The sequence below is a fragment of the Planococcus citri genome, chromosome 4, assembly GCF_950023065.1.
Source record: "Planococcus citri chromosome 4, ihPlaCitr1.1, whole genome shotgun sequence".
Lineage (NCBI taxonomy): Eukaryota > Metazoa > Arthropoda > Insecta > Hemiptera > Pseudococcidae > Planococcus > Planococcus citri.
The window spans coordinates 62,783,759-62,927,937 of NC_088680.1; the positions used below are offsets into that span (position 1 = coordinate 62,783,759).

At 33.9% G+C, this 144,179-nt stretch overlaps 4 protein-coding genes across 9 annotated transcripts; 3 read left to right on the forward strand and 1 right to left on the reverse strand.

Moving 5' to 3' along the window:
• Nucleotides 1–12,894: 12,894 nt before the first annotated feature.
• Nucleotides 12,895–18,913, forward strand: CycE (cyclin E). Of its 3 annotated transcripts, none has more exons than XM_065360780.1 (12): nt 12,895–13,178; nt 13,678–13,764; nt 14,176–14,220; nt 14,317–14,349; nt 15,060–15,349; nt 15,421–15,627; nt 15,699–15,909; nt 15,994–16,105; nt 16,193–16,323; nt 17,325–17,580; nt 17,666–17,847; nt 18,025–18,913. In XM_065360780.1, the coding sequence occupies exons 3-12, from the start codon at nt 14,176–14,178 to the stop codon at nt 18,154–18,156; spliced, it is 1,599 nt and encodes a 532-aa protein (XP_065216852.1). In that variant the 5' UTR covers nt 12,895–13,178; nt 13,678–13,764; the 3' UTR covers nt 18,157–18,913. The 3 variants fall into 3 exon arrangements, with proteins under 3 accessions (XP_065216852.1, XP_065216851.1, XP_065216853.1); XM_065360779.1 differs by having other exon boundaries at nt 12,896–13,178; nt 14,317–14,361; XM_065360781.1 differs by lacking the exons at nt 12,895–13,178; nt 13,678–13,764; nt 14,176–14,220; nt 14,317–14,349 and adding an exon at nt 14,586–14,727.
• Nucleotides 18,914–22,804: 3,891 nt separating this feature from the next.
• On the reverse strand, nt 22,805–24,892 carry LOC135844974 (uncharacterized). Its single transcript, XM_065363389.1, has 2 exons — nt 24,585–24,892; nt 22,805–24,477 (listed from the first exon to the last, which is right to left on the reverse strand). The coding sequence occupies exon 2, from the start codon at nt 24,411–24,413 to the stop codon at nt 23,103–23,105; it is 1,311 nt and encodes a 436-aa protein (XP_065219461.1). The 5' UTR covers nt 24,414–24,477; nt 24,585–24,892; the 3' UTR covers nt 22,805–23,102.
• Nucleotides 24,893–25,056: 164 nt separating this feature from the next.
• On the forward strand, nt 25,057–90,275 carry LOC135844973 (uncharacterized). Of its 2 annotated transcripts, none has more exons than XM_065363386.1 (4): nt 25,057–25,610; nt 39,420–48,542; nt 60,001–60,300; nt 82,607–90,275. In XM_065363386.1, the coding sequence occupies exons 2-4, from the start codon at nt 39,453–39,455 to the stop codon at nt 82,649–82,651; spliced, it is 9,435 nt and encodes a 3,144-aa protein (XP_065219458.1). In that variant the 5' UTR covers nt 25,057–25,610; nt 39,420–39,452; the 3' UTR covers nt 82,652–90,275. The 2 variants fall into 2 exon arrangements, with proteins under 2 accessions (XP_065219458.1, XP_065219459.1); XM_065363387.1 differs by having other exon boundaries at nt 25,057–25,537.
• Nucleotides 90,276–94,471: 4,196 nt separating this feature from the next.
• Nucleotides 94,472–141,539, forward strand: LOC135846051 (sex peptide receptor-related protein 2-like). 3 transcript variants are annotated; one of them, XM_065365020.1, is made up of 4 exons: nt 94,472–94,712; nt 94,856–95,107; nt 137,753–138,457; nt 138,541–141,539. In XM_065365020.1, exons 2-4 carry the CDS (start codon nt 95,070–95,072, stop codon nt 138,995–138,997), a joined length of 1,200 nt encoding a protein of 399 aa, XP_065221092.1. In that variant the 5' UTR covers nt 94,472–94,712; nt 94,856–95,069; the 3' UTR covers nt 138,998–141,539. The 3 variants fall into 3 exon arrangements, with proteins under 3 accessions (XP_065221092.1, XP_065221094.1, XP_065221093.1); XM_065365022.1 differs by lacking the exons at nt 94,472–94,712; nt 94,856–95,107 and adding an exon at nt 126,492–126,567; XM_065365021.1 differs by lacking the exons at nt 94,472–94,712; nt 94,856–95,107 and adding an exon at nt 128,226–128,637.
• Nucleotides 141,540–144,179: the final 2,640 nt, after the last annotated feature.

The following is a 144,179-nucleotide window of genomic DNA, read 5'->3' on the forward strand; positions in this document are numbered from 1 at the left end:
CGCACATGACAACGGACGTAAGATACATACGTATAGGTATGTAAATTACTATAAGTAGGTATAGAATTCAAAATGCAATTTTTATCCTCATCCTTCATCATCGTCCTATGCTATGCTCACAATGAACCAGAATTTAACAGGATTCCAACTCGATGAGTAGAGAGAGAGAGAGACACGTAAATAGATTTTCAGGAAAAAAATCTAAGGTGTTCCTATTCTACTTTTTTGTATTGTTGTTGTTTTATTGTTTTCAGCGTTCACTCTTCAAACCCAATGTTTTGTATAGGTAAGTACTTAATGTGGTGCGACACCGACGAGGCATAGCTCGAGCTCGTTATACTGAGGTATTTGCGTCAAGACTCGAACAAGAGGTTTCATTTATCAATTTACATACAGAAGACACTTTGTTATTGGTTCGTTTTCGCCGCGTCAAATAGAAAAATCAATCTTTTAGAAATGAAAGATTTCGTGGAAACTGCATTTTGCTAACTGGATCTTTACTGGTTGAAAACTGCGAGTGGTCAACGACTGGTGCCATATCGAGCTGTTAGGTAGAATGCATTTACATTTCGATCTGTGGACGAACAATAGAGTGGAATTCAGTTACATTCGAATGGGCATTTTTTTCTATTTCCTGTTTCGAATGTGTTTGTAAAAAATGCGAATCTTATTAGAAATTCCAACAGGTAAAGAGCAAAATATATATGAGACCAACTCGCCTTTTAGGTAAATTAAAAAATTAAAATTAAAAGTTCGATTTGAAAAAAAAAAACAAAAAAGCCCAAGTGAATCGAGGGCAAAAGCTTTCAAAAAATCATATTTTCAGAGATAGGAAATGTTTATTTTTTTTCAAATGATGAGTCAACTTTTGAATTTGTACTTCCAGCTCTGTTCAGTAAAATTTTATGGAAATTTCGAGCATTGAAAAATCTGCTGGAGGCTTCAACAATTTCGAAAAAGTCTTTGGAGGCTTCAAACCAACTTGAAATTTACCTGCATTCGACTTCACGACAAATTGAAATTAGTCTACAGAATAAATATCGATTTGATGAAATATTGTGTAAATTTCAAGTTTAAAAAATCTACTGGAGGCTCTAGAACTGCTCAAAACGAGTTGAAACCGTTTCCAATCAGTTTGGCAGGTCAAAAATGGGGCATATCCTGAATTTTAGCTTTCTATGTAAATTTGGTAAAATTTTGATTTTTGACTCATTTTTGGCATAAATTTGATTTTCAAAAATTCACCAAACATCGAAAAATACATTTCACCACTTGAACTTTTGGCCGGTGATTAATTTTTGTATACTCTTTCGATCTAGCTTTGTCCAGTTCAAAAAATTTTTGGGATGTACCCTGTTTTAGACATCTAAATTGCTATAAGGAAACGGTTCAAACCATTTTGAGCAGTTCTGGAGCCTCCATGTAGATTTTTGAAACTTGAAATTTTGTAAAATTTCATCAAATTTAGTTGGAAAGTCTATATTCATTCTGTAAACTAATTTCAATACATCATGAAGTCGACTGCAGGTAGATTTCAAGTGGTTTTGGAGCTTCCAGCGACTATTTGGAAATTATTGGAGCCTCCAGCAGATTTTTCAATGCTCGAAATTTTCATAAAATTTTACCAATCAGAGCTGGAAATTCGAAATTTACTTCGCACTCCAATTTAACACGCTATCAAGTCGACTGCATGTAGCATCAAGTGATTTTGGAGCCTCCAGCGATTTTTTAAAAATTCCTGCAGCCTCCTGCAGATTTTTGAAACTGGAAATTTCCACAAAATTTCATCGAATGGAGTTTGAAATCCAAAATTCTTCAATACGCTATGAGGTCGACTGAACGTCATTTCAAATCGAACCGTTCTGAGCAGTTCTGGAGCCTCCAGTAGATTTTTGAAACTTGAAATTTTGTAAAATTTCATCAAATTGAGTTGGAAAGCCTATATTCATTGTGTAAACTAATTTCAATACATCATGAAGTCAACTGCAGGTAGATTTCAAGTGGTTTTGGAGCCTCCACCGACTTTTTGGAAATTATTGGAGCCTCCAGCAGATTTTTCAATGCTCGAAATTTTATAAAATTTTACCAATCAGAGCTGGAAATTCGAAATTTACTGCGCGCTCCAATTTAACACGCTATCAAGTCGACTGCATGTGGGTTCAAGTCATTCTGGAGCCTCCAGCGGTTTTTTGAAAATACCTAGAGCCTCCAGCAGATTTTTGAAATTGGAAATTTATACAAAATTTTATCGAATGGAGTTCGAAAGCCAACATTCTTCAATATGCTATGAAGTCGGCTACAGGTGATTTCAATCGAACCGTTCTGAGCATTTCTGGAGCCTCCAGTCGATTTTTAAAACTTGAAATTTCCACAAAATTGTATCAAATTAAGTTGGAAATCCGAAATTCACGCTGCACTCCAATTTAAACACGTTATCAAGTCAACTGCAGGCAGATTTATAGTCGTTTTGGAGCCTCCAGCGAGTTTTTGGAAGTTACTGGAGCCTCCAGCAAATTTTTAAAACTTGAAATTTCCACAAAATGTTATCAAATTGAGTTGGAAATCCGAAATTCACTCTGCACTCCAATTTAAACACCTTATTAAGTCAACTGCAGGTAGATTTAAAGTCGTTTTAGAGCCTCCAGCGAGTTTTTGGAAGTTACTGGAGCCTCCAGCAAATGTTTTAAACTTGAAATTTTCACAAAATTTTATAAAATTGAGTTGGAAATCCGAAATTTACGCTGCACTCCAATTTAAACACTTTATTAAGTCAACTGCAGGTAGATTTAAAGTCGTTTTGGAGCCTCCAGCGAGTTTTTGGAAGCTAATGGAGCCTCCAGAAAATTTTTGAAACTTGAGAAATAAAATTATTCTTACTCAAAGTTTCAAGCATTCGTTTTTTTTCAATTTTGAAGCAGCATTAACTTTTTAATTTTTAGTCTTACCATTTTATTTGGTCATTTTTAAAATTTTAATGTTTTTTTCTCTCGTCAAAATTTGTTCGTAGTCTTATCAAATTGCATGTGAGAGATGCATATGAAGAAATTTTGCTTATTTTTTTCAAACCAAAGCATGGAAGTCCATACGGTGGCTTCTGAAAGAAATTCAGTCCTTCAAATGAAAAATTGAGAGTCTTACACTTTTATGAGATTTTAAACTCTCCAAAATTGTTCAAAAATTGCATAAATTGAGAAAAAATATTGAACAAATAAATTATAGATACTTAGTTATTTTAGAAACCTAATTTTCTTAAAAGAAGCAAAAACAGTATTGTTGAGAACTCAATTAAAAAAAAAAAAAAAAAAGTTGAAAAATATGAAAAAATTTTTTTAATTAAAAAAATTGAGTCCAGAAGACACAGTTTTTCTTCCTCGCGTTGAAAATGGTCTTTAAAATAATATCGTAGCAGTTGTTTAAATTTCGAAACATAAATATAACTTCCAAAAAACGGTTTAAAGTGTTGCAATTTTCTTCAAACTTCTATAAAAAATTTAAAATTGACCTAAATACTTGAAATTTCTTCTTCGTCAAGTTATAAAATCGTGAACCCTTAATTTTTTTCCAGATCGCCGAATAAATTAGAAAAAAACACCCTGGAAAGACACCTCAATTATTTCTCATGTCAAATTATTAATTTATGGGTCATTCCATGTCAACTCAACCAACGTTTTTGGGTCATGTCCTTCGATTTCGCTCAAATTTTGTTTACAATATCTACACACCCAGTAAGTAAGAAAGCCGCAATCAGTTTAGTCCCAGCCCCCTCAGGGAGCTGGTGGTAGGGGGGAGCTTCCATTATTTTCACATTGTTTCGAGGTTCTCAACGTCAGCAGCCCATTCCTCCAAAACTATGATACTTCGATCAAAACTGATTTCACAGTTCGAAAGAGCATTGAATTTTGAACTTTTTAAGTATTTTGAAATTTTCAAAAGTTGAAAGTTGAACTTTCAATTTGAAAGTTCAAATTTCAAAATGACGCTGTAAGTGGGAGCTACCATTTAAAATTTTAAAAAAATTTCCATAGATGTACATTTTGATACTTTTTCGAAATATTTAGGTTTCGAGATGGGACTCTTGACGGAGGGGGAGCACCCCCACCCCCAATTTTGGGTGAAACTTTCGAAAGAAAATCTGGGGCATGTGATATATCGAATTGTATGTTTTCGGCAACGCTGAACACGAATATGACGTTAGATTTTTGATAGGACCCCATCCACGGCCCCCAGCACCTCCCCAAAGGGGATAAAAGTTCAAAAAAGTGTTTTGTTCGTGCGACACATGGAATAATATGTTTTTGGTGACGCTGAACAGGAATATGACGTCAGATTTTTGATTGGACCTCATCCATGGCCCCCAACAATTTTTTTGGGCTTTTACCTATTGGGGGAGGTTCTGGGGGCCATGGGTGAGGTCGATTTAAAAAAACAATGGCTATATTCGTGTTCAGCGATATCGAAAACATATTATTTCATGTGTCACACGAATGTTACAATTTTTTTGGGGGGTTATCCCCTTTGGGGAGGTGCAGGGGACCATGGACGGGTCAAATCAAAAATCTGACGTCATATTCGTGTTCAGCGTCGCCGAAAACATACAATTCGATATATCACATGCCCCAGATTTTCTTTCGAAAGTTTCACCCAAAATTGGGGGTGGGGGTGCTCCCCCTCCGTCAAGAGTCCCATCTCGAAACCTAAATATTTCGAAAAAGTATCAAAATGTACATCTATGGAAATTTTTTCAAAATTTCAAATGGTAGCTCCCACTTACAGCGCCATTTAGAAATTTGAACTTTCAAATTGAAAGTTCAACTTTCAACTTTTGAAAATTTCAAAATACTTACAAAGTTCAAAATTCAATGCCCTTTCGAACTGTGAAATCAGTTTTGATCAAAGTATCATAGTTTTGGAGGAATGGGCTGCTGAAGTTGAGTACCTCGAGACAATGTGAAAATAATGGAAGCCCCCCCACCCACCCCCTGAGGGGGCTGGGACCAAACTGATTGCGGCTTTCTTACTTACTGGGTGGGTAGATATTGTAAAAAAAATTTGAGCGAAATCGAAAGACATGACTTTCAAAATCGACTTTTTTTGGTTGAGTTGACATGGAATGACCCTTATTTGAATTCTAATGCTTGTTTTATAAATGAACTAAAATTTTCAGGTTTTAGAGTAGATTGTATCTTGTATCAAACACTCTCTTCTTTTATGTTCATCAATTAGGTGGTAATTTTAAACTGTTGCATATCTGGTTGCCACCAGATGATAAGGCAGCTTCTTTTACGTAGATTTGGCAGGTTGGAAATAGATAACCAGAAATTCCTGCGAATCTTTGCAACCTTTCATCCACTTTATTTCCTTTGGACGCTCGTATAAGTTGAATCTGACATTGTTAGAGTGGTTTTTACGAATTCTTGGAATATGTGTGGTGATAGTCTGTCTTGAGAGTTGAGATAATTAATCGATTTTATTATTTTTTTTTTTTAACACTCGAGTACTGCTTGTTATTTTCTAATAGCCCAAGCAAATTATGTTCATTATAATAACACTTATTTATCTCTATAAAATCTATATTGAAATACATATATTTCGCGTATAAACTTCTAGATAAACTCTCCATTCAATAAAAATACAGTTCCTATTACACTTTTCAAAAGACGTATCCATCTCGATACACATACAAAACTCGACCAGACTTTCTATGCAGTTATAGGAGGGCCCACCAAAATACAACCCTGTGTAAGAGCTACATTTCAAACAATTAAAAGGTACCATAACCAGTAACCATCGTCTCAGTCGGTTAAAAAGATCTGTCTGTTGTAAATTCACTCTTTAGTAATGCCCGTTACCTACCTGCTAATTCATTTTCAGAATAAGAATCATAGTCGAAATTCATCGACCTTCTCGAGCCTCCTTTTCAGTATAAATAGGTAGAAGTGTATTCTACTTGGCTTTTTCTTTCCTTTTTTTTTTTTTTTTTTGTTCCTATGTGTTACCATTCATCCAAGAGCAATCCTGTGCTACACTTTATGTCACCGACGACAACGAGAAATTCTTTGTTGTTAAGAAAAGAAAAGATCATCCTCGCCAAACCGCTCGAAACGAATTTTCTTTCAGAGAAAAAGCGATTGTTTTTTTTCATGGCGAAAAAAAAATGAACGTCTATATTCAAACAGAACAGCTGATTGATGTACGAATCCTATCGAGTGGCAAATTTGGCATTTGTTCACTTGTCTCGTCCAGTGGTGGGCAGCAGATTCAGAAGACAGAACTCTATCACATCTGATCTTCGATCTCAGCACTCGAAAGTGTACATATATGTAGGTAAAAAGACGCGATGATGAAGGTCGTAAGTAGGTATGGAAACAATGAAGAAAAATATCTCAGATTTGAAAAAAAAAATTCTTACGCACGCACGTCTAATACGTCTACACATATGTATAGCATTTTTGCAAACTCACACCACACACACACATATCACACATATGGCAACATCGCCTTTGACAACATTCCATTTTTTATTCCAAGTTCATTACCATTATATTGGTGAAGGATTGCGGGTTCAATAGAAGTTGTTCCGTATGACGTGGTACAGAATACACGAGGGAGACTATGTCTAATCGCCGGTGGTTTGTTTTAATAAGAACTAGTTTTCTGTGTTATACAATCCAAGGTCGTCGAATTATTTTCCAACAGTTCCTCATTACTGTGTAGAAAAATACTATGTACTTGTTGTAGATGACGAAAATTTCATCGCAGAAGATACCTCTGGCTAATTATGGAGGTGGAGGCTGCTGCATGAGGAGGTGTGAGAGTGAAAATTTTAAAGGAGTTGTTTATAGCGTGGGAAATCGATGTATATTTCAATTAGAGAGGTCTAAGTACCTATTTACCGAATAATTTTTCACATTATAAGTACATATGTAAGGCGAATAAAAAATAGGTATAAAGCCAGCGTTGAATTTAAAAATAAATATTTCACAATTCGGTGTTTCATTTCACTATATATACGTGTACTCGGAGATTTGACCGATGAAAAGGTTATCCGAGAATGTTTTCGTTTTCATACCTGCCTCGTTCTTTTGAATTTTTAACGCCTTGTACGCATTTCTATGTCAAATACCTCGCAACTAGCTAAAATTAAACCAGCAAATTACCACCCTCTGGACTGTGGAGACTGGAGGTACAGCTAACAACGAAATGCAGTGCCCGGAAGAGGGTTGAAACACAATATATTATCCGACAACAGACTGAGAAAATATCAAATGCTTTGGTGTAGGTATTGTCTTTGTGGTACACGTCATATTTTGGCGCATTATTGAAGTATTTTCAATGCAATATGACGTGTAGTGTAGGCCTATGTGGCTTTTTTTTCTCGAATAAATGCTTTATTGAGGGGCGTGATTGTTCTAGTGAATAGGAAAAATGATTTGGAGGGAATGGGTATGATGTGAGAGGGTGGGAAAGGAAAGGGGTGGAGGATTCATTTGCCTAATTGATGATGAGAAATTATGTAGGTACCTTCGTTGAAGTTTTGATATTCCAATGTTCAAGATGATGTAATCGAGTGAATAAGGAAGTGTAACATTTTGCAAGCATTTTGGACTGATAATATTACTCGTATGTGAATCCCTATTCCCTATACACAGTGAAACCTTTGTATTTAAAACTTCTTCCTCCTCCATCCAATCAGATCCTTGAAAAGAAGCTGAACATCTTGAATAAAGAGATAGTAGTGAAATTTTTGTGGGAATTCTTTCGTACCTAACCTACCACCTAGTGCATAATACAATCAGCTGATAGATGATCGAGAGACACGTTACTACACAGCGTTGTCAAATCTAGCCAGAGTATGCTGGAGAAGGGTGTGTGGGGATGATCTGGTTTTTTTCTATTCTCGAAACTGGCAAAATTTAATCTAGAAATGGATTATGTTGTAGTCATTTTTGAAATAATCGCTTATATCGTAGAAAAAATACAAGTAGATGGGAATAAAATTGCACGTGGAATTGAAGAAATGAAATTTTCAATTGAAACTGAAAGTGAACCTGTTGAACTGGAGTCTTCGGATTTGTACCCAAAATTTTAAGAGTTGAAATCATTTTCAGAATTTTGAAGAATGAAAATACCTAATTTTAAAAATGCAAAAAAAATAGGTAGTTTTTTTGCACAAAAATTTAATATTGAACAGAAACCTGTGAAATCTCGAGGTAATCGCTTAAAAAGGTCTACAGGGTGTTCAATAAACCACCAACCAAAGTTACAGGTACTCGAATTGATTTTTTTGGTCATTCCAGATCAATTTAAAATTCGTGGGAAAAAATGAAAACTCGCTGAGAGGCTCCAGAGTGGCTTGAAACTGATGGTTGTCAAAATGGAGAGGTTTTAAGGGAGAGGAAGGGCTGAAATGAAATAATCATTGCGACTGGCTCATTTCGTTGAAAAAAAAATACCCATTTTTTACAAAAATTTGGCCAATAATTCGGCTGAAAATCCAATTTTTTGACACTGGAAGGAAGTCAATGGATTTGGAAGGCTGAACCCTGCAAAAGGCACTTGAGGTACATCCTTCCAATGTACTGGGAAAATTTGGACCCTCTAGGTTAATTTGAAGGAGCTACAGGGTGTTCTAAAAGTTGAAAAAAAAACTTGAAAATAGCTGAAAAATCCACTTCTTTTTTACCCTGGAGAAGGGTCAAATGGGTTTGGAAGGCTGAAATCTGCAGAAGGAACTTCTGATACATCCTCCAAATGTACTGTGAAAATTTGGACCCTCTAGGTCAATTTGGAGGGGCTGTAGACTTTCCTAAAGGTCGAAAAACATGTAAAATAGCCAAAAAAAAATCCACTTTTCTGATTCTGGAGAGGGATCACATAGGGTGCAAAAGGCACTTCGGGTACATCCTCCCAATGTACTGTGAAAATTTGGACGTTCTAGGTCAATTTGGGGAGGCTGTAGGCTTTCCTAAAGGTCGAAAAGCGTGTAAAATAGCCAGAAAAATCCACCTTTTTGACCCTGGAGAAGGGTAAAATAGGGTTGGAAGGTTGAAACCTGCAAAATACACTCGAGTGGCACCATCCCATTGTATGCTGAACATTGGGGCTCCTTAGGTCAACTTTAAGAGTGGAGTGGGGTCAAAAATAGGGTCAAAATTACGTTTTTCCCACCTTAAATAGGGTGGGGATGACATAGGAAGCTGAAATTTGGATATGTTGGTCACAATGGCGACACACACCAATGGTATGGATTTGGACTCTTTTCATTAATTTGGGGCCAAATTATGCTTCTCCAAAAAAATAACCTTTCTGTAATTTCCAACTTTGACTCTTCCAACTGAAGGGGTCAATTTTAGCTTTCAAGAGAACCTCATTCCTCAAGTTTGACTTTATTTGATCAATTAGAACAGGCTTCGGGTCATAAAGTGTAAAAATCACCAATAGCCACATTTTTTACAAAAATTTGGCTAAAAAAAGATCCGGAAAAAATTTTAAAAATTGCCTCCAATTTAATTCGATCTGATCAGATCTGATTGGGTGGATCAGGGAAATGTCCGGAATTATTGATCAGGTCTGATCAAATCCCATCAAGTCTCCCCCCCTCCACCCACCCATAATGGAAACAATCCAATCTGAACAGATCTATCCCCATCAAAAATTTGATCTAGATCTGATCAGATTTTAGATGGATAAATGTGGATCTAATTAGGTCTGAACTGGTCAACTAGGTTTCATCAGATCTATTCAGAAATGGTCAAATTGAATCAGGCCTCCGATCGTGGATCTGATCCGGTCTAAACAGAGATCTAATCACATCAAAACTTTAATCAAGATTTGGTCGCGCCGAGGAGGACTCATGAGAAGTTCATATCTGATCACATGATTCTGATCTGATATGATTAAATCTAATCAGGCATCCTCGTCCTCCTTCCTCCATTTGATCTAGTTAGGTTTGATTTGAACAGATCTAATAAAATCAAAACTCTAATCTGATTCGATCTGGTCAGATCTGATCAAGTCTGATCATGGACTGATCAATCAGATCTGATCAGATCAATTTAGAAGACCTAATTTGATCCAATTAGGTTTGGATCCATAGAATGTATAAATCTGATTAGATCTAAGTAGGATGTATTTTCTGCTAAAAAAAAATCAAAAAATTCCCTTCTCATGGTAAAAAAAAAATTAAAATAACTGTCAAAAATTTGGTAGGTATTCAAATAATTTTTTTTGTGATGTTGAATAATTATTGAGAAAATTTTGAATACATACCTACCTACTTATCTACTCATCTTAAAAAGAGTAAAAAATAAGGACCCCCCCACCACAAATGAAATTTGCTCAAAACTTTACATGCCCACCTAAGATGATTTTTGAATAAATTTTTAAATTTAAAATTTAGAATTGGGCTGTTTTGTGGGGGGGGCGGAGAGACTACGTCCCCTCAAAGGAAAGCTCAAAAATATCGAAAAATTGTCATAAAAACTAAAAAAATGAAAGAAGTTGAAAAAATGAAAAGATAATTAATAAATTTTAGTAATATTCAAAAAATTTTGATTTTTTTTTTTAGGTCAAAATTATTCAAATACAAAATTTGTCAAGGTTGTCACATTAAAATTTTTGAATTATAAATTATTATTACTTAAAGAGAAAAAAAAAGTGATCAATTTTTTTATTTCAAAAAAGTAATCAAATTTCTTATTCAAAAAAGTTCAATTTTTTTAAAGGATAAAAAAATAATTAATTTAGGTGCCTTGATTTTTTCTAAAAACACAGTTGGGGGGGGGGGGGGGTGGGTATGAAAATTAGGGACTTGCAACTTCAATTTAGTGTCCTACCAAGGAAGGAAATACAAAACAAGGTCTGATGAATATTTATATAAGTAATTCATTACAATACAAAATGTTATACAAGCAACTTTTTTTCTTTTTTTTTTCAAGAAATTTCTGAAAATCTTATATTTATTTCTCTCAAATTTAAAATTTAAAATCCACCCCCACTTTGATGTTATTTAAATCACACAGAATTTTAATCATAGGTAAGCAGACAGCAACAAAAAAGAAAAAAAAATGAAATAGAAATAAAAAGTAGGTACTCAAAAATTTTAAAAAAATGATCAGATTTTCTTTTCAAAAGGTGTCATTGTAAATTTTGATCAATGGAATTATGTTGAGAGTAAGAGGAGTAGGGAGAGATCTTAGTCCCAAACTCACAATTCTAGACGTAGGTATCAGGTGTTTCATGTGTAAAGATTATAAAAAAAAGTTCTACAAAATGTATGTACTTAGGTTTTTATAATTTTTTCTTAAAATAAGTAGGTACCTAGACCTACCCAAGTGCCTAAAAAACAAAGCTAGGTATCTAGAAAAGGACAAAATACACTAAACACTTCAAAGATTCGAAATTTAATACTCTATTTGAAATTTATTCATCATTCCTCTCTTATTTTTTTGAAGGTCCTCCAGTTTTTATTTCTCCCTAATATTGTAAGTACCTATTTGAAACAAGAAGTCAAAAACCTTCCAGAAAAAAAAAACGAAGAACTCGTCTCAGGTTAGAATCTTTACGTTTCACAATTTTTTCTCAAAAAATCAAAACTCGATTTGATGTTAGGTAAGTAAGAAAAAATTTGTAGTTACATAGTTCTCTGATTAATCAGTCGTTTTTTATAAATTAAAAAAAAAACAATGAATAAAAGTTTGTTTTTTTTTCTTTAAACTTTCAAAGTTTCAATTTCCATTCCATCTGCCATCTCTGATCATTCTTAAAAAAAAAAAAAAAAAAATGAAGTTCTGAAAGTAGGTACCTATAATTTAGCTAGTGATGGCCAAACTTTTACATTTCAGTTTCAATTTTTAACCAGTTTCAGTTTTAGTTTCACTTGAGTATTTTTCCACCTAATTCGTAAATATAAGTACTTTACTCAAATTTCGGTTTTGCTTTTTAGCTTTTTACAAAGTTCAATTTCTTAATTTCAGTTTCAGTTTTTGACCAATTTCAGTTTTAGTCCCAGTTTCAGCTTTCCATCAATGACTTCACAACTCGAACTTGTCTGTCTCAGTGTCTCGAAAAAATTTGATTCAATTTCAAACTTGAAAAAAATTGAAAATTGGTGCACTTATTTCATATAACAGACCTAGCTTTAAAAAAATCTTAGTACGTGCACTTGATGATTTTTTACAAATTAAAACAAAGCAAAGTCATCAACAAAATTGTCAGAATGTCTGAAATGAGAAACGGAAGTATATTTTCAATTTTATTTTAATTTTCCAATTTTTTTCTTCAGTTCAATTCAACTAATGAGCCAAAAAAATGGAAAATCACATTTTTGAATTTTTATTCTACGCTTTTATATACTAGTTCTAAACAAATTTAAAACACATCAAGTTTCATCTTTCTTTCACGTTTCAACCAAAAAAAAATTGAAAAACCAGTCCCACTTTCCATAAAAAAATTTTCACCTACTCTTCCACAAGTAAAACTTTCCAAAGAAATTCTACCTAAGTGAAAAGCCAAAAGCCATAAAAAAAATCCAACGTAACAACTTTCAATTCATCACGTTCCCAAAGAGAAATACGTTCACCGAATGAAAATGAATGAATACCTAAATAGTAACATCGCACTTGGCAGAAATAACCTATGTCCCATTACCATATGAAAAATTTTTAAACTACAATTTCCTTCGCGCCAAATCACAGCTAACCAATCACAGTGGTAAATTCGCCTCGACACGCATGACCGATCTATGTTTATAGTTCTATCTGTTGTCAAGCGATCAGCTGAGTGCCAGCTGTTAAAGAAGCGGTCAACCAATCAGCTCGCGCCTTGCACGTACCTCGTCTCCCCCTTCAGTACAACTTAGCAGACCACATGCATGCAGGCGATGCGGTATATTCATTGTATCATTGTTCCTTCTCTCTTTTACCTCCTTTGCCATCATCTCACACTGCAGCTGTGTATCGTACTTCTGATGCTTCAATCATTTTTTAACCCTCTATAATTAAAAGAAACTTTTACAAATTTACCCTAAAACAAAACGTGTGTTTTATTAAAAAAGTGAATGTGAATTTTCCAAGTTGGGCGTAGTGAACGTTACTTTTAAATTTTGTAAATAAAGAACGGAAGTTGCTACTTAGATTATGAAGCGTCACTTTTCCCGCGTTTCAACTTTCTACTACTAGGTTTGTATGCATTCTTTTTGGTTATTTTTCGGCTCTAAAAAGGTGAATTATTTTATAGAGAGTATATTCTCGAGTTACTCGATAAGTTCGTGGTTTTCGGTGTGTTTTTATGTACAGTGTAATTAAAGTAATCGCGTCTCTGTGCAGAGGTTTTGTGTACGGTGTATTGTCCATTCCCGCCATTTACTCTGGCACCGGAATGGCATTAATCGAACTAAAATTCGTGTTAATTTCGATTAAATTTATTTATCGCCAAGTTCTCGAATCTTTAGACCTATTTGTGTTGGAAAATTTCGCGTAAATGTGTTTCTATTGTGTTAGTAGTGCTGTGAACTTGACCACGTATATGCTACGTCTCTCTCTGACATTGCCGGCATTCCGGTCTCGTAGCTTTGATGTTTCGGTTTTTTATTAAATTCGTCGATTTATCGATAAATAATCGTAGAATTGATTAATTTATGGAAATTTACAACTCTTGTATTGGTTTGTGTGTCACTAGGCCGTGTACCAGACGCCATTGAATTCTCGACTCCTTATCTCACCAGCGATTGCGAGTTGATGGTAATCGAATTACAACTTTGGTGTGGTGAGTTGATTTTTCATTCGGATATTATTCCAACAAGTTTAGAGAATACGTCGATGTGTATTTTAAACCAAAAATGTTCTCTGGATGGAAAATAATCGACGAGTTCGTTCACCTCCAACTCCACGTTTTCGTACTCTGGGCACGTTTGCAAAATTTCGCACTCTAATGTACAAATTAAACGATATGTTTTGTTAAAACGATGATGAAAGGAGTAAATTACTCTTTTGTCATCCCTGTGGTACGATTAAATCGATAGATTTGAACTTACAAGTGGTGTAATGTGATACGATAGGAGTTGGGTCGTGGCTATCTGTCTGCCACACACATCATTCTCTAATACGATGATATCCGGTCTTAATTATGATTTTAATTGGCTATTTATTAAAATTAATGGTGTAATTTATGTTATAGATGAACAGAAACCCAAAACGTAGAAGATCTTCGGACAGTGATGAGGTAATGTACTCGTACAATGATGTGTTGTTTACGTTCTCTAGTGTTAGCTTCGTCTTAGTGTTAGATTCTAACAGCTGTGTTTTTTTTCGATTACAGGAAGACAATAGTTTCGAACAAAATGAAAAGAAAGTAAAACACGAGGTAATTATTCATTATAGAATAATTCGTACCTACGAAAATCAACGTGTATCTGTGTTAATGTACCCTAAAGGCCGATTCAATCGAACCGTAGATGTAGTTTGTATATTGCTCCATAGTCCATATCCATCATATTCGTAATATATCGAATATTTTTATCTGAAACTATTTGGAAATTTGTTACAGATTTGATGTGTTATTTTTGTATTTTGCTTCGTGATTTGTGAGAGACTTTGTTGTTCATAATCTCACTGAGAAATTATTCGTTGTACGTTCGAAATTGTGATCAGAGAGCCATCAGCTGTGCTGAAATTGTTCGATTCGCGAAACGCTAAATTACTCGATCGATCTGCTATGTTCGAATTAATGGTATTTCCATATTGAAAAAGAAATACATGTAGTTTATTTTTTTATACGTATTTCGAGTGTTAGTGGACTAAATTCTGATTCTGGAACGTTGATGAATATTGTGACGATGAGTTTGTTTATGTTTTTGTGAAAGATGTCTGTAGGCCTTGTGTTTTTTGTTGTTGATGAATTGTCGTTTGTGAGGATTGAAATTTTATGAGTTATATCTGTCGATTGATGGGTTTTGATTCCATCTTTCGTGTTGCGAATCTGTGTAGTATTTTTAACGAGTATTAAATATTATGTAACCATTTTGGAAATGTATTCTATCTAGTTCTCGCTTCTGTTCGCAGGAAGTAGATACCGAATGGAACGACAAAGTTATCAGCGAATTAAGCAGCCCAGTACGCGAATACGAAGCAGACAGAGAAGACGAACCATCCTCAAAGGTGTTCCACTCCGATCAGAGCGAATGTATGTGCGACGATTGCGCCACGTTAGCCGAAGATGACCAGTGTAAAGACGCAGCTAGCGAAACAGAACCCGATCTTCATGCTTTCGAGTACGAAGACGAAGGCAAAGATTTCGATACAATTATTCTAAGCCCTAATAGTAATGCTGGGTATTCATCTTGCGATGAAAGGTACTCTCTTTTTAGTTTCGTAGCAGTTGAAAATCACCTGTGTTCGTATGATTAATTTATTGATCTTGTAGGGTACTCGGATCGGAACTCAGTCGAGCCGAAGCTGAAAGCTTGATAGCTTCAGATTACGAAGACGACGATTTATCAGACGCTAAAGATGAACCCGAAGACAAACCGCGTAAAAGCGGCGATGCTATTTCATTTATGGGGCAGCTGACACCCGGCTCTTCTGTTAGTAAAATTCGATCTCGTACTCCAGACTGCCCAACATGGACTAGGTAGGTATTTACATCAGTCTGACGAAATCTATTCAGAGCAGATTGAATATTTTAGAATTTTTTTTGTTTAGTTTTCGTAAAATGACCATTTGCAACGCACTCTGCCCCGATGAATCGACCTGCCCGGTACCACAGCTGTCTTGGGCGAACCGAGAGAAATTCTGGGAAGTTATGTGTCGCAAAGATGAACTATCGTTGAAGACTAGAAACGCCGATTTGTTCGATTACCAGCAATTTCTGCGGCCTAGGATGAGGGTTATACTTTTAGACTGGATTTCCGAAGTGAGATTCGAAACGTGTACATTTAAATCTTAGCCTTAGCCTACTAGAAGGTGTCGAAATTCACGTATGATTTCTATTTCGCAGGTTGCCGAAGTATTTAAATTGCACAGAGAAACGTATTACTTGACGGTAGACTACATCGATAGGTACTTGACCAATGTACCAAATATACCAAAACAACATCTTCAACTTATAGGTTAGTTGTGCTCGAAATCGTACCATATTCTAATCACATTTAATTCCAATTTTTATTACATCGAATGTTTGATTTTTTTCCCCACAGGAATCACGTGTTTGGTGTTAGCCTCAAAAATGGAGGAAATCTATCCTCCGAAAATAGATCAATTCGCCAACGTAACCGACGGTGCTTGTACCGAAGAGGAAATTTTCTCTATGGAAGTGACAATTTTAAAAGTAAGATTTTCCTCGACGACTGCCTCAAACGCAGATGCATTCTAGATGTAAACACGACCGTCTCCCCAAGGGTTAGATACTAAATAGGCAAGTGGTAAAACCACTAGGTGTAAAAATGAACCCTGAAAAGAAACTCGTTTTTTCGATACAGGTTTAGGCGACTCGTAACATTACCCTTTGTTATGAAAATCATCAGTGAAGGAACTCGTCGTCGTATTTATGATCGGCGCATGGATAAATACGTATCCTGACGATGGATTTGTTGAAATTGTGGTTTTCTAAGGGTCCGGTGATTTTTAAACTCTTCGAGAGTTATTACGTGTTATTCTGGTTCTCTTTTTTGTGACGTATCTGGACTCTGAAAATTTTACTTGGGTTTACGAGATCGTGTCGTAGTATTTGGCAATTCATTTTTAGAGTCACTTTTTTTGAAAATTTCGTATCGTAGCACTTCCTTATCGGTTCAATTTTGTTCGAATTGTATTAAATTTCATACCACGATTGGCTTGTTAAACGAGAATGATCACTCGATCGGACTCTGAACGAGTTTTTTTCCCACCAAGATCACGAATTACCTCATTTTTTGTGCCAAAACCTTCCATCATTTTGGGCCAGGACCTTGAAATTTCAAAATTAGAATCCGAACTGCAGAAATTTACAAAATTTCAACTTGAAAATTTTTTTCAAACGTCATAGAAACGAAATCGTCACCTCGATGTGTTCGTTGCAAATGTGCTAGGTCTTTATGAGCGACATAAAATAGGCGCGAAATCGTCAGCGTTCATAAATTAAACATTGTTTGCTTACTCTTCGCTAAAAAACACTTGTACATATGCCGAATAATTTTTCAACAGATGGTTAGGAAAACATTAAACGTTTTATGGTCGATTTGAAATTGAAAATTTTTCAATGTTAAAGTACACGAAAAAAAAAAAAAACATTGAAAAAAATGTACCTACCTACCTACGTGTTCTCTAATCGAAGAATATTTTTTGTTTCAGAATTTAGGTTGGTTACTGTCGCCGATCACTATAAACAACTGGTTAGAAATGATGCTGCAATTTATCTATCAGAAATTAGGAAATCGAAATAAGAATATTTTAGTGCCTCATTTTTCTAGTACATTGTTTAAAAGACTTTGCCAATTGTTAGATTTAGTTACGTTAGATATTACCAGTCTCCGTTTTTCGTATGGGGTCTTAGCAGCTTCTGCTATATACATTCTAGTCGATCCGAATTTAGCCGTTTCTTCGTCTGGTAAGATAAAGTTTCAGAATGTCGACGAAAGTGTCCTCCTTTGTGAATTTAATCGATGTGTTTTGTTTGTTTTTTTTTTCGATAGGTCTAAAGAAGGAAATTTTAGAACCTTGTGTGCAATGGATGTCTGTCTACTGGGCTATTCTTCAAGAGACGTATACTCCCGAGATGGTTAATGTTAGAGAATTAATACACGATTGCAAAGAGACTTATTTCGGTGACCAACATCCCGAATTACAAACGCATAATATTAGTATGAGTTTATACGTAAGTTGATTATATTTCTTTTCCCCTCTCTATGGTTTTAATGCGTCCATTTTTCGCCTATTTTTTTAATTAATTTATCGGTTTTATTGGCAAGCAGCTGATGATAATTATCAGGTAAAAGAAAAATGGCGAACGAGTAAAGTTATTTGAGTTCTAATGACGATGTGTGTTTTACAGGATTTAGCTCAAACCCAGTTCGATTTATTGGCTCAGAAAGAGAGTATGAAATCGGAAAACAATGCGCAGATTTTGACGCCTCCTCCATCGTCGTCGAAATCCATCGCTAATCCGAGCGATACTCCGTGTTAATTTTACTAATTTCGAGTTGTGTATCTGTTATTGTAATTTGTTTAGTAATGGATGTTGATTTTGATGGAACGAAGAATTTATAGAAATTTACCTCATCGTTATAAGCTGTCGAATGAAATTGATTTCAAAAATTGAACTGTGAAACATGTACCCAAACTTAATACTAATTACGCTTACGATTGTTTTTTGTTTTTTTTTTTTTTTGGTTCAAATTTCTGATCGATGAAACATGCCACTATTGGTCTCAAATGTAATGTACAAACGGTTAATTAATTACTCGTGTTCAATTTTTAGTTTTACTCTTTTAAAATTTTCTTACGAATTACCTCGATTGGTCTCAAATGTATATCAAATTATTGTTCATTTTATGGAAATTTTTAATAATTTATCGATCGTATATCGTCACGCTCTTCCGATCACAATGTTTTATATGTTACTTACGAAAACACTAGTTAAGCATTAGGAGTTGATTTTATTTCATAGGAATTGTTACGTTTACATTTGTTAATGATGTACATAGTATATAGACGATAGAATAAAACATGTTTCCTCTCGTATTCTGAATTTTCTACAGATTCAAACAGTGATAGTGATTTATCCTAAGTTTGTAATTCTCTCTAGTTTTGTTTTCCTTGTTTTGTAGTAATGTACTTCGTATATCTGTGTCCAGGTGTTCGCGAAAACTGTTATTAGATATTTGACAGTGTATTTTACGCTTACGTAGTAACTTATTCCAATATTATATTCGTACCTCGAACGGTTTGTTATTTATTTTTATGATCAAGGTTTTGGAAGTGTGTAATTGTAAGCAGACGCAGAGTCGTACTCAGCGTATTTTTGATTGAGTGAGTAGATTGCTGATTATGGTTGAAAAAAATTTTTTTAGATACAAATCTCGAAGTTCCGTGATTGAAATTGAATACGATTAGATCATAATTATCAGATCTGAACATTTTTTGGATGTAAATTGATTTGATTGAATTGATCGGATTAAATCTGATCAAGAATGAAGTAGGTTTGATCTTTGGATTAGACCCGATCCGGATCCAGATGTTCCATAGTTTGAATTAGATCGAATTAGATTTGATTTCATCTAAGTCCTGATTAGTTTTGATCGGTGAAAGTTATGAGATTGATTTGATCAAAGTTCTGATCGGTTTGATCAGTGAAAGTTCTGATCGGATGAGATTTGTCGAAGTTCTGATCGATTTGATCTGTGATGAAGTCTGATTTGATAGGATGAGGTCTGATATGATCGGATCAGGTTTGATCAAAGTTCTGAACGGATGAGATTTGATCTGATATGATCGGATCTGATTCGATCAAAGTTCTGATAAGTTTGATCTGTGAAAGGTATGGGATTGATTTGAACGGATGAGGTTTGATATGATCGGATCTGATTTGATCAAAGTTCTGATCGGATCTGATTTGATCAAAGTTCTGATCGGTTTGATTGGTGAAAGTTCTGATCGGATGAGATTTGATTTGATTTGATCAAAGCTCTGATCGATTAGACGTGTGAAAGTTATGATCGATGAGGTCTGATTTGATAGGTTGGGATGAGGTTTGATATGATCGGATCTGATTTGATCAAAGTTCTGATCGGTTTGATCGGTGAAAGTTCTGATGAGGTCTGATTTGATAGGTTAGGATGAGGTTTGATATGATCGGATCTGATTTGATCATAGTTCTGATCGATTTGATCTGTGCACGATTTAATCGGATGAGGTATGATATGATCGGATCTGATTTTATCAGAGTTCTGATCGGATAAGATCTGATCTGATCGGATCTGATTTTATCAGAGTTCTGATCGGATGAGATTTGATTTGATCTGATATGATCAGATCAGCGGATCCAATTTGATTTGATCAAAGTTGTGATTGGTTTGATCTGTGAAAGTTCTGATCGGTAGATCGGATGAGATTTGTCGAAGTTCTGATCGATTTGATCTGTGCAAGGTATAATCGGATGAAGTCTGATTTGATAGGATGAGGTCTGATATGATCGGATCTGGTTTGATCAAAGTTCTGATCGGATGAGATTGATTTGATCTGATATGATCGGATCTGATTCGATCAAAGTTCTGATAAGTTTGATCTGTGAAAGGTATGAGATTGATTTGAACGGATGAGGTTTGATATGATCGGATCTGATTTGATCAAAGTTCTGATCGGTTTGATCGGTGAAAGTTCTGATCGGATGAGATTTGATTTGATATGATCGGATCTGATTTGATCAAAGCTCTGATCGATTAGACGTGTGAAAGTTCTGATCGGATGAGATTTGTTTTGATATGATCGGATCTGATTTGATCAAAGCTCTGATCGATTGGACGTGTGAAAGTTATGATCGTATGAGGTCTGATTTGATAGGTTAGGATGAGGTTTGATATGATCGGATCTGATTTGATCAAAATTCTGATCGGTTTGATCGGTGAAAGTTCTGATGACTGATGAGGTCTGATTTGATAGGTTAGGATGAGGTTTGATATGATCGGATCTGATTTGATCATAGTTCTGATCGATTTGATCTGTGCACGTTATGATCAGATGAGGTCTGGTATATGATCGGATCTGATTTGATCAGAGTTCTGATCGGATGAGATTTGATTTGATATGATCAGATCAGCGGATCCAATTTGATCAGAGTTCTGATCGGATGAGATTTGATTTGATATGATCAGATCAGCGGATCCAATTTGATTTGATCAAAGTTGTGATTGGTTTGATCTGTGAAAGTTATGATCAGATGAGTGTGATTTGATCGGATGAAATCTGATTTGATCAATGTTCTGATCCGTTTGATCTGTCAATCTGTGAAAGTTATGAGATTGATTTGATTTGATCGGATCAGATCTGATATGGTCGGATCTGATTAGTTCAAAGTTCTGATCGGTTTGATCGGTGACAGTTCTGATCGGATGAGATTTGATTTGATATGATCGGATCTGATTTGATCAAAGCTCTGATCGATTAGACCTGTGCAAGTTATGATCGTATGAGGTCTGATTTGATAAGTTTAGGATGAGGTTTGATATGATCGGATCTGATTTGATCAAAGTTCTGGTCGATTTGATCTGTACACGTTGTGATCGGATGAGGTCTGATATGATCGGATCTGATTTGATCAGAGTTCTGATCGGATGAGTTTGATTTGATCTGATGTGATCAGATCAGCGGATCTAATTTGATCAAAGTTCTGATTGGTTTGATCTGTGAAAGTTATGATCGGATGAGTTTGATTTGATCGGATGAGATTTGAGATTTGATTTGATCTGATGAAATCTGATTTGATCAATGTTCTGATCAGTTTGATCTGTGAAAGTTATGAGACTGATTTGATCGGATGAGGTCTGATGTGACCGGATCTGATTTGATCAAAGTTCTGACTGTATGGGATTTGATGTGATCGGATCTGATTTGATCAAAGCTCTGATCGATTTGATCTGCGCAAGTTATGATCGGATGAGAGCTGATTTGATAGGATCTGATTCGATCAAAGTTCTATTCGTTTTGATCTGTGAAAGTTATGATTGGATGAGATTAGATTTGATCGGATCTGATTTGATCACGGTTCTAATCGGATGAGATTTGATTTGATTTGAAATGATCTGATCTGATGAGGATCTGATTTGATCAAAGTTCTGTTCGCGTTTTGATCTGTGAAAGTTATGACCGGATGAGATTTGATTTGATCTGATGAGATCTGAATCTTCTGATATGATCGGATTCGATCTGATCAATGTTCTGATCGGTTTTGATCTATTAAAGTTATGATCGGTTGAGATCTGATTTGATTAGATCAAAGTTCAGATTGGTTTTGAATTTTCATCTGTGAAAATTATGATGAGATCATTGAGATCAGATCTGATCTGATCAAATCTTACAGGGGAGACTTGACCCAGTCTAATCAAGCTGGTTTTTTTGGATCTCAGATAAGATCCGATCCGATCCAGTTTGATCTGATCAAATCGAAGTTTTGTTCAGATATCCAGTCAGATCTGTTCAGGACCTCTACTCGGTGCAATTAATCAAACTTTTGAGCGAATTAGGTCTGATCAAATCCAGGTAGATCCAGCTAGATCTGATCAAGCTGGTGTGATATTAGATCTTAAAAGGTATTTTCTATATGCATTCAGTTTGATCTAATCAGTTCCCAATTTTGGTGAGAAGGAACAGGTTAGACTTGATTTCATCCTGTCTGCGTTTTTTTGCCTTTGAATTTCTGTAAAAATTATGTCGAAAAATGAAGAAGAAAAAACGAAACTCTCAACTCACAGGATATAAATTTGTAAACTCTTCTCAAAACGATAACTGCTTTTCAAAAACCAACTCCTCAATGGCTACCTAATACCTATATCTTATAACCTACGAGTCCGATCGTATTCGAAACTGTGAAAAATCAATTCTGTGGGTTCATGGGTTGAATATCAGATAGGTAAGTGCCAAGTTTCTAAATCTCGCTTTCATTGGCAAAAATTGCGTTTTTTTTTTCAATTTTCACAAACGCATTTTGTTTCCTAAAATCACAATTATTATTCGCCCCAAAGACTTTCGAGAATTTCAATTTCAAATTTCAATCCGTCTAAAAGTCACAAAAACTGAGGAAACAAAACTACAGAAATTGAAGCCAAGAAAAAAATCAGTTTTCAAAATGAAATAAAAATTTAATAAAATGAAAGAAAAATACAAACAAATGAATAAAATTATGATAATGATCATAATAATCTATCAGGTATTTAAAAACAGTAATTGACAATATTATTAGTAGGTATACAAATGATGAGTTGCCTACTCCTACTTTAAATTATGATACGAAGGAAGTAAATTAGCGATAGGTACCTATTAATATGCTTTTCATTTGCTCATCAAAATAACAAAAGACAAGAGAACTGAACTCGCTTAATTCCTGGACGCAATATGGGGCGATGTTTTCGTACCTATTTAAGTAACAGACATGTTATATTGCCGTTTAAATAAGTTCATATCGTTTTCGTCTCGGAAACATAGCTTCATTACTCCCATCAGATCTTCTACACGAGCACCAGAAATCAAATTACGCCAATTTTTACACCAAAATGTATGCCTTTGTTCAAAACTGGCATCCAACAGAACTGTGATTAGGAATCTCATTTCTCTCAGAGGTTCAGGTTTCTCTGTGCCTATTCTCTTAAACACCTCTTCATTCGATAGTAAATCGTTCAATGCTGATCGCTTCAAATTCTCTGGAGAATTTCTCCACAGTTCGCAGCATATATAAACTTCGTCTTCGGAATTCAATCGTTCCTTAGCGGTGAAACTATTAGTCTCCATATTTAGCAGTTTCTCGATTATTCGAGTGAAATGGCTTTTGTTCATTTTGTTTCTAATGTACATCCACGCAGGAAGAACGTAGATTTTAAACTCATTGGCTAACAGCTTAGAGATGAACTCAACACCTATTTCAGTGAGAAATATTGCGAGTTGTAAATCGTCTAATCTTTGTAAAAAGAACCTAACGAATACATCGGAATCGCATATAGTAACATGGCCGTCTTGACAGGTAGCTTGCAATCGCCTTTCGTATGGTATACGATTCCAAAAATACTCAGCGCAAGAATAGCTGTCAAATTCGCAAAAACCAAGCACCATCTCTTCGATTTGTACATTATAAGGATTGGGCATATTGTGTAGTTCGTTTCTAAGGCAGTAAATCCAGTAGAAAAATTGTATGGATCCGTATTGTCTTGTTCGATGAAAAAAATCAATTTCATTCAATTTCAAATCAATAAAGTTGGAGCTGACAAATGGCCAAATTCGTCTAATATCATCTTCGAAGCAGTACAAACAAGCTATTTTGAATTTGACAACAGCAGTGAATCGATCACACAGCATTATTCGTTTGGCCGTTCGAACATTATCAATATTGCCATTCCAGTCCCATACGAAATCATGGAAAGTGCTCAACTTGTCACAGGGCAAACAGAGATGGGAAACAAGTATGAAGGAATGAAGTACGAGCCAGGTTTTAATTGATGTTTCGAACTTGGCGACGTATTCGACCAGTAAATCGCGAATCTCCGATGGAATATTGGCGATTATCTTTCTCAGCAGAATAATATTCTTTACTAATTTTAATTCATGCTCGGTTTTAATTTCGGTACGTGCGATTTCTTCACGCCATAATTCCGCAACGAGTACGATAGCTGAGATTTCTTTCAGTGGTATAGGACTTGGAAAAGCGAGATCGTGAACTCTAGAGGTGGTTTCGGTCATTTTCTGTCCTTGCTTATTCTGTACTCGGTATATGGAAAGATATAATTCAATTTGATTGGAAAATCTAGAAATGAAATGTTTACAGAATTAGAATCAGGAGTTAGTAAGTATAGTTACAATGTTTGCTTAGGAGTAATTAATCAACGTTAGGTAATTCATAATTCTACGTACCATCAAAATAATTCAGATGAAAGAGAGAACGGATTTCATTATTCATTCGTACAGAACCATCATCATCCAATAATGCTCAAATTGCTCACACAGCATTTACTTGGAACTTGGAAGCTGATGTATCATTTTTATATTACATCTAGCTAGATCGAGGAATGAAATATATTATTATGAGAACTGAGTAATCAAAGATCAAACAGCAACGACGTATAATCACTGTTTATTTTATTTACTAATATTTCAAAACGAACAAGATTCATGAATAAAATTTATTTCAAGAAGAAAATTTAGAAACAAAAAAGCTTTCCTATTCCCAAAGTTCACAATTCAAAAACACAGAGAGCGTTGCTAAAAAGCACAGAACGTGTTTACAAAACACGCTCATCTGATTGGTCGACTTTGAATCGTCGTTGATGAGCCGACCTTGATTGGCGGAAAAACACGAAGGAAAACGTCACAAGTTTCACAGATGAGTACGATGCAGTACCTACTACTGGTGAAATGTCAACAAAAAGTATGGAGAAGGTAATATTCAAACGTGGAATATCTTATCACCATGGTTATCAAAATTTCATTTAGTTGTTCGTATAGTTATGTGTTGCGTTTTTCATAACCATAGTTACAAATTTAAGCTTATTATATAAATATGTATTCGCGTTAACGCCGTGTAATTTTTATCATCGTCGAGCTTTTATTTTTTTCTTTCGCTAATAAGGTTTCGATATCTCGTTAAATTAATTCATACGGCGGTTAAATGTAGAAAAATTCGCGATTTATGGTGATTTTTGTATTCGTATGTGCAGTTACGTGTTTAAAAGGAGTTTTTTTTTCACTTCGGTCGGCCGAGTACGTGGATATAATTTCGTTCGAGTTGTTCGATTAAAGCAGTCTACGGTGTAAAATGTGTTAGTGCTGCGATGAAGATGACATATTACAATTTTTCAACATCGATGGTTCGTTCGATTCATTTATGGTTTTATTAATGTCGGATTTATACATAGCGACGCCAAATGATCTTCTCCTTAGGTAATGTAATATACCATCGTATCGATGTAAACGACCATAGAATACTGAATACGAATACCTATACCTGCCTCTATGTCTATGGAAAGTTGTTAGATTTCATTCACAGACACACACCAAGCTCGAGTAAATTCGATCCTTAATGAAATACGATACCGTTCAATTTGTTCGATAGTACCTACCGGTGTTGCGAAATTTATACCTACTTCAATGCGTCGCTTAAGTACTCGATTGTTTTTATTCTCGAATCGAAAATCAAACCACTTATTCGAGTGCAATCGACTTAAAAATACATCCACATTTGTTCGAATCAACCAGAACCTTCATCTACAGTTTACGAATCACTCGCAATTCCTCTAAAAAAAATTCATAAACACCTATTGCTCCTAAAATCGAGTAGTATAAATGAATTCAGTTCAGATACTAACACAAAACTGTCTTTATAATCATTCAAAAAAAAAAAAAAAAAAAAAAAAAAAACTAGATAATATTCTAGGTGATTGTTCATCGCCATATTATACAATAACTAGATAGGTATTAACGCATCCTATTTAACGTTGATTTTGTTCCTCTTCTCCAAAAAAAAATAAAAAAGTAAACGTTCAAAGGAAATAATTAATTATATCGTCCGTTTATTATTGTATAATTAAACCGATGCACACGATTGGACGATGTCGAAAAGCCCGCCAAAACGCCTCTGTTTAAGGAAATGGTTCAATTTACAAACATTTTACTACTCGAATTTTTATTTTCTTCGTACTAATATCTGTATCTACACACACCTCGAACTCGGAAGTTACCGATGAGCTTGATTCGTTTATCAATTTATTATATATTGTATCATGTATCGGTATGTTAGAAATTTTTCCTGACCTGAACGACGCTTATCGATGGTTTATATCTGTAAACCATGACCTTTTTTTCATGCTTATCCCTATCCGCTTACGGTTTATTAATTATTTGATTTTAATACGAGGTGATATACGAGATGTTTTGTACCGATTGCGTAGATTACGATCTGTATAGTTGAATTAAGATGTTATTGGGGCGAATTAGATTGACTCGAAGAGTAATCTGGGATGAAAACTTAATTAACTTTTACTTATTTGATACGTACGATGTTCGTTTCGGACGGGTGGAGATTTTTTATTAGATTTAATTTTATAGAAAGAAATATTGTCGACAGTTTATAGAGTGGCTGAAAAGTGGAAATAGACTGAATTCAAGTCGAGCTGTTTTCATTTTCATCGGTTCGATAATGAAGATTAAGGTTTTCATTGTAGGTTATTGACCTTTTGTGGTGGTTTTCAAAATTTTTCATTAAAAAAAAATACTTGATTGAAATAAAAATATATCTATTTACTTGATCAAAAAGTTACATATTTTTGTGAAACGTGACGTGCTCATAAATCATACCCGATGACGAAAATAAAAAAAATGTGTAAAATTTGACTGAATTAGGTAGACTATTCGAAGTCATAAAATTAATTTTAGTGTGGAATGTTTGTAATTTGGGCAATTTTCTGGAGTGAGTTTATTTTTTCCAAAAAAAAAAAAAAGTCACCAATCCCATTTTTCAATTTTTTTTTCGCCTCTGCCTTTCTTCAGTGTTGCTCCGGTTTTGGGAAACATTATTTCCGGCTTCTTCTCTAAATTGGTTTCAAATTTCTGAAATATAGGCAAATTGTAAAAAATAAAAACATGAAAAAAATTTTGAAATATTTTCCTGTTTTTTTTTTTTTTTTTTTTTTTTTTTTTTTAAGAAACATTTTTGCTGAGAAGTTTATAGTCTGGTATTATCTTTTGTTCCAGTGGAAGGGGATTAAAATTGCATTCTTCAGAATCTTTTTTCTTGTTGAGAAAAACTAATTTAATAATTGATAAGTACGTGTAAAATATTTCAACATTTTGAATTATTTTGCAGTTTTAAACATCATTTTTCGACTATCTTTATGAACTCGAGTTCCTCATTTCTCACTTGGGGTTTGCGATGTTCCAGATGTCGAAAAAAAGATCCACGAGGATAAGTAAATTAAATTGAAAAATAGCAATTTTGAAATAGAATCAAATGAATTTGTTTGATCTTGAATTTGGTCTCACAATCGTTACTTGACTAAACAAATGAAGTAAGATCTCAAATTAGGGTTAAAAAAATTAACAAAAATTGAAAACTTTTCTCCAAACACGTTTTTGCTGCATGAAATGAGTTTGAAAAATCCAAATTTTTGAAAACTTTTACCTCGTTTTGTTCAATCATAATTCATAACTGAATTTCTTGACCTCTTGACTATTTTAGAGTGTCTACTGGCAAGAAAATATAGCAAGAAAGCAAGAAAAAGGCGAGAAATTGACCTGGGTGGCAAAAAAGTAAGAAAATAGTATAGAAATTCCTTCAAAAAGCAAGAAAATTTCCAAAAAATTCACATTAAAAATCTCTAAAAAATTGAAACTATCCCACCAATTTTGAAAAATGTTGAGATTAGACTCGGGCTGTTCAAGATACTACTTTCAAAACTTTTTTGAATTCAAAAATTAAATAGAAAAATTCCAGAAATACTTGGAATACCCAAACCATTTGAAAAGTGCGAATTTTTCATATTTTAGGAACAGGACTACTAACTTTCCAAAATTTTTGATACTACATATTATGCTCCAACTAAAATGCGAAATAAAACATACAAAATTGTCGTTTTTTGGGCCAATTCTTTCAAAAAATTTTCGCTATTTTGCCTCCGTTTCGATTAAGTAATCATTCATTATGAACGATTTTCGATAGATTACCTAAAATGACGATTTTTCATGTTTGAAAATCTGATTTTGCTCTCCTCCCCCCCCCCCCTCCTAATCGCAAATGAAAATATAAAATCCTCTCTATGATTTCATCCTGTAAACGTCACAGATGTTCAGCATGTTGAAAAATTTGGGGGGGAGTACGAAATTTCATGTTTGAAAGCAAGAAAACAGCACGACAGGGCAAGAAATTTGCATTGTTTAGTTTAAGTAGACACTCTGTATTTTGATGTGTGAGTAATTTAGTTGTTTAAATTAAAATTATACAGTTTATTTTTTCATCATCGAATCGTTTTTCAAAATTTTGGTTTCCAGAATAACCTTTTTGAAAAACTGGCTCCGCTTTTCGATGAAAAAAAAAAGAAAAATGTTACCTATTATCAAATGAACATTTTTGGAAAATATTCACGTTTTAAAATTTTTTTTCATGACTGCACCCCTTATTGACGTCACGCTTAAAAGCTTTGCCTTCTGCTAAAATTGTCAAATTCTTAATTTTTCTGTCAAAAAAAAAATAATTAAAAGTAAAAAAAAAAAACAGAAAATTTTACTTTTTGTCAAAATTATCAAAAAGTCACGTTTCTTGCCAAAAAAATGCTAAAAAATCCTCAGTTTTTTGCAAAAAAATTTCATAAAGTTATTCACCAAAATGACCTTGAAGTTCAGCTTTTTCTGCAAGAAAGTTTTGGAATAGTCTCACCTTTTTGCCAAATAATTGCTAAAAATGTCTAGGTACTTTTTGCTAAAAATTGATAAAAACGCTGTTTTTTTTTTAAAATCAAAACTGTGAAAAAGTCTCACTTTTTTTCCTAAAATTGTCAAAAAAATATTGTCTTTTAAATTGCTTTTGCAGTTTGCTGCCAAAAAATCTGACGTCTTGTCAAAATTGCCAAAAAGACTCGTTTCTTGCAAAAAAATTCCAAAAATCACTTTTCTGTGAAAAATTCCAAAAAACAAAAGTTGATCTTTTTTGCCACAAATTTTTACAAAAAATTCTGCCTTTTTCTCAAATTGTCAAAGTCTTGCTTTTCGACAAAAAAATTCCAGAAAAAATCTCTCCTTTTGTTGAATTTAACTCAGAGACCCATTTCTTACCAAATATTTAAAAAATTGTTAAATTTTTATGAAAAAATCTAAAAAGTTTTTTTTCTAAAAATTGACCCAAAGATTAACTTTTTTACTAGCAATTTTCGTTTTTTGCTAAAAAAAAATTCGCCTTTGTCACAATTTACAAAAAGTCTGATTGATCGTTGAAAAAAAAATTATGAAAAATTCCAAAACGTTACTAGTTTTTTGAAGTTTTTTCCAAAAGTTATCCAAGTTTCACTTTTCTGCTAAAAATTGGTAAAAAGTCCTGCTTTTTGCTAAAAATTGATAAAAACGCCGTTTTTTAAAAATCAAAACTGTCTTGTCAAAATTTCCTAAAAGACCCGTTTCTTGCAAAAAATTCCAAAAATCACTTTTCTGTGAAAAATTACAAAAAACTTCACCTTTTCCCAACAATTAAGCAAAAGGTGATCTTTTTTGCCACAAATTTTTACAAAAAATTCTGCCTTTTTCTCAAATTGCCAAAGTCTTGCTTTTTGACAAAAAATTCCAAAAAAATCTCTCCTTTTGTTGAATTCAACACATAGACCCATTTCTTACCAAATATTCAAAAAATTGTTAAATTTTTATTAAAAAATCCAAAAAGTTCAAATTTTTTCCAAAAATTGACCCAAAGATTAACTTTCTGAAGAGCAATTTTCGTTTTTGCTGAACAAATCTCACCTTTGTCACAATTTACAAAAAGTCTGATTGATTGTGAAAAATTCCAAAACGTTACTTTTTTGAAGTTTTGTCCAAAAGTTGTCCAAGTTTCACTTTTTTGCCAAAAATTGGTAAAAAGTCCTGCTTTTTGCTAAAAATTCATAAAAACGCTGTTTTTTTAAAATCAAAACTGTGAAAAAGTCTCACTTTTTTCCTAAAATTGCCAAAAAAATTGTCTTTTGCTAAAATTATTAAAATTGATTTTTATGCCAAAAAAAAATCTCGCGTCTTGTCAAAATCGCCAAAAAGACTCGTTTCTTGCAAAAAATTGCAAAAATCACTTTTCTCCAAAAATTTAGCAAAAGTTGATCTTTTTTTGCCACTAATTTTTACAAAAAACTCTGTCTTTTTCTCAAATTGTCAAAGTCTTGCTTTTTGACAAAAAATGCAAAAAAATCTCTCCTTTTGTTGAATTCAACTCAAAGACCCATTTTTTACCAAATATTCAAAAAATTTTTATGAAAAAATCCAAAAAGTTCAACTTTTTCCCAAAAAATTACCCAATGATTGAGTTTTTTACAAGCAATTTTCGTTTTTACTAAAAAAATCTCGCCTTTGTCACAATTTACAAAAAGTGTGATTGCTTGTTAAAAAAAAAAAATTATGAAAAATTCGAAAAAACGTTACTTTTTTGAAGTTTTGTCCAAAAGTTGTCCAAGTTTCACTTTTTTGCCAGAAATTGGTGAAAAGTCCTGCTTTTTGCTATAAAATTATCATCAAAGTCTCGCATTCTGCCCAAAAATGCAAAAAATCTCGCATATTTTAAAATTTGAAGAAATTGACCCCCAACAATTTAAATTTAAGAAATTGCAAAAGATCCCAAAAAGTCCAACTTTCTTCCCAAAAATTGACCAAATTTCGCTTTTTTGCCAGAAATTGCCAAAAAGCCTTGCCTTTTACTAAAATTATAAAAGCCTCGTTTTTTGCCAAAAATCGTTTTTGTCAAAAAGTTTCAAAAATGTTTTCTTTTTTCACCAATAATTACCAAAAAAAATCTTGATTTTTGTTAAAAAATTAACAAAAATTTCGCCTTCTTACCAAAACTGCCAAAAATTTAATTTTTTTCCAAAATGGACAAAAACTTTCATTTTTTGCTAAAAATTATTTTTAAAAAACTACCTTTTGCTCAAAATTGTCAAAGTCTCGCTTTCTGCCAAAAATAGAAAAATTCTCATCTTTTATTGCTGAAATTGCCAAAAAGTGTCGTTTTCTTGCCAAAAATTACTATAAATTGTCGCTTTCTTGCAAAAAATTACAGAACAGGGAATCCAGCGGTTAATTATTTTTTTCTCGTAATTTTACCTCATTTTTTTCAATTCAATTTTTAATGTGTATACGTAATTTCATTTCAGAAAATTGTACCTAAAAGTCATATTTTTTTCAAATTCTGTCCAAGAGTCTCCCTTTTTTCCAGAAATATCGTCAAAAAGCTTTGCAGAATTTTTGCTAAAATTGTCAAAGTCTCGATCGAGATTCATTGTTAGATTTTACTTGGAATGTTTTTTTTTTCATATTTTTTTTTTGCGATGGATTTAATTGAAAAATGCTTTGTTTTTTTTGTGATTTTTTTTCTTTATTGAATCGGCTTGCTCGCGTTTTGTAACTTTATATTTTTCTTCTGATTTGATACTCGATTTTTGTGATTGATTGATTAAAATTCAAACTTTTGTTAATCTTCTCTGGGATTTATACTTCATTTTTGTTCGGTCAAATTGAGTTAGCATTTCTGGTGTGAAGGGGAAGGTCATATCTATCTAGTCGAATTTGGGCCACATTTGTCAGTTTTTTCCAAGATGCATATTTTTTATTGAGAAATATCATACCCTTCTGAAAAATCTACACTTTTTTCTTTCTTTTTTCTAGTCATCATAATTCATAAGTGGTCACATTTTTCTAAATTGGGAAATGTGTGCTTACTTTTAATATCTGCAAAGTACGAAAATTTTCAAAAAAATGAGAATTTGAAATTGTGCTGGAATTACAATGGATGGTCTATGTTGAGTTAATAAATTGTCCTTACCTTAACACAAAGTTTAGCTCATTAGGTCACTTGAAAAGGTGGCCAGGGGTTCCCAAAATGACACGATATAATTTTTTTGATTAAAATTATTCCAGGATCATGGGAAAAATTGACGAATTTCGCTCAAATTCGATTTTTGATGAAGTATCCTGCGAGTATTTTACAATATATTTCGAGAAAATGAAAATTTCGACGAAAATTCCCAATTTGGGCGGGAAAAATTCAGAAAAAATATTGACTCGACATTTCTTTCATGACTTTACCTCTGAAGGAAGGAGGAGGAGGGGAGGAGAAATTTGAAAACAAGGTAGCCTCATTAAAAATATTTTCAATAAGTATGGTATAAAATACCCCCCCCCCATTTTTATGAAAATAAAAGCAAAATTTCATTTCATTTCAGAAAAAGGTAGAACGTGAGGCCATTCCAAACAATTTTTTTAGGTAACTCAAGATCGCGGAAATTCATTTCGAACATCCGTAGGTAAACGATCGACTGCACTAGCTCGATTTTCCTCGCCGAAAAAATAATGACGACGTGTTGAATATTTTCACAACCATTCGACGATATAATCGCGTTGCGTGAAAAGTTTCGAAATCCGTTTGAATTTTTCATCGCGTATACGAATGAATTTTATTTTATTTATTTTTTTCCTAAACATAACAAGTCCACGGATGAGTTGAAAAATTAATAGACTGGCGATATGGTACTATAAAAACGTATATATACGACGATTTAGGACGACTTCCATTATTCGTATTCAATGATTCGTAACGATAAATTTCGGTTGCGGTTTGTACTCTTGTACGTATAAATATACGTATTCAATACTTATATCTACTGTGCATAAGCATAGGCATAATACTATACGATGACGATGATGATGATGATGATGAAGGCGAGCAAACTGATAATAACGTGGATTTCTTCTTTAATGTTATAGCGTCTCTCTCTCGTCTTCTTTTAACATAGTGTTCTCGTTTGGTTGGCATACAAACGTATTTAATTTAAAATAATAGAGATATTTTAACCGCTATGGCTATATTGTGTTCTTTTTACCTCTCGCTTGAAACGTTGGAAATTCGTTCAAAGACGTGATGAGCATTTTTGAAATCATTTGGCGTCGTTATAATTATTACATACGTATACTTATGTATGGAGTTTAGTAAATGAATGATCGATGCATAATGTACCCACATCCACCGAGACAAATTTGCCAAAGGGCGAGACCCGGTTCGAATTATTCTTAATGGTTTACTAATTGAAAATTCTTAATGATAAGTACATAATACATACAATATGAAATTGACATATTTTTTGAACATAGAGTGAATAATTGACGAGTTGGAATTTTTTTTCTGGAGTACCTCTACCTATCGTTCAAAAATTCCAAAACTCCTCTTTTAAGATGCCTAATTTTAGAATTTTCAAATCAACTATAAGCTTAAGCTTAACCTTTTTTTTTATCTGAAATTATGCCAAAAATTGTTTAAAGTACCTAAATTTATCAAGATGCATAAAAATTCAAAAAATTGTCTACAAACCTCATTTAAGAAATTGTTGAAAATATTTGACATTATTCGAAATGCTTCATAAACTGCTTGAAAAGTTATAAAATTATTCAAATTGTGTCTAGAATTGTTCAAAATACGATAAAAATTGTCAAAATCGTTTAGAAAATTGCGCAGAATTGAGAAAATCCGGTTAAAGAAGCTGAAATATTTTTGAGACCGTTTCAAAAAAATTTCTAAGTCGAAAAAATTCATCGAGTTTTTACAAAATATTGTCTTAATGGCCTAAACGTTGGTAAAATTGCTTCAAAATGGAAAAAATAACAAAATTTTGATAACATCTTCAATTTTTTATAACTTAGATATTTCAAATACTTGACAAAAATCTAAATTTCATAGAAATTGTTGAAAATTTTTCAAAAAATTGTGTATAAATTTTCAAAAAAGTCGTTCAAAAAATCTAAAATATTTTCGATGAAATTGCTTCAAAAAAAAAGTTTTTGAAATTGCACAAAAAATCGTTTAAGTGGTTATAAAAATTTCAATATTTATTAGTGTCACTTTCAATGTTAAAATGATAAAATATTTACAAAAATCCATCAATTCTGGTGAAATTTGTCAAAATTATTTCAAAGAAATGTGCAGTATGACAAAATATCGTTGTAATTTTCTAAAATTTTTGAGCCTGTTGCAAAAACTAATCTGAATGTCGATCAAAATTGTGGAAATTTCAGGTTCCAAAATATCAAGAAATTGTTGAAAAAAATCCAAAAATCTTGTTGTTGAAAATGCTTCTAAAATTCCTCAAAAAGTTAATAAAAACCGTTTGAAGTATCCTACCTCGATAATTTGAAAAAAATTCTATGAAACATTCAAAATATTTTGGAACAATGCTTCAAAAATGTCTCATAAATATTTTTGAAATTGATCTAAAATACCTGCATCAAAATGTTATAAAAGTTTTGAAATGTTCAACTTAGATATTTCAAAAACTTGCTAAAAATCTAAATTTCATTGAAATTGTTGATAATTTTTCAAAAAATTGTGTAGCAAAAAAAGTTATTCATTTCAAAAAATCCAAAATATTTTCGATGAAATTTCTTCAAAAAAAAAAGTCCTTGAAATCGCAACAAAAAAATTGTTCAAGTGGTTATAAAAATTTTTATCAGGTATCACTTCCGAAACGTTGCATGATTATTAAAATGGTAAAATATTTCCAAAAATCCATCAAATTTTCGCAAAATTTGTTTTAAAAAAATGTGCGAAATGACAAAATATCGTTGAAATTTTCCAATAACTATTTTTTAGCTTGTTGTTGCAAAAACTAATCTAAATGTCGATCAAAATTGTGGAAATTTCAGGGTGCAAAATATCAAGAAACCCCAAATTTTTTTGTTGAAAGTTCTTCTAAAATTCCTCAAAAATTGAATAAAAATCGTTTGAAGCACCTAAAAAATTAGAAAAAAGAATAATACTTAATAGTAAAATATTCAAAATATGCTTCAAAAATTTTTCAAAAATTTTTTGAAATTGATTCAAAATAAGTAATTATGTACATTGAATGTCATAAATACATATTATTTTGAAATTCGTTTTGAAATGTTCAACAAAATGCTACGAAATTGGTTAAAATTTTATTCGAAAGGCTATACGTGGATAAGTATGGCGAATTTGCCCCCGAGAACTTCAGGGTTGATATTTGCATTGAAGGTGGGTACCCTTGAGCACCTTCTGTCACGAAAGTTTCAGACCCCCAGACCCCTCCCCCGTTTTTGAGACCACCCCCTTTATGAAATTACAATAGAAATTTTTTTCTCAGCCCCATGTAAACCGATTTTTTCAATTTTTTGGTATGTTGTAAACATCCATAAGAAGTATCCCCACAAAAATTTTCACTCCCCTACCCCCATATTTAACCCCCAAAATGACCTTTTTTAACTTTGTTTGCCGGTTTTGGCAATGATCATGATTCTGCACAAAAATGGGAATAGCATTTTTAAATGTGTTTTCAACCCCCGAAAAACATATATTTTTTTCAAAAAAAATTTTTGGTGGGTCGTGGTCAAAAATTGAAAAAACTAACAGAGGGGGTAAAAATGAATTCTGGTGTAAATTATTGTTTTTGGTAAACGAGGTGTCGTTTCCATATGAATCGAACCCCCCGATTACGAATATGACGTCCAATTTAATGCTACCCTCAACCACACCCCTCCAGTGCCTCTGCCCTCACCTCAATTTTTACTATTATATTAAAAATTGAGCTATATAATAATATTGGTGTCGTTCTCATATGAATCAAACACCCCGAACACGAATATGAAGTCAAATTTTATGCTATCCTCATTTACACCCCTCAGGTGCCTCTGCCCCCAACTAAATTTTTACTATACTAAAAGTTGAGCTATTTTCATCTCAACCACACCCCTCCAGTGCCTCTGTCCCCACCTCAGTTTTTACTGTTATACTAAAAATTAAGCTGTATAATAATATTGGTGTCGTTCTCATATGAATCAAACACCCCGAACACGAATATGAAGTCAAATTTTAAGCTACCCTCATTCACATCCCTCCGGTACCTCTACAGTCTACCCCCCTCAATTTATACTGTATTAAAAATTGAGCTATTTTCATAATGTTGGTGTCATTTTCATATGACTCGAATACCCCGAACACGAATATTACGTTCCATTTAATGCTACCCTCAACCACACCCCTCCAGTGCCTCTGCCCCACCTCAATTTTTAGTATTATATTAAAAATTGAGCTATATAATATTTTTGTCGTTTTCATATAAATCAAACATCCCTAACATGAATATGAAGTCCAATTTAGATGTTTAAGTTTGACCCTTGCGACGTCGTTGAGTTTTCAACCTTCGCGAAACATACCTTTAATAGTAATTGATTTGATTTGAAGTAATTATTGGTTGAGGATTGATCGGAGTTGGCTAAAAAATTTATTGTTTAGGTGGGGGCAAAGGCACTGTAGGGGTGTGAATCAGGGTAGCGTAAAATTGGATGTCATATTCGTGTTCGGAGGGTTTGATTCATATGAAAACGACACCAACATTATGAAAATATCAAAACTTTCAAAATAGTATAAATTGAAGTGGGACAGAGGCACTGGAGGGGTGTGGTTGAGGGTAGCATTAAATTGGACGTCATATTCGTGTTCGGGGTGTTTGATTCATATGAAAACGACACTAATATTATAAAAATAGCTCAACTTTTAGTATAGTAAAAATTTAGTTGGGGGCAGAGGCACTGGAGGGGTGTGGTTGAGGGTAGCATTAAATTGGACGTCATATTCGTGTTCGGGGGGGTTCGATTCATATGGAAACGACACCTCGTTTACCAAAAACAATAATTTACACCAGAATTCATTTTTACCCCCTCTGTTAGTTTTTTCAATTTTTGACCACGACCCACCAAAAATTTTTTTTGAAAAAAATATATGTTTTTCGGGGGTTGAAAACACATTTAAAAATGCTATTCCCATTTTTGTGCAGAATCATGATCATTGTCAAAACCGGCAAACAAAGTTAAAAAAGGTCATTTTGGGGGTTAAATATGGGGGTAGGGGAGTGAAAATTTTTGTGGGGATACTTCTTATAGATGTTTACAACATACCAAAAAATTAAAAAAATCGGTTCACATGGGACTGAGAAAAAAATTTCTATTGTAATTTCTTAAATGGGGTGGTTTCTCAAAAACGAGGGGGTCTGGGGGTCTGAAACTTTCGTGACGGAAGGAGCTCAAGGGTACCCACCTTCCATGCAAATATCAACCCTGAAGCTCTCGGGGGCAAATTCGCCATATTTATCCACCTATAGCCTTTATAAAAATATTTCAGAATTGTAAAATTACCAAAAAATTGTCGAAAACTTTGATAATTTTCATACTAAAATTGTGCGAAATATAAAAAAAATTAATTAAGGGTTAAAATACCCAAACTACATTGTAAAAAGTGATTCAAAAATTCCTCAAAATGGCATAAAAATTGTTCAATTATTCATTTTTATTTTTGAAATTCAATATTTTTACAATTTAAATGATATATTTTTCTTTGCGTTGGTTTTCTCATTTTTCTGGTGAAGTTGAAGCTGGTGCGAAAATTGATCAAAATTGTAAAAAAAAAGATTTCTAATGAATGAGAAGGATTTAAAAAAATAGATTGAAATATGATATAATTATTTTGATTCATAGAAAACTAATCTTTTTTAAAATTTTAACTCAAAAATCAAAGTTGAAAATTTATGAAATCATGATCATGAATAAATCAGAAGAAAGAATTATCGAAAAGGAAAATTTGAAATTAATTTTGCTTCAAAACGTGGTTCATTGAGTTTGATTTTTTTCCCAATGGAAAGACTGATTTTCGTTTGAAGCACCTCAAAAATTTAAAAAAATGGTACAATATTCAAATATGCTTCAAAAGTTTTTCAAAATTATTGAAAATGATCTAAAATACTTCGAAATGTCATAAAGATTTTGAAATTCATTTTTAAATATGTTCAAAACAAAATATTAGAAAATTTTCTAAAATTGTTTTTAAAACTTCTCAAAATATTTCAGATTTAAAATTACCAAAACTTGTTGAAAACTTCGAGAATTTTCAAACAGAAACTAATCAAAATACTATGTAAAAAAAAAAAAAAAAAAAAGTTGAAATACCCCAAATAACTACTCTGAAAAAATGTTTCAAAAATTCTTCAAAATGTCTTAAAAATTGAAATTCAAAATTTTTACAAATCAAAAATATTCTTCGCTGCTTTGACTTTCCCATTTTTTTGGTAAATTTTCAGCTGCTGTGAAGTTAGAGTTGCTTCGAAAATTTATCAAAATTGTAAAAAAAAAAAGATTTTTAATGAATGAAAATGTTCTCAAAAAATTAGATTGAAATATGGTGTACCTATTTTGATACACATGAAAACTAATCTTTGTTTTTTAAATTTTGACCCAAAGTTGGAAATTAATAAAATTATGATCATAAGTAAATACTTAAAATCAGGAGAAAAGATTATCGAAAAGGGAAGTTTGACATTAATTTTTCTCGAAAACATGGTCCCTCGAGTGTGTGAAATTCTTTCCCAAATTGAAGGACTGATTTTTAAAATACCTAATGCAATATGCTGTTGTCACATGGTCTGCCTTCCATTTAATAATGTAATATGGCGAAGGTCATTTTCGCTCATTCATTTACTACACTAATGTGAATATTATGTATTTTAATGTGTGAATAGGTAAAGCAGGCAAATGATTTTTCATACGCCTTATAAATGTAAGTCTCAACTGGTGTTGTTAACTTTATAATTGGTAGAAAAAATGTTGTTTTTTTTTCTTTCAAATTTTCTGTAAGCTGAAAGTAGATGGCTACCTCTCGCTCAAAAAAAAAACAACATTTTTTGTGACTTTTGGAACGCTCTGTACGATGTGATACATATTGCTTGAATGATGAGTTCAATGACCCGATGTTTTTACTCCACATTGAAAAAATTGAGATTTTTTTTCAACTTTTTTGGCATATTTTTTTTTGTAATAAAATTTTGAGAACACTGGTTGGGTCTTGCATTGGGCATACTTACTGTTCGTAAATTCGTTCCTATTTATTCATATCTGTACTTAGGTTAGTTGATTTGTCAGCTCACGAAAAAAAAACTAATATTATTGGTTTCTCTGTTGCAGGTTACCAGGATTATTGATGGTCATTAGTTTGACATGTTAAACGAGTTTGGATCCTATGCGGACGCTCTGGATAATACAAAAACCGACCTAGGTAGGAAAAACTTGAACCTCGCATCCGACCGCGGTAACTTCTGCGCCAGCAATGTCAACGATATCGGGCCACGACCTGCAAATTTGCCCGTACCTGCTGCAACGTGGAACTGTAACCCGTATCTGGGCAATTTCTACAACTACTACGGCGGCGGTAACAACTCGTACGAGACGTCGGATGTGCACCAATACGACAATCGAAAATGCGCCGGCAGCGTGTACCAATCTTCGCCTCGCAATTACACCCAGCACGCTATCCCATCGGCGTCTGTGCTGCAATGCTGCGACCCTCGATGCCAGCTATTCTCCGATCATTCGAAATACCCTTTTAGTAACACTTTAGCCAACAAGTATAATAATCCGCAGCGTACCAAGGGGACTAAAAATTGTTACGATGCTGCGCTGGAGCAGACGACCACCGGGTCGCCGACGACGCCGACTACCCCTTTGAAACCAGACAAGACTATCGATCGGAGTAAATATCCGTCTTTCGCTTACGCTCCGATGCAACCTAATATGAATAAATATAACGGCCAGCAACCGCCACCTGCGAATTACAACGCTTTATACCAGAATCCGGTCAAACCTTCGAAACACGTGTTGCTGCCTTCGCCGGAATCGTCGTCTTACGGTGATTACTACACCGATATCGGCAAACCATCGTATTGGAATAAACAAAACAGCAATTTATGGAATCGAGGGATGTCGAATTCGTACTACGCACCTCCCCCTCCTCCCCCGCCGCCACCTCCTCCTCCGCCGTTACCGCCATCGTCGTCTGCGTCATTCGATCACGATAAAATGCAGCAGAAAATGGCCCCAGGGGTCCATCAGCATGAACAAAACGCAGCGGCAGCGGCTCAACGCGGCATATTGTTCAATCGACTGCTCGATCATCGAAGTCGAACCATGTACGATGCGGGTTACCTACCAAATTACCATTATGGGCGACCTCCGCCACCGCCTTTGACTGCCCAAAGTCATAAAAATCCGGCCGTGGTTGCAGCTGCGGCGTACTACCAGTCTTACCAAGATCGTGAAATTTACCAAGATTATAATGGGACTGCTCATACCGCTCGAGCTCCTCCCCCACCGGCGTCTTCGTCGATGCAAAACTCCAATAGTTACCAATCTCTTCCGTTGTATAATGTACATTACGTCGATCCCAGTGCCAGTGCGGCCGCTGCTGCTGCACATGCAGCCGCCGCAGCGGCAGCTCACAAAGATACCAAAGATTCGAAGGCTGAAGAAAATAAAAACCGATTGTTGGATAAGAATCCGAATCTGGATGTAAGAGAGTTCCTGTCTACGTGGGATGATGTCGAGGATGACAAAGCACCCGAACCTGAGACTCCGGTCATTGTGTTGGATTGCACGTCGTTGGAGGCTGAAGCTTTGGCCAAAGTTAAAGAAAAACTGGCTGAGAACATTGCCACTGATTGTAGTCCAGTTAACGAGACCCCCGCAGCTATTGAATTCAATTCGCACGCGGGTAATGCGACTGTTCTCAAAGTCATAGATGATCAGATCGTCTCACCTCATACCAGTGTGATTCAAGAAAGTGTCGAGAATTCATTCGCAGCATCTTCGAAAAAAGATAAAACAGATCATCATGCTGCTGATAAGGCTCATCATACTGAATCTAGTCATAACGATGGTTACAATATGTGGTATGGTGGGGCCAACACCACTGGCCCTCCTGCATCGTCTCAGCACAAGAAGAAAGATGATTTATCCTACGATCTGGTCGAGATGACTGAACGTTTTGTCAACACAGTTGATAAATTATTCGGCGATGAGAAAAGCAACACTAATGAAAGAGAACCACCCCACTACTACGATGCCCATAACCATCATCACCATCATCATCACAAAGAATCTGCTGATAAAACCGCCGAAGATGAATGGAACATCAACTTCAACTATAAACGTAATAAATCTGCAACTGCTCATAGTGGTATAGCTGTACCTGAACCTAGATACAGCAGACCTACCAAAGAAGACCTGATTCAAGGCTGCAAAAACTACCCAGATGAACCAGACAAGAATGTCTCGTGCAGCTTTAATCTGCAAAAGACCAGCAACGACTTGAAATTCTCCGTCAATTATTCCAAGCAGACTGAATGCTATTCAACCAGGGTACAAGACTACTCTGTCAAAACATGTAAAAACCCCTCCAGCAACATCAGCAGTAGCCATGAGAAAGCTGAAAGAGCTTATAAGCAACCTTGTCAGCAGCAGAGAATGGAAGACTACTCCTATAAAAACTATTACAACTCGTACTACTACAATAACCCCAGCTACGAGTATATGCAAATGCATAGTAACGTCAAAGAATGCACTTACGATGTTGAGAACATCGATCGTGAAATATGCAATGATAACGCCAGTGACATCACTTTAGTCAAAGCAGATCTTGAAAAATCCCTAAAAGAGATCACTCACCAGTTCAGTTACCAAAAGAAACTAGAAAATAGTGAAAAAGAGTTACCCAAAGAGAAAACTCCCCCACCTGCGTACGATTACCACCACCACAATACCCACAACTACCTCGATGACAACACCAGTCCTACCAAAAATGACTCGCTCGAGATGCACAAGTTGGATGATACCAACACCTCAACCACTCCTAGCTCTGATAATGCTGCTGAAAGCTCTGTTCTGGCTACCAGTGTGATCCAAAAAACTGGATCATGTAACGAGAAACCAATCTACGATGAAATCAGAGACGAGTCGTACAATGAGAATAGTATGCTGAGTATGCCTTCTTTGTCACCTCCTTCTACCTCAGCTGCTGAAAACAGATCAGTCGGTGGTGGTGTTGAATTAACATTGAATGATGTCTACGACGATGAGGTGATTTTTGACACATTGGATAAATCTTCCCATCATGAAGAGCAGCAACCTACCAGCGATGAAAACTGCTTGAATTTTTTGAATATTGTGAAAAATGATGATAAAAGGGAAAGCGTCGTGTATCCGCTAAATTTAGCCATAACCAAAGATAAAGATCATGTTCAAAGTGTAGTCAAGTTCACCAATACTGTTGTTGATAACCCAGATGACAAAATTGTCAATACAGCTAAAGAACCTGATACAGTATCCAAAGTAGATGATGGGTATTATTCGGTTGAAAATCATTATGATAAAGATAGCAGAAACGAATTTGATGGTCATGATTTAGAAAATGAAATGAAAACTCCAGTAACCCAGCAGCCAACTGAAGATAGCCAAAAAACCATCTACAAAACGTGCATTGTATCCAGAGAACAATACGAACAGCCTGCTATTCAACAAAGTCAAGAATTACCTCACATCACCAATGATCATTCTGTACCTAAATCAACACCTGATGAGAATACATCAAACTTGACTGATTGTGTTTCAAATCCAACTACAACTCCACCAATTGTTGAATCAAATCACATATCTGGTAATGATGCCAAGTCACCAGAGTGTGATAACGAGACATTATCAGATCCAGATAGTCGTGATAAAACAACAACCGATGATGTTAATAAATTCAATAATTCATCGACAGATGAAGAAAAAATGTTGAAAAGCTCGAAATTCAAGAAATACAAAAAACACAAGAAGATGAAAATCAAAGAATTGCAGATCCTGCAGGAAACTGGTTCGGTTATCAAAGAGAACGGAAATGTTACCAATTTCAAAAACATGTTCCCCAATATTCGAGCCTGTGAAGCAGACGAAGGAGGTTTCTCGATGAAAATGAAATTTATTCGTAATAAAAATTCTGCCGAAAATGAATATCAAGCAACCAAAAGTGAGATGAATGGGCATACTTTGGTGACTCGCTCGTTGCCTGTTCTTGTGACTGGTGACGAAATTGATGACCTCGAAACTGATTTTAACAACATCAAGAAGCGTAAATTCACCAGTTGTGTCAAAGATGCTGATTTACCAGTCAAAAAACGCAAACAAGGAATGGTCGGCATTGATCAGAGTTTTACAGACAGTGACAAAAATCCTCAGACTAAAGAAATAGAAAGTGCACCACCATCACCTCCACCTATTCTGGACTCTGTAGCTGCCCCAGTTGAAGATATTGCAATGAAGACTCTAATCGAGCCTACGTCTGATGGCTCTAATGACAAGTTTTCATTAAATGGGAAGCACCAGGTGGATTTGAAAAATGTTGAGTTTTGCGATGAGAAAATTACTGTTGAGAATGAACCCATGTTGGTGGAAAAGACAACAATGGAGATGGAAGTGTCACTAGTTTTGGACTCAAATAATGTTCATCGTCGTCAAAAGATGAAAAAGAAACATAAAAAGGATAAAGATAGAGTAAAAAGTAAAAGCAGCAAGAAACAGAAGAAAAAGTTGGAAAAGCTGTTCAGAGAGAGGCGGAAATTATCTTCTTACATTGATGATACTGATGCATTGATGTCACCAGAGCAGACAATGTTGAGTAATGCATTGGATGACCCTTATAAATTTGGTTCTTCTGGTTCTGACCACCAAGATCATAGTTGGAATCATGATGAAGCTAAAGAAACACATGAGCATGCGATACAAGAGAACCATCACGATGTAAATGTCAAATATTCTGAAGTTGCAGGCTCAAATACCATCAACTCTGGCAACTGTGATGAAGATCCAAGTGTTTCTCTTGTTGACAATGATCAGATCATCAGAAAAGAAACACTGGTCAACAATTGCAATTACACCTCTGCATCACCTGATGACTCAACAGCCATTCAAAAAAGTCCTTGCTCAACAACTGTGCCCCCTGCCAAAAGTATTCCCATATGTGTGAATTCTGATGAAAAATTGACTCATTCGATGACACAAATCAACGCTCAAGAGAATAAGCACGAAGCTACCCAGTCACACAAAAAATATAATCGGCAGGAGAAGCACACCTCATCTGATAGTGAAAATTACACCTCTCGTTCACGCAAAAAGCTCAAATCATTCCATAAACGAGCTTTCTCCGATGACGATGAGCGCCGTGTGCCATCTAGTATCACTTTCAATCCTGAATTCATCTGTAAGAAAAGAATAAATTCCGTTATCTCGTATTCAACTCATCCAACATCACCTGAGATTGATGCTGATCTTGATACTTTGCCATCAAATAACCACAGCTTACTGGATGATCACTCAGAGTTGAACTTCAATGACGATGAGAATCCAGCTTCAACTCTGACAAGATCTCCTCAAGTGGCTGATATCGAGAAAAGCCTTCAGAGTCCAGCGAAACTGTCGCCAAAGCTTGCCATTTCTTCACCTCTTCAGTCACCTAATGAGTCATGTGCACCTGTTTGGCCGCCTGATTTGCCCAACGAATCAGATTCTGTGCATGACCAATCAGTCTCATCACCTGCTGAGTCACTACATGAATCGAGATCTATCTCTTCGCCTCCTGAGTCACTTCATGAGTCAGAACCAGTTACATCGCATCCTGAACCACTTCAAGATTCGGGTGTTGTTTGCGACCAACCTGTGATTTCACCTCTGCCATCGCCTCACGAATCAGATACTTTTTATGACCAACCAGTTACCTCTGTGAGATCTGATTTATCAGAGCTGACAACTGTTACTGATCAAGAATCGATTAATATGGTTGAAAATCAGCCAGAGGTTTCAATCAAAGACACCGAATCCGAGCTGAACATTCATTCTGCTCATCAAAGCCCTCAAATTTCACCATCTAGTTCGCCTATTCGTGCTGAAAACGAAGAGGTACAGACTGAGCAATACAAGGACATTGACTCACATCCTAAAATCATCACAGATGAGCTTGATGAATTACCTCACGAGGAACCACCTTCCCAAATCGATGACCAAATCAGTGACACTAAAATATCCTCCCCTTGTTGGTCTAAAGAACCTTCACCACCACCTCCTCGATGTGAATCGCCACAAGAAGTAAATATCGATAAAACTACCGAAGAAAATCACTCTCCATCTTGTGACAATTCGCCTAGAAAAATGAGCGTGGACGAAACTGTCGAGGAAAATCACTGGTCTCGTGAAAATTCTCCTAGAAAAACAAATCTTGACGAAACTGTCGACGAAAATCACTCCTTATCTTGCGAAAATTCACTTCAAATCAACGTTCCCGAAACTGTTGAGGAAAATCACGCTTGGTCTTGCGAAAATTCACCTCGAAAAATAAACGACGACGAACCTGTTGAGGAAAATCATCGCTGGTCTCGTGAAAATTCACCTGTAAAAATAAATGACGACGAAACTGTCGAAGAAAATCATCTAAAATCTTGCAAAAATTCTCCCGCTAAAATGAACGAAGACGAAATCGAACCTGTTGAAGAAAATCATCCTATGTCTTGCGAAAATTCACCTCAGAATATAAACGTCGATGAACCTACCGCAGAAAATCACTCCTGGTCTTGTGAAAATTCACCCCACAAAGCAAACGTAGACGAATCGGTCGAAGAATATCATCCCTGGTCTTGTGAAAATTCGCCTCGAACCAGTTTCGTCGAAGAATACGTTCCTCAGCCCATATCCTGGTCTCCTGGTCCGATCGTTGGCGAATGTATAGTCGAAACGAGTCACAACGATGAGGAGGACGAGGAAGAAGAAGATGCTGATGAGGAGGAGGAGGAGGAGGCTATCGAAGATACCACCAACTGGTGTCAAAGCTCACCTTTCCATCTAGACAGTAATATCGATCACGAAGAAGCCATTTCAAATGCACCAGATTTAGACAAATGTGATTGGTCGAACGATATTACACCAGTCATATCTGAAGACGAAGAAGAAACTCAAATCCAATCACGTGTTTCTTCCCCTAGTTACGAACCTGAAACTACCTCGACGAATAGATCTCCTCCTAGTTCCCCTTATCGATCAGATATCGAGTCACCTAAAAGATCATCGTCATCTTCGTCCTCTTCTAGTGACTCTGAGCAGTCTGATGTCGAATACGAATCCAGACGTAAACGACGACGTAGCAGTAAAGCCAGCTCAACTAAATCATCATCCAAAGCATCTGATCCCGATTCATCCGACGAAGATGAAACTTACCAAAGACGTCGAACGTCGTGCAGAAAATGCAGCTCGGACGACGACGACGACGAAGCGAAAAGCCCTTCGAAAGATGACTCGGGAGACGAATCGTCATCAATTTGCGAAGACGACTGTGTTAATAAATTAGACGACGATTTGTTCAATATTCCCAGCGTAGCTCCGACTCCTCATTGTGATCTGAATAAGGAAGAAGACGAATTGGACGAATCGACCGATACGTTAAAAGATTGCGAGAAATTATCGGTTATAAATAGCAAAGCGCCTTCACCCAATTGCGAAATACACGAGGAAGAGCTCTCGTCCACGTTTTGTAATATTTTAAACGACAACGTAATCGTCAACAGTCACTTATCAGTAGAAAGACCCTACTACGAATCGGACCACAGCAATATATCGAGTGTGGCACCTTCGCCAAAATGCGACATAATCGATGGCGTATTGCTCGACGACACGAGCCAAATAAGCGACGGCTTCGGTTTCGAAAAAAGCTTCGCTCAAAGCACAATCCCGATAACAACGCAACCAATAGCAATTGAGGAGACCACTACAACGACTACCACCACCACAACGACCATCATTTACGAAGAAGTACCTTCGCTGCGCGAATTAGCCGCCAGTGCTTTGGCCAAGCTGAGCATCGGTTCGGTGCCCTCGTTTAACAGGAGTAACCTGTTAGAAGTATGGGTAACGCCGGAACGAACCGAAATCATTATCCATTCGGAAGATAACGAACCTGGCCAGACTGATTTGGTGATCAATGATAATCAAGTAATGATCACAGACGCGTACGGCGACGACGACGACGTCAACATAGCTACGAATTTCGATCAAATTAAAGAAATAGCTTTCGATTACTCCGCCATAGGTATCGAGTCGTCGATCGCCTGCGCTGCCGCAGCCAACGAACGCGATAAAATCGCCGCCGACGAAGAAGTACAATGCCAGTGTTTGATCATCAGCAGCGAAGAGTCGATAGTTTGTCTCAGGTGTTCGTTGAATTCGTCTATTATCGTTAACCAAGACTTAGACATCGAAAGTAATCACTACGATGTCGATAAACCCACCGATAACGATATAGTCTACGCTAACGAACAGATAAGCTACTATCAAGAAACCGTTCGCGAAGATTTCAGCGACTCTTCGACATTCACTTCGGTCAATTGTATCGAAGACTCGTTCGTCGATCACAGAATCACCGTAACTCCCGAACACCCTGCCACCATCGAAGAAGCTGTCGAAACCGAATTCGTACCAATCAGCGAAGCTGCCACACAAACGATAGAAGACCAGCAAGCCGACATCGAAGTAGAAAACATCACCGACTCGAGCCCATCCTCAGACTCAGCTTCTCGTAACCCTCGACACGTTCAACTAAAAGTCCAACTACCTTGGCATAAAATTTTCAACCTAAATCAGACCAACGACACGTCATCGCATCAATCTGATCAAAAAATCCTAGAACTTGGTCCGGCTAAAATACAAGTTCGTCTATCTCCCGACGATCCCAGTGTTTTGAATTTAATCGATTTACAACAAGAACGAGTCTCGCCTGTAGTTAAAGTCAAAAGACTCGTACTCCAAAGAGCCTGCGACGTAACGGAAAAATTCGCCTCAGAATCGACCCAAACAACTAATCATGTTTCTCGACGAGGTTCCCCCGACGACGACGACGTCGACTTCAATAAAAATAAACTCATTAGTAGGCTACCCAAAATGGTTATCAAAAAAACCAACTTCAAAGAGTACAAAAGTTTCCTCCAGTCGAATACGCTGCAACCTGTAGTCAAATTATATAAAAATAAAAGCCTCGATGAATTAGCCCGAAAGATGTGTAAACTGAAGAATTATTCGATAAATTTGCAACAACTCAAATCGTTCTCGTTTCCTGACGATGTTGTACGAACCGATCCAGTGACTGATCAGAGAAATGGTGATGAGGATTTGAGACCAGTCGACCTCCAAGCTAACTCAAAATGTCATCGAGATGAGGCTGTGAATCCGGCTATTCCGGTGAGTTGAATTTTTATATTACCGATTAGTGTTAAAGTTTATAAATTCTTGCGAAAATTTTCTCCATATTGCGATATTTAGCCAGCCACTCATCTAATTCGAATTTTTCGATATTTTTAAATTCACTAAATACTCCTACCATTTATATGCTAATTTTCTAAAAAAAAAATGAAAAAATTGAGAAAAATTCAATTTTTTTACAGCTAATATTTTAAAATACATACTTATTAAAAAAAAAAAATCCAATGGCTTCGGGGCTCATTTTTGAGTAACCATTGGAAATTTTGATCGGAGAATTGGAACTTTTCCAAAACAATTTCTTGCTGAATTCAATTTTTTTCATCCTTTCAGGGCCCACTTTTTACAAAAATACCCAAAAAATGAATTTTTGAAGCCCAATTCTTTGAAACATTTGTGAAAAGTTCAATTAAAAAGTCACAGTATTTTCAAGTGGTACCTATTTTAATTTTTTCACATTTTGTGGTTCTCATATGAGTGACTCGCTGAATATTTTTGAAGTACCTACATTACTTTAACATAATTAGAATTACTTATGTTGAAAAAAATTGCAAGAAGTGGCAAAATATTCAATTAAGTATGCTCAACACCAATTTTTTTTTTTCAACTCTGAAAATACTCTGTTGATTACTTGTATCAAAAGTGCCCCTAAAACGTTGAAATTTGTAATTTTATTTATTGTTTTTTTTTGTTTTTGTTTTTTGAAAAATTGGCTTACGAATTCCTAATTTGAGATTTTCGAGAATTTTTTGAACTCTAGTTTTCGTGATTTGAACGCCCCCTCCTCTCTTCCCTCTCATTTGCTTCATCGCAATTATTGATCATTTGGTCAGTAAAATGTTCTTCTCACTTATCATACCTTTCTGAATATTGCAGTCCTATAGACCTCCAAAAAATCTTATAATTTACAACAGATTTAGAATTTGACAATTTGTTACCAATTAAGGGCGATTGAGGCTCATGAGAAGCCAATTTTCAAAGGTTAAAGAATATTATTCCGTTATACATGAAAATAATGCAAAAAAGATAGTTAAGGATGTTTTCAAAAAATTCCAAAAATTATTTTCTAGAGTTGAAAAAATCTCGAAATGAAAAACTGGTGGCAAGGAAATCCCCATACAGGTAGAAAATTCTTGAAAATAAAAAATCTAAGGAAGAAAATCTTAAAAACTCGATATCAGAAAAATCTTAAAATCGTGAGGCTGAAAGAGAATTTTAAATTTTGAAATAACGATGTAGAAAAATCTTGAGAGAAAAATTTCGATACGGGTGAATTTTGAAATCAAGAGACAAATTTTGAGAAAATTTTCCAGATGGAAAAAAAATTGATAGCTCGAGATTTGTGAGAAAAATCTTGAAATATTGAAGCAGATTAATGGAGAAATTTCAATATGTAAAATATTGAGATCTGGAAGATGAAAGATCAAGCAGATTAATGGAGAAATTTCAGTTTGGAAAAATATTGAAATCTGGAGGATGAAAAATTTTGAAATCACGATGCAAAAAAATCTCACGAAAAATCTCGAGACAGAAACATCTATGTGTAAAAATCTCGAAATCAAAACACGAAAAAATATGCTCTAAAAAAATCTCAATAGCTCCTCAAAAGTTCGAGATTGAAAAAAATTAATAAAAAAAAAAAATCCAACTTTGTAAAAATCATTAAAAGCCTGTGATGTTTGAGAAACCCTGAAAAACTAAAGCTCTTTCAAAGTTTAAAATTGAAAAAAAAAAAAACTTGAAATATCAAGACAGAAAAATTTAGTTAATGGAGAAAGAGAAACCTCAAAATGTAAAAACATTGAAATCTGAAGAATGAAAAATCCTGAAATTTCGACACAAAAAAATCTCAAGAAAAATCTCGAAATCAAAAGACAAAAAAGGATGCTCTAACAAAATCTCAATAACTCCTCAAAAGTTCGAGATTGGAAAAAATTTTTAAAAAAAGAACCCAACTTTGTGAAAATCATTAAAAGCCTGTGATGTTTGAGAACCCCTGAAAACCAGTAAGTAAAAATGTAAAAAAAAAAAATCCTCTCGTAAAATGACCTTGTACCTTATAGAAAAATATGTAAACTCGTCTCATTTAAATTCAAATTTTCCGAAATAAACGGTAATTTGTGTTGTCGAGTGTCAAATTCTTCGCTAAATATGCATCAAATTGAATTATTTTCACGATAAAAGCCATCGTTGTGTTTTTATGGTACCCTAAGCTGGCCCTCTGGTTAAGATTTTGATGCTATACGAGAAACTCGCGGAAATTTGTCTTTGTTTTGGTGACGAGAGGAGCTTTTGAGGTGTCAATTTCGGATTCAAATAAATAGAGTTCATTTTTGGGAGTTTTTAGGGAATTTTTGAAAATTTTAAAAATTAAAAAAAAGCTCATAAATCAACAACTGTACTAGTTTTGGATCAGTTTGGAGCTTTCAGTGGTTTTTCAATTTTTTTCAAAAACTTCAAAGCACTTTGGATGGGGCCAAAAATGAATTTTGAGATTTTATAACTGTGGTCAATGCTTATTGAGCACCCTCTCGACCATTTTAGGTACATTATTGCAAAATTCTAAGAGCGTCAATTCAAAAGTGGATTTTTAGCCAATTTAAAAATTCCAGAAAAAAGGGAAAAAATTGGATTTTCAAAAAAAAAGGAGGGGAGGGGGGTCTCGAAAACAATTCCTGTCCAAAGTTACAGGTGTCAAAGTTCATTTTTAGCCCTTTCATTTGAATTTGAATTTTTTTATAGAAAACTTTGAAAATTCGCTGGAGGCTCCAAAAAAGTCAAATCAAGATTGTTTTCAAGTTAGCTGATCATGTAGACGTATCTGACGATATTTTGCTTGAAAAAAATCCATTCCCATTCGTTATTTTCCTTTTTCGAAAATTTAATTTTTTTTCACTTTTTCCAAAATTGACTAATTGGTCAATAATTCACTTTTAAACTGGCATTTCGCGAATCTCGCAGTATCCACCTAAAATGACCGAAAAGTGTTCAAAAAACCACTGACTAAACTTTATAAGTGCTAAACTTCACTTTTGGTCTTTCCAGAGTGATTTAAAATTCCTCCAGAGATTAGAAAACTCGCTGGAGGCTCCAATAAGGTCAAATTGAAATCATTTTCGAGCCGAACAATCGTATTGACACATCAGACGATGGCTTGCCAAAAAATGGCTCGTTTTTTTTCTTTTTTTTCTGGAAATAAATTTGAAAATGATGGTGAAAAATTCACTTTATGAAACAGGCACCCCTGGAATTTCACATTAACCGCATTGAACGGTCGAGACTGGCCCAATAAATACCCTCCAAAATTAAAAGAGTGATAAAACACACTTTGGCCCCTTCCAAGAGTGATTTGAAATTTCTGAGGATGTTTGAAAATTTGCTGGAGGCTCCAAAAAGATCAAATTGAGATTGGTTTCAAGTCGTATGATCCTGTAGGGACCCTCTACTATGTACTTCTGACTAAAAAATTACTCGTGATATACTTTTTTTGAAACTTCGATTTTTTTCTGAATTTTTCTGAAATTTACGAATTGGTCAAAAATTCTTTTTTGAACTGGCCCTCCTGGAATTTCACGATTACAACCTGAAACGGTCGAGAGGATGCCTAAAAGTTCGGTTTTGACTCCTCTGGAAGTGATTTAAGGTTTCTGTAGAAAATTGAAGGCTCATTGGAGACTCCAGATTGATCCACTTTGCTCGAAAAAAAAATTTAATTTCATTAAAAAGTTTAAAAATCGCCCTTAAAACAGCTTTTTTGAATTCTTTCAAGTTTTCAAAATTCGACAAAAACCCAAATCTGTATTTAAAGACCTGAAATTCTGATTTTGAGGATTTTAAGACATGCTCTTTCGATCAAGCTTGGTTTCTGGTTTCGTTCAAATTGGAGGGAGACATTTCAAACCTCCCCCCCCCCCACGAAAGTGGCAAAAAATCGAGATGAACTTGCATCGCAATCGCACATCAGTCGAGTGACCACGCGGCCACGAAATCGACGACCTCGAAAACAATTTCAAACAGCGACGTGAAAAAGCGTAAATTCGTCAGTTTCGCCAAAGACGTCGATTTCCCGGTGAATATACGAATGGCCGGCGTCGAGCAGAATTTCACGGACAGCGACAAAAACCATCAGACTAAAGAAATGGAAAGTGTGCCGCCTGCCCTGGTCGCCGCATCTGTCGCAGTTGACGACGATGCGGCGACGTAGACACGAACTTCGCTGAGCCCGCCTCTGAAGGCTCTAACTACAAGTGTTCATTAAATGGGAAGTACCAGGTGGAACTTTGAAAAACGTCGAGTTGGTCGACCAGAAAATTACCATCGAGAATGAACTGGTGGCGGCGACGATGAACATGAAGACAGTCGAGTCACAGGCGTCGTTGGCGATGGTATTTGACTCGAGGAATAACGTTCATTGCATCGTCGTCGTCGTCAACAAAAAAATATGAAAAAGAAACATATAGAAAGGACGAGGATAGGGTAAAAATTATTTTAAAGAGTAACAAACAAAAGAAGAAGTTGGAAAAATTATTATTATACTCGAGAGACAAAAATCATCGTCGTACAATAACCATACGTTGAAGTCACCAGAGCGGACAATAATGTTGGATGGCGTATTTAACGATCCGTATAAATTTCGTTCTTCCGGTTCTGATGACGAGTTCTGACCAACAAGCTCCAAGTTGGAATCACGATGAAGCAAACCAAGTAGGTAGAAGAGCACGCGATACGAGAGCAGTGAGCACGTTCGCGATGCAAAATATCAAATGTACATATTTCCAAGCTGCTGGCTTACAGGCTGAAATTCCATCTACTCTGGTGACGCTGCTGATGAAGATCCAAGTCTCTATGGCACATTGACGATGAGCCGATGGCCGGAAACGAATTGATGGTGGACGATTGCGATTACCTACACCTCTGCGCCACCTGACGACACGACGACCGCGGCCGTGGAAAAAAGTCCTCGCTCGACGACCGTGTCCGCGTCGCCGAAATTATTCCCATATGCGTGAATTTCGACGACGAATCGACGCATTTGACGACACAAATTAACTTTCGAGAGGATAAACACGAAGCTGCTCGGTCACGCGAAAAATATAATTGGCCGGAGAAGCACAGCACGCGTTTTCGGATGATGAAAATTACCTACACCTCATGCGTTCGCGTAAAAACAAGTCAGGAATCGTGAATCCATAAACGAGCCTTGTTCGATGATGAAGAGTGTCTCGTACCATCTGGTATTGTTTTTACAAGAGTCTGAATTTATCGATAAATGCGGCCATCTTTCATTCGATTCAGCTAAAGTCGTCGGAGGTTCAACTTGAACGATGCTTCATCTCTGGGAGTGTCTTCAAAAGTGGCAGAAGTCAAAAAAAAAGTCCAAATTCGGCGAAACAGTCACCAAAGCTTGCCATCTCATCACATGCTCAAGAAAGAATTTTTTCTATCCCTACTCTTTGATTTGAACGAAACCGAGCTAGATCCAAATATTTAGCATGTCCTAAAATCCTCGTACCCAAAATTTCGGTTGCCAAAGTTCATTTTCGGATTACTCGACAATTTTTTGAAAATTTAGGGAATTCAAAAAAGCTATTTTAAGGACAATTTTGAACGTTTTTCATAATTTTTCGAACAAAAGTGAACCAATGCAATTTATTCAATTCAAAACTTCCATACATCAACAACCAGCAAGTTTGGGCCATTCTGGAGCCTCCAGCTATTTTTTGATTTTCTCCAGAAATTTTAAATCTCTCTGGAAGGATCAAAAGTGGAATTTTTTGGAGCTTTTAGTGAGTTTTAAAATTTTGCCAGATCTTTCAAATCGCTCTGGAAGGGCCAAAAATGAATTTGAGCATAATTTGATTTTTTTTTGACTTTTCAAATCGATCCGTAATTCACTTTTTGAACTAAAATGCTCCAAATTTTTAAAAATCCATTAAAATTGTTTTTTTTCAAAACTTTGTTTTTTTTTTGATAATTTTGTACTTAATTATTTTTTAAATGCACGAAGTCCTAAACTTGAAAAAAAAATAGATGAAAATTTTATTTTTTCAAATTGAAGTGTCCCCCTCGTATCAAATTTCATCATTTTTACGTGAATTGGAATCGCCTAAAATTTTTCGGTTTTTTCCATTTCTCAAAATTCAATCGAAGACGCGAAAATTGATTCGTTATGCTGGAAATTTCGTATTCACTCACTTTCGAGGTGCTTGATCCAAAAATCCACCCATTCCAGTGGAACATCTTCGGTGTGATTTTTTGACCATTATTTCAATTTCTAAGTGAAAATAACAAAATAAAAAATCAAACAGGTTGGAAATGACTTTATTAACCAAAATGTTCAGATAGCATTTTCAGTACTAAGTTTGCCTGTTGTCAAAATTTGAAATTTTATCAGAAAATCCCTCTTAGAATATCCTACTGGAATTCACCGGAATGGTGGACTTTTATGCTTTGGTTATTTTGAAAATAGGAGAGAATGAACATTTTTGCTTCCAAAATCAATTTCCACGTTTTCAGAGGAGTTTCGATAATTTTTGCTGAAAATTAGAATTTCTGTGGAGACTTCGAATCCAGGTGGAAATGATGAAATTCACGAGGTCGATGCTACATACACATAGTTTGGAAATTAATTTTTATTTATTTTTCTATCAGTTCAAGAACATTATCTACCTATCTTCTCATTGAAAAACCTAGCAAGAGAACCTTCTGGTCGCTGATTTATCTGAGCATTAGGACCCAATGGTCAATACCCATAGAGCAGCTCTCCCCTCCAAAAAAAAAACAGTTTTATGAACGGTAAATTCCGGGTCTTTAAAGTTTTTTAAATTTTCCAGATTGGTCTAAATTGAAAAAAAAACTAAAAAGAAATACATAAATTGATGAAAAAAATTAAATGACCCATTATCATCCTAAAAGTGACATTTCTGGCCTCTGTTGGGGTGGGGAGGGTCCAATTTTTCCAAAAAAAAATCAACAGTATCGAAAATAATTCTAAAATTGATATTTTTTCTAGGTCATATTTCAACTTACGAGTATATTGATTTTAATGGCCACTTTGATCATGATGAGAAAAATAGTTACCTACTGATAATTTTTGGACCCAGATTTTTTTCAAAAAAATTTCCCAAAATACCAAAATGTGCGATTGGGCAGCTAAAAATCTTTGTATTTTTTTTCTAGTTTATATTTTTACTGGCATCGTGTTTTGAAAGCTACTTTTTCCATGAGTGAAAAATAATATAATATTTTTGGTGCAAATTTTCTCAAAAAAAATTCTCCCACAGTTTCGAAATGTTCGATAGGGAACAGTTGCAGCTCTAAAAATTTTCTTCTCAGGTCATATTCTAACTGCCAACGTGTTTTGAGTGTCCACTTTTAACACGAGCCAGAAAAAGTGAACTGTTCGATACTTTGCAAGGTTTCTTGAAAAATTGGGGCTTTCAAAATGTACCATTTTCCTCAATCAGGGCCTTCAATTCCTGTATAAGAGTTGATCATTCAATTTTTTTCATCCATTTATGCAATTTTTAAATATTTTGGAACATGCAAAACTCCAAAGGACCCTAAATTTTCGGTTTTGAACTGCTAAATTTCTTCTTTGAAGCAGCCTTTTGGTCTCTAATGTTCGAGTAAAAACATAAGCCAAATCGATGATTGAATTATTGAGAGAGGTTCTTCCGTATAAAGCACATTGAAATGTTGAGTGAAAATAAGTGATTTTTAAAATTTCAAAAATTCTTCAAAAATTGAAACAAAATTTCAGATTTTTGAGATTTTTTATTTGCATATGGGGAGGGGAGAGATTGGAACATGCTCTTTTTAAAAACTCCACGACACTAATAATTAGCAATGTATGTAAGAGGAGGGGAAGGAGGGGAAGGGGGAGTTCTTTGCCTCGTACTTCGATTATTTGAGCATCAAAAAAGTTTAGAATCTGAAATAAATGATGACCTATCGATTAGAACTAAAAATTTTCAAATTCGTTATTTCCAAAATTTTTACATGTAAGAATCAATTTTTCAGGAAGAGGGGGGGGGCTTGGGGTGGCTTTATTTATACCTAGTTACCTACCTATTTGTAAACATTTTTGTGCTCTCGCCCTTCAAAGTTGTTCGTTTCTTTGAGAAAAAAATAAACAGAAAATTTCAAGCCTTTGATTTAAAATTCAATGGTATTAAAAAGGCGAAAATTTAAAAAAAAATCAAAAGAATTCAATACCTCCAAGAAATTTTTATTTCTGCTTCAGAATTCTTTCAAGTTACCCCTTTTTCAAAAACATCTTTCCTCAGTTCCCCAAAAAATGTTGGTCTCTTATGAAGTAGGTACCCTCCAAAATTTGAAAAATCAAAAATTGAAGTCTGTAAAGATTTTTTGAAAGTATGTCATTTTTGGTCAAAATCCTCTCCAAACAAACCTGTTTAATCAAAAAATTTCAAAAAAAATGGTTGCATTCTTCAATTTATGCCTACTTTTTTACTTTTTTTCCAACTTTGAGATCCTCCATAAAAGTGCACTAATATTGTTGTGGGAGGAGGGGTCGTGGGAGGTTGTTTTTTAAAAAGGGTTATTTAGAAGAATTTTGACCATAAATAAACATTTTTTACAAACTGCGAATTTTTTTTTCATTTTTTTGTTTAAGAGGGCTAACTTTGTTTTGGAATCGAAGAAGCTTTTTTATTCCAAAGGAGGTTATTTAGAGGAATTTTGACTCTGAAATGGAAAATTTTCAAAGAAAACAATTTATACCTGCTTAAAAATTAGTTCAGTTGCTTATTTTTGCGCCTTTTCCAACTTAGGGGGAAGGGGAAAGGGTTGGACTTGGAGATGATAAATTTCAGGAAATTTATTTTTTGTAAACTTTCAGAAACTTTCGGAAACTTTCTGGAAATTTATTTTTCTTCGATGAATGAGGCACTGCATACCTGTTTTTAACAAATGCCAGTTTTAAAATGCTATTGGTCAACTACAAACTGATGAATTTCCAATAATTCTGTTTCTTTCATTCAATTCTCATATTTTCTGCAATAAAATGTCATTTGTGTGGTGTTTTATGAATTAAAAAATGTGACCAAGTTCAAGAATTCAACGATTACTTCACAAAAACTAAAAAACTGCACCAGAAAAATTCTAAATAATGAAGAAAAAAAATGCAGGGATGTGAACCAAAATTTTCGACTGTAAAATCAACCAGAAAATTTTCTGGGAAATAATTTTTTATTTTTTATCCAATTAGCCTTTACTGAAATCAAAACAAAAATTGAAATTGGAACCCAAATTTGAAATTCATTTCTCATAACCATAAACTTGTAACCTTTGAATAACTTTGGTTAATTATATATGGTCCATGAAATTTGCGACAATTTTGAGACAAATATTGCCATTTTCTCTCATTCATTGGTCATTGAATAATTTTTTTTATTTTAAAAAATTGATTCTTGAATCATTGACAATACATATGCGTAATTGCGTAAAAAAACAAAAGTATACTTTTACCTATAGGTATTAATGAACTTCACATTTTTTACATTCTGAACTTCGTCTGGATGGAAATGGATCTGAAGAGTCCTTGAACTTCTTGAAGGAGACAACTAATTATAGATATTTTCATTTTTGAAAAAATGTGCAGTATTTTTTTAAATTTTAAGAAATTGTCTCATAATGGTTCATCCGCAGGTTTGTTATTGTTACACCTGTTGAAAAAATGATACCAAGTCGTGTATATACGCGTATTTCGAAAATTTCATTCAAAAAATTTTTTAAAAAACCAAGGAAAACATATTTTTTGTTTTAAATGTCATAATCTAGTGGTGTTTGTTTACTGTTTACAAGTATTTCCTTATTATGAATGAAAATGCTGAACTCTGATGAGTGTTTTGGTGAAAATGTATAAAATTCATAAATTTCCATGAAAATGGAAATTTGAAAATTTGAAAGTTTCCGGAAAATTTCCTGAAAAATTTCAAGAAAGTTTCCGTTGAAAGTTTCCTCTCATCTCTAGTTGGACTCCAAACAAGAGGACAAAAATAGTTGAAAGATGAAGAGTTCTTTTTTTTTTTTTTGTAAAAAGGAAATTATTTAGAAAGACTTTGATGTAGAAATGAAAATTTTATGGATACCTAAATGTGATTTTGTTTGTTGTTTTTTCAACTTGGTGAGGGGAGGGGGAGGGAAGAGGCTCTCAAGTCTTAACACAATTTTTTTTTTGGTCTTTGTAAAATCCAAAGGTAGTTTTCTCAAAAAGGGAATTATTTAGAAGAACTTTGTTGTAGAAATGAAAATTCGTTGGATAAATGTGATTTTGTTTGTTGTTTTTTCAACTTGGTGAGGGGAGGGGGGAAGAGGCTCTCAAGTCTTAACACAATTTTTTGGTCTTTGTATTGAAATCCAAATGTAGTTTTCTTAAAAAGGAAATTATTTAGAAGAATTTTGTTAAAAAAATGGAAAATTTTGAATAAATGGGATTTTGTTTGTTGTTTTTTTAACTTTTGGAGGGAGGGGGGCTCTCAATTCTCAACACGACGTTTTGAACTTGGGTAAAATCCAAAAGTAGGAAATCATTTACTCATAAAATTCAATAACTTCAGTGGATGAGAGCGCAACAAAACAATACTTCGAAATGTGGGCCATCTGTGGGGGGGGGGGGGTAGATCGGGTTCGTCTCAGAATGAATCTTCTGAGGGCAGATTCTGAAATGATAATTGTACATAAAAGCCCTTTTTATATGAACCATACTACGAATAATTTTTCAATTAGCGTTCTATTATGTAAATCATCATTTTTATGATCGATCATTTTACCTTGAAAATTTCATGAAATTCTCGAATCGATTCAATTTTTTTTTCAAATTGCGGACATTTTTCAAAGTTGCCTAAAAATGCAAAAAAAAACTATTCGAATGACTTGTTATTAGCTTGTTTATTATTATGGCATAGAGAATTCCATTGAATGTAAATGAACAGTGGGAAAAGTTTCCTTAAAAAAGTTCTTCCTCTAGAACATATTCACGATAGCAACATTTTCAATCATTTTTGTCCATTCGTACCTATATTCTTGTTCGACGTATTTTTTTTTTATTTCGATGAACTGGAAAAATTACAATAGTTTTGAAAAACTTTCTCAATGCGAGTATCGATATTATGGTTAAAAAATGTTGTAAACCGAACAATGAATCGAATTGGTATTTTTCAATATTCAAAACTCGAATCAAAAAGTGCATCAGACAAGGTGGAAGAAGATTAAATTCTCATTGTTAGTGAAAATAATTACGCGATTACGTCGTTTTTCTTTTCATATATTTTTTTCTTACTCTATTGAAAATATTCGACGTTGTATCGTCGTATTCGTATATAGGTAGAGATGATACGTTAAAAAAAGCTAACAATGTTTTCGAAAAATTATGTACGACTAATGAAAGATTTTTTTCTATTTGGTTGCCCGGCAGGACGTGTCATCGAAACGTGATCTAGCACCGATACCGGAATCGCATCATTGTCTACTGTGCCATCGCAGTTTCCCATCCGAAGACTCGTATCGAATTCATATAAAAGGTAGATTTCATCGGCACCTGGAGCTAACGCAGAGGAAAACCATTCACGCCATGTATCGACATTTTACCGGCCACATTTGTCCGCGATTGCGACCGCTCAGCGCCAAAGAACGCAAAAAAATGAAGTGGAAGCCGAGGAGCTCGAACGTAAATCATTTTTATCACGAAAAAACTCCGCTGCAGATTGCCTTACATGTTAGTACACATATCGTATCATTTTTTTTTTTTTTAATACTCTAATTTGTCATTCGCATCATTTACTCGCGTATTATGTTTCCCCCCCCTCCACCCCCTCTGCCCATGTCCCTGTGCCGCTCTTTTATTTATTCGAAGCGATAAATTCTCGCGACTAGATATGGTAATTTTTCATCAAACCTGCACGTACGTGTGTTTATATAGATTTAAATTGTTTAGAATCGCGTCATATAATTATGGTGGAAATATCGAAAGCAAATTGCCGTAAGTTTTTAAAAGCTTTTTTCTAAACATTACCCAAATGTGTTCGATGCTATTGCTCAAGATTTTCTTGTTATATAAACATAGACCAGAGACCTACCGGTACGGAAAATTCTACAGGATTTGAAGGCGAAATTCGGTCTATTTTTCTCGCGTACCGTATTAAATATTCGACGATTCGTTGACGACGTGGCGCGAATTTTTGGCCGAAAATTACATTATTTTTTTTTCGCGGATTCCTCATCGTTTGGCAGTTTATTAACTCTGGGGCCAAATACCTCATGTATACTAGACCTATAGCTATACAGGTATATGTACAAATACCTACCTACCTACGTGCAATTTGGAGAGCTACTCGTTAGCACATTGGTCCGAATTTTTATTAGTTTTGCGGTAGATTACTTTTTTCAAGGTTCGCGAGTAAATTATTATTTTTTGAAAAAATATCGTATCGATCATCTCAACTGTTAACGTACTGTATTGGTGGTAAATACTACCTAAATGCTAAACGAAAACTCATTTCCCGTCGGTAGGTAAATTTTAGCGATTTGGTGTAATTTACGAGTAGGAAGTTACGATAGATTTGGACCTATGTGGCGGATGTAGTTTGGAAAATCAGGTGACAAATTATCTTGTTTTTTTTAATATGTCGAATGTCGATGGAATTTTTGGTAGAAGTGATGGATGGTTGATGGGGAGGGGGTGTAGACATAGTGCGATTCAAAATGTGTACCAATTAGTGAGAAAAATGGTACATACTCGTACAATGTGATGTATCGAGTGATTTGACTTTGTGAATACAGATCTGATAATGATTGGTGAGGTTTTGGACTAAAATAAAGAAGTATTTTTATTTTGAAAATAAAAATTTTTCGTTTTTAATTTTTATCAAGTTTTGCAATTTTTTTTAATTTATTTTTTATCAGTCATCCAGTTGCATAATTTAGGGGGCCCTTGAATTTTTTTTCAAAAATTTCCCGATTAAACTTACTTAATGAATACTTGAGCTTTTTTTTATCGAATATTTATGTATTTTTAAAATTAATTTTCAAAATAACTTGAGCAAAAGAGAATTTCATTGTTCATATTTTTCTTCGTTTTTTATTTTTTGAAAAAATTGCGAAAAATTACGAAAACTCGACGTAATTGAACAGATGTTTTTTTGAAAATCATTCTATCTAGGCACATTTTCATTTTACTATGGTTTTGAGGAGTATTTTATAGTAGAAGAGTCCTAAAATATTCGTTGGATTACGCGTATTAAAATATTGAACCTTGAAAGGGTTTTAAAAATTCATAAAACTAGAAAATACGATACGACTCACAAAATTATGAACCCTCGATTGAATTTTTTACCATTTTTCTCGATTTTTTGTAAAAATATTCTGGATTCAAAAAATATACGTTACGAGAAAAGTATCCCAACTGGAACAAAAAATTTTGAAGCGAACGAAAAGGAGTTGATAAAGAACTCGCCAAATACACAACCTGCCAAAATTTCAGATACCGAAATTACTTTGATGATTTTTGGCGAATTTTTGAAAATTCAAATTTGGGCCAAAAATGGGGGGGGGGGAATTAAAATTTTACCAGATTGACCTAGAACGCTGAAATTTGATTTGTATACCCTTTTTTCGATTTCTCGAGTTGAATGGTAAAGGTTTCGAACCGTTTCGGAGCCTCTGGTAGATTTTCAGATTCAATTTCAAAGAAAAAAAAAACGCTTTTCAAAATAATTATTTTCGTCCTTATTCAAATGCAGAATTTTCTCTAGTGATTAATTTTGAAAAAAAATAAAAAATCATCGTTCACGAACAGTCAGAACACGTGAATAGTAAACTCTGAAATTTTGTTTTTGTTCTATTTTCTGACCTCACTATGTAGTCAATTGGCGAGCAGATTTTGATTTTTCTCGTTTTTTTTTTTCAAAAATAAACAAAAAGATTTTGAAAATCCTCGACGAAAGAATTACAAAGATGGTAAATTCGAGTTTATACAATGTGTCAAATTTTATCATCATCCAACTTACAACGTTTTTTTTTTTTTATAAACTGGAGAATCCGAAAATTTACTGATATTAGCTCCAGAACGGTTTGAAACTATCACCAATCGACTGGGGAGGTCTGAAATAGAGTACCAACCGAATTTCAGCCTTTTAGGTCAGTTTGTTGAAATTATAATTTTTTTTTTCTATTTCTGGCCAAAATTTGAATTTTTTTAAAATTCGCCAAAAATCGAGAAATGAATTTCAGTACCTATCTGAAAATGTTGACTGATGGTGTATTTTGGATTCCTCTATCGAGTCCTTTTCGTTCGGTTTAGAAAATGAACAGAAGGAGTGGGTAGATTTCCTCTCTTCGATAAAAAAATTTGAATTCTGGTGGGAACTTTTTCAAAATTATCAAGTACAGTAAGTGAACTGTGAAGATTAGATTTAAAAATGAGAAATTGAATTCAAGTTTTGAGTTGGAAAATTGATGTTTTCAATTGAATTTTCGTTCTTGTGAAATTTTTTCGAAGTTGTTTTTTCTTTAATTCCTTCCTCTCCAGAAGTACCAAACTATTATTCATCAAAAATTGTCAATTTATGTATCAGATTTCTTCTAAATAGGTAATCCTCTTTTGAGGAAAAAACTGCAGATAATCCACAAAGCGAAGTTGGCCCCTTTTCTACAGAGACTTCCAAGATCGAAAAAATGAATAAAAAAGAAGTTGATGAAAATTTCTCTAAACTTTCAAATTTCTGCGCCAGAATTCTTCTAAATAACCCTCCTCCCTATTCAGCAAAAAAACATTCTCTGGTCACAACTGATTTTAGTTTCACTATACGAATCCTCACAGTTGGAAGAACTCGAAAAATTTGTTGAGTCCTCCTTCCCTCCCTCCACTGTAGATTTGTTTTTAATGAGTTAAACAAATTCACAAACAAATAGGGAAAGTAAGGAGTTTTTTTTTTTACTAAAAAACGAGTTATTTAGAAAAATTCTGATAAATTGAAAGGTTTTAAAAAATGTTTTCCTATTCTTATTACATTTTTTTGTTTATTCGATTTCAGAGGGTCTTCAAAGGAAGACCACTAAAATCGGCGTTGCTAGGGGAACCAAAGAATGTTTTTTGTAGGAAATGAAGTCATTTAGAATAATTCTGAGATTTTGAAAACTGAGCCACAAATTGAGAATTTTTTGAGAAATTTTCACAGACTTTTTTGCATTATTCTTGAAAAATCTTTTCGATGGGTGGAACAAAAATTCAGCCTTTTAAATACTCATATGTACTTGGAAAAATAAGAAAAGTTCAAAATATTTGGGAAAATTCGTAAAATCATCAAAATTTATGTACATATTTTGGGTGTTTGAAATAATAAATTAAATTTTTCTAGCATTGATTTTATCCATATTTTTATCTGGTATTTTAAAACCCTTCGGAGATTTTCTTTGTTGCATTATGTGTATTTCTGTAACTTGGCACCCCTGCAAATTGAACGAAAATTAGGTATGACTTTAACTTGCCAGAACTTTATTTTTCGATTTTTGGCGAATTTTTGAAATTTTAAAGTAAAAATTGGAAAATCATTTTGCTTAAATTATTCTAAAATCCGTAAGCTTCCCACGGTTTCAAAAATAATCAAACCATTTTGGAACCGATTCGAAAACCTCCAGTAAAAATTTGACGTTCTCCAGCTCACTAGAATTGCTCGGTTTCCGGGCTTTACTAACAACATTGACGTCTGAACTCATTACACAAGGGCCCTTAAATTTTTGTATCTCGTCGGTACATATTTCGAAAATCAGTATACGAGTTTAATTTCAGGTTGAGACGAAGAGTAAAGATGGGTCCCTTTTACAGGTTTTGAAATTCGACATACTTAATGATTCTAATAAGATTTTTCTCGTTGATTGCGAGAAAAATTATAGGAAAATTCACTCTCGTATAAAATCTCTTCGCAAAGTCAATTTTCTAATTGGAAATATGTTTCTTTATTGCTTCTTTTTTTTTAATAAAAATGGATTTTTTGGGCAAACTAAACATCCTGCGAAAAAAATGTACAAAAACAAATTTATTTGGGGGGGGAGGGGATTTTCTACCAATACAGTTTACGACTAATTTCTGTTTTAAAGAGCTCAGTTTTAAAGATGTTAGAGTCTGAAAATGAAAGTTCAACTATTGAACTTGAAATAAAATATCTCAAAGTGAGCTCTTTGGGAAAAAACAAAGCTTAAATTGAACACTATTGGTTGAAAATTCCACGCCCTACAATTTGGTTCCTATCTATTTTTTTGTTAGGATGCTTCGTTGACTCGAAAAATCCAGTTTTACTGCCAAAAATAATTTAAAAAAAAAGAAAACATTAGTTTTGCTAGAAATTCTTGAGTGATGAAAAAAAAATAATTTCATTTTTGAAATCAGTGATCAATTTTTGACCCAAAATAATCGTTAAAATGAAAAAAGAAAAACCAACAAAAATGAGAAGGGAATCCCGAAAAGAAGGGAAAAAATTAAAAAATCCTTCAACACTTATCTATCTGCTCGAAAAAAGTCTCAAGTGATTCTGGAAGGAGGGGGAGAGGACAGCGCAGTCGGGAGCCAATGCGGGCTTGAGGCAAATATAATGTGTATTTGACCTCATATCTAGGAACGAAACTGTATAAAGATTTTTGAGGGGGAAGGGGCGGTGGTTTGACTGAAAATTTGCCCATATAAATATAGGTGGAAAATACCAATTTTTCCAATTAATATCACATATTCATTTTACTTATAAAAATTCCCATTTTCTGTTTTGGATTTTTGAGGCCCTAAATGTGAATTTTTAAAATTTTACATCAAGAAACAAATTGACTCAGGTGAAGCAAGGGCGAAAAACTTTGAAAATTTGTATTTTGAGATAACTAAAAATGGTGTTTTTTGATGCAAGGAGTAGTTTAATTTTTCAAAAAATAGTACAAATGCTTTTAAAACCAAAATATTATTGTGTTGTAAGCACTTTAAAAATAAATGTCTATGTCTAATTTATTTTTTGGTTTTTAAAATTTTAGAATTTGAAAGATGTTTTTTCTCAGGATGTTAATTCTGAAAAAGAAAAGATAACAGGTTCACATGAGGACGAAAACGATACTTTTTATGCAAGAAGTTTATTTTTTCACTTCAAGAATTTAAAAGTTGACTGATGTTTTTTGTAGAAAATTTAATTCTGAAAAATAAAATGAAACAAGCCCAAGCAAAGCGAAGGCAACAGGGTATTCTTTCATCACAGGCCCTTCTTTTGCCGGTCCCTTCAGAAATCGTGAGCCAGGGGAAACCTGCCTCCTTGCTCCCCCCTCTCTGGATGGCCCTGTGGGAAGCAAGAACTTAATTTTTGCTCATAAATTGATTTTCATATCACTACCTATTTATGAAAAAAACAACATTTCAATAGACCATTTTGGTAATTTTTCAAAAATTTTCCAAAATTCAAAAATCAATCCTACAACAGCAAAAATTTCGATTTAAAATGTAAATGACTTCTTTCAAAACCCAGAATCAATTTTCTCAATCGACCCCTCCCTTTTCTACCTCAGCTCGAAAATTTCAAATCCACGTTTCAAAATGGCATCACTATAGAATGGATCTGGTCATTGCTTCTGATTTATCTTGCATCATACTTACGACTATGTTGAATAGAAACACGCACGTGGTGAAAATATGTACCATATACTCACGTCAGACTTACTCAGTATAGTTGGTGCTTGGTATGCCTAATTGCAACATACCAACGTATGGTATTTTCCATCACTGTAGCGTGCATTGCAGAGGCGATGATTTTTCACTGCGAAAGAAAACGTTGGACACGTTATTACGCCATTCTTAGAGGGAAAAAGAACACATAGGCTCTAAGTACTCGAACTACATATTATAAGCTTACTTCTATACCCGAATGTTCGATATCGAAATATAGGTTATCATCGTTGAATGGTTAACAGATGATGATGCTGGTATGATAAGAGATGAGATTTTCCAGTACTCTATAAATCTTCAGAGAATTCCATGTTTCGAGATAAGATTCGATTTCAACACGAACGAGTATGTCACATTTTTGACCCTGTAATTGACAAATTGTGTTATTTGGGCGGAAATTACCCTCAGATAGTATCACTTTGGCGTATTTCGAGATCCTTTAAAGTAAAAATATCACTCTAGCTGGAAGTCGTGGGTTGGTTTTTTTCCTGTATGGGAAGATATTTATGTAGAGAGGCCTATCGTGTGCATTGTGCAATTGGTGGGTATCGTCTTCCGTTGTTGTATACGAATCTCATGGTCATTTTTATATGCTCGTCCTTGCAAAACTTTACCACACTTAACTAAGTATTCGAAATGTCTAAGCCACAATTAAATATTGAAAAAACTCTTAATTAATTTCTCGTAATCTGCAGTGTTCGCGATGATAACGGTACCTTCTCGTATGTTATTCGAGTACCTGTACATATACCTATACTATACAACATCGCCTAGCCTATCTTTAGCTCTTGATATTTACACAAAAAATATGGTCGTCGGCGTCATCGCCGTCATCGCCAGGTCACGATACATGTATAATGTTTCAAGTACCTACACATATTATTATTTACCCAAAGCCACGTGCATATTTATACCTAGAGCTAGGTATAAACTTACTAATTGTTTGAAAAAAATCATTAAGTGGTAAATAAGACGTGCCAGAAGGGATAAATAATAAATGATTTCGACGAAACTTGGCGTTCTATAGTAGGTAGAGGTACCTTACTTTATAATAGTTTTCAGTTCTCGATAAAATATACTCGTATCCTGCCCTGGTTTTGTCATGTCGTTTGCCCTGTTATTGTTGTGCTATATTGTTTCAAGGATATATGAGGTCTATAGCTACCTGAAGAGATAATCGTAGGTCAATCTCCACTCGTATTCTTGGTATAGGTAAATATTCGATCGGAATTTTTTTACTCGTGTCGTTGCATTAGTACTATGTACATAATATAAATGTCTAGTCTACCCCGGAGACAAGCTATGCTCGTATGTACCTTTGTACAAGGTGTATAGGGTAGCTTTAATACGATTTCGTTCTCGGTTTTAAAAAAAAAATAAAAGTTTAGAAACGAATCGAATTTCAACCATTGGTTTCTCAAAATCGATTGTTGACGTGGTCGTTGCGCGCTATATCCTATTCCTATCCCATCCGATGGACAGTATACGATTGGTGTCGTTTGGTATCGTTAATTTTTTCATTTTCAAGGATATTGTGAATAAAAAATGATGCGAAAATTATATATCTACTTAATTTAGCAGCAGTGTAGTTGGGTATTTCACCCTGTTCGGCCGGTGACATGTCAATTTTTAAGGTATTTTTTGGCTTTTTCGACGATATGAAAGGAAATGGTGATAATTTGCGTAGATATGGGCAGAGTTTCGTGATGAGTTTGGATTTTGGAGAAGAGTAGTTGATGTTTTATGCATGTGGCCTAGATGAGGGTATTTGTCGTATTTTTAGACATTTTTTAGTGTGCGTAGCACACCCTTGGTTTCGCTTTGAGAAATTGAAATTTCAATTACAATGAATGTTCTCTTAAGCTATCCAACCGTTTTTCGTACCTATTGGACACCATTTGAGAATCATTAAGGCGGAGGGTATAGATTTATTTTAATTCAATTCGGATGGGTAATTGCTGAGTAATTGCAATTTTAGTTCATTATTTCAATGCATTAAATCCTAAAAAAGGGAAAATGGGACTGTAGAACACCTGTCGCTCATTGTACCCTGCTATACCCCCAGTATATTCCATCACCAGCTGTGTTTCATTGTACCCTGTTACACCCCCGTCTGTTAGCTGTAAATTCCATGTGGGAGTGGTTTAGTGGGGCGTTTACTGAACAAATATATTATTTTAATGCCCTAACCCTCGTAGTGAATTCTTGGCTGAGTGGTTAGGGCATGTAGGTAGGAATAGGAAATTTAGGGACCCAGGTTCGAATCCCCGTGAGGTAAGTAGGTAGGTGACAGATTTTTCGTAGGAAAATTGGGTAGGTAAATGATTTGGAGTTACCTATGTAGTACATGATAATTGGGGCAAAAATAATGCTGAAATTGAGTTATGAATTATGATATCATTTGCTAACTAAAAATTCATTTCATTAATTTTTTGTCTACCTATAACGATAAGTATAGTAAGAATTATACCTTGACATGAATAATTTTCAACTTTTTACTTATAATTTAAAAATTACTTCAAAATGAGTAATTAAACTAATTTTTGTACAATTGAAACATGTAATTTTTATTATCATGATTTAGTAAAAATTATTAAAACAAAATGATTTTTACTATTGGTACCTATAGCAAAATTTATTAAAATGATAATTTTTACTATACGATTACAGTAAAAATTATTGAATGGGATCTGGTACTTAATTGTGCTAAATACCAGTATTTAGTTAATTTTTTTTGTAAAAATTACCCATATTTTTTTCGTGTAATTTAGAGGCAATTCAAATTCTTAACATATTTTATAAGATTTAATTCTTAATTTAGAATAAAAAGCAAGTTCTGAAAGTTGGTTTGAAAATTTATAAATTTGAAGACAATGGAAATTCTAAAAAAAAATAATATGAAAATTTGTATTTAGAGACGCCGAGAATTCCAAAAATTGATTAAAAGTTCTGTAAGTTGCAGATAATGTGAACTTGAAAATTATATGAAATAAGTATTGTAATATTTATGAAGAAGATGAGAATTCTGAAAAATTGGAGCCAATGTAAATTCCAAAAATTGAGTAAACGTTTTACAATTTGTGGACAATATGAACTTGAAAATTGAATTTGAAATTTTTTAATTTAAAGACAATAAGAATTCTGAAAAATTATTCAAAATTTGACTATTCAGAGGCAATGTGAATTCTAAAAATTGATTGCAAATTTCCTAACTCAGCAGCAATGCAAAATTCTGAAAATTTATTGAAAACTTTATGAAATTGTAGCGATGGGGAATTCGGGAAATTGATTTGAAATTTTGTAAATTTTAAAACAATGCAAACTATGAAAAACAACTAGAAATTTCTTAATTTAGAAGCAATACAAGCTTATAAATTATTCTGAAATACCTATTGTAATTTGGAAAATATGAAAACACTGAAAAACAATTATTATTTTGAAGCAGTGAGAGTTTCAAAAATTCTCATTACTGTGACATGGTTGATTCACTTATGCACTACCTAGATGTAATAACGGTTATAGCTGTAGAAAAGGCAGCTAGCTACGCACACTTTGCAGCTAAGCTTTGCTTAGCTGTCTAGTTTAATAATGTGTTTGAGTGAATGTTCGAGAGCACGAGTAATTTTAGGAGCGTTGGTTCAGAACTGATTTTTGCGGGTTGAAATTTGATTTAGAAACGTTCGTTAAAGTATTCAAAATTTGAAACTGAAAGCTCAATTTTCAAAATTATCGAAATGAAGACTTTCAAGATGAGAAGCTTTCTCCCTGGAGTTTGGGTCAAAATTCAGAAAAAAAGTGGGGAGTATGACATTAAATGATATGTTTTTGGAAGCTTGAAGACGAATATGATCTTAGTTTTTTCATTGTATATCATCCGAGGCCCCTAGATTATACTATGTAAATTAAAATTGATAAGTTGAATTTGGGGAAAATATTTGGTAATTTGTTACACGATTATAGCTATTTTACAAATATAGTAAAAGCTCGTTATAACGCTGATTTCCTCTGGTCCCTAGACAACCCCATTTAAACCAATGTAAAATTAGTCGAGATATAACTCTCATGAGCAATCATAAATCGCGTTTTTAACGCTCTAAAATTTAGGAAAATCACATTTTTTAATTTCATATGATCAGAAAATGAGTAGTTTCCTAGCTAGTTTTGCGGTTGGAAAATACGTCTTTAACGTAGCCATCTAAACATGTGCGGAAAGCAGTTACTTTCCTCCCTAATGTACTATTTTAGTAAATTTGACAACAAAAAACCACTTAGCAAAATTTACTGAAAATTTTGGCCGCAATGACAGTTTTTTTTTCAGTTTTGATTTTTTTAAAAACTAAAAAACTTTTTTGGCAACATTTTGCCAAAGAATCTCTTTTTTACCTTTCAACAGTTTCAGTTCATACAAATAAGTAAAATTGTTTTCGATTTTGGCCAAAAAAAAAGTAAGATTTTTTGACATCAAACTTCAATAGTTCCCTTTATTCAGATTTTTTTACTTCTAAATAAGTACATACATAATACAGCTGGTTGTTCAAAATCCAAAATAAAATTTACATTTGAACTTCCTTTTATTACACTCTTTTTGTTTTAATACGAGAGTTCACGATATTACTCTCATCAGCGTTAAAATGAGACTTTTGCTTATAGCGGGTTTTGGCTTATAATGCTATTTTTTTTGGTCCCTTGAAGAGCGTTATAACCAGCTTTTACTGTAATATTAGTTGGTGTTGGAGTGGGTTTTGAGGGAGGCCCAATTACACACCTTGATTTTGATTGGAATCTCCCTAAATTCTCTCACTATAATTGATTGTACCTGGCCCCAGTCAAGCTGGTCCAGCCCACATCCAATCTGTGGGATAGCAAGTTTTCTAATTTTTCTACTAGTGCATTCCCTGGCAAGATTTTGGATGCCAAGGGAGAAGTTCTTATATGTTGGTTTGGTGTAGTAGTAGATTTTTGTGATGATGCAGAATAATATGTAGTGACCCTGCCTCACTATTCCTTCGATTTTATGCTTCAGAGTTGCCACTTCCTCCACATTGTGGGGTTGGGTCAGCAGCATCTCTCTTCCTCCAAAGAGATAGATGAAAATTCCACTCTATCCCAGCAGAAATTCTGAGTTCCTGGCTGACAGCCTGACACAGTGTGCCAGTGTAAACGAGGGATCTTGTAGAAATATGTCTTTGTTGGCTTCCTCCAGGGTGAGTAGGCCATTGGACTCAACCGCTGTTGAAGCCATATTCCCCAAGCTTATTCTCCTCATTACTCCTGCAGCAGAGAAGACGAGCATGGTCTCAACATCAAGAGGTGTTGATTTGTGCATGTCAAGATATTATTTGTAGGGCATAAGGTTCCCCACACTAGTAGCATTGGAAGGGCATAGAATCGCTCTTGGATACTATGAAGCACCAGGTACTGCATAGCAGGTGTGTAGATGTGGTCACTGAATAATATGGAGTACATATGTTCCAGGCCTCCTTGAGTGAGCAACTGTCTCTGGGCTGTTGAGATTATATTCCTGGGTTCAATCTCCTGAGGGAAGCCTTCAGAGAAGTCTAATCAAAATATGAAGGTCATATTTTTGTGTTCTGTACCTTTAAAAGCGTAGTCATTGTCGTACCAGTTTGCTGGAGTTATTTATTGAATTTTAATCCGATTGGAAAGGGGCTAGAGGCCTTAAATGAGGATCAATCAGAAAACTAAAGTCGTATTCGTAATTAACGCCTCAAAAAACATATGTCACCCTCCCCACTTGATTTTTTTTGAACATTGACCTAAATTTGGGAGGGACTAGCCCCTCTTCCCTTGCTGAGAGTCTTTATCCAGAGTATTTTAAAATATCATCAAAAATTACGTCTATAATATTAATTTTTTGCAATATTATTAAGTTATTTGTAGCTCGTACTTAGGGCATCATTTTGAAAATTTAGCTTTGGTTATGAAAGTTCAACTTTAAAATTTTGAAAATTTTGATGAATGTTCCAGAATAAGATTTTAATGAGTTTTCAAACGTTGAAATCAGTTTTGAGCTGAACGTCATAACAGCAAAGTTACACGCTCCTGAAGTTGAGCACCTCGAGATGTCTTGAAAAATAGTTGCCCCCCCCCCCCTTCAACCACACACAGACACACACATCACCAGGAGAAAGCTCAAAACAAACCAATAAAGTTTTTCTGTTTAAAAAAATTGATAAAAAACCAGCAAGAACTGCAAGAAATATTGCCATCCACTTATTACACACCCTGTAGGTATACTCAATAATTGACAAAATTATTAGGATAAGATTTTGTTAAAATTAAAAAAAATAAGAATAAAATTTTAATCAAAAAATATTCTAAAAAGCGCAGAAAAGTTGAAAAAAATTGAAAAAAATGTGAAAAAAGTGAAAGAAATAAAATTGATGGAAAAGTGAAAAAAAATAATAAAAAAGTGAAAAAAGGTGAAAAAAAAGAAAAAAGTAAATAAAGTGAAAAAACTGAAAAAAATTGTGAAAAAAGTGAAAAAATTGATGAAAAAATAAAAAAAAAGTGATAAAAAAGTGAAAAAAAATTGAAAAAAGTGAAAAAATGTGAAAAAAGTGAAAAAAACTAAAATTGATCTTATCACTTGATAAAATGCAGTTTTGATAGGTATTATATTTTTTGCAATGTCAAAAAAACTGGGATTGAATGAAAATGGTTCCTTAAATTGTTGAGGAGAGAGGGAGTCCCAGTCCATCTTATCAAATTCTGTATAAAATATTATTTAAATGCATATTCATCTTCCATTCCAGAGGCACATACTCAAAAGAAAGGGGGGGGGGGGTCATTTTTTTCGAATTCTAAAATGTTGGGTCTTAATGATGGCTAATTCGATTCAAACGAACGTGCCAAAAATTCCAATTCTCCTACGCTTTAAAAAATTGGGATCCGTAGCTTTGAAATTCAAAAAACTGAGTAGGTAGTCCATTTTCGGTAGCCTATTTCAATTTTTTCCAATTTTTCAAGTTACAAATTGTGAGTTTTTAAAAAAATCATTCTCGAAAAGAAAACCATTATAAAATGAGTAAAAACTGCTCTCCAGCTCTTAACAAAATTAATAAAAGGCAAAAAAACTCCAAAAACCGCATCCTGTGGTTCCGAAAGTGGGTGTATGATTCACCAAAATTCTGCAAATGCTCATTTTTAGCTAAGGTAATCCCGTCATTCGGAGTTTTTGTAACATTTTGACTTTTTTGATGCTTGAAGAAGGATTCATTTTAATTTTAAACTCAAGTATGCCTTGAATGTTAGTTTATTGCGTCAAATGGTTCATAAAGGTGAATTTTTCTGTTAATTCGATGCATTTTGGAACGTAGGTATGTATTTGGCCAACAGGAGTTCCCAAAAATGAGCTAGAGACTCGGGATGATTTGAAACCATCTTCAATTGATTTTCGAGGTTGAAAGTTGTGAAACATGTCGCATTTCAGCTGCCTGACTCGACTTGAGTAAAATATTTTGAGAATTGTAATTTTAAAAAATATACCTACTGTATGCTCCAAAACTGCTCTAAATGGCTCGAAACTGCTTCTAGTCGGATTAGATATAGGGCTGAAATCAAATGTATGACAAATCTTTGCTTTCTGTCTCAATTAGGTGAAATTTTGATTTTTTAGAAATTCACCAAAATTGTAGAATAAGGACGAGTTTTGTGGGGGGGAGGGGGGGGGGTAGACAGCGGTATTGTTGAACAAATTTCCAGCAATTTACTGAAAAACAAAGGATTGACTTTGGGTTTCAAAAAAATCACATTTTCAACTTTGAGAAATTACGTATACCTACCAATTTTAATAAAAAATAACAATTTCAAAAATTTCTCAAAAATCTATAAAGTTGCGGTTTTGGAAATTTTGAAACAAGCTAAGAAGGTACATATTTTGAAAAATCCAAATTTTGCATCGAAATCCAAGCCGAAGGTCTAGGGTGATTTTTTTTCAAGTCGTGTTGAAATGGATAAAAATTTTTACAAATTTTATTGCAAGAATTTAGTAGTTTTTTCTAGTTATTTAGTTTTTTGTTTGAGCTTCCCTTATTCTTCGTCCAAAAATTCAATTCCATTATTCATTTTTCGCCTATTTATGGTATCAAAGGCGTCGGACTTTTGAATATATATCCCCGATTTCATATTGTATAAACAGTAAATACAATAATTTAATCTATAGGGTATCGTAGGTTGTAAACAATAGATACCTACTTAGTTATTAAATGAGGTAAACTTATTCGAATACAATATCGTTGGTATTTGAAAACTCGAACGCGATATTCAATCAATACCAATTATTTCGTTTGATAAAATAATTAGACATAATTAGGTACGCCCATTTATCAATTTATTTTTCTAATTTTCCGTGTTTGAATAAACGTTCTTCGTAATGACCCGTTGATGGACTAGATTTGACTGAATAAATCCGAATGAATATTTTATTTTTTTAGATTATTTTTTGTTATTGAATTTCTCAAAAATTCGTTTTAAAGTTCACGAATTGAAATTTTTGGTATGCTTGTTTTAATTTGCTTTTTTTCGATTTCTCGATGGGCGTTTTGTTTCGTTTATTGTTTACCTACTCATGTTTAGAGGAAAGGAAATGAATGAATATTATTGTTATCGTGCTTTTCTTTTCTATTTTGATTCTCGATGAATCAGTTCAAAAGGAATAAATTAATCGAAATTTAAAATTTTACTTTCATTAGAGAGCGTCATTAGATTAACTGACATGGAAGGATAAAAACTTGAGTAGTAAACTGAAAGGTTTTTGAAGCTGATTTAGTCACTACACTTTCAAAAAAGAAAAATCAAACGATGTACGATAAAGTGAAACAATTAATAATAACCGAAACAATACAGAAAAAAAACAGAAACCAAATTGATTAATCAAAATTTTACCGAAAAAAGTGCATACTTTCACTCAAAAAACAGCAAAAAAAAATTGGAAAAGAAAATCAAAAACTGAAACAACATATTATTGGTCATTTTAAAAATCAGTTCATTAAAACAATCAGTGATCAAAAAACCTGCACCAATCGTTGATTCATATCAAGCTGACTGATTAAATGGCTCTGAAATATTCGCACGTGGGTGAGTGCCCTTGAGGTTTGAATGAGCATGGCCTTGAAATTCGCTTCATTAGATAAAAAATGAAAAATGAGTAATGCGAACATTTGCATAATTTAATGTCAATGGTATTGTAATAATAGGTCCTAGCAGCAGCTCCTCTTTTAAAAGTGCACTTATCGTGTTCATGATCTTATTTAAAATGTACCCTTTTCATTTTAATTTTTAAGGAAAAACACGTTGCTGCAGGTTATAATTTTTTCAGCTTTTTTCATATTTAGCTTACTGGGACGTGACATTGCTATTGGAGAAATAGGGCAATGTATGTTCCATTGAGGTGGGCTAATTTCAATTTGGTCACGGGTGTGGGAAGGGAAAGAGAGGTTGTAAGAAGTACTTACCTACCTGATGAAAATAGCATGTTTCGGGACTCTTATTGTTCCTGAATTTTTAAAAAGGGAATTTTTCACTTTTGTGTTCCATTTTTTAATAAAATTTCAAAAATATCATTTTTTTGATCATGCTGTAAGTACTTACTTATTTTTGTTTTTAGAAAAATCGGGAAAAAAGGATTATATGTAGGATGATGCAAAAACTGCCCGTTCTGTAAATTGAATTTTAAAAAACAAAAAAACAGTAAGTAAATGAAAAACAATTTAATTGTTTTACGTTCTTATTTTTTCAAAAATTGTTTGATTTTGGCCAAAACGTGGAGTAGGTTTCTTGTTGGTTTTTGGCAATATTTAGAAAAATTGAATTTGAAACTGTCTCTCACTTAATCAGAGGTATTTGATTTGCTCGGGTTTGAATGTACCCACAGATTACAACTGTTTTCAACTCAAGGTCAACCACACATATTTACTGGCGAATTCTGGCGACTTTATGGTAACAGATTCATCAAAAGTCACCAAGTGGGTTTTTTGTCTTATTTATGAGGAATTGTTGGTGAAGAAATCACCAAAATGTCCTCATTGGCCCTAGAATTTCTCTTTGAATATCTGGTGACTTCTATGGTGACATATTCCTCAGAAATCATCAAGTGGGTTTTTTGTCTTATTTATGGCGAATTGTTGATGAACAAATCACCAGAATGTTCTCATAGCCCTTGACATTTTTTTTGAATGTCTGGTGATGACTTCTTAGTGACATTCACCAGAAATCTCAAAGTGAGTTTTTGATTTTTTTGCAGGTGAATTTATGATGAAAAAATCACCAGAATGTCTTCATGGCCCTAGAATTTCTTGTTGGTTGTCTGGTGACCCTTTGTGAATTCTGGTGACTTGTAGGTGACATATTCACCAGAAATCACCTAGTGGGATTTGTAACTTTTTTGTAGGGGAATTTATGATGAAAAAAATCTCCAGAATGTCCTCATGACCATAGAAATTTTCTTTGAATGTCTGGTGACTTCTTGGTGGCAGATTCACCAGAAGTCATCAAGTGGAGTTTTTGTCATTTAATTGGCAAATTGTTGGTGTACAAATCATCAGAATGTCCTTATGGTGCTTGAAAATTTTTTCAAATGGCTGATGATTCCTTGGCGAATTCTGGTGACTTCTTGAAGAGATTCGCCAGAAGGCACCAAGTGAGTTTTTTGTCAATTTATTAGTGAATTTTTGACGAAGAAAATGTCAAAACATCCTCTTGTCCCAAGAAATTGTTTTCCAAGGTCTGGTGACTTCTTGATGAATTCGGGTGACTTCTTAGTGACAGATTCGCCAGAAGTCACCAAGGTGGGTTTTTTGTCTCATTTAAGGGAAATTGTTGGTGAAGAAATCGCCTTAATGTCCTCATAACTCTAAAAAAATTTATGAATGTCCGTTGATTCTCTGATGAATCCTTGTGACTTCTGGTGATAGCTTCACCAGAAGTCACTATGTGGGTTCTTTGTCTTATTTATAGCGAATTCTTGGTGAAGAAATCTCCAGAATGTTCTCACGGCCCTGGAAATTTTTTTTGAATGTCTAGTGACTCTTTGGTGAATTCTGGTGACTGATTCAACAGAATTCACCAAATGGGGTTTTTGTCATTAAATAGACGAATTTTTGGTGAAGAAATCACAAGAATGTTCTCATAGCCCCCAAAAGTTTTTTTGAATGTCTGGTGACTCTCTGGTGAATTCTGGTGACTTCTGGTGACAGATTTACCAGAAGTCACCTAGTGGGGTTTTTATCATTTTATTGGCAATTTTTGGTGAAGAAATCACCAGAATGTCCTGATGTCCCTTGAAAAATATTTTGTATGTCTGGTGACTCTTTCATGAATTCTGGTGACAGATTCGCCAGAATTCACCAAGTGGGTTTTTTGTCTTATTAATGGAGAATTATTGGAATGTCCTCATGGCCCTTTAAATCTTTTTTGAATGTCTGGTGACTCTCCGGTGAATTGCAGTTACTCTCTGGTGAATTCTGGTGACTCTTTGGTAAATTCTGGTGACTTCTAGGTGACAGATTCACCAGAAGTCACTACGTGGGTTCTTTGTCTTATTCATGACGAATTGTTGATGAAGAAATCTCCAGAATGTTCTCATGGCCTTGGAAATTATTTTTGAATGTCTGGTGACTCTCTGGTGAATTTCGGTGACTTCTGGTGACATATTTACCAGAAGTCACCTAGTGAGTTTTTTGTCATTTAATTGGCGAATTTTAGGTGAAGAAATCACTAGAATGTTCTCATGGCCCTAGAAAGTTTTTTTGAATGTCTGGTGACTCTCTGGTGATAGATTCACCTGAAGTCACCAAGTGGGTTTTTTTCTTTTTGTTATTCAATTGCCGAATTGTTAGTAAAGAAATCAACAGAATGTTCTAATGGCCCAAGAAAGTTTTTTTGAATGTCTGGTGACTATGGTGAATTCTGGTGACTTCTTGATGACAGATTTACGAGAAGTCACCATGTAGGTTTTTGTCCTTTAAATGGTGAATTTTTGGTGAAAAAATCACCAGAATGTTTTCATGGCGCTAGAAAGTTTTTTTTGAATGTCTGGTGAGTGGTGACTCTCTGGTTAATTCTGGTGACTTTTGGTGACAGATTCACCAGAAGTCACCAAGTGGCTTTTTTGGTATTTAATTGGCGAATGTTTGGTGAAGAAATCACCTGGATGTTTTCATATCCCTGGAAATTTTTTTGAATGTCTGGTGACTCTCTGGTGAATTGTGGTGACTTCTTGGTGACAGATTTACCAGAGGTCACCATGTGGGGTTTTTGTCATTTAATTGGTGAATTTTTGGTGAAAAAATCACTGGAATGTTCTCATGGCCCTACAAATTTTTTGAACGTTTGGTGACTCCTTGGTGAATTCTGGTGACTTCTTGGTGACAGATTCACAAGACCAGAAGTGACCAAGTAGTTTTTCTTCATTTACTTACTTGGCGAATTTTTGGTGAAGAAATCGCCAGAATGTTCTCAGGGTTCTATAATTATTTATTTTGAATGTCTTGTTACTCTCTGGGAAATTCTGGTGACTTCTGGTGAACCAAGATGGTTTTGAATCTTTTAATTGCCCAATTTTTGGTGAAGAAATCGCCAGAATGTTCTCATGGCTCTAGAAAGTTATTTTGAATGTCTGGTTACTCTCTGGTGAATTCTAGTGACTTCTTGGTGACAGATTTACCAGTAGTCACCATGTGGTTTTTTTGTCATTTAATTGGCGAATTTTTGGTGAAGAAATCACCAGAATGTTCTCATGACCCTAGAACTTTTTTTTTGAATGTCTGGTGAATTCTGGTGACTTCAGGTGACAGATTTAGCAGAAGTCATCAAGTAGTTTTTTTATCTTATGTATGGGGAATTGTTGGTGAAGAAATTACCAGAATGTTCTCAAATCCCTAGAAATGTTTTTGAATGTATGGTTGCTCTCTGATAAATTCTGGTGACTTCCAGGTGACGGATTCACCAGGATTCACCAAGTGGGTTTTTTTGTATTATTTGTAGCGAATTGTTGGTTGAAGATATCACTAGAATGTTCTCATGGCCCTTGAAACCATGTCTGGCTCGACCACACATATTTACTTCGGTCTGAAAGCATCAACTAGGTAATTAAAATCTGTGTCTGGCTCAACCATTGGTCCTTACTTGGGTCTGAAAACACCCACTGATAGAAAGCTGTGTCTGACAATTGAACCTTTTTCTTGTTCTCATACTGGTGGCCTTGAAAACTCAATTGGAACTAAATGGTTCCCGATTTGTTTGAAATACATATGTTACAATATTGATGTTCCCCATTTCATGGTTTTTGGAACCTCTTGAAGTGGGTGGTTCTTTTGGGACTTCTCTTTTTCAAATTTTCAATTGGTTCCCATGGTTCTGCTTCCCATTTCGACTGACCCAAAAAAAAAATTAGTTGTAGTTTCAAACGGTTTTCAACCCTGATTATTAAAAAAAAAAAAAAAAAAAAAAAAAAAAATGAAAAAAGGGACAAAAGGGAAAAATTGAAAATTACTGAAACTGAACCTGATAAATCTGAAAAAGAGCTCAAAGAAAGCTGAAAAATGAAGCTTATGACTTTCAAAAACCTCCAGAAATCGTTCACTTTCGGCTTTTAGCTTTCATCTTTCGACTTGCTTTCAATCCCTGATTCGTGATATGTAGGTACAATGTTTCCTAAATGGAAGTATGCATGTTGATTTACATATGAGGAAGTTCTGAATAAAAGTTGTCAATTTTTGCCTCATTTTTTGAATTTTGGTATTTTTCCCCCGGGCGTAGGACGTTTGCGAACCACCCTATTGTTATTATTCCTCTTTTGTTGCGTTGATTAATGATCTAAAACTGAGACATTTGCGAACCAACGAGATTCAAATTAAAAATGAACTCCGAGCGAACGAGTGATTCATATTGAAGCCGATGTAAGACATTTGCGAACCAATACCAACTAGTTAGGTATAAACATGTCAACACCTTTTTGGCTTAAAAATAAAACTTTACCTAATAACTCACGTAACTCAGTGGTTCAGGACACCCCGTTCCACAATAGCTAAAATTCAATATCTCTGAACTGTTTTTCAAAACTTTACATAACTTATACGAATATTCAAAGGGTCATTTCAAAATGAAGATTTCAACAGCAGAGTGACCTAAAATTGCAAATTTTTTTCCCACAAAAATGAGACGACCCTATCCTGTGGCAGGAAAATATGATATTTGAATCTATCTTGAGTGGAATGGGTCTCACCATGCACAATTACGTACTTGCATAAAGTGAAGTACATATTAAAAAAATAGTAAGTATACCTACATGCCTTGAACTGCTTGTATCTCAAAAATCACAATTTTGCAGTTAGGTCACTCTCACTTTACAGATGCTACCTATTGACAAAAAAAATCACTGTGGGGAGGGGAGTGAAAATTCAAAATTTGAGTCCTAGCATGTAATAAGAACTCGAAATTCGGGCCTGAAATGCCCTATGGGGACTTTTTATACCAGTCGTGGGTTTACAAATTCCCCGGGGGAATATTCGCATCCAAGCCAAGAGGGGTGTTTTTGTTCCCGAGTCTCGGGTATAAGAAAGTCCCCTTGGGACATTCGTAGATTCAAAAATTGCGATGAAAAAGTCCCTTATTGGGGCATTTGTAGACCTGAGTATAAAAAAAGTCCCCCTGAGGCATTCGTAGACCCGAAACTTGATGTGAAAAAGTCCCTCGAAGAAAATGTAGACCTCAGCCTTAGGTGCTTTTCAGATGAAATTTTTGGATCACCATCTTACCCTTCAAATGGAGCGAAATTGCAATATGATAGGTGTTCTCCTACTTCTCATCATATTTACGCAAAAGGATAACAGAGTGGTTCGCAAAAGTCTTACTTTTGGGGGTTGGTTCGCAAACGGGTACATTTTGAATTAGAATGTATGAGCATAATGATTCTTTTTCTTCGCAATCTCTATCCTATTGTGGTTCGCAAACGGGTTGCTTTTCGGCTGTCAATTTTCCTATTCATGGTTCGCAAACGGGAACCGGCCTTTTCCCCCTCAAAATCTGTTCCTAGCCCCTTCAATTTACAACTTGGTAAAAAAAATCATATCAATAGATCTTGCTCATTTTTAATTATATTATGTACTACCCACCTCTGTGGTCAAAAATGAATTTCAGCCCCAAATTTATACCTATGAAAATAAAATTTGTCCATATGATTTCAAAGAGAAACAACATCTTTCCTGGAGAATTTTCTCTGATAGGTACCGGGTCGTATCCAAATTTAATTATCTCACCATCTACTTACCGAACACCCTGTACAACTCCACCAAAAACCTCATCGCGTATCCTTTCTACATCATAATTTACACAATATCATGGCACCTGATACTTGAAAAATTACTCGATTATCAAAAAATTACTACAATAACCTACCTATTAAATTCCTCTCTTTACCTACACGTCGTCGTCGTCGTCGCAAGTTTATAAAATATGGAAATCATAACATTATCGACATCATCGACATCGACAACCCATTCCATCGATAGCTCGCCTTCGCATTTTGCAATTACGTTTAAGTACTAGCTATACTCGATCCTATCCACATAGTACGAATACACTGCCTCGCCGCTCTAATCGCCAATATCGCCATCCACTCGCAGTGAGTCCACGATAAAAACGCGCAGATAATAAAAAATGTAAGGTAATTGTCACAATTAATAAATAAAAAAGGGGTAGGTTAGGATAGGCACTAGGCAGGTAGCTGTAAATTGTATGTTAAGGTCATCTTTACACGTTCGGTGTGTTGTCCGAATTAGCATCGATTTTTTTCTCCCCTTCTTGTACCTACGTATTTTGTTCGAACATGATAACACAGGTACCATAATACCTACCTAGTACCTTAATACCCATCTACTGTACTACACACTTATTGAAAAAAAAAGCAACGACAATTTTTTTATTCAAAAAAAAAACTTATCACTGTACAATACAATACGTAGTATGCTGGTTTTTGTAGAAATTTTTTCAGTTCGGTGTACGTACAGTACAATTATATGATATATGCGGTAGCGATAAAAAAAAAAAAAATAGAAAAAAAATACGCGATATTGTGGTTTCATCGTATTGCGTCGTCGTTTGCTATGTGACTGTGAAACCATAAATTTAAAAAGTGTATTACGTTTTCGCCGTGTATATGTATACTATTGCTATATGTACATTTATACGTTGCGGTATCCAATGTACTACTACTATACACGTTCATTGTGTCCGCTAATGAAGGAAAAAAATTCATTGTTTATAGGTTTTCACTTGGTAATTATAATTTTTCCTTTTTCTTTTTCAATTACAGAAGTCAGTGTTCGAAAATAAGCCGGACGCGGAATGTACGAGTTGAAGATCCATCGACGTTATACTAAAATCTTTGTTGGTTTTTCATCTTCATCATTGTTCGTCGTCGTCGTTTTCTTCTTCAATCATCGACCTATCGAGAACCACCGAATTGCAGAGCTTAATCAGAACAATAACGAAAAGTTTAATCAAAATGTCTAAGATTTATCGGATATTTGTGATCTGTGTTTGATATTTTTTTACTATTTTTTTTCTTTCTTGTTTTCCTCTCTCCTCTGTGTACGTATCTCAGCGTTTTAAGTGAGTCGAATTAGCGAATCATACTTAAATTATCTGTATTCTGTTTCCAAGAAGGTTATATACGAATTGTTTTTTTTTTATAGAATAATTTTTAATTTTTTTTTTTTTTTGTCTGTCAGTGTTGGTAAATTTTTTAACGTATGGATTTATCGCGTAATTCCTCATTTTTTTATGCTGAGATGGTAGGTAATGTGTAAATAGTGCAAATTTTTAAACCAAAGATTCATATCTTTTTTTGTTTTTCATTTTGTTTTTGTTTTATTTTATCTATTCGATTTTAAAAGTTGTTTTATCTTTTTACTATACATAACTGATTTTTTTATTCTTGCTCAAATTTTAAAATTATTCGATCGAGTTTTAACTACGGGACCAAAGGTATACATATGCGAGGAATTCCTATTTTATGTTCATTTCTTGTTGTACTACCTATGTAAAATTTTACGTACGAGCTTATTAATTACTATGTTAAATTGGCGCGGTGGTGGTGAATGCTTTCTCTGTGCCATGACCAGCTTCTGAAAGTGCCATTGTAGAAATTTGTTTCTGTTTTGTTTTATTAATTTGATTTGTTCTGATGGATTGGGTTTTGTGCTGCTAAAATTTGTAGATGGATAACGACATTTTTATTATAATTTTTTTTTTTTTCGAAAAAAATGAACCACTTTTATGGGTATTAGATATAGGTTGAAATATTAGTTTTTAAGGTTAACTTGAATTTTACTGGAATGGTTACCGACTTGGTCGATAAAATAAGCCATTTATTAGACGATGATATTTTCCAAATGATAAGCTACCCAGTCAACCGTTTAATGTAACCGTAAATACCCGCATATTTAAGTTCCTCCTTACATGTATAGACACATTACGTGTATTCTTGTTAGGTATGTACTTTTTTCACAACGGTTTAATTTTTTAAAAATATTGTTTCGTTTAGTTGGGTCTTTTTTAACCCTTTGATGACTAGGAAATTATTGTTCAAAAGAGTTGTTTAAAGAAAAAAATTAAAAATTAAATTACAGTTCTGTAAAAAAAAAAAAAAAAAATCGGTTCAGTACTATTTTTGAAAATGGAGAAATTGCTCGGTTTTCCAAAGGAAATTTTAAATGAGGAATAAAAAATTCGAAATGTTTTCTGCATAAAACATTTTAAAAATCTCGTGTGAATTTCGCAGAGTTTGAAAAATTTTTATTTTTAAATTCAAGTTTCAAGATTGTAAATCACAAATCACATTCGACTATTTAAAAAAATTTTAAAATAGAAAAAAATGTTGTTTATAAAACAGTTGACCATCTATTCTGATTTTTCCATTTTTTTTTTTTCTTTTAAATTTGTTCACGAATAAAAATTGGCATTACTCACTTCACCCCTCCCCTTTTGAATATGGAAAATTCTGCCATCGAATTTTTCTTAAATGGAAAAATTTACATTTTGGAAGATTGCTGAACTTACAATGTTAAGTAGGTACATGAAACACAAGTTAATTTTTGAGTACTTTTAATTAAAATCGATACATCACAATTCACAGAATATCTTTTCGAACTATTAATTTTATCCTTAAAATCAGATTCCCTGATGAAAAATTAATCATGATCGAAAATCGAATAATCTAACCCTGAAAATCGATTCATTTGCGATTTGCGATTTTCGATTCTATAGAAAACTTCCGGACATTTCTCGATCAAAATCGATAACAATCGAAGATCGATTTATCGGTCGCTAAAAATCGATTTATTAGAGATTTTTTTTATCTTATGTGATCGATCATGTTGGAAATGAAAAATTAATTTTATATATGAAGAGTGATATTTCAAAACTCGCTTTGTCCATTTTTATCAAAATTGGGTTTTCAGTGGTACCTGGTAGATGAAGTATTAACTCATATTCCTACATCATCAACCTACCAAAATGAGGCCTTAAACTCACCTAAATAGCCAATTCACTAAAAATTAAAAAAAAATAATGTTCCAAAACGTGTTTTGTCCATTTTTATTGAAATTTTTTTTCAGCAGTATTTAAGTGGATGAAATGTATACCTACACTCCTACATCATAAATCCACCCAAATAAAGAGCTAAACTCGCCTAAAAAGCCAATTTACCCGTTTAAAGGGAAACTGTTTTTCCTCTCTCCTGAAAAGTTGTGAAAATGGACAAAGCGAGTTTTGGAATATCACTCTTCATATGCTTGAAAATCGATTGATCTAACTCCAAAAATCGACCCATTTGCGATTTTATATTTTAATCTCTATAAAAAAATTTCCACAATTTTTCGATCAAAATCGATCATGGTCGAAAATCGATTTATCGGTCGCTAAAAATCGATTTATTTGCGATTTTTTTTATCTCATGGGATCGATCATGTTGGAAATGAAAAATCAATTTCATGCTCGAAATTTGATTTCAAGATCAAAAATCGATCATGGTCGAAAATCGATTTATCGGTCGCTAAAAATCGATTTATTTGCGATTTTTTTCATCTCATGGGATCGATCATGTTGGAAATGAAAAATCAATTTCATGCTCGAAATTTGATTTCAAGATCAAAAATCGATCATGATCGAAAATCGATTGATCTTACTCCAAAAATCGATCCATTTACGATTTTCTATTTTAGTCTCGATAAAAAATTTCCGAAATTTCTCGATCAAAATCGATGATGATCGAAAATCGGTTTATCGTTTCCTAAATATCGATTTATTTGCAATTTTTTTTTTTTATCTTATGTGATTGATCATGTTGGAAAATGAAGAATCAATTTTATTTATGCTCGAAGATTGATTTCAAGTTCAAAAATCGATCACGTTTGAAAATCGATTAATCTAATCTCAAAACTAGACTAAAGTTGAATTTTTCTATCAAAATCGGCGATGATCGAAAATCGTTTGATCGTATCCTAAAAATCGATTTATTTACGTTTTTCTTTCATCACTTCCTATCGATTATGTTTGAAATTCAAGGTCGATTTCAGGCTCAAAAATAGACTTTAAGATCAAAAATCGATTCAATTTCGATTTTCGATCCTAATTCAAAATCGATGATGATCGAAAATCGATAAATTGAATCCTGAAAATCGATTTATCTGCAATTTGTTTTACCTCGTACACGTGTCAAAATAGAAAATGTGCTTCACGATCAAAAATTCATCATCAAAAATCGATTAATCGAATCCCCAAAAAATCGATTTACAATTTGCGATTTTCTATTTCGTATATGATCGATCATGTTTGAAATGAAAATCAATTTTACCCTCACAGAACTCAACTTTTCAATCGAGATCGATCATAATCGATAATCGATTTTCAGAAATCGATTTATTGGTGGTTTTCAACTCCACATGATCGATTATGTTTGAAATGAGAAAATCAGTTTTTGCCTCAAAAGTACCGAAGTAGACTCCCAAATCGAGATTGATCACCATCGAAAATCGATTAATCGAATCCTGAAAATCGATTTATCCGCAATTTGTTTAACCTTATAGGCTCGTACACGTGTCAAAAATGAAATTCACGATCAAAAATCGATTATAATCGAATCCCTCAAAAAATCGATTTACATATTTGCGATTTTCCATCTCGTATGAGGTTATGATCGATGATATTTTTAAATGAAAATGAATTTTAACCTCACAGCAGAACCAAACTTCTCAATCGAAATCGATCATGATCGATAATCGATTAATCGATCTTGAGAAATCGATTTTTTGGTGATTTTTAATCCCTGCATGATCGATTATGTTTGAAATAAAAAATTAGTTTTTGCCTCAAAAGTAGACTTCCCAATCGAATGATCACGATCGAAAATCGATTAATCGAACTCTAAAAATCGATTTATTTGCGATTTTCGATCCCATATGATCGATCACATTTTTTTTTCTCAGAAGGCAATGAGCAACATATTTTGAAAATTGATTTTTTGTTTGGTCGATTCATTTTTCGATTTTCGACTGTATACGTATCATGAACAGTAATTGATCTTTTCAAAGTTGTATTAATTGTTTTTATTTTGCTAGGATGAAACTGATTAATTTTTTTTCTATTTTTTCGATCATTTTTGGAAAATTTGATATCTTATTATGATTGTAATTGAAAATTGAAAATCGATCGATCGATCGATCGAAATTCGAATTTGAAAAAACAGGGTAATTTTAATCAATTGTTTTCAAACAAGAATAAAGACAAATTTGAAAAAAAGTCAATCCTTGTGAATCGAAATCAAAAATCAAAAATTCGGTCAGTTGAAAAAATTAATTTTCTAAAGATGGTCTTTTTTGACCAAAAAAAACAACAATTTTGGGAAGTTTTTACCAAACAAGAATAAAAATTAAACAATTCAAAACAAGACATAATTTCCAATAGGATCTGTGATCGATCATTTGAGATAGGAAATGAATTGATTTTGAAGCTCATCGATCGAATAATTCTCGATCAGGATCAATTTTTGATGAAAAGAAGTCTAATTTTGAAATTAGAATTGATTGTTCAATTCAAACAGTCTTCTTAAAATATCAATTGGAAAGATTTCTTTGCAAGTATTCCATATACATGATAATTCTATTTCTCTTTCCCTCTCCTTTCAAGTACAGAAATTATGTAATCATTTTTACCAGATCACCAAAAAAAAAAAAAAAAGGTAAAAATCAGAGCATCTGATTTCTTTTTTTGGGGGGGATCAATAATTTTTAACATGATAAGTCTTCAGCAAATTTTATTTATTTTTAATAAATTCTGTTTTTCAAGTATATGAAAAATGTTTACAATCTCAAATTTTCAAAATCAAAAATGATTCTATTTTTTAATAAAATGAAAAATTCCTTTAAAATTTGTGATTCTGATCTCCAAAATATGTAAAAATGACGAATTATAGTTAGGTTCAGTTTTTCCCACCACAATCCTTGATTTCTGATTCTTTGTTGGAATTTCGTTTTGAAACATGAGTAGGTCTAGGTATCTCATTTTGAAGTTTGATCTACGTATATTTTCCCATTTCGAAAGTCAGAATTGAACCGAATCTATTTTTTTATAAAAATTGTAAGCCAAGTGTTTTATTACTTAGATCATTTTTTATGAACACTCAAATTTCATTCGTTCAATATTGTTCCATGCTCCAAAAGGTTGAAGGATTATTGAATTGAAAAAATTATAATCTAAATAATATTAGCCAAGTTTTTTTTTTTTTTTTTTTTTTTTTGTTATTTAAAATTAATTTTTCAAACATTGGATGGAATTGAAGAGAAATGCAGCTGAATAGTTAGAATAAATATGTCTCGCATTTCAAACATTTTTTTACCGTAATATTTACTAAAATGATTAACACATTACTTTGTTCCAAAACGATCGATTCTCACCTTTTATGTATTTTGTATACAATTAGAACTCGTGTGAAAACCGTTAAGTTATTTGAGTTTAAAACCCTCACACAGTATCCAGACTTGAAAGAAAACAAATCAAACGAGTGTGAATATTCTACCGTCGCGCTAATTTGATACAAAATGTTCATTTTTCATTTACATTGGTTAAATTTTCTTTCGTTAAAAAAAAGAAAGAAAAAGAAACAAAGACTAATTTCATCCATAATGATTCAGTTGTTTCTACGTGTTATTTTTATTAATATAGGTAATTTATAAGAACTGTTATCGGTATATAATTTTTTTTCCTATTTATTAGAATAATTGTATAATTTTTAAAATGATCTCGAATGATTATATCATGTACCAAAATTGTTGTGTTGAACTTTCGTTATAATATTTCGTAATATGCTTTCATCCTTGTTTTATTTTTCTTCAACCATACCTCTACTATGTACTATATCGATTTGGTATACGGATTTTTTTTATTAAATTTGTATACGACGAGTAAAAAATTTCGAAAGGATTAACAGACACGTTGAATATAAAAGTCTGATTCATGATTATGTAATATAATACATTTAAGCCTAAGTAACTGTATTATAAGTAGGTAATATGTAACTATCTCTCTAGACAATTTGTATACGAGGGTGTTTTGTGATTTATTTATAAAAAAATTATTCTCTCGATTGTAATTAGATATTTTATTTATTTCATTATTTCTCGAGCATTCCTGAAATATTATGTTTTTGAAATTCCACGTGTTTCATTCCACATTGAAATATCATCATCGTGTGTTGTATTTCTTTATATTTTTTTCCTAAACATTTTGTACATAGTCTATTTATGATTCGTTTTACCTACCTATACCTTATTTATGTCGTGTGTTTTTGTTTTTATTTCTTTTTGGGAATTTAATTAGGTATTTGATATATTTTATATACGAGATGTGGTATACTTTTTTCTAAGTTTAGTTGCCTAGTTGGTGCGCAGATAGGCGTTGAAATGTTTAGATTTTCCTGTATAACCTTTTTTTCTTTCTTTCTTTATTTTGTTGTTAGTTTTCTTCGTTTTTTTTTCAATTTTTAATTTTTATTTATTTAGTTACCTTTCGATGTTATTTTGTTGTTATTATTTATTTCTGTCGAATTTACCACGATGTGGAATATTAATGATAAATGTGTTAGTTGATTGGAATACATTTTAGAGGTTAATTAGGTAATGTTTTATTGTACGGAAAAGTGCAGGAAATGAAAAAAAACTAAAAAACTTTCAAATATTTTATAGGATTTGATTATTCGTGTTAAAATATTGTACATTGATTTAGGTAGTTAATTTTATAAAGGGTTGGTTTTGTTTTTTTTTTTTTATTTCGACTAGTCCTTGTTGGTCTCCTGTGCGATAAACTTTCTCGTGTGTCGTTCCTGTTTTATCCACAACAGCATCACATCATCACATAGTAGACTACCTATTTTTTTTTTTTTTTTTTTGAAAAATTTACGAACGCTTTCAATACTATGAGCTTATTTTTTTTTTTAGTCTGATGTACGAAGTTTAAAAGATAATAAAAAACCATCGAGCTTATATATTTAAACAGACTATAGTAATTTTAAAAGTTTAATTTTTTTGGGTATCTGTATAGCCTATAAGTTGGTCTTATGGTGGTTTTGAAAATTTTGTGATCCCGATACCGAGATACCTTTTTTATTTATTTTTTTTCTGTTTTGTTTTGGCGCCTTTTTACATAATAGTCGGCAGTTACCGCTAATTTTTCTGTTTTATTTTACGGTTGGAAATTACCTATTATTGTTGTTTTGGTTTTTTTTATTTATTTAATTCCTTTTTCTTTCTCTTTTTTGTTGCGGTGTATAAATTTGAATGATGCGATTCTATATTTTCTTCTGTAATAATGTGTAATTCACATGCAGGTTTTTATTTTAATACACTTTATTGTGAAAAAACAGGGTGATTTGCAATTTGTATCGTATTTTGATTTTAATCAAAATAATAAATGTGATTTTAAACGTGGTTTTGTTTCTTTGATTGTGTGCGTTTTAAAATAGGTTTTGATTCAACGTGAGAATTTTTCGAGGTGAACAATGAAACCTCGAAAGAGTTTTAGAAAATATACTACCAGACCAAATTCCAAGTGCTGGATTTCATTTTTTCGTTTTTTTTTTTTTTTTTTGAGTTCAATATAGTTTACTACGTACCTACTGCTTTTCTGAACTTCTGGATTGATTAATAAGTGGTTTCAAGTCATTCTACAGCCTCCTGCAGATTTCTGTATCTTTTAGTTTTGAATTGGAGAAATCAGATTTTGAAATTTTGTGTCCAAAGTTCCAAACTAATAAAAAAAAATGATACGAACAGTTGATCCTAGTTGACAGATTCTGAATTTCATTTTGACTCTTCTTATAAAGATTTATGTTTTTTCTTTCAAATTGAGTTTTTAAAAAAATATATATCATTTAAATTTTATTCTAAGAAATGTTAAGCTAAAAAAACGCACCTTTTCACTTGAAAAAACTTTACTTCTTGAAACAAGTTTTGTACTGTAGTTACTTACTTTTTTTAAAAATTTCCAAAAATTCAATTTGCCATGATTGCCTTTTAATTAATTTGTAAAGAAAGAAAAAAGAATCGGAAAAATTAATTATATTCTATTCTATTCAATTCTATTATGTACTGGTAAAAATCTCATTTTTTGTCAGAATTTTACAAATGACCTCATTTCTTGCCAAAAATTGTCACTTTTTCGCAAAAAAATTCAAGAAGTAGGATCCATTTCCCTTTTTATAAAAATTACATAAACAAAATCCTGCTGTTTTGCCCCAAAAAAATGCCAATGACCAAAAAATTTCTTCCATTTTTAAAAATAATACCATTTCTTGTGTCAATAATTGCAAAAAATCCGTGTTTTTTCCCAAAAAAAGTCAGTCTTGTTTTTTGTTAAAAATTGTCAACATTCTTGTTTTGTTCCAAAAAAAAATCTGAAAAGTTTTATTTTTTCCCAAAAATTGTCCAAAACCCTTCCATTGAAAATTCTAGCTTTTTCGCAGTTGAAAAGTCTTGATTTTTGACTTGAAATTGCCAAGTAAGTTGCAAGATGAAAAATCTATTTTTTTGAAAAAATATAGGTATAATGTGCTTAATTTATTATTCTCAAAAATTGCTAATTTTTACTAAAATCTCACAAAGTTCTTCTTTTTGATAAAATTGTGTAAATTCTGCTTTTTGCCAAAAATTGTTAAAAAATCTTCACTTTTTAACAAAATTTATAAAAATCATTGTTTTTTTAGAAAATGTTTAATTTTTAATTTTTTAAAAAAATGGTCCAGATGTCTCGCTTTTTTGCCACTTTGCCAGAAACTATCAGAAAACCATTCCTATTTTTAAAATTATCAGTATCGTTTTGATTTCTCTGAGAATTGCCTTTTTTGTCAGAAATTATTGCCAAAAATTTTATTTTGCTGCCAAAATATGGTCAAAAAGTTTCGGTTTTCATTCAAATAGTTTTGAAATAGTCAGTTCACCTTTCAAAATTAAATACTCCCATCAATTCGTAATATTCTAGATTTTTTTGTGATTTTTTTTCTGTATTAAAGTGTTTGGCTCACATTTTGTCACTTTTTTGGCTACTTTTCGATTACTTTTTGGTTACTTTTTCGAGCTTTTATAATTACTTTTTTGGGAGAAAAATTGAGTACGAGCCCTGCCCTTGCTTCACAAATTGGAGTCTGTTTACTTTTCATTTTTAAAAACTCGTTATTCAAATTCTAAAATTTTGGAGCAAAATAAATAAACTAATTTTTTCCAACATCGTTTTTACCTCTCGAAATCGAAATCCAAATTTTTGAAAGCCCAAATTCAAAAATGAAAATAACAATTTTTTAATGAATCTAATTTGATGCGAGTGTTATAAGTATCAATTGGTAAAATATTGTCATTTCATTTTAAAAAGCCGTCATTTTATTCGGCAAAATTGGTAGGTATTTTTTCTTTCTTAACAGACGGCAACTTTTCAGACAACATTCCTCCCCCCCCCCCTACACAAAAAAGACTCATTTTCACAAAAGTGGATAAAAATAAAAATAAAAATTGTACAACTCGCATTCAAGTATCCCAAACCTGACAAGGAAACCTCTTGAGGTGTCCGCCTCCGATTTGAACGGGACCGCGATTTTTGGAAAGATCATGTTTTAAAACCCCCAAATCCAAATTTTCAGCTGCCCAAGTTCATTTTTCGATTTTTGGCGAATTTTTAAAAATCCAAAATTGATTATTTTGGAGATTTATGTGTTTTTTTAAAAAGTACGTACTTGATCAGTAAAAATGTTCAAAATGAGTCCTAACACTGATATTAACCCCCCCAAATCCAAATTTCGCCATTTCGAGCCATTGTGGAGCCTCCGGCGCGATTTTTCAATTTCTCCAGAATTTTGAATTTGCTCCAGAAGGCGTGAATATGAAGTTGGGCAGCTAAAAATCGAGTTGTGTGTTATACTCGATCTGTTTAACGAAATTATCCACATTTGAGTCGATTTTGGGAGGGACACCTCAAGAGTGGTTTTTTGGACTAGCTTTTTTCATAATAAGAAATCCAAAAAATCAAAATTTTACCGTTTGCGAGGAAATTTTCGAAATTTGCGCGAATCGCTGTATTTCGAACACAACAGACCCCCTGAGGCCAAGTTCCGCCATTTCCAGCCATTCTGGAGCCTCCAGTGCGATTTTTCAATTTCTCCAGAATTTTCAAATTGCTCCAGAAAGCGTGAATATGAAGTTGGGCAGCTAAAAATCGAGTTGTGTGTTATACTCGACATGTTTAACGAATTTATCCACATTTGAGCCGATTCTGGAGCGGACACCTCAAGAGTGGTTTTTTGACCAGCTATTTTTCAAAATAAAAATATTCAAAATCAAAAATTTCCCGTTTGCAAGAAAATTTTTGAAATTTGCGCGAATCGCAGTATTTTGTCATGAATTAACCCCACGAGGGCGAATTTCGCCATTTCCAGCTATTCTGGAGGCTCCAGCGCGACTTTTCAATTTCTCCAGAATTTTCAATTTGCTCCAGAAGGCGTGAATATGAAGTTGGGCAGCTAAAAATCGAGTTGTGTGTTATTACTCGACCTGTTTAACGAGTTTATCCACATTTGAGCCGATTCTGGAGCGGACACCTCAAGAGTGGGTTTTTGACCAGCTTTTTTTATTATAAAAATATCCAAAAATTAGAGGGAGGCTCAAGAAAGGCTGGAAATGGCGAAATTCGCTCTCGTGTGGTTGATCAATGACAAATAATACAGCAATTCGCGCAAATTTCAAAAATTTTCTCACATTTTGGATATTTTTATTTGAAAAAAAGCTGGTCAAAAAACCACTCTTGAGGTGTCCCTCCCAAAATCGACTCAAATGTGGATAAACTCGTTAAACAGATCGAGTATAACACACAACTCGATTTTTAGCTGCCCAACTTCATATTCACGCCTTCTGGAGCAAATTGAAAATTCTGGAGAAATTGAAAAAGCGCGCTGGAGGCTCCAGAATGGCTGGAAATGGCAAAATTTGGATTGGGGGGGGGGGGGGGTTAATATCAGTTTTAGGACTCATTTTGAACATTTTCACTGATCAAGTACGTACTTTTTTTAAAAAAACATAAATCACCAAAATAGTCAATTTTGGATTTTCAAAAATTCGCCAAAAATCGAAAAATGAACTTGGGCAGCTGAAAATTTGGATTTGGGGGTTTTAGAACATGCTGTTGCCAAAAATCGCGGTCCCGTTCAAATCGGAGGCGGACACCTCAAGAGGTTCCCTTGTGAGGAAAAAACAGTAGGAAAAATATTCTATTGTGGTGGAGAGAAGGGGTTTTAGGGGAGCCCCATTCGGTGCTTCCTTTTTCATTAAGATTGGTAAGTATATGTATGGAATCCCAATAAATTCGATCGGATTTAATTTTTGTTGGTAATCAAAGGTTGATATTGAAGTAGGTACTTTAGAACGCAGTCTTCCATCACGTGTTTCAATTTCAGCTAGAGTTTCACTATCCCTAAGATAAGATCCAAAAAAATCATCATTTTTATCGTACTCTATAATTTTTTTAATGAAAATGAAAACTTTAATCAAATCCTATAATCATTTTCGTAACATGAAATCATAAGATTACAAATGATTAGCTTATCGAAACTGAAACAGACACGGACAAATCTAATAAGTTCAGTAAATTGCTTTCAAAAGAATTCAAACTCTTTCGTTATACAGTACATCAATCGTTATTCCATTAGCCAACCGGATTTTCAAGAGTACTTTGTGGTACCTAGTTTGATTCTCTAGGTACCTAAATACGTATGCATCGTTTTCGTTTCATTTCAACCAAGTTGGAGTTTTTGGAACTTCAGTTGGCTGGTCATTTGTTGCTTCATTGAAACTGGGGCAGCCAAAATGAAGAGAATTTTGCCAATTGTAAGTACCTGCCTACTATACCTATAATTGCATACATATTTTCAAATCTAATAATATTGGGAAAAGCCAACTGTATGATTATCACAATGGTTTGTTGACGACTTGTACTAATGTGTAACCTTTTGATTGATAATAAATTACAGAATTATTGGTTCAATCGACGATTTTCGATGGGATTGTTTGTTTGAAATTAGGTATGTAAAATCGCCTTACTATAAAATAGCTCGGAATTACAACGAAATGTCGTGGGAATTGCGTACTTACAATTATCAGCATCGTCAATTCAATTGATCTCATTTCATCGAAACGGAATAAAATTCGCCAAGAATTACCTATACAAGAACGCACGAGTAAGAGATGGGCGTTGAAATGACTGAAAATCTCCAAAAACTGAGGCAAGTCGGCAATAATTACTCGGAACATATTGTTTAAATTTCATAAAATATGTACCTTTACACCTATAGGATAACAAAACTAGCGTAAAATAATGTAAAAATCACTTTGAAAAATGTCTATGATCTCAAAACGTTGTGATCGTCTCAATTCTGTGCCTAATTTCACTTGCGGTGGAAGTTTCAGCGTCGTTCAATTTTAAAATTTTGTCAATAGCATTTCGTTTGCATTTCGAATTCGTAGGTACATACCTAGATCATTGAAGAGCGAAATATTACACCGAACCCATTGATCTGTTATAAGGTCTTTGATAAAGATTCAAGAGTTCGTAAAAAGTAAGCTTACGATAATTTTCTGATATAATCGAGTCAAAATGTACCTATATAAATACCTATTGATTTTATTTTTTAACCTGCGGTATACATTTTTAGTAATATGTAGTATGTAATATGAGTTCATCTCGGTCAGTAAATTGTAAGTTTTTTGCCTGAAAACTTGGACAATACGGGTTGTTGGTTTCCAAGTTATATATTATGTATTTAGGCATAATTATTGCTAATTTTAATTTACATGTTTTTCAAATCATACCTAAGGAAGTAACATTTTCTCCATTCTCTTGATAATATAACGAAACGATTGGAAATGTGACGAATTTTCCACTTCAAGACGGCTCAATTCAAATTTGAGGTCTACTTTACTCAAAATATTAGCCTGTGGTATATATTTAATCGTACTAAGATGACTAACCCTTCCGAAATACAAAAATTCATCTCTCCGACGTTGAATATTAATAGTTGTGTCTTTCCTGCTTGATTGCTTGGTGGAGCAGTCGATGGCGGAGTTCCAGGTTATACATATTCTGGTATATTCGGTATACGTAGTTAGGTACTAATTTTAATATAGGTACATAATTTTCAAATCATGCCTGAGGAAGTTAGATTATCTCCATTCTCTTAATGATATAACGAAACAATTAAAAATTTGATGAGTTTTCCACTATAATTCAAGGTCTATTTGACTCAAAATACAAACCATATAAGCGCCTCAATCATGAAGTTCTCCTCAAAATCAACTCATAACCGCCTGAAGCAGATTTTTTTGAAAAAAGATCACGAATATCTGTTGATAGTGTATTGGTGAATTTGTGTACCAAATTTCAGCTTCTTTTCCGATCATTAAAACTCAAGAAATTGATTTTTTAAACAGTTTCGACACCCGTTTGTTTTAGATCGCGAAGTAGGTGGAGCCCTGTACAGCTCGTTCACTGTACCTGCATATTTCTCACTTGGGTAGAAAACTGACGAAAAATGTGTTTTTGAGTACATTTTGGGCTCAAATCATCAAAACTAGTTGAATAAATTTGGTAGGTACATGAATGCATCTGCGGATCATTGATACGCCTCTGAATTTTTTTTCAAAAATTATGTTTTAGGGGTGAGTAGGGGTGGATTTTGGAATAAATTTCATGATAAGGGAAGCTGAGTTGATTTTTGGGTAGTGATAGAATCCAAAGTCGAGTTCAACGACCTCAAATTAGGGCGAAACCTATCTTTTATTGATTACCTATCTTAAAGTAACCTTTTTTTTTTTTTTTAATGGTACCCCAGTCCAGACTTGCCTGGTGGGGGAAGTACATATATTGTTATTTGACAGGACACAGCTTATTATTTACTGGAGGGGTTTATAGAATAAGTCTACATCTTAATAATAACAATACATCTTAGAATCTTAATTATCTAGGTTGCGTTATATTGATGTACGATACAAATGACTTGTTGTTGATTGATGGAGGAAAGAAGGGAAAAGGGGGAATGGATTATTTTGGCTTTGTAGCTTATCTACAAGCGGCTGTGCTGAAATGGTGGACTGGTCTGATATAGCCACTCTGCTTCCCACAGCTTGCGTACCATTGACCGCATATATTCCAAGTGAATGGGATTACTGATGTCCAGAGGATCTGCAGGACAATCGGCTGTGTGTAGATGGCATTTCACAAATATATGTGTCGGCTTTTCTATTTTTCAACAATCGCAGTCGGGTGATGGCGCACGTTTGAACTTATGTAGAATATAATGGAAACAGCCGTGCCCACTCAAAGCTTGGCCAAGGTAAAAGTCGAGTTCGTGAGCGCTAATAGTTTTTGTAAAGATTAGGAATAATTCTGGGAGTCCATTCGCTGACTTCTGAATTATTCCATATCTGTTGCCATTCTTTCATGGTAGCGACATGAAATTTGGTGTTGAGCGATGCGGCATTGCCTCCAGGCCAAGGTAACATGGGTAAATGGCAATAATCTGTGACTGGATAATCGTTTTTGAGAAGCCATTTTACACTCCTTTCGGCGATGTGCAGGTGGAGAGGGGGGACATTGGCGATTACCCCAGCAGCATCTCCGCTGGAAGTCCGGTAGAGTCGAGCGATGTTCATGGACATGCGTCTTCGGATTCTTTGCAACGCAATGACATTCTTGTTCTTGTAGAGGGCTAGGTAAAACAATGACGAGCAGTATTTTAATATCGCAATTACCGTGCCAAACCACATGATAGTACAGGCTTTTGTGGAGTACCCTCAAACGTTCCTGCAGATATTAAGGAGTAATGGAATATGTATACTTTGTTGATTTAGCAATGATATATTCAATATGCGGTTGCCAACACAAAGCGGGGTCTAAATACACGCCCAAATCTTAAAGTAACCTAACCCCCAACAAAATGGATTTTGGTTTTTTTTTTAAATTTTTTGTTCTATTTGAAGAAAATGGTTAAACCAACTGTTTTTAAGAAATAAATCAAAAAAGAATTTTGAAAAAATCAAAATTAGCCAAATTTGGGCAGAATACCCCAAAAAAATTTAAAAGTGATGTTTCCCCCTAATTTGAGACTGCCGAACTCGAATTTGAATTCTACCCCTTCTCAAAAATGAACGCAGCCCCCTTATTATGAAATTCACCCCAAAGTAAACCCCTCCCCAACTAGAACAGATTTTTTGAAGGAAAAAAAATGTGACATGCGCATCAATGACTTGCAAATGCATTCATTTCACAATATACCAAATTTCAGAAATACACCCAAAAACTAGTTTTTCGCCTAAGCGAGAAATATCCAGGTAGGTACAGGGTATGAGCTGTATACATGGCTCTACTTTGTAATCTAAAACTTGTGTCAAGACTGTCAAAAAAAATCAATTTCTTGATGATGCACAGATGTATTAATGCACTAGAGACGCGTGTGTATACTTTTTTTTTCAAAAAAATGTTTTTTAGGGTGAGTGGACTGGATTTTAGGGTGAACTCAATTATGGAAGTGCCTGCTTTTTATTTTGAGTGAAAATAGGCTCCTAATTCGAATTCAGGGTCTCTAGGTATGCACTAAGTGCGTGTTGATAATTTTTATTTTATTATTTTCAAATTGAAAAATGAAAATAAACTATGAAATACTTACTCGTACCTACTTTAAAAGTTGAATAATTGAATGTTTTGACGATTCCACCGTGTTTTTAAATACCAAAAGTACTTAGATACTCGTTTAAAAAAAAAAAAAAAATAGGTACCTACTTAATTGAAAATTAAATTTTCAAATTTCAAACGTATAACAGTTTTTAAAAAATTGAAAAATTGCAATTTTCAAAATATTTTTTAATGGAGGGTGAGGGGGAGCGGTGAGCGAATCACAAGTTATCCATATGAATTTTACCGATTTTAAAAGACAACTTCCCCCCCAAAAAAACAATTGATATTTCGGTAGGTACAGCGCAGCATGGTCCGGCTAATCTTTTTGAAAAAACGCTTTTTGGCTAACCCTGAATTTCATTCAACATGTGTTGAATTTAGATTCAATGACTTCATCATTGATTTTTGAAGGGAAGAGTGCAGGTTGTTCTCACTCATACATTCATATATTATTTTCTAATCGCAGATTTCGTGTGAAATAAATGTTTTCTTTTTTCCAATATTAACTTTGAATAATAGACAATTGAGCGGTAATTGACTAGTTCCTGGAATTCGTTTGCACAGGAAGTGGAAGGACGGGAGAGGACTACTCCAAGTTAGACGTATTTTAGAAACACAAAAACGAAATTCTGGGTAAACGTGTCAATTCTTCTTGAAATGAGTTCTGGTCTCGATGTTTCAAGGCGAATGTATTTTTCAAATAAAAACAACTCATTAAAATTTCAAACTCCTGCATGAGATTGAATGGAACCTGAAAAATTCACCTCAAAAGGGCCAACAATTTTATTAAGAGTTGATCTTTTAAAAAGGTAGACAAGATCAGCACAATCGAAATTCGAAAAAATTCAATTTTCAATTTCAAACATCAAAAAAAGTTCAAAGGAGGAGTTGCGATAAGGCCATTTTTTGGCCCCACCTAGTTTTCGACTCAATCCCTCCAAAAATGTTGTAATAAGTGTCCGAAATACGAATCCGTGGTTACTTAACCCAAAATGACAATTTTTTGGGCTCCAGGGGTTCCCAAAGTTGTGATTACAAAACGAATTTTAGCAACCACTGAGTATTACTTTCAAAAACTTTTTCAGCGTAAAATATCTGTTTGAACCCGATAAACGTTATTCGAGGTGATTTTTTTATTCTCGACCCTCGAGGGCAGAAGTTAGGGGGTTTTGATTTTTGGAAAATTTTGAAACCACCGTTTTGGACCTCCCCCTTTGAACCCCGCTAAAAAGCTGCTTATAGTTTATTAGTATCTGAAAGACCTCCATCCTACCAAATTTTGAGCTCAATAAAACTTTGCGCTGGTACTCAAAAAACCAATTTCCCAATTTTTTGTAATTTCGATGTTTTGGGAACCCCTGGAAAATTAGATACCTGCAATTTGCGCCGAACGTAACGTTTTGAAGTATATATTCAATAATATAGATCTATATGAAAAAGTTGAATAAAGCTCCCGGTATATTCGTAATTTCGAACGCTTTTTTTTAAGAGTCTCCCAATTTAGGCACCCCTAAAAAAGGCGTTGGAGCATATTTTTTCAAATGAATTGAAGAATTTACATTTGAAACACACCAGCAAGTGCTCGATAATTTTTCATATGATTTTTACTGTAACATTCAAAATTGGGCTATTTTGGGTCAAATTCTAAGTTTTTACATCACGTTTTCACGTTTTCAAGGAAGTAAAATCTCAGAATTTGACCCAAAAAAGCTCAATTTTGAAAGTTACGGGATAAATGAAATGAAAAATTATCGAACACTTGCTAGGACGTGTTTTGAATGTAAATCTTCAAATTATTTGTAAAAATATGTGTAAATGCCTTTTTTAGGGGTACCTAAAGTGGGGGGGCTCCAAAAAAAGGGTTCAAAATTACGAATATACCGGGAGCTTAATTGAACTTTTTCATCTAGATAATTGAATATATACCTCAAAACGTTACGTCTGGCGTAAATCGCAGATTTTCATTTTTTCAGGGGTTCCCAAAATATTGAAATTAAAAAAATTTGGGAACTTGGATTTTTGAGTACCAGCGCAAAATTTTATTGAGCTCAAAATTTGATAGAATGGAGGTCTTTCAGATACTAATGAACTGTAAAAAGCTTTTTAGCGGAGTTCAAAGAGGTAAGTTCAAAATTGTGGTTCCAAAATTTTCCAAAAATCAAAACCCCCAAATATCTGCCCTCCAGGGTCGAGAATAGAATAATCACTTCGCATAACGTTTATCGGGTTCAAACATAATGAACACGTCGCACCATTTTTGAATTTTTTTTTCGAACTATGATCAAAATATAAGGTCTTTCTGCTCCAGCGGTATGTCATGGTCCTCTTTTTAAAATTAGTTAATTGAAAAGAATAAAAAATTGTGTTGATTCTAATTTTTTCACATTTTAAAATATTATATTTTTTGCTAAAAAAGTTTTTGAAAATAATACTCAGTGACTCCTGAAAATCTTTTTTTTATTCACAACTTTGGGAACCCCTGGAGCCCAAAAAATGGTCATTTTGGATTAACTAACCACGGATTCGTATTTGGGACATTTATTACAACATTTTAAGAATGGTCGAGTCGATAACTGTGCGGGGCCCAAAAAGTGGCCTTATCGGGACTCCTCCTTTGGGCAAAATCCCCGAAAAAATTGAGACTGCTGAACTGGAATTCGAATTCTATCACTTCTCAAAAATGAACGCAGCCCCCTTATTATGAAATTCACCCAAAAGTCAACCCCTCCCCCAACTGGAATAGATTATTAGAAAAAAAAAAATGTCACATGTGCATCAATGACTTGCAGATGCATTCATAATATACCAAATTTCAGCTTATTTTGCTGATTTGAGCTCAAAATACACCCAAAAACTCGTTTTTTTTGTCGGTTTTTCACCTACGCGAGAAATATCCAGGTTGGTACAGTGTATGAGCTGTACAGGGCTTTACTTTGTAGTCTAAAACTTGTGTCAAGACTGTCAAAAAATCAATTTCTTGGTGATGCACAGATGTACCTACATATGTATTAATGCACTAGAGATGTGCCTGTACACTTTTCTTTTAAAAAATCTTTTTTAGGGTGAGTGGTGAGTGGGATGGATTTCAGGGTGAACTCAATTAGGGGGGGGGGGTGCCTGCTTTTTATTTCGAGTGAAAATGGGCTCCTAATTCGAATTCAGGGTCTGGGTATGCACTAAAGGCGTGTTAATAATTTTTATTTTTTTTAATTTGAAAAATGAAAATAAACTATGAAATACTTACTTTTACTCGTACTTTAAAAGTTGAATAAGTATGTAGTACCTAATTGAATAAATTATGGCAATTCCAGGAGTGTTTTTAAATACCGAAAGTAGATATTCGTATTTTTTTAAAATACCTACTTAATTGAAAATTACATTTTAAAATTACAAACGTAACAGTTTTAAAGAAATTGAAAAATTGCAATTTTCAAAATATGTTTTAATGGAGTGTGAGGGGAAGCGGCGAGTGAATCACAAGTTATCCATATGAACTTTACCAATTTTTAAAGACAACTTCCCTGAAAAAAAAAAAACATTAACAATAAATATCACCTACAAAACATCAAGTTCTGGTTTAGTTTTTGAAAAAACGCTTTTTGGCAAACCCTGAATTCCATGACTTCATCAATCTCACTTTTAGCTCTCAGGGTAAAGTTGAGGAGTTATAAGGGAAGAGTGCAGGTTGTTCTCACTCATACATTCTATATTATTTTCTCGCGCAGATTTCGTGTGAAATAAATGTTTTCTTTTTGCCAATATTAACTTTAAATAATAGAAAATTGAGCCGTAATTGATCAGTTCTTGGAATTCGTTTGCACGGGGAGCTATAGGAAGGAAGACGAGAAGACTGCTCCAAGTTTGACGAATTTTAGAAACACAAAAACGAAACTCTGGGTAAACGTGTCAATTCTTCGAATGTTAGAGACTCAGCACTCAAAAATTCTTGAAATGAGTTCTGGTCTCGATGTTTCAAGGTGAATGTATTTTTCAAATAAAAACAATTCGTTAAAATTTCAAACTCCTGCATGAGATTGAATGGAACCTGGAAAATTCACCTTAAAAGGGCCAAAAATTTTATTAAGAGTTGATCTTTTAAAAAGGTAGACACGATCAGCAGAATCAAAATTCGAAAAAATTCAATTTTTAATAATTTCATACATCAAAAAAAGATTCAAATTTATTCAGTTGTCTTATTTTGACCTCTTTCTGAAGTATTTCATGAAAAAGCTGATAAAAATTACACTCACAACAAAAAAACTGAAATTCGTTCATTTTTTGAATCTTTTTTAATTTTGATTTTCTTGTGAGGAGTCCATTTCATTGAGTGATGGGTGGTTTTCAACTTTTTCAACAGATACGTAAAAATATGGGTCAAATGAGTCAACTTCACTTATCAAAATTTTTTTTCATGTTTTAAATCAAAAAATCGCACTACACTTCTTGGTCCAATTGACGTGGAATCACCCACTGAGTTCATCTCGTTCAGTAAATTGCATAAAGTTATACGTATTTATCTAGGCATAATACTAATTTTAATTTACCTACATATTTTTCAAATTATGCCCATCAATTCAAGGCAGCTCAATACAAAACAAATTTGAGGTCTATTTTACTCAAAATATTAATTTGCGGTATATATTTAATCGTACTAAGATTACGAACCCTTCCAAAATACAAAAATTCATCTCCCTTCGGGCTAAACTTAAATGTTATATATTCGGTCTAATTAAACTGGACGCACTACATATGGTTGGTTTCCAAGTTATACATACCTAGGTATTCTAGCATAATAGGTACCTAGACCTACTAATCACATATTTTTCAAATCATGCCTGAGGAAGTTACATCATCTCCATTCTCTTGGTAATTATAACGAAACAATTGAAAATTTGACGAGTTTTCCACTATAATTTAAGGCGTTTTAATTCAAATTTGAGGTCCATTTCACCAAGCACCTCGATCATGAAGTTCATCTCAAAATCAACTCATAACCGCCTAAAGCAGATTTTTTGGGAGAAAAGGGCCACGAATGCCCGTTGATAGGGTATTGATGACTTTGAGTACCAAATTTCAGCTTCTTCTGATCATTAAAACCCAAGAAATTGATTTTTTTTAACAGTTTCGACACCAGTTTTGATTTAGATCGTGAAATAGAGCCCAGTACAGCTCATACCTACACTGTATACCTACCTGCGTATTTTTCACTTACTAAGGCAAAAAAAATTTGACGAAAAAAGTGTTTTTTCATTGGGGGGGGGAGAAAGTAGATATACTTTGGGCTTGAATCATCATAACTACTTGGCTGAAATTTGGTACATGAATGCATATTCTGTGGGTCATCGATGCGTCTGTGAATTTTTTTTCAAAAATTATGTTTTAGGGGTGAGTAGGGGATGGATGTTAGAATATATTTCATGATAAGCGGAGCTGAGTGGATTTTTGGGTAGTGATAGAATCCAAATTCGAGTTCAGCGACCTCAAATTAGGGCGAAACCTATCTCTTATTGATTAGTACCTATCTTAAAGTACCTAACCTAACCCCAAACAAAATGGATTTTGATTTTTTCTACATTTTTTTTTTGCTCTATTTTAAGAAAATGGTTAAACCAACTGTTTTTAAAAAATGAATCAAAAAAGAATAATTTTGAAAAAATCAAAATTAGCCAAATTTGGGCAAAATGCCCCGAAAAAATTTAAAAGTGATGTTTCCCGCAATTTGAGACTGCTGAACTCGAATTTGAATTCTATCACTTCTCAAAAATGAACGCAGCTCCATTATTATGAAATTCACCCCAAAGTCAACCCCTCCCCCAAACTAGAACAGATTTTTTGAAGGAAAAAAATGTCACATGCTCATCAACGACTTGCAGATGCATTCATTACGTATTATACCAAATTTCAGCTTGTTTTGCTGATTTGAGCCCAAAATACACCCATAAAACTCGTTTTTGGTCCGTTTTTCACCTAAGCAAGAAATATCCAGGTACCTATATAGCTACAGGGTATGAGTTGTACAGTGGCTCTACTTTGTAATCTAAAACTTGTGTCAAGACTGTCAAGAAAATCAATTTCTTGATGATGCACACATGTATTTATTAATGCACTAGAGACGCGTGTGTACAATTTTTTTTTCAAAAAAATCTTTTTCAGGGTGAGTGGGGTGAATTTCAGGTTGAATTCAATTATGTGGATGACTGCGTGCTTGTTTTATATTTCGAGTGAAAATGAACTCCAAATTCGAATTTAACCGACTCTATTATGCACTAACTAAGAGTAACTAAGTGCGTGTTGATATTTTTATTATGTATTTTTTTTTCAATTTGAAAAATGAAAATAAAACTATGAAATACTTACTAGTACTTTAAAAGTTAAATAGGTAACTGAGTAGCTTGGAATCAGTAATTCTCTACGAAAGAATTCCCACCCCCACCCTCCCTCTAAGGAAACATGTAACAATTAAGAAAACAATAATAATAAATAAAAAACAATTTTTAAACAATTGGTAAATTAAACAAATATTGAAAACTTTAGTATCAAAATTTACTGATATAGAGAGAGTGAATCCCCGCCTTTCAAGACATTTTGAGGGGTAAATATGAGGGGAGAGGGTTGAAAATTTTTGTGGGGATACCTACTAAGGTTATACACAACATACTGAAAAATTTTCAAAATCGGTTAAAATGAGGCTGAGAAAAGTGTTACTGAAATTTCAGAAAAGGGGGGGGGGTTCCCCAAAAAGGGAAGAGGACGTGGATCTGAAATTTTTCACCCGGAAGTTTCTCAATGGTATCCATCTTCCATGCTAATATCAACTCGAACGCTTTCCCCTTTTTTTGAATGGTTCTAGCCCCACCCCCTTGGGGGTAGAAGTACAGTTGATATATCACTAGATCGGAAATTTGACGTAGAACACAGAAATAAAGCTATTCTCGATGTAAAATCAACTCCTCGCGAGAAAATCGCGAAAAACTGTGCGAGAAGGCACAAATGTGGGTCTGGGAGGAGAAGCTCTTCGTGGATTAAGGGTGGGTTTTAGTATGTCATTTAGGACACCATCCTGAGCATTTTGGCGCAAAAAAAAATTTTCCTCCTATTTATTCCGGGTGAAATCCCTATTTGACTGTATTATAACATTTTGATCCAATAAAGTACCTACCTATATTTTTTGAGAAAAATGATTGAAAATTAAATAATAAAATTACGCAACAGTTTTTAAAAAATTGAAAAATTGTCATTTTCAAAATATGTTTTAATGGAGGGTGAGGGGGAGCGGTGAGTGAATCACAAGTTATCCATATTAATTTTACCAATTTTTAAAGACAACTTCCCCGAAAAAAACACAATGAAAATTTAACAGTATATCTAACTTATGCTTGGTTAGGTATTTGTTTAAACACTTTTTGGCCAACCCTCGAATTTCATTCAACTTGTGTTGAATTCAGATTCCATGAATTCATCAATCTCACTTTTAACTCTCAGGGTAAAGTTGAGGAGTTAGGAGGGAAAAGTGCAGGTTGTTCTCACTCATACATTCTTTATTTTATTTTCTAATCGCAGATTTTGTGTAAAATAAATTTTTTCTTTTTGCCAATCATAAAATTGCTTTTAACATGAATAGCGAGCGGATATACAATTGAGACCTGACTATTTGTTTTTTCAATTACCTACATAATTATACATATACGAGTACCTATTTGAGTTTGTTTCTGAGTTCGTTGTCGTTCGTTCCTTGGTTTGAGTTGGTTTCAGACAATGTGTATGGTATTCAGTTGATACGTCGATAGGTATGCACTAAGTGCATGTTGATAATTAATGGAGGGTGAGGGGAGAGGCGGGGAGCTGTGTGGCTTCAAAGTTCTCCAAAATGGCCAAAAATGGAAAATTTCAAATTAAAATTTTTAAATTTTCATATTCTGTGAAAATTTTACTTATCAAAAAAATGACCAAATTTAAAAATCAACTTACTATGGAATCACATCGTATTCATCTGCAGATGAATTTTCGTCTTGTGAAGTTTTCGCCTACCTTCAATATTGAAGGGGTCGCAGTCTTGAATTTTTTCAATTTCGCCAAAATATGTAATGTGAAAATTGAAAAGTGCAGGCCTGTGACCCCTTCAATATTGAAGGTAGGCAAAAACTTTGCAAGACGAAAATTCATCTGGAGATGAATACGATGTGACTCCATTGGTTAATTTTTAAATTTGGTAACTTTTTAGATAGGTACGTGAAATTTGCGAAATTTTTAAAATTTTCACACTGACGCGAAAACCAATTATGCAACCCGCCGACCTGAACCGCGTGTTACACTTCTGACCGATCCCTTCTGAGAGTTCATCTCGCCTCTAGGTCTCAGAATTTCAAGTCTTGTGACTTGAAACTAGGACAACTTAGGTCGATTGCTTTCAAGTTATACATATTCTGGCATAATACTAATTTTAATTTGCTTATTTTATAATGAAATAATTGAAAATGTGACGAGTTTTTCGCTAATTCAAGGAGGCTTAATTCAAATTTGAGGTCTATCCCACTCAAAATGTAAACCAAACTCCTCAATTATGAAGTGCACCTCAAAATCAACCACTAACCGACTAATCCCAATTGTTTGAAAAAAGGGCTCGAAAGTCGAATACCCGTTGAGGGTATTTATGTATGGAAGAATTCGTGTACAAAATTTCATTTGAGTGAAGAGGGTGAATGAGGGGGAGCGGTGAGTGAATCGCAAGTTCTCCATAAATTTTACCAATTTTTAAAGACAACTTCCCCGAAATAAAATTTAACAGTGCTGCTTCCTTTCTCTTCTTTAGTTTTTGTAGGTTTGGAGATGGACACACCAATATTTTCAATACTGACTTATTACTTACATTGTATGTGTATATTCAATCAAGTGTGATTCCTATATGATACTGTGTCTGTTTCTCCGAATACATACACTCGTACCTGTTCAAGTATTTGAGTTTGTTGCTGAGTTCGTTGTTGTTTGTACAGTTTGTACCAGTGGCGTAGCCAAGGCAGGGGGAGGGGTGAAGGGGGCCATCCCCCCCTGCGAGCAAAAATTCGAAAGAAAACATGCGAAAATGGACGTTTTTTTGTTGTTCAGACCCATTTTTTGAAAAAATTTTCGCACTCGCTTCGCTTGAGCAGTAATTTTGCCTTCGTTTTCATGATATCACCACACATCACGATAGGTTTCCAGAAAATTACCCCTCATTTCGATTTTTCATGCCTAAAAATCTGGTTTTGCCCCCTCCTTGAGAAAATCCTGGCTACGCCACTGGTTTGTACCTTGGTTTGAGTTGCTTTCTGACCATACATATGTGTATGGTATTCAGTCGATAGGTATGCAGATGCACTAAGTGCGTGTTGATAATTTTTATTTTATATTTTCAATTTGAAAAACGAAAATAAAACTATGAAATGCTTCAAAAGTTGAATAATTAGGTGTTTATTGTTTTTGAATAAAATAGATTTTTTTTTTATTGAGAAAAATAATTGAACATAGAATATTAAAATTATTAAAATTACAAAGACGTAACAGTTTTAAGAAAATTGAAAAATCGCAATAGTAAAATAAATAAGTAGGTATGAAAAATCTTAATAGAGGTAGCAGGTAACACAGTACCAATCAAGTACCTACCAAATAAAGCATGATAACTACCTATCCCCGGAATGGCGGACATTTCAAATAGCTAGTTGATTTCTACAATAAATTCATTTACTTACCTAATTACCTAGGTAAGTATCTACATTCAAAGTTTTTTGTAAATTGTCTTCGAATCCTGATCGGATTTCCCAAAATTTCCAGATAGGTACTTGACGAAAAAGACATACTACTTACATAGGTAATGTACAACATAGGCGACCAAGGGTGACATAGCAATTTGAATTTTTTGGATAAAATGATTACCTACGGAATTTTTGAGAAGCATTTCTGTACTGGAACTACTTTTCGGTCACCCGGTACGTTAAAAGGGCATTCAATAGATTTGATCCAACGAAGCAGATATTTTTTCAGAAAAATAATTGGATATTAAATAGATGGTATTAAAATTACAAACGTAACAGCTTTTAAAAAATTGAAAAATTTGTAATTTTCAAAATATGTTTCAATTGAGGGTGAGGGGAGAGGTGTGGAGCTGTGTGGCTTCAAAGTTCTCCAAAATGGGCGAAAATGGAAAATTTCAAATTGAAATTTATAAATTTTCATATTTTGTAAAAATTTTACTCTTCAAAAAAAATGACCATGCAAATTTAAAAATCAAGTTATGGAATCACATCGTATTCATCTCCAGATGAATTTTTGTCTTGTGAAGTTTTTGCCTACCTTCAATATTAAAGGGGTCACAGGCTTGCACTTTTCAATTTTGCCAAAATATGTAATGTGAAAATTGAAAAGTGCAAGCCTGTAACCCCTTTAATATTGAAGGTATGCAAAAACTTCACAAGACAAAAATTCATCTGGAGATATGTAAGTACAGTGTGACTACGACTACATAGGTTAATTTTTAAATTTGGTCACTTTTTTAGCTATGTGATATTTGTGAAATTTGCGAAATTTTTAAAATTTTCACATTGAGTTCATCTCGGTGTGAATTTCAAGTCCTATGACTTGAAAATAGGACAACTTAGGTGCTTGCTTTCAAGTTATATATTTTGGCATAATACTAATTTCAATTTACTTATTTTTCAAATCATGCCTGAGGAAGTTTTCATTTTCTCCATTTTCTTGATTATACATAATTATAAATGAAATAATTGAAAATGTGACAAGTTTTTCAATAACTCAAGGAGTCTTAATTCAAATTTGAGGTCTATTCCATTCAAAATATAAACCAACCTCCTCAATTATGAAGTGCACCTCAAAATCAACCACTAACTGACTAAACCAAATTATTTGAAAAAAGGGCACGAATGTCGAATACCCGTTGATGGTATATGTATTGAAGAATTCGTGTACAAAATTTCATTCGAATGAAAATGGACTCCTAATTCGAATTCAGCCGGCTCGATCGATTGTGTGCAAAATGCACTGTGTATACCTATGCAATAGGTACTTATATGCATGCAGTAAGTGCGCGTTGATAATTTTTATAACAACTTCCCCGAAAAAAAAACAATGAAAATTTAACAGTACATATTCTTAACATGTTTGGTATTTGAAAAAACACTTTTTGGCCAACCCTCGAATTTCACTCAACTTTGTGTTGAATTCAGATTCTATGAATTCATCAGTCTCACTATTAGCACTCGGGGCAAAGTTGAGGAGTTAGGAGGGAAGAGTGTAGGTTGTTCTCACTCATACATTCTATATTATTTTCTAATCGCAGATTTTGTGTAAAATTAATTTTTTCTTTTTAACAATATTAACTTTAAACAATAGAAAATTGAGCGGTAATTGACTAGTTCCTAGGTGGAAGGGAGAGGGCCGGCTATTCCAAGTTGGACGTATTTTAGAAATACAAAAACGAAATGATGAGTAAACGTGTCAATTCTTTGAATGTTTATAGACTCAGCACTCAAAAATTCTAGAAATCAGTTCTGGTCTCGAATTTTCAAGGTGAATGTATTCTTCAAATAAAAACAACTCATTAAGATTTCAAATCCCACTCAGTAGGTACCAAATGTATCATAAAAACTAGCTGCAGATCTTGTCGTTCAATTCAACGTTCTGTTCTGAGCGAACGGATGAGGTAATTTGACTATATAGACTATAATATAATATTACCTATCCCCGGATTGGCGGACATTTTAGGTAAATTATCGGTTTCTATGATAAATTTGCGTTGCTCAGCCTTGTCCAACACTACTACTGGCTCATGCGGTTTCATCGGTTTGGAGAGCATACTAAATAAACAGAATAGAAAGTTTCGGCTGCTTCGAAACGCGCAATGTTAGAAGCCTTCTCATGCCCCATGTGATGAAAATTACGTACAATTTTTAAAAAAGTGGGTAATTACTTATTGGTTATCATTATTTATATTATTTAAACTGATCCTAGATCGAAATTGTTGTGTATATCACGAATGGAATTAGTTATAATTTTAATTTGTATAGAAAGTGGTAGACAGTTACCAAATATTTTACGATATTTTGCTATGGCCGTATCGTTTGGCCCTCTAATGACCTGCCTAGAATCGATTAAGATTTGCTTATCCAAAAGAATGAAATATTCTTTATATAATTTTATACTGGCTAAGTGAAGGTCTCAAAATGAAGATTGACTACCTGGCAACAAGTTTCAATAGTGATAGAGTCAAATTATTTGTTGTTTTTAGTTGATACCTAAATGATAAAAGTTGCGAATTTTTCGTTCAAAAAAATCGAAAAGAGTTGTTCAGGAAGCAGATATTAAATAAAATGTATTTTTTTTCACTCATGTTTTCATGTACTTAGTACTACTATTCAGCTGCGATAAGTAACCGCCTAATAAAGCAGATTTTTTGAAAAAAGGCCACGAATGTCCGTTGATAGTGTATTGATGAATTTGTGTACCAAATTTCAGCTTCTTTTACGATCATTAAAACTCTAGAAATTGATTTTTTAAACAGTTTTGACAGCAGTTTGTTTTAGATCGCGAAGTAGGTATAGAGCCCAGTACAGCTCGTCCACTGTGTACCTGCATATTTCTCACTTAGACAAAAAACTGACGAAAAATGTCTTTTTGGAGCATATTTTGAGCTCAAATCATCAAAACTAGTTGAATAAATTTGATTCATGAACGCATCTGTGGATCATCGATACACCTCTGAATTTTTTTCAAAAATTATGTTTTAGGGGTGAGTAGGGGTGGATTTTGGAATAAATTTCATGAGGAGGGGAGCTGAGTTGATTTTTGGATAGTGATAGAATCCAAATTCGAGTTCAGCGATCTCAAATTAGGGTGAAACCTATCTTTTATTGATCATCTATCTTAAAGTACCTAACGTAAAACCCCCAAAAAATGGATTTTGATTTTTTCAACAAATTTTTTTGCTTCATTTTAAGAAAATGGTTAAACCAACTGTTTAAGAAATGAATCAAAAAAGAATTTGAAAAATCAAAATTAGCCAAATTTGGGCAGAATATCCTGAAAAAATTTAAAAATGATGTTTCCCCCTAATTTGAGACTGCTGAACTCGAATTTGAATTCTATCACTTCTCAAAAATGAACGCAGCCCCCGTATTATGTTTACTCCAAAGTCAACCCCTCCCCCAACTAGAACAGATTTTTTGAACGAAAAAAATTTCACATTGATACGCATCAATGACTTGCAAATGCATTTGTAATATACTTGCCAAATTTCAGCTTGTTTTGCTAATTTGAGCCCAAAGTACGCCCAAAAAAAACTCGTTTTTTGTCAGTTTTTCACCTAAGTGAGAAATATCCAGGTTGGTACAGTGTATGAGCTGTACAGGGCTTTACTTTGTAGATTAAGACTTGTGTTAAGACTGTTAACAAAATCAATTTCTTGGTGATGCACAGATGTAGTAGGTATTAATGCACTAGAGACGTGCCTGTACACTTTTTTTTCAAAAAAATCTTTTTTAGGGTGAGTGAGGTGGATTTCAGGGTGAACTCAATTATGGGGGTGCCTGCTTTATATTTCGAGTGAAAATGGACTCGGAATTCGAATTCAGGGTCTAGGTATGCACTTAGTGCCTATTGATACCTAATTTTTATTTTATTATTTTTAAATTGAAAAATGAAAATAAACTATGAAATACTTACTCTTACTTTAAAAGTTGAATAATTGAATGCTCTTTGAATGATTCTAGTAGTGTTTTTAAATACCGAAAGTATAGATACTCGTATTTTTTTTTAAATACCTACTTAGGTAATTGAAAATTAAATTTTAAAATTACAAACGTAACAGTTTTTAAAAAATTGAAAAATTTCAATTTTCAAAACACATATGTTTTAATGGCGGGTGAGGGGGAGCGGCGAGTCAATCACAAGTTATGCATATTATTTTCACCGATTTTTAAAGACAACTTCCCCCCCAAAAAAAAACAATAAAAATTTCAGTGTAACAATAATGCAATGGAACCTGGAAGATTCACCTCTAAAAGGCTCAAAATTTGTTGATTTTTTAAATTTTATCGAAAAATTGGAACATTTTCAAATCAGTTTCTTTATTTTTTACCCCTTCGTTAATTACGTGTTAAATAATTAATTATGTACATACGTTTAAATATAAGTAATGCTCGTGAAAGTGACTTTGTGTACGCCCAAGGAGAGGGAGGGGGAGGGAAATAAAATGCACCCAGTACCAATAAATATATCATAAAAACCAGCTGTAGCTCTTGTCATTCAATTCAACGTTCTGAGCGAACGGATATAAGGTAATTCGACTAGACTAGGTATTACTTATCCCGGGATTGGGGGACATTTTAAGTAAATCGTCAGTTTCTACGAAAAATTTATTTAACTACAACGAAAAGTGTTTTTTTTTTCAATTTATGTTCGAAACCTGTTCGAATTTCCCATGATTTCCATAAACAGAAATAGGTATCTATCAAAAGAGACTACTTACTTACATATGTATGTACAACACTACCTACCTATTGCAATATTGTGTAACGTTAATTTCAGCTTGTTTTGCTGTTTGAGGCCACCCAAAATACACCTAAAAACACATTTTTTGTCGGTTTTTCGCCTAAGCGAGAAATGTCCAGGTAGGTAGGAATGTATGAGCTGTACGGGGCTTCACTTTGTAATCTAAAACTTGTGTCGCAAGACTGTGAAAAAAATCGATTTCTTGGTGATGCACAGATGCATGTAGATCTACCTATTAATGCACTAGAGACGCGTGATGTACACTTTTTTTTCAAAAAAATATTTTTTAGGGTGAATGGGGTGGATTTTAGTGTGAGTTCAATTATGGGGTGCCTGTTTTATATTTCGAGTTAAAATGGCCTTCTAATTCAAATTCAGCCTACTCGATTCAGTGCAAATGCACTGCGTAGTGCGTACCTATGCAGTAGGTAATTAGGTAAGTATATGCATGCACTAAGTGCGTAATGATAATTTTTAGTTTATTTTTTTCAATTTGAAAAATAAAAATAAAACTATGAATTACTTACTCGTACTTAAGTTGAATAATTGAGTGCTTGATAAGGGGATTTTTTTTTATTTCGGCGTTGAAATCTGGTGGCGCCACCATCGACTTGCTGAAACGCTGAAAGGGGGACATTTTGACGTCACTTTGTAGAGAATAGCATCACAACAAGTCGAGTGTGCGTCTGTGGAAGCGTGCGTGAGTATAACTAATTGAACACTAAATAAAACAAAAACAACAATAAAAACTACTTTTTAGTTGATTTAAAAAAAAAAATTATACATGTATGTAGAGGTATGTACTTACTAGGTAGGTACCTGTTGTATGAGTAATAGGTGTGTACAGAGAGTGAGCTAGTCGGATGAGTCAGAATTCGAGGAATAGGTTGAGGAGTGAGAGAATGAAAAGTAGGACACTCAAACATGACGTTTTTATACTGTTTAATAATTTGGTTGGTATTAAGCTAGACAGTAAGTTTATACTGAGACAGTTTATCAGTTGAATAATGTACATATTGGTGAATACATCGTTTTGATAGAACCTGCCTATTATTTCATACGACATACAGTACCTAACTCAGAAACATTTTCTTTTGGGAGTAAAATTAAACTTTCATTTGATCGAGTTAGGTACTAAATTTTTGGCTGTTTCCGCCTTCGGGAATCAAATAAAGAGTATATAAATAAATAAATAGGTATTCATTAAGGATTTTACATTTTCTACACGAGTTTTTCTAATAAAGTTTGAGGAAAAGTTTGGGTAAGAATGGGAACTAAATTTTGGATAGGTTCGCAATGTATATGTAGGCATGGACTATGGAGATGGACTCACCAAAATTTTCAATAATGACTTACTTACATTGTATGTAAGTATGTGTATTGTGTATTGTGTATATTTGATTAAGACAATTACATAATTATACATATACGAGTATTTGAGTTTGTTTCTGAGTTCGTTGTCGTTCGTTCCTTGGTTTGAGTTGGTTTCAGACAATATGTGTATGGTATTCAGTCGATACGTCGATAGGTATGCACTACGTGCATGTTGATAATTAATGGAGGGTGAGGGGAGAGGCGGGGAGCTGTGTGGCTTCAAAGTTCTCCAAAATGGCCAAAAATGGAAAATTTCAAATTAAAATTTTTAAATTTTCATATTCTGTTGAAATTTTTAAATTTTCATATTCTGTCATATTCTGTGAAAATATTACTTATCAAAAAAATTACCAAATTTAAAAATCAACTTATGGAATCACATCGTATTCATCTGCAGATGAATTTTCGTCTTGTGAAGTTTTCGCCTACCTTCAATATTGAAGGGGTCGCAGTCTTGAATTTTTTCAATTTCGCCAAAATACTCGTATGTAATGTAAAAATTGAAAAGTGCACGCCAGTGACCCCTTCAATATTGAAGGTAGGCAAAAACTTCGCAAGACGAAAATTCATCTGGAGATGAATACGATGTGACTCCATTGGTTAATTTTTAAAGTTGGTAACTTTTTAGATAGGTACGTGAAATTTGCGAAATTTTTAAAATTTTCACACTGACGCGAAAACCAAGTATGCAACCCGCCGACCTGACCCGCGTGTTACACTTCTGACCGATCCCTTCCGAGTTCATCTCGCCTCTAGGTCTCAGAATTTCAAGTCTTGTGACTTGAAACTAGGACAACTTAGGTCGATTGCTTTCAAGTTATACATATTCTGGCATAATACTAATTTTAATTTACTTATTTTATAATGAAATAATTGAAAATGTGACGAGTTTTTCGCTAATTCAAGGAGGCTTAATTCAAATTTGAGGTCTATCCCACTCAAAATGTAAACCAAACTCCTCAATTATGAAGCGCACCTCAAAATCAACCACTAACCGACTAATCCCAATTGTTTGAAAAAAGGGCTCGAATGTCGAATACCCGTTGAGGGTATTTATGTATGGAAGAATTCGTGTACAAAATTTCATTCGAGTGAAGAGGGTGAATGAGGGGGAGCGGTGAGTGAATCGCAAGTTCTCCATATTAATTTTACTAATTTTTAAAGACAACTTCCCCGAAACATAATAATTCATGTGATGAAATTGACATGTGTTTCGTGAAATCTTTGTGTACTGATGCCACCACGTAAATAATTTAATTCCGAACAGTACAAGTAAATCGGAAGGCAGTGGCGTGCACAGAGTTGAAAGATTACCGGGCAGTTTTCATTCATGGCGATACCATCACCACCCACCCACCCCCCTAGCCAATTTTTTTTCAAGTCAAATAGGAAATTGGAAGTTTGGGGGGGGTGTAGGGTCGAGCGTAAATTTTCCAACTGATTTGGAAAAAATACTTATCTTGCCAAGAAAATAGTCAATTTTTAAAGTGAAATAAGAAACAAAGATTGACAATTTTGCTGATTGAAGTAGTATTCAATTCAGATTTATGACTCTTGTTGAAAGTTATATAATTCAAAAAAAAATATTTATAGAAGCTGCAAATATGGAATGTTGTATTGTGGAATAGACCCTAGCGAAGCGAGGGCAAAAGCATTTGAAAATTTGTATTTCGAAATGTGAAAAACATATTGTTTTCTATATTGTGACGAGTTAATTTTTTTGGTTTTAGAATGTTCTAGAATTTGAATAACGGATTTTTTTTTTCAATTTTAGAAAGGAAAACTAAGTGAATGGACACGAGCAAGGCGAAGGCTGAAGTTTTCTAAAATTTATCTTATTCAAGAAGCAAATTTGGTATTTCTTTGAACAAAAAGTAAATTTTTCAATCCGGGGCCCTTCAAAAGCTGAAAAAATATACTCGTACCTGTAGGAGTATTTGAGTTTGTTGCTGAGTTTGTTGTTGTTTGTACAGTTTGTACCTTGGTTTGAGTTGGTTTCTGACCATACATTTGCGTATGGTATTCAGTCGATAGGTATGCAGATGCACTAAGTGCGTGTTGATAATTTTTATTTTATATTTTCAATTTGAAAAACGAAAATAAAACTATGAAATGCTTCAAAAGTTGAATAATTAGGTGTTTAGTGTTTTTGAATAAAATAGATTTTTTTTTTGAGAAAAATAATTGAACATAGAATATTAAAATTATTAAAATTACAAACGTAACAGTTTCAAGAAAATTGAAAAATTGCAATAGTAAAATAAATAAGTAGGTATGAAAAATCTTAATAGAGGTAGCACTGGTAACACAGTACCAATCAAGTACCTACCAAATAAAGCACGATAACTACCTATCCCCGGAATGGCGGACATTTCAAATAGATAGTTGATTTCTACAATAAATTCATTTACCTAATTACCTAGGTATCTACATTAAAAATTTTTTGTAAATTGTCTTCGAATCCTGATCGGATTTCCCAAAATTTCCAGATAGGTACTTGACGAAAAAGACGTACTAACTTACATACTAATGTACAACATAGGCGACCAAGGGTGACATAGCAATTTGAATTTTTTGGATAAAATGATTACGGAATTTTTGAGAAGCATTTCTGTACCGTACCGGAACTACTTTTCGGTCACCCGGTACGTTAAAAGGGCATTTCATAGATTTGATCCAACGAAGCAGATATTTTTTCAGAAAAATAATTGGAAATTAAATAGATGATATTAAAATTACAAACGTAACAGCTTTTAAAAAATTGAAAAATTTGTAATTTTCAAAATATGTTTCAATTGAGGGTGAGGGCAGAGGTGAGGACCTTGCCTACCTTCAATATTAAAGGGGTCACAGGCTTGCACTTTTCAATTTCGCCAAAATATGTATGTAATGTGAAAATTGAAAAGTGCAAGCCTGTGACCCCTTCAATATTGAAGGTAGGCAAAAACTTCACAAGACGAAAATGCATCTGGAGATAAGTACGGTGGTGTGACTACGACTACATAGGTTAATTTTTAAATTTGGTCACTTTTTTAGCTATGTGAAATTTGCGAAATTTTTAAAATTTTCACATTGAGTTCATCTCGGTGTGAGTTTCAAGTCCTATGACTTGAAACTAGGACAACTTAGGTGCTTGCTTTCAAGTTGTATATTTTGGCATAATACTAATTTCAATTTACTTATTTTTCAAATCATGCCTGAGGAAGTTACATTTTCTCCATTTTCTTGATTATACATAATTATAAATGAAATAATTGAAAATGTGACAAGTTTTTCAATAACTCAAGGAGGCTTAATTCAAATTTGAGGTCAATTCCATTCAAAATATAAACCAACCTCCTCAATTATGAAGTGCACCTCAAAATCAACCACTAGGTAACCGACTAAACCAAATTATTTGAAAAAAGGGCACGAATGTCGAATACCCGTTGATGGTATATGTATTGAAGAATTCGTGTACAAAATTTCATTCGAATGAAAATGGACTCCTAATTCGAATTCAGCCGGCTCGATCGATTGTGTGCAAAATGCACTGTGTATACCTATGCAATAGGTACTTATATGCATGCAGTAAGTGCGCGTTGATAATTTTTATAACAACTTCCCCGAAAAAAAAAACAATGAAAATTTAACAGTATTCTTAACATGATTTGGTATTTGAAAAAACACTTTTTGGCCAACCCTCGAATTTCACTCAACTTGTGTTGAATCCAGATTCTATGAATTCATCAGTCTCACTTTTAGCACTCGGGGTAAAGTTGAGGAGTTAGGAGGGAAGAGTGTAGGTTGTTCTCACTCATACATTCTATATTATTTTCTAATCGCAGATTTTGTGTAAAATTAATTTTTTCTTTTTTACAATATTAACTTTAAACAATAGAAAATTGAGCGGTAATTCACTAGTTCCTAGGCGGAAGGGAGAGGGCTATTCCAAGTTGTACGTATTTTAGAAACACAAAAACGAAAATGATTAGTAAACGTGTCAATTCTTTGAATGTTAGACTCAGCACTCAAAAATTCTAGAAATCAGTTCTGGTCTCGAATTTTCAAGGTGAATGTATTTTCCAAATAAAACAACTCATTAAGATTTCAAATCCTACTCAGTAGGTACCAAATATATCATAAAAACTAGCTGCAGATCTTGTCGGTCAATTCAACGTTCTGTTCTGAGCGAACGGATGAGGTAATTCGACTATATAGACTCTATCCCCGGATTGGCGGACATTTTAGGTAAATTATCGGTTTCTATGATAAATTTGTTTAACTACAATGAAAAGTGTTTTTTTTTTTCAATTCATGTTCGAAACCTGTTCGGATCTCGCATGATTTCCATAAACAGAAATAGGTACCTATCGAAAGAGACTACTTGCATATGTACATCAACATAGGTAGAGGTACCTATTTATTATAATAGGAGAATCATTTATACATAGTTTGTTCCTGAAAGTGCTTCGAAACGCGCAATGTTAGAAGCCTTATCATGCCCCATATGATGAGAATAACATACAATTTTTAAAAAAGTGGATAGTAAAATACTCATTCCATAATTTATTTAACAAAAACACAAAAATTAAAGCTTATGTTAGAAGAGAAATGAGTATGAAAATACAAAAATTAAATCAAAAATACATACTTACTCGTACGAGTATACTTAATGATAAAATCAGAAAATGTTTGGAAAAATTCAAGTATACCTACCTTAGAAACATAAAAATACAAAACGCCGAATCGGAAATTTTACAATAAAAACTACCTTTTAGTTGATTTAAAAAAAAAATTACATACATAGGTAACTCGAAAACATTTTCTTTTGGGAGTAAAATTAAACTTTCATTAGATCGAGTTCGGTACTACATAACTTTTCGGCTATTTCCGCCTTCGGGAACCAAAATAAACAGTATAGGTATTCAATATTCATTAAGGATTTTACATTTTTTTACTCTGAGATTGTCTAAGAAAATTTGAAGAAAAGTTTGGGTAGGAACAGGAGGTAAATTTTGAATAGGTTCGCAATGTATAATATGTATTAGGCATGGAGATGGACTTCACGCCAATATTTTCAATAATGACTTACTTATATTATTGTATGTGTATTGTGTATCTATTATTTGGATGATTGCTTTGCTTATTCGATTTCCGTTTGTCTTTGTTTTTCCGAATACATATACGTATTTACCAACGAGTATTTGAGTTTGTTGCTGAGTTCGTTGTAGTTCGTTCCTTGGTTTGAGTTGGTTTCTGACAATTTATGTGTATGGTATTCAGTAGATAGGTATGCAGATGCACTAAGTGCGTGTTGATAATTTTTATTTTTATTTTTTTTCAATTTGAAAAATGAAAATAAAACTATGAGATGCTTTAAAAGTTAAATAATTGGGCGTTTAGTGTTTTTGAATAAAATTGATTTTTTTTTTTTTTGAGAAAAATAATTGAAAATTGAATAAGTATTAAAATTACAAATGTAACAGTTTCAAGAAAATTAAAAATCGCAATAATAAAATGAATAAGCATGAAAAATCTTGATAAAGGTTGGGTAACACACCTACCAATCAAGTACCTTACCAAAATAAAGCACGATAATTACCAATCCATGGAATGGTGGACACTTTAAATACCTAGTCGATTTCTACAATGCATTCATTTACTTACCTAGGTATCTGCATTCAAAGTTTTTTTGTAGATTGTGTTCGAGTTCTGATCTCGGATTTCCCTAGATTTCCAGATAGGTACTTGACGAAAAAGACTACTTACATAAATGTACAACATAGGTAGGTACCTGATAAGCAGTTGAGTTTTCAATCTCACACTCACAAGATGAAATTTAGCGGTCATTTAAAATTGAAAATAATATAAAATAAAAATTAAGTGAAAAAAGGTATAAGAAGTATGATCGTTTTCTGATCTGATTGACGAAATAATCGAAAATGTGACGAGTTTTCCTCTAATTCAAGGCGGCCTTATTCAAATTTGAGGTCTATTTCACTCAAAATATAAACCAAACTCCTCAATCATGAAGTTGACTTCAAAATCAACCCCTAACCGACTAAACCCAATTGTTTAAAAAAAGGGCTTCGAATGTCGAATACCCGTTGATGTTACAAATATATTGAGGAATTCGAGTATAATTTTTTTTCAATTTAAAAAATGAAAATAAAACTATGAAAAACTTACTTACTCGTACCTACTTTAAAAGTTGAATAATTTAGTGCTTTCAATAAGGGTATGATTTATCGTTACAACAAAAAAGGGGGAATGCACGACAGAAATAAGGGGTTTAAACGACAGAAAAAATAAATACCACGGCCCACAAAAAACACGACAAAAAATTACTTCAACGACCTGCATTTTATATTGAACGGTAAAAAAATGCATTCAACGACAAATAATTATTTTACACGACAACTGGAAACGCGAAATTCACGACACAATAGTATCTAGGAACGACTAATTTTATGATTAAAAAACGGCAATTTATACAATTAAAAGAGACTACACAGACTACACATTTACAAGTTGATAGAAAAAAAAATCATTGCACCAATAGTGCCTTTTTGGATTTAGCTGGTCTTCCAAGCTTGCGTTTTTGGCCGAAGGAAATGGATTTCGCCTCGGGGGGGGGGGGGGCGAACGCATTTCTGACAACTTTGCATTCCAAGTACATGTTTACATGTTGTTCTTTTCATGAAATATGGGCATGAGCAAGTTGATAATTCCAAATTGTTCGATACAATGCTGATTTTCTAAATTCCATGCGTGAGTTTGAGGAATTCGTCAAAAGTTTTCCAATGTTTGCCTGCAGATTTGAATGTTTCGATCAATTTGGGAGTAATTGAGTGTTTGGCTGTGCTGGAGGCGGTGAAAAAGAAGGAAGCAGCGCTGGAATCGCCTGGAATTTGAATCACTTTTTTTGTTTTGAGCAGCCCATTGATAACCAGAGATCCACTCCTTTAAAGACACATCTGGAGAAGTGGCAAAATGTAGACAGTTTTGAATTACAACTTCATCATATTCCATTGTACCAATTATCCACCTTTTTTGTCGTTCGATTAAATATTTCCCTTTCAATAATATGTAATTCAGTATGGCGATATGATACCCTTGAAGCTCAACTTTTAGGGACACAAAAATGTTGAGAAAAGTTTTAAAAAATACTCGTAAATGTTACATTTTTACTTTGTAGAAAAAAATAAATGTTTACAATATTATATAAGAAATAATTTTTTAAGGGAGGACGGGAGGGTGTGGTGTGTTGAAAATTTCTGCGGAAAAAATGCGCTCAATTTAATGTATCGTAGAGCGCCAAAATACCTAATCTGCCTCTGCTGTTTTTGAATACCTAAAGTAGATATTTTTTCTTTTTAAATAATTGAAAATTAAATATTAATATTACAAAGGTAACAGTTTTTAAAAAATTGAAAAATTTGCAATTTTCAAAATATGTTTTAATGGAGCGGCGAGGGGGAGCGGTGAGTGAATCACAAGTTATCCATATAAATTTTACCGATTTTGGAAGACAACTTCCTCCGAAAAAAAAACGAAAAAATTTGTGTATAAGACGGTCATCTAGTTTTTGAAAAAACGTTTTTTGGCCAACCTAGTGATGTTAAAATGCGCGCATATTCATTTGCCTGCGCGCAAATTCCACAAATGGACGTTATTTGCTTCTATTTGTGATTTTCAACAAGAAAAGTTGTCCAAAAAACGGAAAAGCAAGAAAAAATAAGGCAAAAGCAGGACAATTTCTCATATTTTATTTTGAAAGAAAGGGAGAGGAGTTCAATAATATTGCAATCGATTTTTTTCACTGCTTTAGAAAATATTTTGATTTCTTTTTGAATTCGAAATTTTCAAATGTTTCGACCTTTTCTTCCGAATTTATCATCATTTGAGTGAAAATTTTTAGAAATTAAAATATCCAAAATAAGGGAAGAATAAAATGGAAATTGAAAAATTTTTAGTTCAAAATATGAAAAAACAAGCAATTTTTCCAAAAATACTCGTACCTGCCTCAATATTTTCAGAAAGGGGAGCCCTCAAAGTTTTGTTCCATAGTTAAGAAATGGTAAAAAAGACAATATAGGCAAGACAATTTCTCAAATTTTATAATATTTTGAATGAAAGGGAGAGAGGAGGGGTTCGATATTATTTTTTCACTACTTCAGAAAGCATTTTGATTTTTTTTCAATTCAAAGTTTTCAGATGTTTAGATGTTCTCCTCCTTCCCTCAAATTTATCATCACTTGGCAGAAAATTTTTAAAAATTCATATTTTCAAAAAAAAAAAACAATAATAAAATAAGAAAGAATAAAATATGGGAAGTACAAAAATTTGTAGGGTTTCTCCACTAATAGGGGAACCCTATTAAAATCACCTAGAATCCTCATTTGAAGTTTACCATTTTCTTCCAAAAATACTTGAATATTTTTCAGAAGGGAGAGTCTCAAATTTTGTTTCATGATTCAAAAATAGAAGAAGTGAAAGTGATCTAGTAGGCTACAAAAGTCAAACAAGCAGGACATCATGAAAAAAAGAGGAAAACAGCAGAACTTTCTGAAGGACAACTTTTTCAAATATTTTAAAAGTTGGGAATCAAATAAAACCAAAATTCATCACTCTTTACCGAGAAATTGTTATGAAATACAGAAAAAATAGCTCAAATAATTTCATTTTCTGACTTTGGGGGAGGTGAGTTGAGTTTATAGCGTTTTTATTAGTTTATTCATCAATAGCGACCTCTGGCCTGTATTTTGATATGTCGCATGATTTTTTCATCCCGCATATTTCGCGCATTTTCTCACAATTTTTTGGCGCAAATGCGCGCATTTGCTCAGTGAGCATAATATGCTCATAACATCACTAGGCCAACCTTGAATTTCATTCAACTTGTGTTGAATTTAGATTCCGTGAATTCATCAATCTCACTTTTAGCTCTCAGGATAAGGTTGAGGAGTTAGGAGGGAAGAGTGCAGTTTGTTCTCACTCATACATTATATCATTTTCTAATCTCAGATTTCGTGTGAAATAAATTTTTTTCTTTTCTCCAATATTAACTTTAAATAGGTAATAGGAAACTCGGAAAAGGGAGAGAACTACTCCGAGTTTGACATATTTTTGAAATACAATAACAAAGTGCTGGGTAAACGTGTCAATTTCTTGAATGTTACACTCAGCTCAGGAAAATTCTTGAAAGGAGTTCTGGTCTCGATGTTTCAAGGCGAATGTATTTTTTAAATAAAAACAACTCAATTCCTAGACGAGAAGAATGCATGGAAGTTGGAAAATTCACCTCAAAAAGGCTCAAAATTTTATTAAGAGTTGATTTTTTAAAAAGGTAGAGAAGATCAGCACATTCGATTCAATCGAAAGACTGGATCATTTTCAAATCAGTTTCTCTATTTTTTACCCCTTTGTTAATTACGTGATAAATAATTACCTACGTTTAAATATTAAGTATAGCTCGTGAAAGTGACTTTGTTTACTCACAAGGAGGGAGAGGGAAATAAAATGCACCCAGTACCAAATAAATCATAAAAACTAGTTGCAGCTCTTGTCGTTCAATTCAGTGTTCTGAGCAAATGATTGCGGTAATTCGGCTATAATATAGACTATATTACCTATCCCTGGATTGGCGGACATTTTAGGTAAATTATAGGTTTCTACGATAGTGTAACTACAATGAAGAGTGTTTTTTTTCAATTTATTATGTTCGGAACCGGTTCTGATCTTACGTGATTTCCATAAACAGAAATAGGTACCTATCGAAAGAGACTACTTGCATGTGTACAACATAGATAACTAGGTATTCTAAGTATGTACTAAAATACGATATTCATAAAGTTTAGTGTTTTTTGCAAAGTGCTTCTCATGCCCCATGTGATGAAAGTAACGTACAATTTTAGAAAAAATGGATAGTAAAATAGGTACTCATTCCATAATTCATTTAACAAAAGCACAAAAATTAAATCGTATGTTAGAAGGGAAATGAATATGAAAATACAAAAATTAAGGTGCACCGGGGTAAGTCGGAACGGTTTTTCGCTATTTCAACTTTGATCAGCTGTTACTCTCGTACTAAAGAACCAATATGGCTCAAATTTGTTACATAGGTTCTGTGATAGTGCATATGGCCAACCTGGTGTCAACGTACAATTAGGGTCTACTACTGTGGTAATACTGCGTCCGTCCTCATAAGCGGAGCTCCGTCCGAGCTGCCGACAGGGAACATAGTTAGTTTAGTTCGTTCTTATAGCTAGGAGAGACACCAACGTGTAGCTCCGGGCTCATTCTCCCTGATCAAGAGGACAAAGGACAGCTCGCCATCCGTAAATGGTTTAATTACCCTTCATCATATTCTTAAATGAGTTAATTTACCCGTTCGCGGGAGTGTTGTTAATATACCCCATCGAGGGAGTTCGGTTAATATTTAAAGTACCCCATTGTGGGAGTTAATTGTGTAAATATACCCTTTAAGGGAGTAATCCGTGTTAATTACCGTTAATAAATACCTCTTGAGTAACCAAAACCGTGTTTGTTAATGTCATTATGCAATATTCTATTTCATCTGTACTGTCTATCCTGAGCTAATCCGAGCATAACAGGTAAGTCCACATAGTGGTATAAATATTCCGTCTAAGTGGTATTTCCTGACCCCACCATCTAGGTAGTAATTATTATTATTACATTGGCGCAGTACAGTACATATGTGATACTATATTACATTGGCGCCCGACTTTTCCCGAAAAGTTCAAGGTCGAATCACACTCAGCATTCGACAGTTGAACTAGAGTTTGTACACACGTGACAATCTCAAGGTCATACGAAGTACAAACTTCCCTTCCCTTAGATAATATCTTAATTCCTCTGAATCTCAGTCAGAGAAGCTCAGTATCTCAATCTGAGACCTCTAGACAAATAAGAGAAGCTCAGAATCTCAATCTGAGACCCAAGAAATCCCTTTTTCTCGATTCTCAGACCCAAATTCTATACACACGTGGTGTAACCTATCTCAAGGTCACACGTCGTACAGAAAGTCCCCCCTTGTTCTTTTCTCTTCTCATTCGGAAAAGTTCAAGAAGAGTGTTCTCACACTACCCCCAAGGACAAATCTCTACTCGTTTTTCTATCTCAGAGATATCTTGCTCTTCCTCAAGGTCAAAGTGTGTACAGCCTTGTACCAGCAGAAAGGGCAGATAGGCTATTCTCAACGCCGAGACAAGTAGAATCATTCTCCTTACGGCCCCAAAAGATCACTCTCAGTATCTTTATCCCCAAACCACGTTTTTCACTTTTCAAGGTCACAAACTCAGTTGACTAGAAAAAAGTGATAGATGTGAATTCAAGTACATCGAGCTTGAACCCTCGTTAGAATTCTCCAATAGGCCATACTCAGTGCCTAGAAAGACAATTCTAACGACCATATCCCCAAAATTTCGTTTTTAAAATCTCAAGGTCACAACTCCATCTGACCACGTGGAGACGAAAACGAAATAATTTTAAGCATTCTCGAGCTTAAAATCAGAGAAAGCACTTTACCATCGCTTTTCTCCTCCCCTGTACATAATTCCCAATACCCAGAAATTGGACAAAATTCCATCTCAGTCCATTTCTGACGACCACGAGTTGTTGCACAATATTTCATCATCCAACACTCGTTGTGTGCAAGGCGAATTTCTCCCGCCAAACACACAAGGTCACCTTTAGTGTGGTCACGTAGCACAATCTCAAACCACCGCTACCCCACCTACCTACCCTAGAAAACGTTAAAAACGCACCAACTCAGAGTGCAAGGCGATTTTGCCCGCCAAGACCACTGTCAAGGTCATAGCAAACGAGTAAGGCCGCCATATTGTTGCATCAGCCGAAACCAGTAAAGACCACGCCCTTCGAGCATATCATACTCAAGGTCATTGCGGACAGAACACATTCGTGTTCTTCAAGGTTACACTCTATCCAACGGAGCTGCGCGCGCAGTCCAAGGTTGTTTGTTTAGGTGTACCTCGCCTGTATTCCACACAGCTCCGCAGTCTTTGTTTCGCGCGTGTTTGTGTGCCACGTTTTCGATATTCATCCTCTCTATTAGCTAGTTTTATTGCCACATAGTCAGTAAGTGTTTAAATTTACATTTAGTTTTTATTTTATTTCTTCTAGTTTACCATTTTATTTTATTTTCTATTGATTCAGTGCTATTAATTTTGTCGTAAATAATTCAAGTGCATGACCATTTATTATTTTCTACGGATTTTCATCATTTATTCAGATATAAATGAATTCAAGTGTATGACCATTTATTGATTTATATCATTTTCTTTTTTCTTTTTATTTATTGTTCGCTTATTTTTCACGTAGTAATTTCTAGTTGCTTTCTAAATTTTTTTTTTTCTTTCTTTTTTCTTTCTTTTCTCTTTTCTCTTCTTTTCTTTCTTATAGTATTTTCTTGCTAATTTTTGCTTAATTTCATTTTTCTTTTCTTTTTATTTTTTTCGTAGTTAGTCTATAGTGTATATAATTTCATTCTATTTTTACGTGCATTATTTTCATATCTATTTTTGTTTTTGTGTCTATATATTTTGTTTCGATCCCACCTTGAAAATTAAATATTTCGAAAAAACATCAAAAGGTATATCTTTGAAAATGTTTTCAGAATTTTAAATGGTATCTCCCACTTACAGTGCCATTTTGAAATTTGATCAACTTTTGAAAATTACAAAATACCTACTTAAAAAGTTCAAAATGCAATGCCCTATCGAATTGTGGAATCAGTTTTGATCAAAGTATCATAGCTTTGCAGGTACGCGCTACTGAAGTTGAGTACCTCGAGACGAATGTGAAAAATAATTGAAGCCCCTCACCCCCCCCCCTCGCTCAATAAGGTGACTGGGACCAAACTGATTGCGGGTTTCCTACTTATTGAGTGGGAAGACACTGTAAAAAAATTGAGCGAAATCGAAAGACGTGACTCAAAAAAGTTGGTCGAATTGAAGTTTGAGGTGGAATGACCCTGCGTGGACGACTGTGAGGCTTCAAATTTTAAATCAATCTTTTCCGAATACTAAAAACTTACGTTTTTCATCGTGTGCCTACTGCCCTCAGCTGTGAATCTGACTTATTTTCTGTTTCCAGGAAAAAAAAACACTCACGCATTTAGCGTGAGAAGACCGACTTTTCTTTGAATAAAAATTTTTTTCGCGAGCGAATCGATTTGTATTATGATCATGTGTAAATGCGGGGGACATTTTTTAAAAAATGAACATGTATGATCATGTATGATCATAGTCTGAACTCGAAATGTATGAATTTTTATAGGAATATATGAGATGTTTTGTAGTCAACCAGATCCCATTGTTTCTCACTACTTGGTATTAAATTTCTACCTACTTAATCATTTTTCATTTTTTTATTTTCTGGTAATTGTATAATTCATGTTAAACTATAGTAAAAAGTCAGAGTTTCCACAGGTTTTTCCCACAAAATCCCACAAGGAAGCGTCAAAAAATGTAATTTTTCATTTGCACTCGTATTTATACACTAAGTATTTTTCTCTAAATCGTGCCAATCCTCAAGACATAAAACTATAAAATGAATGATAGCGTTAATTTTCGCATAAATAACAAGATCTTCTTCTAAAAAAAAAAGGAAAAGAAATTTTTACGAACGACGACGTGTAAAAATACAAAATTTAATGTTGATATACCTAAAGCCATACACTGTAACACACACGTCCGTATCGGGAATTCCGGATAATAGTGGTGGGAGAGAGGTACCTACTACCTAATCGAGTCACGAGTGTGCTGCGGTTTACATGTACGAGTATGTAGTTGAAACGTTTTCGTAATTACCATAATCGAATACGTAATCTTATCAAGTCTGTTTTGTATACAGATGGATAGATAGATACACGAGTAAAGAATATAGAGATACACAGACACACACACGTACAAACGAATGAATTTTTTTGATTTTCGTCTCATGGATTCCCGTATGAGAATTTGAATTTCAAAAACAGATATCGATGAGTATTTCTCGTGTTAAGATGTGCATTTGGAGTACGTGACTTTGTGTGTTTTATACTGGATAAAAATTTATTTTAATGAAAGGTGCCTGAAAAAAGAAATCGAAGAAATATTTCTTATATGATGTTAAACGCGCAGTCGGCAAATTTATTATGCTGTATTCGTAAGTATCTTCATAATTGTTATGGTATAGGTAAACAAGAAATTACTAGATTTTTAAAATTTATTGTGATAATTTTACGTTAGTGAGGAGCATAGCTTCTTGATTTAGTCGCATTTTCGATCAAAATAAATTGATTTTTTTTCAATTTATTTCTCTTGTATAAATTTTATTATCCATGTGAGAGTTCATTTTGTAAATGTTCAATTGCAGCTATAGTAGATTGATTTGTCAGAACGAAACAATTTTTGGAACCCAAATTACACCAGAAAATCAGCAGTTATAACAAACATTTTTTGATCCACAGTGATTCCTTAAGTTCATTGATTTCTATACAAAACCTATTTTCTGATCACCCTACAGTTCAAAATATTCTTAAAAAACTATTTGAGCTACAAAATTCTCACTTTATTATTCAGTTTATGTACATGTTCCCAGCCACATTGGAATCACTGGAAATGAAGCTGTTGATACTTATGCAATATCTGCAACTACTCTTTCCCCCCTTCCCATCATCACAGCTGACGACATCAAATCTTTTCTCACCCAAAATGTATACATGAATTGGCAAAATTTCTGGTCCCAACAAACAGCCAACAAGCTCTTTCAACATAAAAAATCAGTTCATCCTCGGAAAAACCTATCCCACTTAAATAACTAGACTTGAAGAAGTTATCTTGACAAGACTGAGAATTGGACACACCAATTATGGATGGGGTCAACATTCATATCTGAGCCCATCCACTCGCTCAATAAATTATAATCACTTTGAAGGAAGCCCCTCTCTATAAACAAACACAGCACCCCCCCCCCGCCTAGGGGCTACGATAATGATCAGATAGTCATTTTGTAGGAAATTTTCTGTAGATTACAATGAACTTTACTTTTTTAAGCTAAGATCAATATTTGAGGAGAAAATTTCCAAAAACTGAATTTGGGGGGCTAGGATCCACAATTTAGGGGAACGCTCACTCCGGACGCGACCAGACACCTCAGATCCTTGATTAGGGTACAAAACTGGACCTGTATACCAACATTCAGCTTTCTACCAAAGTTTTACAAATGAAATGCTAATTCTACTGGACTATTTCTAATCTCAACATTTTTCAAATTCAATCATAGATTTCGTGAAATCTCTACTTAAAAAGTGGCCCAAGGGAAGTCAGGGCAAACGTTGTTGAAAGTTTGTGGTTTCAACTAGCAAAACAGCAGTCATTTTTGATATGCAAAGTTAGTTTTCCACCAATGACATTTTTAAAAGTTTGTAAAAAAAAATGATTTTGTTGGCAAATTAACGACTTTGCCGATAAATTGTAAATTTCGCTGACAAACCTCAAATTTTCAAAATATTTGGAAGGGGGTGTATACCCCCTAAACCCCCTCTTAATTCCGCACCTGGTTTGTAGTCAACTATAGTAACTAGAAAAATTTTCAAAGTCAACAATACTAACTGGGTCATTCCATGTCAAATCGGCAGATTTTTGCGGGAGGGATGATCTTTGATTTTTTTCAAGATCAGACCATGTTTAGAGGTCATCAAACGATGACGAATGACGCAAACCAAACATTTTTTCGATTTTTTTGGCGAAGCTTTGGGGCTTCAAAGTTCTCCAAAATTCGCGAAAATGGAAAATTTCAGTTGCAAATTGCTCCGGGTTGTACGTCATATAGAATTTTGAACTTTTTTTTTCAAATTGTAGTACTTTTAGACGGTAATTGACGAAGAATGATGTCAAAATCGGTGTTGCCACTTTCAGAAACCTAAAAAAATTTATTTAAAAACCAACCTGTATAATGTAAATATAACCGTGATCTCCCCCAGTAGAAATTCTGAAAAAATCTCAGTTTTAGTCCTATTCATGTAGAATAACATAGCAAAAAATTGGACCGGCATTTTTTTTCATTTTCGAGAAAAAAATTACAAGTTTTACACTTATCGCAAAAGTACCATCAGGAAACCTAGAAAATGAAAATTTTTGCATTTTTGAGATATTTTACCAATGTGTAGACGAACATTTGAACAAAATTTCCCTCCACCGCAATTTGTTTACGAATTGACGAGAAATACCATTTTTAATGCTATAATTTTACGAGTGAAACACATTGAAAAAATGTCACCGCTGTTTTAAACAAATGCAGAAACCTAAAAAATTAATATTTTTGCATTTTTGAAATATTTTACCAATATATAGATGGACATTTCATAGTCAACTATGATAAGTAGAAACGTAACTAAAAAACAAAAATTTGGCGAAAATTTTATAAAAAACACGGCAAAAATCACTTTAAAAAAAAAAAAAAAAATCAAAAAGAAACGCGTTTCTTATTTGAGGATATGAGAAAATGACGCAATTTGTGGGAAAAAATCGACACACATTTCACGCATATCCAAATTCAGATTGTTTTTTGTGTGTTTTTAAGGATTTGCACCATAAATAACCTGTAGGTATAAAAAATTTGAAGATAAAAATAAAAACATTAAAAAATTTTCATCTGGTAATTTTGCAAAAAAAATATTCTTTTTTTTAATTCTCACACTTCATACCAAAATTTTAGCTGAGTTTTTTTTTTTCAAATGCCGATATTTCATAGTAAAACCTAAATAAATCACTTTATCAATTCATCTAAAATTATTCATCATTGGTATTCAAAACAATGTTTATCAACATTCAAAAACACGTACATTTTGCAACACTAAAAAAAAAAAAAAATCAAAAAGTTGAAAAATGTATAAGTCCGAACCTAAAAATATAAAATATATGCAGGAATAAACCCTCCCTTGATGAGCAGCGGGGTGGCCGAGTGGGTTACGTAGGGCAAGAGTCGGTGGTTCGAGCCCCGCAGAGGCCGAAAAATTTTTTGAATTTTTTTTTTCATTTTTTGGCAATTTTATTAGTTTGCGATGCTTGAAAATACATAATTTATTTCACTGGACATTTTATTATCAGTGTTTTTATGCAAGATTTTAGAATAAAATGTACGACACAAAACATGCAATTTCACATACATGATCATACATGAGCATATGGGGGACATTTTTTTAGAATGATCATGTATGAACTATGAAGTCGTCATGTATGGCCATTGGCCAAGTTTTAACTTTTTCCCCTGGGATATTAGGATAAAATTGGATCTAAAAAGCTTGAATCGTATTTCTTACAAACATATCTACTCAGATCAGATTTGATCAAATTATATCTGAACTGATTTCATTATATCTGTTTTTTTTTTTTTTTTTGGAAAACACCTCGGACCCACTAGGCGCCGAGGGTTTTTATTTATTTAAAAGAAAAAAACAATCTTAATCTTAGGGTTACTAATATTAACTACTATTAATTATTCTAAAATATAGCCATACCTTCACCCCAAGATTAAGGCGAGGGACGGGAAGGGGAATGGGGGGGGGGAGTAAGACGGGTCGTCCACCCTGACCCAAACCCCTAGGCGGTTGCCTAAGGCTCGATCTCTGTCATGTTCCATGTGTCATTATCCATGCGTACCTGTCTGACAGCAGACCGGGCCCCCAACCTGTCTCTGGGGGAAGTTTGAAGGGGAGTGATTTCGCCTAGGGGTGGTCCCAACAAGTTGGGGCCCCTAGTTAAAAAGGCCGAGAGTACATTGGGATATTTGTGGGGTGGTCAGTGCACTTGCTACTTACTTCTCACCAACTGCCCACATGTAAGATTGTTAAAATTTCAATAAGTTAGAGTTATTATAATACAATTTTACATATCTTCTTCCAGTTTGGTCTGAATCTTGACATCTAGAAAAACTTTGGCTTCTTTTTCTGGACATATCAAATTTGGGGAATAAAAAATGAAAAAATAAAAATTATTTACAGAAAGGGAAATTATTTACATTTATATTTTAACAGGCCATACCTAGACAGACTAGATTACACCCGAAACCCTAAGTTACAATTTTTACACATATATAAGTATATAAGGTGGAAGATGTCTATTTTGGTTCAAATGGGGAATATTGGGGTGAGATAGATTGAAAACAATCAAAAATTTTAAAAAATTGCATCATTTTCCATTTTTCAATTTTTTGAAAAATTGGGGGGCATTCTGGCACCACTTTTTTTTTACACAAGGGGTTTAAACTTCGTAGGATTTATTTTTTCATCAAATGGAACAACTTTGGGGGGTGGGAGCAAAAAAATTCCAACTTTGAAAATAAGGACCACCCTAGTGGTGCCATAATACCTTATCTTTTTTTTTTTTTCGGCTCCCCATAGTAACGCACCTGTTGCCAGCTGCCACACCAAAGGCCATCAAGAGAAAGCGAAAAGAGTACTGCTCAATCTTGCAATCGATAAATGGCAGGCAGACTGGACAGACTCAGGAGCACACAAGACCAAAAGGTTTATTCCCAACATCAGGGATAGACTCCGTAACGGGCTAGTGGTCAATATGTACGTGACACAGTTGCTGACAGAGCACGGGGACATAGGCCAGTACCTATTCGAAAAGCCCAAGAAGAGGGACTCCCCCACCTGCCTAAGATGCGATACCGGAGAAGCTGAAGATACTCCTCACATTGTGTGGAGGTGCCCGAGGCATAATGAAGCTCGAGACCAGCTTAGGCAGGCCCTGATGTTGGACAAATGGCCCTGGGAACTGCCCGACTTGCTCAGACAAGGAAGCAGGCCATTTTCGGTCTTCGCCAGTGAAGCATTGACCATGAAGACGCGCCAGCAAAGCGAAAGCGACGCTGCATGATCAAGCATCCAAACGCAGCAGGATCTAGCTAGTAGTGAGATCTGGCCTATCAAGGACACACTGTGTCTATAGGTGCGTGGGCTAGGGATGCTACCCTGACTTGCAATCGAATCTCACCATCGAAGAAGACACAGCAGCAAAGCGGACAAAGAGGTTGCCGAGCTTGCAGCACCACCACAGACACAGATGTAACCAGCAGCGGAGTGGACGAAGAGGAAGCAGAGCTTGCAGAATCACCGATCGAGACAGCAACCACCGGACCAGTCAACCACGTACCAGCGAAGAGGATGGAGACAGCGGAGTGGATGAAGAGGAAGCCGAGCTGCTAAACCGCAGAAAGAAGTTACCAAATTTTAGTTTTTGTTTTGTTAAGTTTAAGTTATGTTGAAGAAAAGAGTTTATGTTTGTTGAAGTTAAAATTAAGTTAAGTTGTAAATAGAAGAACGGCGGCGATGATCCATAGCTAATGATTGAAAATAAAACAAGGTGCGTTATCTCTTGACTTTGCTGCAAAGAGGCGGCGTGTGCTCGCGGGTAGCTCAGTAGATGAGCGTTTTGACAACCTTGTGAACACATTTTCTAGGGTAAAATTTGACGCTTAACATTTTTGTTCCATGTATTTTTCGCATATTCCACATTACTTTGCAAAAAAAACGCGAAAACGCGTATTTTCCAGAGTTTTTTTTGCAAATATGACCATTTTTCAGACAAAATTTCGACTTTATGGATTGGTAGTAAGAAAGTACTAGTAAAAAGACACATTTTAGCGAAAACAGTTTTTTGGATTACCCATATACTCCAGAGCTGTGGCGGTTCAAAGTTTTCTTTTGTCAATTTCACCCCCACCACTATGGTAAAAATTTTTGAAAAAAATCGTGTTAAAAGACCCATGCTTCCCCTACACATTCCACGCGGTACCAAAATTTTCTCCCCACAACTCATGGATACAGAATTTTTCTTGTAAAAAACGCGTTTTTTGGCTATACAGACCAAGAGGGGGTGGGTTGGGGGGCGGAAATTCTGCTCAAAAATTTTCATTGGAGGTACCCAACAATAATCCCTCATAATTTTCCAAATCTGGGAACAGGGCCATTTCGCCTATCTTACTGTGGAATACCCTTTTGGTTATGGATGAGGTTTCAGACCACGCTCTTTCCTAAAATCGAGGTATAGTGCAAATAGCGAACAGACTTCTCAAAAGGTTCTCTTGTAAGTTGTAAGGCTCCAGGTCAAACTTCTAAAAAATCCATAATCTCACCTATTTTACCGACTTTGCCGTGAAACGGAAAAGTAAGGTATTGTATTTGTCATGATGGTTGAGGATTTGGTTGGGGGTGGGTTTTCTTGACGTTTTGGAGTGTGCTGATCACGATAAGACATATGACGCAAAACGAGATAAGTTTATATATATATTTGCTTGCGACCAGACATGTCAACTATGCTTGGCATATATGCAGAAAAGTGAACAAAACTTTAAAATTGGTATAATTTCTGTTCTAAATCACTTATTAAAATTTTATTTGCAGATTCAGTCTAATATTAAAAAAATCTATGTTTTGAAAAAAGTAATCAGATTTTTAGGCTAAATTTTGAAGAAAATTTTTGAAAATGGAGTCAAAGTAATTTGAATTTTGAGAAAGTTAAGACACCAAAAGAAAGCTTAAACAGCATAAAAAATTTTGATGTTTTTAAATTTTCCATTGGCCAATAAAATACTGAAAAATTTCAAGTCAAATTTGTTGTCGTGTACACTCAGGATCGATGTATTTGCATACATCTCCACCAGCACATCACATTCTACTCACTACAAATTGACTGTAGACCCTGCGTTCGTCCTCGCGCCTTGATTTCTAAGCCATGCGCGCTCTGCTGGAAGTTTCTGAAAACTCATAGTTGACTTGTATAGTAAAATTAACCCATGACTTGTCAACTATAGTTGAGAAGTTGGTCAGTCCACTTGTATAGTAAAATTAACCCATTCAATAGTTGACATGTCTGGATACTAATACCTATATAAATTGATATATGAATACACATACCTAGTACCTTGTGGTGCCCGGGTCTTTTATGGTAATTGTGGTGCCCGCGTACATAGAGGATCATATATATATGTATGATAAAGGTGTTTTAAAGCAGTTTATTTTTTTTAAGGTTTTTAGTCATAGTGGTGCCCGTTATATAAACTTGGTACTTGTGGTGCCTGCCTCAAAAATTTTTTTTTCACCTTAGAGTGCATTTCATCAAATTCTACATCGTTTTATATAAAAAGACCTTGTGGTGCCCGATTTGGGCGCCACAAGCCCAAAACCGGGCACCACAATGACTACGTATACTTAAAACGGGCACCACAATGACTTAAGTTTAAATCTACCTATATATAAATAAATAAATATGTATAAATTTGTGTCACGCTGAACTCAAAAGCTCCGAACTTCAAGTCGAAACTGATGATGGCAAAATATTGCTTTGATACTGAACTAGAGAAATTTTTAATTTGGTCGAAATCGGTTCAGCCGTTTACGAGATATGAACGTTTAAGTGTGTTTCAACGTTATGGATAAGCAGAAATTTGTGTAAACCCTTATATCTCGCAAACGGCTCACCCCCAACAAACAGATGGGGTGGTTAGGGTGTGTAGGTTACAGATTGGTGCGCCGAAGGTCGGGTGTTCGAATCCCGCGCGAGTCAAGAAGAGAAAATTTTTTGTTGATTTTTTTAAACATTTTTTTGTTAATTTTATCGGTCCAAAATTTTTTTGCCATAAAAAATCAAAATTTTTCAAAAATTTCTAGTGTAATTTTTGTTTCAACAAAAAACATTAAGTTTTTCTTTTTGGTAAATAGCCATTATATTTTGATAATTTTTTTTTTGGTGAATTAATAGAGGAGAAGGTACAATTATGGACCCAGGTACAAATATGGACCCCCCTCTGTTTAGAGAATACTACTAGCGCTGCGGTCACGGTCTGCACTAAAAATTGTTCTAGTAGTGTAGTACTGACGATCTAGTTACATATTTTGGATCGATGCAAAATTCTGTGTCTGCAATCAGCATTTGATTTTTTTTTCGTGATTTTTTGTTGCCATTGGAAAATTTTACTCTGTTTTCTTTTAATAATTGATGTACTTCCAATAACGTTCAAAAAAAAAATTATTAGCGAAATAAGTAGCTCTCAGTGTATACTTTCAGAATATGCTTTCATACTTGTCATTACTTTACTCGATTTTCGTATTTTTTTCCATTTTTCATAAACTGACAAGTTTTTTTACGTTGGTATAAATATGGACCCCTAAATTTTTTCATATAATTTTTCCTAGAATGCTGAGAAAAAAGCAATCAACAAATAAGAGAAGTCCTAAAAGACGGAAATGGGACGAAGAAAGTATAGTACGGGCCATTTTAGAAGTAAAAATAGTAAAAACCAGAAAGTTCGGTTTTTTCTTATGAAAATCGATTTTTATTGATTTCGATTTTTTTCATGTATTTGATGTTTATTGTCATGCATTCGATGTTTTTTTCATATACTCAAGTTAAAAAACGTCTTTAAATATATTTTCGCATCATTTTCTGCAATTTTTAGACATTTTTTTAGGGGGTCCATATTTGTACCCGAGTCTATATTTGTACCAATTTATGTCACTTTTGTAAAATTCAAATTTCTCCGTAAGTTTTCAACCAAAAAAAAAAAATTTTTTACACAATATACTAGAGTCTTTGGCCTTTCGAATGGTATATTCGAAAAACAAATTTGATAATTTTTTCTACCCTTTAAAGCCAAAAAGCTAGAGGGGGTCCATATTTGTACCTTCTCCTCTAGTAATTTTTAGTAAATAAAATGATTAGTTATTTTTGGTGAATTACTCGTAATTAAAGTTGGTCAAAAATTTTGGTAAATTGGTAAAGTTTGGTAAATTGGTAAAAACGTTTCGCAGTAAATTACTGGGGTAATCAAAATTCGGTAAAAAATTGGTAAATTAGTGAGGAAATGTTTGGTAAATTGCTGGGGTAATTCTTGGTAAAATGTAAAATTGGTAAATTAGTGGGTAATGTCTGGTAAATTACTGAGGTAAATGTTAGTAAATTGCTGGGGTAATTTTTGGTAAATTGGTAAATTTGGGTAAATTGGTAAATTTTGGTAAATTGGTAAATTTTGGTAAATTGGTAAATTTTGGTAAATTGGTAAATTTTGGTAAATCGGTAAATTTTGGTAAATTGGTAAATTTCGGTAAATTGGTAAACTTTGGTATATTGGTAAATTTTGGTAAATTGGTAAATTTTGGTAAATCCGTAAATTTTGGTAAATTTGTTTATTTTCCTGTATAACAGAGCAAAGTCGGTTAATCTTGCCTACTGCGCAAGATGTTTTTTAATGAATCCTTTTCTTCTCCTTACAGGAATAAAATCCTCGTACGAGGGGAACCCATCTGCGGTACATGGCTAATATTACTCCACGCATACTGCGCCGAGCACATCTGCGGTTACTTATATTTTATCATCGGACCGATCGGTTCAACTCTGAATATATTCAACATCATCGTATTCACCAGGAAATCCATGATCTCGCCAAACAACCTGCTTTTCGCCAATCTAGCCATCGTCGACTTATTCTGCATAGTCGCCTACATGGTACGCTCGTGGCACGAATTCATAAGACTGCAAAAGTATTCTGTCAAAGAGCACAGAGTATACGAATGGGAAATGGTTTCCCTTCATGCTTGGCATATCGCCGGCATATTCCACGGAATATCAATCTGGCTAACGATCATTTTAGCTGTTTGGCGATACATAGCTATTGCACATCCTTTAAAGGAACGCGAATGGTGCAGCATGAAAAACACCAGGATTTTTATAGCTGCAGGATACGTGGTGCATCCTTTGATCTGGATACCTGCTTATTTCGATTTCTATGTCGGACCATTAGATACGTTACTGGATAGCGATGGATATCTAACCTCGAATCAGACTATCGGTATTCCTAGCACGATTTCAAAGATGCAAAATATGAAATTGAACAAATTGCTTCGGTCGTTGCATATGGCAATTTATGGTATTTTCTTGAAAATTGTGCCGACGGTTGTACTGGCGATTTACAGTTATAAGTGAGTAAGAAATTGTATTAAAAATTTTCTGAAAAAAAGCTTTTATCAGTAGGTACCTACTAATGGGGATTATTTTTTCTCAGATTGATCGCAGCTCTCCTACGAGCCAAAAAACGTCGCCAAGAACTCACTGCCAAAATGTACGAAAACAATGCAGCAAACTCCAAGCAGAAGCAACCTACTGATCGAACAGCAAAGCTATTACTAGTTGTACTGGCCCTATTTTTTATATCCGAAATACCCCATGGAATATGTTGCCTATTGACAGTCATTTATGGTTCGAAGTTTATCCTGGGGTGTTATTTATTTTTAGCTGAGATATTCAACGCTGTGACGTTAATTTGCACGTCGGTTAATTTTGTAATTTATTATATAATGAGTCAACAATTTCGAAACACTTTCAACGAGCTGTTTTGCTGTAAGTCACCCCGTGCTAAAAAGAAACAAGTTTTTACTTTGTCAGAGACTCCATCGAGTCTCACGACCCTTAATTCTACTCGATCATCGAGTGTTACGACTATTACCTCGATTCACATGTAGTTAAACTAATAAAAATCTGAAGTTTACAAAATATATTTTTCATTCATTTTTTTTTTTTTTTTTTTCTGAAAAAGTACATGAACTGAAAAATTGCTAATTTTAATCACGTGACACATCCAACCAATTTTCCGAAGAAAATTCTCGGTTGTGGAAGTTTCAAGTTTCAAAAATCTGCTAAAGGCTTCAGAACTCCTCAAAACTGGTTGAAATCGATTCAAATCAATTCGGCAGGTCGAAAATAGAGAATATCCCAAATTCCGGCTATCTAGGTCAATTTGGTAAAATTTTGAGTTTTTTCCACATTTTTGGCAACATTTGATTTTAAAAAATTCACCAAAAATCTAAAAATACACTTTAGCACTTTAAATTTTGGCTGGTGATAAATTTTTACGAGCTTTTTCGATCTAGCTTTGTCCAGCTCAAAAATTTTCGTGCGAGTTCTACATTTGCTGGAAAGCAAAATCTGCGATTTGGGCTGACTTGTCAATCAAAACGACCGCCATTTTTTAGTAAGGCCATTTTTTTGGTACTTAAGTCGGCTGAAAATGATTTATTTTGTATGGGTTCGCAAAATCACGCTCGGATCTCGTCTAAGTATAGATAACCACTTTTTGCATCCGAATCTCACCTTGATTAGTATTCTTCGTAAGAACAGGAATGCGCCAAAATCGAATGCATAATATTACTGCGCTTGTTTTCCAAACACATACCCAGATGAATGGTTGGATGAGGATTTACACAAACACACATGTACAGATGAAACCGTTTTAAAATGCAAATTTTTGATTTAGGTTTCATTTTCTTTCGCATATGAGAATTTGAATTTTACGTATGGACATTGATAAGTAAATATTTCACGTAGGTACCTTACCTATTAAGATGCTCATTCGCAATCGGTGAGTTTGTGTTTCGATGTTGTGTTCAACCAATTGAATTCATAAATAAGAACATTGGCGAAATATTATTTATACGAGTTAATAGCAATTTCTTCATGGATTTGTAAGTATACTTTCAGAAAATAATTGTGGTTGCAAAAATCATACTGAATTAAACCGCCATTCGACGGATTGGCGTGCGGCTACAAAAAAAAAAAAAAAAAAACTAGACAGCTGCGCTAAGCGCAGCTGTAACAGTGTGCGTAGCTTATTTTGTTACAAAAGTAAAACCCAATTTCAAAAAGAACAACGCAATTTTGATTTTGAAAGCACAACGCGATTTGAAAAACCAAGCACAACGCGGTTTTGAAAAAATGCAATTGGGATTTCAAAAGCAGAACACGATTTTGATTTTGAAAGCACAATGCAATTTTTAAAAAAACACAACTTCCAAACAAAGCAGAACACGATTTTGAAAAAAGAAGCACAACAAGATTTTTTAAAAAAGAACACACAGCGCAATTTCAAAAAAAAAACAAAGCAATTTTGAAAAAAAAAACGTAATTTTGAAAAAATAAGCACAACACGATTTTGGAAAAAAAACATCCTGTTTGAAAAAAAGCGCAGCGCAAATTCAAAATTAAAACGCGATTTCAAAAAAAAAGCACAATGTGAATTTGAAAAAAAGCACAACGCGATTTCGGAGAAAAGCACAACGCGACTTCAAAAAAAGCACCACGGGATTTCTGGAAAAAAAAGCACAACGCGATTTCAAAAAAAATCAAAATAAAGCACAACGCGATTTTGGGAAAAAGCACAATGCGATTTCAGTAAAAAAGCAAAATAAAGCACAACGCAATTTTGTAAAAAAAAGCACAACACGATTACAGAAAAAAAGCACAACGCGATTTCAGTAAAAAAAAAGCACGACGCGATTTCAAAAAACAGCACAACGTGATTTCGGTAAAAAATAGCACAACGCGATTACAAAAAAAAGCAAAATAAAGCACAACGCGATTTCGGTAAAAAAAAGCACAACGCGATTTCGTTTAAAAAAAAAAGCACAACGCAATTTTGGTTAAAAAAGCACAACGCGATTTCAAATAAAAAGCACAATGTGATTTCGAAAAAAAAGCACAACGCAATTTCAAAAAAAAGCAAAATAAAGCACAACGTGATTTTGGGGGGAAAAGCACAACGCGATTTCGGTAAAAAAGCAAAATAAAACAACGTGATTTTGAAAAAAAAGCAAAATAAAGCACAACGCGATTTTGAAAAAAAGCACAACGCAATTTCAGTAAAAAAAAAGCACTACGCAATTTCGGAAAAAAGCACAACGCGATTTTAAAAAAAAAGCACAACGTGATTTCAAAAAAAAAGCACAATGCAATTTCAAAAAAAAGCAAAATAAAGCACAACGCGATTTTGGGGGAAAAAGCACAACGCGATTTCGGTAAAAAAACAAAATGAAGCACAACGCGATTTCAAAAAAAAGCACAACGCGATTACAGAAAAAAAAGCACAATGTGATTTTGAAAAAAGCAAAATAAAGCACAACGCGATTTCGAAAAAAAACAAAATAAAGCACAATGCCATTTTGAAAAAAAAGCACAACGCGATTTCAGTAAAAAAAAAAAGCACAACACATTTTCGGAAAAAAAGCACAACGCGAATTCGAAAAAAAATGATGTGATTTCAAAAAAAAAAGCACAATGCGATTTCAAAAAAAAGCAAAATAAAGCACAACGCGATTTTGGGAAAAAGCACAACGCGATTTCGGTAAAAAAGCAAAATGAAGCACAACGCGATTTTGAAAAAAAAAGCACAACGCGATTACAGAAAAAAAAGCACAACGTGATTTCAGTAAAAAAAAAAGCTCAATGTGATTTCGAAAAAAAAGCAAAAAAAGCACATCGCGATTTAGAAAAAAAAGCACAACGCGATTTTGAAAAAAAAGAACATCGTGATTTAGAAAAAAAAGCACAAGGCGATTTTGAAAAAATGCACAAGCGATTTAGTAAAAAAAGCACAACGCAAATTTGAAAAAAAGCACAGACGGTTTTGAAAAAAAGCACATCGCGAATTTTAAAAAAAGCACAACGCGAATTTGAAAAAAAAAGCACAAGCAATTTAGAAAAAAAAGCACAACGCGAATTTGAAACAAAAGCACATCACGATTTAGAAAAAAAAGCACAACGCGATTTTGAAAAAAAAGCACAAGCGATTTAGTAAAAAAAGCACAACGCAAATTTGAAAAAAAGCACATCGCGAATTTAAAAAAAAGCACAACGCAAATTTTAAAAAAAAAGCACAAGTGATTTAGTAAAAAAAGCACAACGCAAATTTGAAAAAAAGCACAGACGATTTTGAAAAAAAGCTCATCGCGAATTTTAAAAAAAGCACAACGCAAATTTTAAAAAAAAACACAAGCGATTTTGAAAAAAAGCACATCGCGATTTAGAAAACAAAGCACAACGCAAATTTGAAAAAAAGCACAACGCGAATTTGAAAAAAAAGCACAACATGAATTTGAAAAAAAGCACAATGCAATTTGGAAAAAAAAGCACAACGTGATTTTAAAAAAAAGTACAACGCGATTTTAAAAAAAAGTACAACGCAATTTTGTAAAAAAAAAGCACAACACGATTTTGTAAAAAAAAAGCACAACGCAATTTTGAAAAAAAAGCGCAACCCAATTTAGAAAAAAAAGCACAACGAGATTTTGAAAAAAAAGCACAGGCGAATTTGAAAAAAAGCACATCGCGAATTTAAAAAAAAGCACAACGCAAATTTTAAAAAAAAGCACAAGTGATTTAGTAAAAAAAGCACAACGCAAATTTGAAAAAAAGCACAGACGATTTTGAAAAAAAGCTCATCGCGAATTTTAAAAAAAGCACAACGCAAATTTTAAAAAAAAACACAAGCGATTTTGAAAAAAAGCACATCGCGATTTAGAAAAAAAAGCACAACGCAAATTTGAAAAAAAGCACAACGCGAATTTGAAAAAAAAGCACAACATGAATTTGAAAAAAAGCACAATGCAATTTGGAAAAAAAAAGCACAACGCGATTTTAAAAAAAAGTACAACGCGATTTTAAAAAAAAGTACAACGCAATTTTGTAAAAAAAAAGCACAACACGATTTTGTAAAAAAAAAGCACAACGCAATTTTGAAAAAAAAGCGCAACCCAATTTAGAAAAAAAAGCACAACGAGATTTTGAAAAAAAAGCACAGGCGAATTTGAAAAAAAGCACAACGTGAATTTGAAAAAAAACACATCGCGAATTTGAAAAAAAAAGCACAACACGAATTTGAAAAAAAGCACAACGCGAATTTGAAAAAAATTACAACGCAAATTTGAAAAAAAAGCACAACACAAATTTGAAAAAAATTACAACGCGATTTAGAAAAAAAAAGCACCACTTGAATTTGAAAAAAAGCACAACGCGAATTTGAAAAAAAAGCACAACGCAAATTTGAAAAAAAGCACAACGCAAATTTGAAAAAAAGCACATCGCGAATTTGAAGAAAAAAACAACGCGATTTTGAAAAAAAAGAACGCGAATTTCAAAAAAGCACAACGTAATTTTGAAATAAAAAGCACAAAGCGATTCCGAATAAGTACACTATGCTATTCTGAAAGCTCCAGAGTTGAAAGCATATGCGACTCCAAAAGCACTAGGTACTGAGAGAACCTCTTGGGAGCACAGCAAAATCACAAATAACTGGTGGGTTTTGATTCCAGAAGGGTAACCACCTGCTTTCGGTTCCGAAAGGGTAACCACCTGCTTGCGGTGTCTAGGTACTGAATGTGTGTAAATGAAACACCTGCAGGTGTTCTAAAAACCTTTCTCAAAATTGAACAATAGAGAAATGTTTAAAATTGAACAATGGGAAAGATAACACTGTAGATAAGAATATTTTAGGACACCTGCGGTGTTACATTTTAAAACAGATGTCCCTTCGCTTTTGATAAAATCTTTTCCATTATTCAATTTTGAAAATTAAATTCTAAAATTGAACAATAGAAAAGATTTTAGAACCCCTGTGGTGTTACATGAATTTCAAAATTTATCTGACGTCGGCTTTGCTTTTGTCGGCTTCGCTTTTGATATGGCCCTTTTCCCCTTTTTATTCTTTTTTTGGTACAAATTTTCGTAATTAATTGCAATTACTCAAGAAGCTAATTGAGTAATTGCAATTATAATTACGGCGTTCCATGCTTCACGTTAGACCACATCTACGTGTGAACATTTCAAAAAAATCCGCCCATCCATCTAAGAGAACATTCGTTCCAAAGAATTTTT

Bases quoted from the DNA above. Each gene is read 5' to 3' on its own strand.
- CycE (XM_065360779.1), top strand. From the start codon at position 14,176: ATGAACAGAAACCCAAAACGTAGAAGATCTTCGGACAGTGATGAG. The intron at 14,221-14,316 runs GTAATGTACTCG...TTTCGATTACAG, and splicing joins GATCTTCGGACAGTGATGAG to GAAGACAATAGTTTCGAACA. The intron at 17,848-18,024 runs GTAAGTTGATTA...TGTGTTTTACAG, and splicing joins ATATTAGTATGAGTTTATAC to GATTTAGCTCAAACCCAGTT.
- LOC135844974 (XM_065363389.1), bottom strand. From the start codon at position 24,413: ATGACCGAAACCACCTCTAGAGTTCACGATCTCGCTTTTCCAAGTCCT.
- LOC135844973 (XM_065363386.1), top strand. From the start codon at position 39,453: ATGTTAAACGAGTTTGGATCCTATGCGGACGCTCTGGATAATACAAAA. The intron at 48,543-60,000 runs GTGAGTTGAATT...GTTGCCCGGCAG, and splicing joins CTGTGAATCCGGCTATTCCG to GACGTGTCATCGAAACGTGA. The intron at 60,301-82,606 runs GTTAGTACACAT...TTTCAATTACAG, and splicing joins CGCTGCAGATTGCCTTACAT to AAGTCAGTGTTCGAAAATAA.
- LOC135846051 (XM_065365020.1), top strand. From the start codon at position 95,070: ATGGGCGTTGAAATGACTGAAAATCTCCAAAAACTGAG. The intron at 95,108-137,752 runs GCAAGTCGGCAA...TTCTCCTTACAG, and splicing joins GAAAATCTCCAAAAACTGAG to GAATAAAATCCTCGTACGAG. The intron at 138,458-138,540 runs GTGAGTAAGAAA...ATTTTTTCTCAG, and splicing joins CTGGCGATTTACAGTTATAA to ATTGATCGCAGCTCTCCTAC.